This window comes from Pinus tabuliformis, chromosome 4_1, assembly GCF_031772625.1.
Source record: "Pinus tabuliformis cultivar Carrire ecotype Pingquan chromosome 4_1, CPIR1, whole genome shotgun sequence".
Classification (NCBI taxonomy): domain Eukaryota; kingdom Viridiplantae; phylum Streptophyta; class Pinopsida; order Pinales; family Pinaceae; genus Pinus; species Pinus tabuliformis.
This window is the reverse complement of record NC_142303.1, coordinates 938,343,295-938,487,473: the sequence shown is the minus strand read 5'-3', so window position 1 is coordinate 938,487,473 and position 144,179 is coordinate 938,343,295.

Here is a 144,179-nt window from a genome sequence, read left to right as displayed (position 1 = left end):
ATCTTCGGACATGGTTGCAATAAGATTTATATCTAAAGCATGCAAATTTGATTCTGCCATCAACCTCGCCAGGCCTTGTCCTTTGATCAACTTTGTAGGCTTGATCTCTACATCGTATTCTAACATTGTTGCAATCCATTTTCCTTGCCTTCCTTCCGGATTGGTTTGTACCAGCACATCCTTAACTGTTGTGTTAGGAATGTATGCTATGATGTGGGAGTGCAGAATATACACTCGGAAGTCCTTCAAAGCTTTGACAAGAGCAAGAGCCTATTTCTCAATTATATTGTACCGCAAAGCAGCATCTCTAATGGTCCTGCTGAAAAATGCAATGGGATTTTCTAGTTGATCTCTTTTTTGCATTAAAACTGCTGCCATGGTATGCTCAGATGCAAATGAGAATAAAATGAAATCTTGTGTATAATCGGGACTAATCAAAACTAGGGTTGTAGATAAAGCATACTTTACCAAATTAAATTATTTCATAGCATCCTCCTTCCATTTTACCATGTTGTCCTTATTTAACATATTAGTAATTTCTCTCAAATGCTCAACTAGATTGGGTACAAATGTTCGTAAGAAATTCATCTTACCATTAAAAGATTGTATCTCTTTCTTATTCCTGGGAAAATCTATCTACTAAATTGCTTCTACCCTTGAAGGATCAATGCGAATTCCTTCTTTGAGATAATATGGCCAAGCAGCTTCCCCTCATCCATGGCAAAGAGACTTTTCTTTCGGATTGAGCGATATCCCAAATTTCCGACATCACTGGAACACAATCCTCAAATGGTGAAGATGCTCGTCATATGAATTTGAAAACATTGTCAAATCATCTAAATAAACAACTAAAAATACATCCTTTTCATTGGCAAGAGCGATGTCCATTGCATGCTGAAATGTGGCTCCAACATTTTTTAAACCAAATGGCATTTTAGCATAATGAAATGTTCCCCAAGGGGTGGTGAATGTAATCTTATATTTGTCATCTTTATGCACTAAAATTTGATTATACCCTAAATATCCATCGAAAAGTGACATGTGCGATGCTCCAACCACTCTATGGAGGAGATGATCCATCTTCGGAGCGGGTAATTGTCCATCAATGACACTTTATTTAGATTCCGGAAATTGATACACAATCTAATCTCTCCAGTCCTCTTTCTCACAGGAACAAGATTAGAAATCCAATTAGAAAATCTGATTGGGACAATTATACCAACCTTGTATAATCTACTTACCTCTTTTTCAATGGACGACAACAACTTGGGATTGATTCTTCTCAGCTTCTATCGGAACGGCTTCTAATTTGGCTTGATGGGAATAGTGTGCTAAATTATATCTTTGCTATACACCTTTAGATCTGAATAATCCCAAGCAAACATATCATCAAATTCAAATAAAAATCTAACATATTTGGACTTTACCTCAGGAGACAATGTCTTCGATAATTTCACAAACTTGGGCTTATGGGCTGTAGGCAGCAAGCTCGGCTTCCTAGCCACATCATCTTGATCAAAAAGTTCTTCTAAAGGTATGAGACCTTTAGGAATAACATTGTCCTTCAGCTGCAATATTTCCATGTGATTCACCTCAATTTCCAGTTCATTGTCATCAGGATCACAATCTATGGAAGCATCCTTGTAATTCCCTTCATTCTGCAAAAAATTATTGATCTCCTTATCATCCCAAAACACTTGTCATTACCTTAAATTCTTTGGAATAGCTGGGCAGTGCTTGACATGGATTTCAAACTTGTTATTGGAATCCATCGGGATTTTCAAATTACTCATAGCAGTGGCAAGTGAATTTGAAATAACATTTTGAGCACGAGGTACGGCCGCCAAGGTATAATCTAGAAACATCCTTAAGATATCTAAAACTGCATTACGGTAGGCCCTCATCTGTGGGTGTTTGGCTTGATATTCACCCTTAACTTGCTTGATTATCAGCTCCGAGTCTCCATAGACTGATATCCTTTTTTCATTTAGCTTTTTGAGGATTTTCAAACCTGCAATCAACACTTCATATTCGGCTTCATTATTAGAACAATCAAAGGCCAATTTATATGAACAAATTCCAACATTACTAGAGATTTATTTGGCTGGAAAATAGGGCTGCAAATCCAAATACCTATGTCAGCACCATCCTTACCCACGGCTCCATCAAAATCCATGCTCCATAGGCCTGCTTCTTCTTCTAAGTGCTGAAATTTTGTTTCATCCTCTTTCTTACCTTGACTGATCTCTTCAATTTGTTGTTGTTCATTACCTTTCTGCTATTGTCGGAATGTGGACTACTCAGAGGTACTTGCAATTTTTTGTCTTTCTTGATCAAGGACTGCTCTGAAATTTTCTGAGATCTCTGGTACATTTTCTACTTCAACTAACTAACTATCAACATCATTCAAACCACTATCAGAATATAATACAAATGCATGTAAATCTATATGTACAGCATTAATTGGATGATTAAGTGGTTCTTCCTTGCTTGTAATCATGTACTTCATTTTCTTCTCCCTATACAGTTTCTCAATTGGCCAAACATAGGAATAGTAGCATAGGAGAAATATAGTTGTAAAGTCCCTTTAAGCTTTGCACCCCACAATCTGGACAAAATCATACCAAACCGTGGCGGAATGTCTGCAACAACCATATCCATGAGAACATTCTTTGCCAGAATTTGATCTAAAGACACCACCAAGTCTTTGATAAGACCAATACAACGGACTCTACCTAAATCAAAAGAATACTAGTCATGATATTTTTGAGTAATGTCAAGGCCCAGTTTCTCCATAATGGCTTTTGGCATCAGATTATGGGAAACTCCGGAATCAAACATGGCATTGTGTAGGACATACTCGTGAAATCTAAGGCTTATATATAATGGAGGAACTTCACTATCCTCAGACTAACCTTCTAAAGCAGGGCCAAAGATGAGCTCAAGGTGATCATCTTCTACATTGACCATATCAGATAAAGGATCTATGTTCAAAATTTTGGACACTTGGTGTTTATAACTGTTGTTCTTCATCAATTCAGTCAAAGGAATTGAAACTTTTAATTTAGCAATCTCATTTTCTAAACTAAAAGTTGAAACTTTATCTACCTCTTTGACTAGAGGGTCCTTCTTTTCAACCTTTTCCTTTGCTGCACTTTGTTGATTGGTCTTCTCATTTGCAAATGATCCTTTGCTAGAATTTGGGTCAGCAGGCTCCTTCCCTTTCTTCTGAATGTTCGAGGAGTCATTCTTAGGTTGTGCTTCCTTTCTCTTTTGAACCGGGCTGACTGGTACATCTCTGCTTCTCAATGAATATTGTTTCTACTGTGTTGTCAATGCATTCATATATCCTCGCTGATAATCATCTGACTCATCCTCCAAAACTGCTTCATTTGCCAATATGTAATCTTCATCCTTTTGCACATCAGGGATCTCTGAATATTCTTCATCTTCCGTGAGATAGATAGGCAAACCATCAGTAGTAAAGAAATGATTCACCTCAACCACCAGATCATCATCATCTTCACTCTCCATTCCATGTACATAGTTTTGTTGCAAAGGAGTTTTGACTTGCTGCTGCGATGACTGATCTTGTGCCTTTTGCTCCCTTTGTTTAATCCTGAACTGAGGTTGTTGCTGTCCTCTGAAGTTTGGATTTTTGATTGTGGTTTCAGGCTTGTCTGCAATTGTTAACCGATCGAACATCTTCTCAATTTTCCGGAGTATATGATCTGCCTTAACATCTGAGGAAGATGCTTCTTCCTTTATAGTCACCTTCTTTTCAGTTTTCATCCTTGCTCTTTTGGCCAGCAGATTTGCCTCTACACTCACTGTGTTCTTCTGCATATCCTCAAGTGTGGTAGGATCTCTTTCTCTCAACTGATACACCATATCAACATCAACGCCATCAGGAAATTTGATCAATGCTAGCCCCATCAGTGGCTTAATGCCATCTGGAATAGCATTATAAACTGTGTTGAACCTTACGTAGTAATCTTGGACACTTTCACCTACATTTTGCTTAATATTTTCATACTTAGATAGAATTTGGAGAGGATTTTTCTTTACCTACCATCGGTCCAGGAATTGTCTATGGAGAACTGGCAAAGTGTTGATAGATCCCACTAGTAATGCTCTGAACCACTTTCCAACCTCACCTCCAAAACTCTGCACAAATAATCTCATGGACACATTTTCAGCATCTACCTCATGAAGATCAAAGAAGTCATTCATCCTATCAACATGTTGTTGCGTTGTGGTACTTTGAGTGGCATCAAACAGAGCTATATTACTTTGGTAATCAGCAGGCATATCATCCAAATTCTAAGTCAAAACGAGAGGTGCATATCTGGCAGCCATGACTCGAGGTGGATTTGAAATTGGTCTTGGAGAAAGAGGAGGATAAATGACAACAAGAGTTGTTGATGTAGCAGAAGTAATGGGAATTTAAGGGGTAATGATAGGCTGATGAGGGAGGGAAGGTATAAACGGAGATGTCAAATGATTCACTGGAATATGGGGAATTGATGATGAAGAAAAATATGTTGAAGCCGAATCAGAGAGCTCAGGAATTAGATCAATGGTGATGGATGACTGAGGAGAGTTTTGAAGATTTCGTTTACTTATCAAGTTGGCTCATTGGATTTTAAGTTCTCTATTGAATTCTAGGTCTACGACTATGTCCAGCAATTCACTATCAGATGTGGTTCTAAACAGGGAGAGACCAAAGTATTTGTCAAAAGGAAGATCTTCAAGGAATAGCCACTCCATCGGGCATGAATGAGATCTGAACACCGGTCTAGGACTTGATAAACTTTCTTGTCTAAGTATCCGAGGGATAAGATTAGAATTTTCAAATACGAGAGGAGGATCGGGATCGGGATTGGACCTGGTGTATCTTCTTCAAGCCAGTGTGTTCAAAGTTCTCAAGAGTTTGATATTACTTTACAACTTTCCACTTTTCAGCCTACTGAATTCTAAACTTATCATCCAAAATTTCAGAAATTCTCAATTGTACTGGCGTGATTTGTATTTCTTCCCCAGTATGGTCGCCACTATGTTAGAACCTACATTGACCTCAGGCTGAAGAGAGGCAATCCTAGGATAACCACAAACCAAGCTTAACCTGGTAGCTAGCCCTACCAGGTTGGGAGAGGGCTCTCTCCTTGTCAATCTCAGTTGAGATGACTAGATCAAATATGGATTTTAGGCTAGGTATAGTAGCTCTAGGGTTTTTGGTTGATTTTGATGGTTTTGTTGTTGGATCAAATGGAGCAGGCAGCTTTGGGTTCAGGAAATCAAGTCAGAATTGCAGGGTGTTCTATGGGGCAAGGTAGGTAGGTGTTATGCACTTGGAATTGAGTGAGATGGTAGGTCTAAGACTAGTGAGTAGCTGAGGAGGGCATGCAAAGCTCATGAGTCCTCTTCAAACAGCTGAAAACATCAAAAACTAAATGTATTCCCAAGGCAAAGCATTGTTACCAATGTATTCTAACTATCTATCTTGATTTCATTTAGTTGAGAAGAATGAATTAGATTTTGGCACACATAACACATGAGAAAAACTAATGACAGAAGGAGAAACAACAAATTACCACAAGAATCCCACAAAAATAGTTGCAAATCCTGGTTTATTTCCTTGCCAAATTGTTGTAGTGATGTATAATGTAGCTCAGAGCATCCAAGAGAGTCCAACCTTTGCTAATGACTGAAAAAATACATAATATAGACATCAAAACCACCTATTCTAGCCATCAGGGGTCAAATCCAAGAGATAAGGGACTATTACAACCATTTCCCAACAAGGAACAGCAATATAGGCAATGGAACAAGCTTACCTCTAAAACCATGGAAACTGATTCATTTACCCCCAAACCACCTCAAAATGATGAATCTACCCTCTACGGTCATTTTACAATTACATTTACATAGCATAGAATCATTTACAATCATAAATTCATCCAAAATGAGAGAAATAGTCAACTTGTAGAAAAACTAGGAGAAATTTGGATTTTTTAGCAAACTAGCTCTATGCATAGCGCCACTGGCCAGGTGCGTAGTGCCACTTCTAGCTGATTTCAGAGGCTTTCCCCTTATCCAAATTAAGCACCAGATTTCTCATTGGAAAGGTATTCTTTTCTAGTTTTTGGAACATCTTGAATGTTTGAGTTTGGAGATCATTTGCCCCCTCAAAAGTGGAATCTCCCAAGGCTTCTTCCTATGTGTCCAAAAAGAGGCAGAGAGGTCATTTTTTGATGGTTTTCTGACCTTTCGGTGACCAAGTTTTGCTCCAAGATTGTTGAAACTTTCAAGGATTGATGCTCTCATCATTTTGAATCCAAATATGCAAACCATTCCTCCAAAACATCTCCCAGTCAAAAGCGTAGCGCCACTGGCAAATTTCTGTGTTACAAAATTTCAAAAATTGAAAATGACCAAAATTTGTCAAAACTTGCCCATATTTGGCACAAGGCACTATCATTAATTGTTTTGATGGGCTAGTGAGGCTTCAGCAAATATTTTTAGCTTATCTTGCTCCTTTTTGCTCCTCAAGGCCTTCCTCAACCTTTCCTTAGGCTTCCTCATCCTTATATTGCATATTATTTTTTGGGTCATATAGTGATAGGCCATGTGGCGAAGCATCTTCTTGTCTCTATTAGCCTTCCCAAGTAGCCTCTAAAGGTGTATGTTTACCCTCTCAAGCCAAGTTTCCCAGACATTCTCAATCTCTTGCTCAATGGAGGTCAACTTGACCTTTGCCTTCTTATCCTTTTGTCGATTCTCCTTGAATGTTTGCAACTCCATGAGGACTTGCTTGTCAGTCAATTGTTTGTTTTCTTGCTCTAGATATTTGATGACCCATTTAGCCCTCTCTAAATTGACTAACAGGGCTTGTATCTCAGCCTCTTGTTCCTTAATGATCATGTCTTTGACAGTCCTTGGATCTTGAGCATCCAAGTCAATGACATCCACTCCTTGTGTCTCCTCATGATCAATAAGGTCAAACTCTCTCTCTTGCCCATCACTAGGATATTTCTCATGCATTTTTCCCTTGCCTTTACCTTTTCCCTTGTGTTTCTACCCAACTTGTACCTGTTTAGCTGAAGAAGAAGGCAAAGCCCCTTCCACTTCTTGTGGAGATAGCATTTGCCTGTGGCCTAAAGATGAAGGTGAGACCCCTTCCACACCTTGTGGAGATAATACTCACTTGGTAGCTACAAAAAGTTTGCTAGTCCCTCTCTCATATGCCATAAATACTGGCACTCCAACAATTTCAGTCTCTTGTACCTTATCATGTCCTGTAGGTCCACCTTCTTCATGAGGCACTGATGAAAAGACTTGAGGGCCTTTGAACATTTGATGAGAAATGAAGGTCTCCCATGGCATGTTGAGAAGGTTCAGCTGATGCAAAACAATGATTTTAATCAAAGAGTAGTGGTAGATGCTGGTTAACTGCTGGGGGTATGATTTCTTCTTTACAATGAATGCCATCTTCTCTATGTTTCTGAACATGAAGTAGGGGATATTCATCATTCTCACCCTAGTGAAATGCATCAACAGTCTAATGTGGTAGGCATACAGTCGGGAGAACCTACCTTCACAAGTAAAGTACTTGATGATGATCTTCATCAATGGAGCAAACCTGTCCTCCAAGAATTTAAAGGGGAATACTCTCTTGAGTCTATTATGATATTTAGCCTTGATGTAAGGCTCATAGTACTCTATGTCAATGTCCTGACCTTTGTTCCACTTTTCACCCACATTTGGAATACCTGTAGCCTCTGAAATGATAGTTGGTGACAAAGTGAATGTAACTCCAGCAAGGTTTACCTCATTGTTGTCCAAATGTGTCACAAACAACCTTGCTAATTCATGATGAGATTTTACCCTTTCCACCATTTCACAAAAATTGAAACATGACTGATGTCTGAAAGAAGAAAGGGCAAATGGGCAGGCTTGCAACTCCCTCAAACTGGTGGGCCCATTTCTGATATGTTTTCCTCCCTTATGAGGCTTTCTGCCCTATGTGTCTCTCTCCATGGAACTATTGCTAAGGGTTTCTTCCTCTAGTTCATACTCATTGTCCCTCTCCATTGTTGTACAGCTATTTCTCTTGTGGTGAATGAAGTGTAGTGAATTGGTGAATGAAGGTAAGATGAGTATGAAGAGATTTGAATAGGAAAATAGGTGAGGGTGAACAAGAGTGGGAAAGGGATGTAGGGAGTGAGTAGGGTTAGTGAATAGTGTAGGGTTTGGGGTATATGTATAGGGTTTGGGAATTAGGGAAAAGTTTAGGGAATGTTGTCTAGGGAATTATGTATGGGAGGATGGGATTTAGGGAAACAGTAAAAGATTATAAAGGACAGCAGTAATGAGTGAGTTTTTTACAATATATGAGACAATTTAGTGACAATTAGGGTTTGATGTTTTTAAGAGACAAAACCACCCAAGACTGATGCAACAATTCTTTTCAGCAAGAATAGTGATGTTACTTACTTGCAATGGAGGAATTTGGGAGTTTTGAGGCGATTTGATGCAATTTGCAACGATTTGTAGCTCAACTGCCAGGTGCGTAGCGCACTCTCCTAGGTGCGTAGCACTGGTTTGGTGCGTAGCGCCAGTTCAAAATAACATAGCAGGAAAAACCCAGGTGCATAGTGCCACTCCTATGCGTAGCGCGGGGCTTTGGTGCATAGCGCCAGGCAGATTTCTCCAAAAACACAACAATTTCCCTCCCTTTGCTCAATAACACCTCAAAATCGTGTTTTTTCTCATGAAACTCAACTCAAACAATGAAATAACTTGAGAGAGAAATGACCTTTATATGGCTTGGGCACTTTTGATTTTTCATTCTTCAAAACCCACTTTATAATGTCTATTGGCTTTTTCAAATACTCTATTTTTGGATGCTTGATTTTTTGTTTGAAATAGGTGAACTGATGCTTGATGATCTTTTTCTTTTGCAGTGGCATGTATTTGGAAATATCAGCAGGTGACCAGGAGCAGCATGAGACCATTAATTACATATGAGAAATAATAAAATTACATGAAATTTACAAATAAATACCAATGCTCTGTTTTCACCTCAAACTGGTTTTGAGGTGAAAAACTTATTAAGTTTACAAATTATGATATTAAAACTTTCCTGATAATTATTGTCATCCTCAAGTGTCTGCTGACCATTATTAGTCAATGGTTACTGAAAATTTGACATGGTGAAACCCTAAGACCTAAGACCTATTAAATGAAATAAACTGAAAATGGACTTGGACCTAAACCATTGAATGAATCACACATGAAAAGAGGTCAGCAGAGATGTGTCATGAGGGAAGAACTGAAATATGCCTACCATCAATTGATCCATGGCCTAATGGAATGCAACTCATGAGAATGGGATTCCTAATATGAATGCAAAAGAGTGAATTTTGATCCCTGATGGCAGTGTGAAGACACTGACACTAACAATTCTATCTGCCCATAAGGCATTAGCCAACTTTTTGTTCCAGGTCTTCTTATTGTCTTCTAACAGTTTCTTGATGATATTAACAAGGCTTTTGTTTGAGGTTCTTCAAGTCCATTACCTTGGGGTAATAGGCCGTAGAATGGCCAAGGGTAATGTGGTATCGGTTACAAAAGTCTACCATTTTCTTGGATTTAAAGGCATCGGTATTATCAGTGATGAGCTTTTGTGGGCATCCAAATCTAGAAAGGATGTTGTTCTCAAGGAATGAAATGATGACAGAACCTGTGGCTTGTCTAGAATGGATGGCTTCTATCCATTTAGTAAAGTTATCAGTGGCTGTCAAAATCCATTTATGTTGGGTTGAGGAGGGTGGGTGAATTTCCCCAATGAAGTCTAAACCCCATTGTTGAAAAGGTATTTTTGCTGAGATATGTTTGAGGGGTAATGGTAAGAGTTTCTTCTTACCTTCAAATATTTGACATTTGTGACAAGAGGTCACATATTTTCTGACATCTGCAAAAAGGGTGGGCCAGTAAAAACCCGCCCTTAAAATCTTATCAGCAATTGTTTTCCAGTATAGGTGTCCCCCACAATCCCCTGCATGAAATTCCTGCATGACTTTGTCAGCTTCATCTTTTAATAAACAATTTAACAAAATGCCACCATTATCTTTCCAAAATAAAACATTTTCTAAGATACAATATTTCATTGCTTTCATCTTTAGGAATCTACTTTTAGTTCTAGATAAACCAAGAGGAGCTTGTAAGTTGAGTAAAACGAAAATAATGTCTGCATACCAGGGTGAATCTATGAAATCTTCACTGATTTGTGGAGTCGCCATCTCTTCCTGATCATCTATAGCAGCAATGAAATTTATGTCTAAGGCTCGACAGTTCGATTCAGCCATGAGTTTGGCTAAACCTTGGCCTTTAATCAATTTTGTAGGCTTGATCTCAATGTCATATTCTAGTATGGTGGCAATCCATTTGCCTCTTTTTCCATCAAGCTAATTCTGAGTTAGAATTTCCTTTACAACTAATTTTGGAACATATGCTATTATGTGAGAGTACAAAATATATATTCTGAAATCCTTTATCGCTTTCAGTAAAGTAAGAGCTTGTATTTCCATTATATTATACTTTAGTGTAGCATTTATCAAATATTTATTGAAGAATGCGATGGGTTGTTCATAACCCTCATCATTATTTTGCAACAAGACTACTGCAATAGTGTGTTCTGAAGCAAATGAAAAAATTATGAAGTCTTTGTTGAAATTAGGACTTATGAGGACAGGTGTTTTAGTAAGGGCTTCTTTGATTGCTTCAAAAGACTGCTTAGCCTCTACTGTCCACTTAAGTGTTGAATCCTTTTTCAACATGTTATTCAAATATCTAATTAGTTCTACTAAGTTAGAAATGAATCTTCTAAGAAAATTTATTTTACCTAAGAATGATTGCAATTATTTAATGTTCCTAGGATGGTTGATGTTTAGGATTGCTTCTATTCTAGCTGGATCAATTCTAATGCCCTCTTTTGAAATTATGTGTCCTAAGAGTTTACCTTCTTCTAGTCCAAAGAGTGTCTTTTTGGGATTCAAAGAAATGCCAAATTTTCTACATTTAATAAAAACTCTTCTCAAATGATCTAGATGTTCATTGTCTATTTTGGAGAATATTGTTATATCATCTAGATAAATGACTAAAAAGTCATGAATCTCCTCAGAAAAAGCTATATCCATAGCTCTTTGAAAGGTAGCTCCTGCATTCATTAGTCCAAAAGGCATTTTCAAATACATGAAAGTACCCCAGGGAGTGGTAAATGCAGTCTTTGCTTGATCCTCTGGTTGAACTAAGATTTGGTTGTATCCAGAAAACCCATCAAGTAATGAGATTCTAGATGATCCTACCACCCTCTGTAAAATATGGTCCATTTTGGGGAGAGGATAGTTATCTTTTAGTGACACTTTGTTTAAGTTTCGAAAATCAACACAGAGTCTAATTTCCCCTGTCTTTGTCGTAGTGGGAACTAAGTTAGAAACAAAATCTGAATATCTAATTGGTGCTATGATTTGTGCCTCGGACATCCTTTTTACTTCCTTTTCAATCAATGGCATAAGAACTAGATTAATCCTCCTAAGCTTTTGTTTAAAGGGTTTCTGATATTCTTTGATGTGTATTTTATGTTGTGAAAAAATTTGCCAATATTTCAGATTATCAGGTATAACAAGCCTAGGTCTTACCTCTGCAATGTACTGGTGATTGGGCTGAAAAGGTAATCTGCAAGTGCTAGCAAAAGTAGCCAAACTGTGAGCTTGCATGTTATGTTTCCTAGGAATGACAGCAAAAGCAATTTCAAAAAGTTCTTTAATCAAATCTAGAACAGTTTCTTTGTATTGGCCAAGTCTAGGATTATTCATAGAATACTCTCCTTTAATTTGTTTTATGATCAATTCTGAGTCTCCCATGATAGAAACTCTATTGGCACCAAGGTTTCTTACAATTTGCAATCATAATATTAAAGCTTCATACTCTGCCATGTTATTTGTGCATTTAAAATTTAATCTAAAGGCATGACCTTCAGAATGATTATTTTCCATGTTATGAATCCAAACTCCTGCACCTACTCCTAAACTGTTCACTGAACCATCAAAATCTAGGTGCCACCTAGATTCATGAAATATATTCACTGTCAAGTTCTTTGTGTTTTTGCTCTAAAGTTGTGATTTTTTCTTTGCCATTGTCTGAATTATACAAGATAAATGAGTCTAGATCAAGATGCATGGAATAAAGAGGGTAATTCTGTGGTCTTTCTGAACTACTTACCATGTATTTCATCAATGCTTCTCTGTAAAGATTTCTTTGTTGTCCAAATACAGAAATGGTAGCATATGACATGTCTAATTGCAGAGATCCTTGTAATTTTTCTCCCCATGAGCGAGATAACAACATACCATATTTAGGTGGAATATCAACAACTACTATGTCCATAAAAATACCTTTTGCTAGGCATTGGACCAGAGTTACACACAGATCTTTTATCAGGCCTATGCATTTGACTTGACTAGAATCAAAGGAAAACAAGTCCTTGTAGGGTCTAGTGATGTCTAAGTTTAATCTTTCCATGACTGCTTTAGGCATTAGGTTATGAGATGCTCCTGAATCTAACATAGCATTATGCAGGATTTTATCATGAACATTTAAGCTAATGTAGAATGGAGGAATACCCCCTTGTTGATGTTTTCCATTCACTTCTAGACCAAATAATAACTCAGGTTGATCATCATTAAGGTTTACAGCATCTTCGCCTTCACCTATGTCAAGTGTTTCAATAATTTGTGCTTTGTATGATTCATTTTTTACCAACTCTGTTAAAGGAACTGGTATTTTCAATTTGGCTATCTCAATTTTGATATTGAATGGCATTTGAGTTTTGCCTAGTTGAATGATTTCATCTTTAGCAATTTGGGTTTGTGTGTTTTTGTCTTCTTTACCAGCACTTGGTAATTCAGTTTGTGTATCAACAGTTTTGCTTTCAATTTTCTTGTTTGGAATAGTTTGAGTAGTAATTGAAGAATGAGTTTTAGCTGAAGTTATGTCTACAATTTTTGGGTTGGAATCTTCTTGAGTTCCTCTAGGTAGAATTTGTAGAACTTTGGTCACAGGAGCTTCTGCTATTTTCTTAGTTTGGGTTTGGACTGATTTCTTAGTAGGAACTTCTGTGTTCTTTTTGCTTCTAAGGCTATATTGTTTATGAACTTCATAGATAGCAGATTCATAGCCTTGTTTGTAGTCAAAGGACTCTCCAGATTCTAATTGTAATTTTTGTAACATGTATAATTCCTGTTCTTCCTGGGTAAGAAAAATGGCATCTTCATTGTTTACTCCCATCAAGTTTATCTGGGTGTCCTGGTCTTCTTCAAGCTGTTGTGAACCTTCAGCATAATTTTCCTGGAAAGGTGGCCTAATTTGTTGATCGGGTGTACCTTCTTTTGATTTTCTAGTATTAGGATTTTTCCTAAAGTTAGGGTTTCTGATTTGAGGTCCTTGTTGATTTTCCCACTGAGGTTTTCTTTCCATATTCTCTAATCTATCCATTAAATTTTCTAAACTTTTAGCCAAACTATCTATCTTAACATTTGAAGTGGATGGTTCTTCCTTAATGGTAACTCTCCTCTCATTCCTCATTCTAGCTCTTTTAGCCAACAAGTTAGCTTCTACACTAACTGCATCACTCTGCATTTGTTCTAAAGTTGGAGGGTTTCTTTCTCTCAATTGGTAAGACATATCAGTGTCAAAACCATCAGGAAATTTGATTAGTGCCAAGTCTGGTGGAGGTTTGATATTTGCAGGGATTTCATTATAAATACTGTTAAACCTAGTACAATAGTCCTGAACAGATTCATTAGGAGCTCTTCTAATGTTTTCATATTCAGACAATATTTGTAAAGGATTTTTCTTTCTTTCCCATATATTGATAAACAATCTATGGAAAACAGTTAAATCAGCAATATGACCAGCAGGTAAAGCTTTAAACCATTTCTTGACATCTCCTGCTAGTGTTTTTGCAAAGCATCTCATTTGTACATCTTCTTCATCAATTTCATGTAATTCAAAATAATCATTCATTTTATTTACATGTTGTTGTGCAGTGTATTGACCAATACCATCAAACTAAAATATTTTACTCTGGTAGTCTTGGGGCATGGCATGTACTTGAGCTGGTAAGACCAAAGGAGCATATCTGGCAGCCATGGCTAATATTCTAGCTTGGCTAGGAGGTAAAGTGGTAGTGCTTGAAGATGAACTTGAAGTGCTTGCAGATGAGCTTGAAGTGCTAGAAAATGTAGCAGAAGTGCTAGAAGATGAACTTGAAGTATTTGGAGATGGAAATAAAACTCTGGGCTGAAGAGGAAGCTTGGGGATGAATGATTCTGTGGAATGAAGTGTAGTGGAAATAATAGATGAGGTGGTACTAAATAAAGATGAATTTACAGACTCTAAAGGAATGGTAGAAGGCTTAGGAGTAGCAGCAATTAGGGCAGCTAATTCAACTGATTGTTGAAAATAGGCTTCGTCTATGTGCCTTATCAAAGTTGAGGTTAAAGCATCAAGTTTGTCAAAAGTGTCTAGAACATGTTGATCTAAATCAGGATGTATAGTATTCTTCTTTGATTCAATAAATTGAATAAAAGTAGGGTCTATTAAAGTATCATGGACTGAAATTTCAGTTTTGGTACGAAACAAAGAATGCTCAAATGATAAATCAAATTGAAAATCCTCTAGGTTTGATAACTCTTTAGGAAGTGAATTTGCTTTGATTAGTCGACTAGTGCTTTCTTGACTTACTACTTTATTGTTCTTTCTTATTATTCTATCTGGATTATCAACAATTATAGCAGGGTTTGGATCTGGATGTGCCCTAGTATAGTATGTTCTTTTGGAAGCTCAAATTTTAAATTTTTTATATTTTAATGAAACATTTTGACAACCCTAAAATGGCCTTAAGGTGAAAAGATGAGATTTAGGATTTCCTTTAAGGTTTATTAAACTGAGGACTGATTCCCTAGTATGGTCGCCACCATGTTATCACTCCAAAATTTCCCCAGGATTTTTATGTTGTGTTTAAATAAATAATAGAGGTAACCAGAAACCTACTTTTGAGATCAGGATCTAGCATTCCTATCACTCAGAGAGGGCTCTCTCTTAATGATTTAACTTTGTTGAGTTAATTGATTTTAGGCTAGTTATGTAAGCTTGATTTGGTTTTGATTTGATTTGTTGGTGGAATTACTGACTTAGATGGATAGAAGACTATCTATTTTCCATTCGGCTATGGAGTCAATGTGTTAAGAAAACAGGATTGAATCAAGTTCTAAAGGAAGTGTCCACAGGGCAAGGTAGCTAAGCAAATTTAGATCTTTTAGGCTGAAGGGTGAAATGGTTTTCAATCGAGATCAAGGTGCAGTTAAGGATTCCTCAAACCAGATAATGAGGGAAATGAAATAAGTCAACCGAAACTAGGGAGCAATGAAGAATTACCTGCTCTAGATATCAAAAGAAAACATCAAAATGAATATTTGTTCAAGACAAAGTGTACTTAAACAAATTCTATAATAATATTCCAGTTATTACATCCAAATTTGGAAAACATACAAGTTTATGGAATACTTAAGAAAAATAACAATTTGAACAATTGAAAGATACTTCACTCAAGTTGCCCAACACATGAATCCTGTAATGTAATTCCTTTATTACTTGTCCAGTCTGGTTACTTGAAAATGGTACAATAAACCCTCAAGTTGTAGATGAGTTCCACTATAGAAATGTTAAGAAATCCACACTCAATACTTCGAATTGTGAAGTATTTATACAAAAACTATTACAAAATATCCTAAAACTGATTTAGGAATTATTCAAGGAAAATGAAATATCTTCATGCAAGAAGATAGAGACAGTTATCTAACTAATGCAAGTTATCCTTGTTTATTTGGCTTTGCTGTTTGCTTTCACCGATATTTTTCTCCTTTATCTCTTTTGTTGTTTTGCTTTATGATGGTTTTCTGTTGCGCAGCAGAACCCCCCACAACAGGGTTTTTGGGACTAAAGCCTGAGTTTTGGTCAATGTAATGTAAAGACCCCATGAAATGTAGACGTGGAGCATGAGAGTCTAGGATGAGTCATAGGGTTGTCCGCCCTAAAATAATGTAAAGTTGTGTCGGCCTACCCATGGTCCGCGGACCATGCGATTGTATAAATAGAGCAAGGCTCTAAGTGTAAAGATAGTTTTTGGGAGAAAAAGGAATAGATAGATGCGAAGGCATGATTAGAAGATAGAAGTGGATCTGAAGTGTATTGGGTCATAGTAGGAGGAAGAGGCTCTACAGCTAAGTGCGCAGAGGCCTAGTAGAGTCCATAGCTGAGTGCACAGGGCAGAGTCGGGTTTGTATTGAACGGAACTTGAAAAGGATTATTAATAAAGCTAAGTTGATTCAGCATATTGGGCATCTATTTCATAGATCTATATTTTGATGTTATGCATTAATGATATCTGTTTATTTATATGCGCGCACTTGTATGAAGGCTTATGTATGAAAACCTTCTAAGTAATTAGCGAACAGAACCTCATTAAGGGAGACTTGGGTAATTAACACTAGTTGCATTGCGGCTAGAGCTACGCGAAGGCAATGCCATAGGACACAAGGAGCTCGTTGGTGCACGTAACCTAGTAAGCGCGAAGGTTGAATCACGTACCTATTGCCCCATATCAGACATCCCCAGGGTGCAGAAAACTAGTTCCATCACCCTCCCATACTACTTCGGGTGAGACCTTAGTCTACACTCCACGGACTATTGCCGAAACGGCCAGTAGTATCGATATTTGCTTAGCTAAATCAATTCTGAACCTGGGTCAGGCCCCACTAAGCCAACAAATAGTTCTGTTGCCGGGACCAGGATCTGCCTAAGGGATGTCTGATGTCATGCCACTGGAACCCAACAAAGAAGGAAATTAAAGAGTGGTTAGACAAGAAGATTCACGGGTTTGCGACATAGGAAAATGGAACTCTACAAGTATTTGAGAAAAGGTGGCTAGATCGCTACGTGTATACAGAAACCCATGAGATTTCCTTTGCATCCACTTTCCTACTAAACTGTATGAGTGGATCGCGAGGTTAGCCGACAGCTAGGGAAGGTGTAGGCTTGACCAACTAATAGTGTGGACTCGGAAATTAGTGCACAGACTAGAGGCATCAGAAGATAAGATCACGCAAGTTGTGGACCATTGGCTCGACCGGATAATAGGGGGATTCATCACTAAGTTTGCGGTAGACACAACCGCGAGCTACAGCGAAGCAGAACGACGTTTTCTCAAGGGGCTGCGAGGTAAGTATATTAAATCTTTGAATACCTAGATTAAGATGTTGTTATGTGAAAAGAGGGATATGCGAATACATTAATGTTTGGGATGACACGGAGTGAAAATATCTAAAAAGGTAGTGGGGAATTAGAAAACAGTCCCTTAATTTCATGTTCACGAGAGAGCGAGGAAGAGCTCGCTCGGGTCTCTCCGAGAAGTATGATTAGTTTGATAAGGTAGCGCATTCCATAGTTACCACCTCCACCCATGCCACCACCCATTTCACCTCCCTCACCTCCATCTCCACCCACTCCACCTCCACCACCCCCACAGTTCAGCATGGCGAGCGCGATCAAACTACCCGTATTTAGAGGTGTAGGGAATGAAAATCCGGACTAGTTCTGGTTCGTGGTAAGAGCAATGTGGGAAGCGCAAGGGGTCACGAATGACAACATTAAGAAGGCTACATTGGTGAGCACGCTGCAAGATCGCGCATTGACATGGTATATTGAACACTCTAACAACCACCTAAACGCAGGAATAGTGGAAATCCAGTTCGTGCTAAATAGGGAATTTAGCAGGCCAAAGTCAGAAAGAAAATCAATCGTCGGGTTTAAAGAGATTGTGATGCTTCCAGGCAATACCCCCTGGGATCTGGACCAAAGACTGAAGAGTACGATTCGCGAGGCCAATATGACACTAACAGATGCACAGCATCGTACATGGTTCGTGGCATCTCTGGAACCGCACTTGAGGATGGCCCTATCACAACAGAAACATTCCACCCAAGCCGAAACATTGGAAATGGAAATGAGGTTGCATGACAAGGATCATTGTCCAGTATTCACAAACTATTTGGTAGGAGGTGGGTCCATACCATTGAGACCAGAGCCATAGGTAGGGCCAAGTGCGACACTGGCATTATGGTGTGCAAACTACCAGATAGGAGGAAAACACATGACGGATAATTTTCATTTGTTGCAGAAGTATACACAGATTCCCCGGTAGTTGTTTTGTAATTTCTGTAGGTCGATAGGCCACGACGAGCGCACTTATCGCAGCTAGGAGCTAATGATGGATCGGACCCTAGCCTATAGGATGTAGGCAGAAACATGAACCCTTAACCTAGCTGCGGGGATGGTGTTCATTGAATTTCAGGGGCGAGGTCGAAGACGAGGAGGAATGGGACTAGGAAAGGGCTGTGGACAGTTAATTTGTTACGATTACGGAGGACCAGAGCACTATTCCCATGATTGTACCAATCCGACAAGGATATCCTATTCGTATTGTGCTTAGTTTGATCATGAAATAGTAGATTGTCCTATGTTGATCACACAGATGCGCGAAAAAAGGGTATTCCAGCCTCCTTCGACTCAGCATATAGAAATGATGAGGTCTGAACCATGCGAAGAAGACCCGAATATAAACATGATGCTCAAAAGTGGTGCAACCATGGGAGAGGATAAGGGCAAGCAGCCAAAGGAAGATACATGGGTTCGCAAGGCTACTGCAAAGGAACCTAAGTTTGACTTAGAGTGCGTGAAGGAGATGTTCATGGAAGTTAAGAAGAGCTTTTCGGAGGCCTCCTCTTCAGGTAGTAAGGATCAACCAGAGCTAGGAATGGATACTTCAATGCTTACTACCTTTCTGGAGACATGCATGAAACTGCTACGCAACAATAAGGCAGTTAAGGGACTACAAGAGCTAATCACCAGGTGCACGGGGTCAGGAGAACCGTGTGTAGTCCAAAAATTAGGGAAGCATGCATTGCACACTGGCAGGGAAATGAGATTGACGGCACAAATTGATGAGTACGAAATGGATTAGGTCATCCTAGATCTCGGGTCAAACGTGAATGTGTTACCGAAGCAAACATGGGAATGCATGGGCAGGCCTGCGTTACTGTGGTCCCCTATTCAATTACGAATGGTGAACCAACAGAAGAATTTTCCCATGGGGAGGTTGCAAGGCGTAACAGTTGATATCGAAGGCGCAAGCACGCGGACAAACTTTGAGGTGATAGAGATTGTTGATGAGAGCAATCCCTATCCCACATTGTTAGGAATAAACTGAGCCACTAATATGAATGTAGTCATCAACCTGAAGAAGCGGAAGATGATATTTGAAAAAAAATCACTACGTGTAGTAGTCCCACTAGACCCAGCCGAAGGAGCGCGCTACACTGAACCAGTGTGTGACGATGAAAGCGATGATGAGCTGGATTGTATTTACAAGATAACTATGTGAGACCAGGATTGGGTAAATCCAACTACAGATGGGAGAATCTTGTGGGAGCGCGAAAGCTCCTTCACTTCGGATTCAAACAAGGAAATAGAAAGATGGTAGAATCAGTTGCACGAAGTAACAACGTTGAATTGCAACATGATGATTAGATCACTGCACTGCGTGACAACAAAGGTAAGGGAACTGCCAACATATGATGGAGTGACAATGGTGGATGAATTTCTGAACAAATTTGAAATTGCAATACCGAAACAGCAACGGTTCGATGCGCTGATATGGGCACTACGTGCAACACCCACACAATGGTGGAGTATATGTCAAAGCAAGTTTGAGGACTGGTGCAGATGCAGAAGGATGATGTGCTTGCAATTTAGAAGACCCTAACTTCGACCAAGAGTCGGGCAGCCAGGACAGATTAGCTTGTGTGCTCACCTGTGTCGATGGATACAGACGTGTGTAGTGCAGTCCACACGAACATACCCCAAACTAGGGATCGAAAATCAAAACAAAACGCAGTAGCAGGAAAAGCGATGCGCACCATAAACGTCCCATGCAAGAGCATTCAAGAAGGTATGCGGAATCCTAAACAGGGTTCACCAAGTAAGACAAACTAATTGGAACCTGCACCTACTAGTGGTTGGATGGGCCTATAGGGCCATGTGCAAAGACCTGAGCGCGGAAAGGATTCCAATGCTGAAGAGCAGAGACGAGACCATAAGAGTAGAGAGGAATCCTAATGCAACAATTCCTACAGTTGGGACAGTATGTGAGGAACCGAACGAAGGAATTATGCGATTACAAGAAGCCATTCAGCAAGGGAAGATTAAACTTCACAAACTCAAAGAAGATCGGGTGTGGCTAAGGAAGAAAAGTAGGTTAATGGATGAAGAAATCAACAAGCTGGAAACCGAAATCATGCAAGATAAACTAAGAATGACAAGACAAGATATGAGCAACGATACTACTGCATTAGAATATTTCCGCCAAGAATTTGTGGCTCTGCTACCATGGCTATTACCACACCTCACTAAACAAAGTAACCGAGGGAGTGCACCACATAAGAAAGAATGCGCGGCACTGATTGTCACGAGGAAAATTGAGGAGTGCTCACAGACTAGGCTAGAAAATGAATTGAAGCCTCACACAAGTGGTGCAACCACCTGATTATCCGTAGGGAGTACAGTCTCAGTTCTCCAAGCAGTTGAAAGAGAGCACGGGCCTATAAAAGAGTCTGTGATCTGCGTGATAAGAGGGTTGCGAGCAGGGTCAGTATGTAACAAGGGTCGCGCCCGCGCATAGGGGGCTGCACGAGTAGGCTGGGAGGTGACCATTGGTGTCACTGTTCATGACAAGAGGTCCAATTTAAGGCAAAAAGGAGCGGGCGGTGGGCAATTAAGACATGAATTAAGAGCTAGATTTGGGACGATCTGCCGCCAAGAAGGCATTAATGACTCAGAAGTGGGGGGAAGGGTTGAATTCAAATTCAAAAGATGCTATAAAACCCCCAGGGCTAGCCACAAGGCAACACTTGGTTGTTTGAGAATTGAGCAAGTACAGAGCATTGAGCACTGCGTACTCTTACCACCTTCAAGTGTAGACATGATGACGGCTGCTAGAACAAGAGTGTGATTCGTCGAAGTTACCACGGAGCCCCATATAGCCCATGAGGAGCTTGGAGAGGTGGAAGTTGTGGCAGAAGTTCCAAAATCAACACAAACATCATGGTCATAGAAAGATAAGAAAACGATGGTTCCAGTCCGTGTATCCCCAAGAAACCCATGGTTTGGAAAATTTTTAATGACATAGAAGGGAAAAGTCGTCACCATTGAAACAAACGAGGCGGAGGAAGACTTGAAAGCTCTGATTGCTCAACTTGATGCACAAGACGATGAGGTGGAGGATGTCTCCCAAATGTCTTCCATGACAAAGTTACCTCCATACGTCCCCTCGAGGAAGGGGAAAGCCAAGATACCAAAGGACCTGGAGGCCACGAAAAGTGTGCTCCAGACCTTGCTCCTCCCTGATGATATAAGGTTTGAAGGTCCGCCGTTGAGACAGGTACCTACCATGAAGTTCGAGGATTGGGATGTCGCAGATAGTGAGAAGTTCCCACAGTTGGCCGCGGAGAAGTTAATGAAGCAAAAATGGTTGCGTGGTGTGGAGAAGGTTGGATTACTCTATCTGCGATGGATACCCCACTACCACCACACGCCCATCACCATTTTTGTCATCAGGCAGTTGTTGTGCCTGGTGCATGATGGGTATCTCTAGCTGGAGGATCCTATTCCCATCACGACTGACCTAATTCACTGAATTTCTCAACTTCCAGTCAAAGGACACGACCCCGTGGCCATAGCAGGAAAAAATAGCGACTTGGACCTTGCATAAGCCATGAAGGCCAAGTATAAACTAAAAAGGAAATCTACGCAATAGCCAGCATTAAAGACAAAGGGACGTGTGTAGCCACCCAGCTGCTGGTCGGAAAGCTAATAAGGAAATGCAGTGCAGACGATGTACCAGCTTCTGTGATTGCATTGGCAGAGCAGTGCGCAGAGGGGTTCCAGTTCAACTGAATGTAGCTCTTCTGTGATGAGATTTTGATGAACTGCAAGGAGGCCCAGGAGCAGGGTAAGACCTTACACTACGTGTGGTTGCTCTTATCCATCCTATTAGTTACCGGGGAGCTGTCAGAGGACATCCAGTTTCCCACTATTAAGGATGATCTGCCCAAAGCCACAAGGTACACCTCGCTCTGGGCTACAAAAGACGTGAAGAGGATTCGCGAGATAAAGGTGTTCTAGGTGTTCATGGAGTCAAGCATCCGAATGTGGGTCAACCGAAGGCCACGCTTATCCCCTACAGTTCATAACAGCTTACAGAGCGCGGAAGAATTCAAGGTGGATATGCATAACCTGTATATCCAGGCACACAAGGATCCAACACAAAAATGGGTAAAGCTTCCATTCATCGCAACAGATGATGCGATCTTCACAGTAATGGAGTCATGGTCTCCGAAGTGGTGCACCTCAGACTTGGCAGAAATGGAGAATGCTACAGCCCAGCAAAGAAAGAAGGACACCAAGTTGTGCATCGTGTAGCTGGCTGAAAAGAGGCACCAGGAACAAGAAGCAGCCACACAGCAGAAGGCAACTGATGCAGTAGTAGCGGTGCAGACAGCCGAAACCACAACAGCACCAGCCAAAGAGGCCAAGAAGGGCCAGGAGATGTCCACAGGGCAGCAGACCGGTGAAGTGGATAGCGCGGAGGACCACGCGGACCCTGGTTCCACATCGACCCAATTCAAGCAAACCACGCGGCCCTCAGAAAATAGCTCCCAGGAAGAAGGTAAATGCAGCAGAAGGCAACTGATGCAGTAGTAGCGGTGCAGACAGCCGAAACCACAACAGCACCAGCCAAAGAGGCCAAGAAGGGCCAGGAGATGTCCACAGGGCAGCAGACCGGTGAAGTGGATAGCGCAGAGGACCACGCGGACCCTGGTTCCACATCGACCCAATTCAAGCAAACCACGCGGCCCTCAGAAAATAGCTCCCAGGAAGAAGGTAAATGCCACAAAGACGTCCAACAATCCTATCACACTCACAAAAGGTGATCTGTTTGAAATCAGTGAAACAATTCGTGAGGTCGCAAAGGACGCACTCCAGGAACTGAGGATGGAGTAGAGCACTATGTTGAGGGCGCTCAGCACACAGCTACAAGGGTTTCAGGTAGAGCCCCCCCAATAGGTACAATGGCCCAGTACGTCACAACAGGAACCACCGAGGCCTAACAAACGTTGCACACCCGTATGGCCAACACCTTTGTGTTGCCTAAAGGCGTGGTAGCAGCATCTAGCGAGGGTGACCAAGCTACGATGAGCAGCATGAAAGGCATCGGCTTGAACTTGTCCACCTTGCTGTGTGAAATTTTTTACCAACTGTAGGATGAGGTCATTGCAGAGCTCCGCGCCTAGGAAGGCTGAGCGATCCAGGTCCTACATGAGTAGAAAATCAACATGGACCAACTCAGCATCCAGCAAGATTGAGTTGGCTATGCAGACTTGTGGACTAGAGCAGGCCGCAGAGGATGCATGCAGGAGCGTCCCAGAGTTGGTTGTGCCGACGAAGCTACCAGCTGCAAATCGGGTCCATTTATTGGCGGCCGGAGTCCGTGAGGCCTGGGAGGAAACGACAAATGTTCATTTGGAGCTAAACCTATAGAATTTTGAGCTCCAATTTAAGGTGCAGCCCTCCATACCCCCACAAGTCAAAGAGCAGCGCTCCCGCTATCTAGATTGGGTTGGAACAAATTGGCCAGGCGACACAGGGTTGCACCGAGATGTTGGAGCAAGCACTAACCACACTTACGCACCTACAAGAAGACCCGAATCTACAGCACCTAGAGACAAAGGCGCGCGAATTGCAGCAAGAGTACGACAGTGTCCAGGGCACCGTGCAGACGGTTGTCCTTACTTAATGACTCACCAGACTACAACAGGAAAGGGCACTGAAGGACCAATTAGACGTCGCGCGCCAAAAAGAAGCCCTGCTTAAAGAACACATCCAACCATGGATCAATGAAGCTTTCATAATTACAGCTACCATTAAAGGGAAGTTGGCATAGATGCAAGAACTCTATGTGGTAGGACAGGAATGTGACCCTTCTCACAAAATTTCAAAGATATGTGTGCAACAAGTACAACAGGCAGCGAAAAAGTGTGATGCAGACACCCAAGCTGTGTGAGACCTACTGCATGGACTTCGCACAATGATCGCCACACTAGCAGAGTGACTCGAGACGAGTCACAATGATTGTGTTGGGGGCCTATTGGGTAGCAGATCCCCTCATAGAAGGGTTTTGGGGCCTAAAGCCTGAGTTTTGGTCAATGTAATGTAAATACCCTATGAAATGTGGCCGCGGAGTGTGAGAGTCTAGGATGAGTCATAGGGTTGTCCGCCCTAAGATAATGTAATTTAATGTAAAGTTGTGTTAGCCTACCCATGGTCTGCAAACCATGGGATTATATAAATAGAGTGAGGCTATAAGTGTAAATATAGTTTTTGGGAGAAAAAGGAATAGATAGATGCGATGGCATGGTTAGAAGATAGAAGTGTATCTGAAGTGTATTGGGTCATAGTAGGAGGTAGAGGCTCTGCAACTAAGTGCGCAAAGGCCTAGTAGAGTCCGCAGCTGAGTCCACGGACCCCTGCAGCTGAGTGCGTAGGGCAAATTCGGGTCTGTATTGAATTGAACTGGAAAAGGATTATTAATAAAGCTAAGTTGATTTGATATATTGTGCATCTATTTCATAGATATATATTTTGATGTTATGCGTTAATGGTATTTGTTTATTTATATGTGCACACTTGTCTGAAAGCTTATGTATGAAAACCTTCTAAGTAACTAGCGAGCAAACCCTAATTAAGGGATACTTGGGTAATTAACATTGGTCATACTGCGGCTAGAGCTGCACGAAGGCAGTACCAAAGGATGCAAGGAGCTCGTTGGTGCGTGCAACCTAGTAAGCGTGAAGGTTGAATCGTGTACCTATCACCCCATATCAAACATCCCTAGGGTGCAGAAACCTGTTTCCAGCACCCTCCCATACTACTTTGGGTGAGACCTTAGTCTGCACTCTGCATATTGTTGCCTAAAATGCCAGTAGTACCAGAATTGGCTTGGCTAAACCACTTTTGAACCTAGGACAGGCCCCACTAAGCCAACACTGTCCCTTTACTCTACCTTTGACTTTTAAATTCTATATTTCATCTAATACTCTTTAACTTAACTGATTTTTTACTCTTTACTGTTTTAGCTTGACTGCTCTTGATTGCTCTATTTTCACTGTTTTACCTTTCATTTTCATTGTAAATCATTCAACTTTTCCCAAGACCCTGCATCTGGTATTTTAATCTTTAACATTCTTCTTAAGATTTCATTAGCCTCTATGTATTTTGCAAATCTAGATTTGTTGATAAAGAGATATTTTACCTCGTGCTAGAGGTAAAAGAGATTCTCAAAAGTTTGATAAAGCACTTTTCCTGTTGGAATTCCTTTCATGACTGAATTGTTTATTTGTTCCTTTGCCACTTCTCTGGTTTTCTTATCATAGTCTTCATGCCTCATCAACCTGTCATTAATGACCAATGGATTAGGCAAACCTTTCTGCCTCAAAACATCAAATTTAACCACGAACCTAGCTATTGCTAGCTCCATTGTTTGGCATTTCTCTTCAAGTTGTACCATCAAGTTTCTCCTAGAAATTATCTTTTTTACTTCTAGAATTGTTTCAGTCCTGTCACTCATGCCAATCTCTTCCAATTCCTGTTTGTTTTTGGAATTAAGAAACTTAATGATTTCATTGGCCTCCTCTGGCTTCTTAACAAGTTCTTCCTTAAATTTTTGAATTGCTTCAGTTACTTCCTTGATTAAATCCTTCTGCTCAAAGATGACTTGGATGGATGGAAAAATATCATTAACAGAGTTAATGATATTGGCCCACAGCTATTGCTTTTCTTGGGCAAGCGGTTCTTTCAATGTCAATTATTTCTCTAACTTCTGTATTCTCTCAGTCAATCTGTTTGACTTATGCATTTCATTTTTATGCATGATTTGTGCCAACTTCTTTTCATCTTCTAGAATTTTTATTTGATCTTTAAGTCTATTTATTTCATTTGTTTAGATGGACATATCCTGCATAGCTTTGATTAATTTGCCTACTTCATCACTAGGATGAGCTGCAGCTGAAGATGATTATGTAACTAATGTAGTTGTTGATGTAGTGGGAAGTGTTGTAGCTATTGGAGCTGTTGTGGCCACAGAAGCTATTGAAGTAGAAGGAATTGTTGTAGTAACTGTAGGAATTGCAGTGACAGGGATTGATGCCATGCTGGCCTTTTTTTACTGCACTAACTTAACCATCTCATTTTCCATTTTTGTTATTTGAGCAGTTAACTGAAGAATGAAGTTCATCATCTCATATTTTTCATTTTGGTTCTCTATAACTTCCTTGGTCTGTGGATGTTTAGTAGGAGGCAATTTTATCTGCTTCTTCAATGTAGCAATGTCTGCATTCTTTTTCTTAATGAGTTCTGCTACACCTTTGACATTCTTTGGATCATATCCCACTTTAATAACCAAATCTTCAAGGGATTTAATTATGTTATCTTTAGCTTGTGAGGATGCCTTCTCTAGTTTTAATTGTGCTTTGATATTCTCTAGAGAGTTTTGTAGTTTTTGTACACTCAAAGCTTTGTTGGTCATAGCTGAGTATAGCATTTCTCCTACTTGCTTATGAAACTCTATTTGGTCTATAGGATGAACATATTTGGCAGGAATCTCATAATCTGTCTTTTTGTAATCTGTTGATGACATAAGATGTTGTACTGTGGGCTGCAAAAAGGTCATCTGCATTTTTCATGTCTTATAATCAAATGCAGAAAGTAATATGTTGGCCGTCGTGAGTCTGTGTCAAGTACTGTAAATATATTTTTGCTTTTATTTCTTCATTTTTGGCCTTAATATCTTTGTATCTCTCTTTGATGTCTATTTCTTTGTCCATTGGTTCACTTGATGAGGAGACTTCAACACTATGCTGCTTCTCGATGATTTGAGCACTAGAAGTTGAAGGCTAATGAGTTTCCTTTGAAACTGAAGGAAGTGCATTTTCTTTAATTACAGTGTTTGTATCAATTATCTCAATTGTATCAATTACTTCTTCTTGCTCATTTACTAGATTCAGCTTTGTTCTTTTTCTATACATCATTTCAAATTTGTTATCTTTTGTATCTTTGTTTGAGAAAGAACCTTCTTCTCTAGTCCTTTTTTCATTTATGTCCTATAGGGATGGAGTATGTAGAATGGAACTAGTATCCATTTTCTCCTCCATATCCAGCAAGGTGTTTTCCAACCACTCTGACTAGTTGGCATATCTTTCAATATCTGGCCTGGATTCATGCATAAAAGGCCTCAATTTAAACTTGAGTCCCAATTTTTTTATGACACCCAAAGGATCATACTGCCATTTGAAATTATCACTAAACTTCATTTCGGGTAAACATCTTTCTACTTCCTCCCCAGACTCCCTATTATTGCAGATAAAAGGACCAAGCTGGTTCTTGATTTTAAACTGTGATTTCTTCTTGGATGATAGAAAATTAACATCATCTGAATTTATGATCTTCCTAATATATTCTAGTGAAAATATCCTCATGGGGAGATATTTGGGAAGCTTATATGGAGTTGACATCCATACACCCTAATTTTAGTGTAGTTCTGGTATAAATACCAGTCTCCTGTTCTAATGTGTTTTGACAACTGTAAAACTTTCTTTATTTCATCACTGACCCTGGGTTGATTGCTACTGCTTAGCATGTTAACAACTGGGTGAACAAATGAATCAATGAAATCCTTGTATCTAAAATCAGTGGAATATTTTTGGATTAAGGGTGTCCAAAAGATAACAGATCTAGGATTGCCCTTAGTGTCCAGTTTTTGGATGTTAATTGTAAACCTTTCTGATTGGAAATATAGAAACATATGGAACAATACTGAAGAGTATTTGAATACTCTTTCATCTAGCAATCTAATCAATTGATCATGGATTCTATCTGCTAAGAATTGGGAAAAATTGAAAACTGTAGCTAGAGGGTTTCCTGGGCAAAAAATAGAAAGGAAACCACGTGTTGGCTACGTGGGGCCTGACCCACATTCAGCAGTGAGTTTAGCCAAGAAAATCCCGGTACTACTGGCCCTTTCGGCAACAGTCTGCAGAGCATGGACTGAGGTCTTACCCAAAGTAGTATGGGAGGGTGTTGGAACCAGGTGTCTGTACCCTAGGGATTTCTTGATGAAGGTTCTAGAGGTTCGTGATCCTAACCTGTGCGCTGCAATGCTCCACGCAGCTTTCTATCCTTCGCAACCCGTGTGCACCTTTGTAAATACAGTATTATTTTGATCTAATCTTTATTGTGATATTATATTAGTGCTTAACTTAGTTTGTGTAGGCCCAATATTCTTATTACTTATTCAACTTTTAGATAAGCGCATGTACTCGACAACAATATAGATTCATAAAGATAACCAAAACATAGAAATACAGATCTACAAACAAATGCACAATATTCTGAATCAATCTTATCTTTATTAATACTCAAGTTCAGTTATAGACCCGACTCCGCCCTGTGCACTCAGCTGCAGGGGTTCGCGCACTCACTTGCGGACTCTACTAGGCCTTTGCGCACTCAGTTGCAGAGCCTCTACCTACAACTATGACCCAATACACTTCAGATCCACTTCTATCCTCTAACCATGCCTTCTCATCTATCTATTACTTTCCAAAAACTCAAAAAATATCTTTACACTTAGAGCCTCGCTCTATTTATACAATCCCATGGTCCACAGACCATGGCTAGGCCGACACAACTTTACATTAAATTACATTGTTTTAGGGCAGACAGCCCTATGACTCATCCTTGACTCTCACACTCCGCACCTGCATTTCGCAGGGTATTTACATTACATTGACTACAACTCGGGCTTTAAGCCCCAAAAACATGCTATGGGGGGATCTGCTGCCCAACAAGCCCCCAACACAATCATCGTGACTCATCCCAAGTCACTCTGCTGGTGCAGCAATCTTGGCACGAAGTCCATGCAGCAGGTCTCGCGCAACTTGGGTGTCCGAAGCACACTGTTCTGCTACCTATTGTACTTGTTGCAGACATATCTCTAAACTTTCGTGAGCAGGGTCACATTCCTATCCAACTGCATACAATTCTTGCATCTGTGCCAGCTTTCCTTCAACGGTAGCTGTAATTGTGAACGCTTCATCAATCCTTGGTTAGATGTGTGCTTTAAGTAAGGCTTCCTTTTGGTGTGCGGCTTCTAATCAGTCCTTCAGTCCCCTTGCCTGTTGTAGTCTTGCAAGTCGTTGAGTAAGGGCAACCGTCTGCACGGTGCCCTGAACACTATCATACTCTTGTTGCAACTCGCGTGCCTCTATCTCTAGGCATTGTAGGTTCAGGTCTTCCTGCAGGTGCATAAGTATGGTTAATTCTTGCTCCAACATCCCAGTGCACCCCTGTGCCACCTAGCCAATTTTTTCCAACCCCATCTGGATAGCGTAGGCGCGCTTCTCTCTAACTTCTGAGGGTGTGGAAGGGTGTGCCTTCAATTGTAGCTCAGTGATTTGTAGGTTCAGCTCCAACTGAACCTTTTCCATTTCCTCCCAGGCCTTGTGGACCCAGCCACCAATCTATGGACCCGCTCCACTACTGGTAGCTCTGCCGGCATGGCCAACTTTGGAATGCTCATGCATGCATCCTCTACGGCCTGCTCCAGTCTGCAAACCTGTGCAATCAACTCATCTTGCTGGATGGTGAGCTGTTCCATGTTGATTTTCTACTCATGTAGTACCTGGATCGCTCGACCTTCCCGAGCACGGAGCTCTGCGATGACCCCATCCTATAGCTGGTACAGCATTTTGCATGGCAGGGTAGCCAAGTTAAATCCGATGTCTTTCATGCTACTCATCGCAGCCCAGTCACCCTCACTTGTTGTTGCTAGCACGCCTTCGGGAAAGATGAAGGTGTTGCCCATACAGGCGCATAATGTCTATTCGGCCTTGGCAGTTCCTGCGTCGATGTATTGGGCCATTATGCCGGTTTGGGGGTGTTGTACCTGTAAACCTTCTAGTTGTGCGCTGAGCGCCCCCAATATAGTGTTTTGTTCCATCCGCAATTCCTAGAGCACGTCCTTTGCGACCTCATGAATCGTTTCACTGATATCCAATAGATCACCTTCTGTGAGCATGATTGGGTCGACGGACGTCTTCGTGGCCTTTCCCTTCTTCATGGGACCTGTTTTCTTAGGGTCGCGTGGCCGCTTGAGTTGGGTTGATGCGAAACCGGGGTCCACACATTCCCCTTCCCCAGTCTGCTACCCCATGGACATCTCCTGGCCCTCCTCGGGCTCTTCTGTTGGTGCGGTTGTGGTCTCTGCCATCTACATTGCTGCTGCTGCCTTCTATTGTGTGGTTGCTTCTTGTTCCTGGCACCTCCTCTCAGCTAGCTGCGTGATGTGCAGCTTGGTGTCCTTCTTTCGTTGCTACGCTGCAACCTTCTCCATTTCTACCAAGTCTGGGGTGCACCACTATGGAGGCCATGACTCCATTACTATGAATATTGCATCATCCGTTGCGATGAACGAAAGCTTCACCCATTTTTGTGCTGGATCCTTGAACGCCTAGATATATAGGTTATGCATATCCACCTTGAATTCTGTCATGCTTTGCAAGACATTATGAACTGTAGGGGACAAGTGTGGCCTACGGTTGATCCATGTTTGGATGCTTGCCTCCACCAACACCCCGAACACCTTTATCTCATGAATCTTGTTCGTGTCTTTTGTAGCTCAGAGTGAGGTGTACCTCGCGGCTTCAGGCAGGTCACCCCCAGTAGTGGGAAACTAGTTCTCCTCCGACATCTCCCCTGCAAAAAATAGGATGGATAAGAGCAACCACGCATAGTGGAAGGTCTTATCCTACTCCTAGGCCTCCCTACAGTTCGTCAAAAATTCATCGCAAAGGAACTGTGCCCAGTTGAACTAGACCCCCTTTGTGCATTGCTCTGCTAATGCAATCACAGACACTAGTACTTCGTCAGCGCGGAATTTCCTCATTAGCTTGCCGGCTAGTAGCTAGGTGGCTACGCGCACCCCTTATTCCTTAATTCTTGCCATTACGTACCCTCGCTTTATCTTTTCTAGTTTATACTTGGCCTTCATAGCTTCTGCGAGGGCCAAGTCACTGCTTTTCCCTGCTATGGTTGCGAGGTCATTTCCTTTGACTGGCAGTCGAGAAATTTGGTGAACTAGATCGGCTGTGATGGGAATTGGCTCTTCCAGCCAAAGATACCCATCATGCACTAGGCATAGTAGTTGCCTGATGACAAAAATGGTGATGGGCATGCGGTGGTAGTGGGGTATCCATCGCAGATGGAGTAACCCAGTCCTCTCCACATCGCGCAACCATTTCTGCTTCAGTAACCTCTCCGCAGCCAACTATGGGAACTTCTCGCTATCTGTGAGGTCCCAATCTTCGAACTTCATAGTAGGTACTCATCCCAATGGCGGACCTTCAAACCTTATATCATCGGGGAGGAGCGGGGTCTGGAGCGCACTCTTCGTGGCCTCCAGGTCTTTCGGTATCTTGGCTTTCCCCTTCCACGAGGGGATGTAAGGAGGTAACTTTGTCACAGAAGGTATTTGGGAGACATCCTCCGCCTCATCGTCTTGTGCCTCAATTTGGGTGATCAGAGCTTGCAAGTCTTCCTCCTCCTATGTTTCAACGGTGACAGCTTTTCCCTTCTCTGCCATTAACAATTTGCCAAACTGTTGGTTTCTTGGGGATACACGGACTAGCCCCATCGTTTTCTTATCTTTCTATGGTCGCAGCGTGCGTGGTGATTTTGGAAATTTTGGCATAGCTACCACCTCTCCAGGCTCCTCATGGGCCATACAAGGCTCCACAGTAACTTCGACAAATCGCACTCTTGTTCTTGCAGTCGTCATCATGTCTACACTTGAGGGTGGTAAGAGTACGCGGTGCTCAATGCTCTGTACTTGCTCAATTCTCAAACAACCAAGTGTTGCCTTGTGGCTAGCCTTGGTGGTTTTATAGCATCTTTTGAATTTGAATTCGACCCTTCCCCCCACTTCTGAGTCATTAATTCCTTCTTGGCGGTAGATCGTCCCCAATCTAGCTCTTAATTCGTGTCTTAACTGCTGCCTGCCTGCTCCCTTTTGCCTTGAATTGGACCTCTTGTCATGAACAGTGACACCAACGGTCACTTCCCACCCTACTCGCACAGCAGTGCATTCTCATATGCGTGGTCGTGACCCTTGCGACATACTAATCCTATGCGCAACCTCCTTATTGTGAAACTCCCATACAGACTCTTTTCTAGTCCCGCGCTCTCTTTCAACTGCTTGGAGCACTGACTCGGTGCTTTCTACAGATAGTCAGGTGGTCGCACCACCTGTGTGAGGCTTCAATTTATCTTCTAGCTCAATCCACAGGTACCCCTCAATTACCCTTGCATCATTCAGCGCTTTGCGTTCTTCCTTATACGGTGCGCTCCCCCGGTTACTTTGTCTAGTAAGGTGAAGTTGCAGCCATGGTAGTAAAGCCACAGATTCTCGGTGGGAATCTTCTAATGTAGTAGTATCACCACTCATATCTTGTCCTATCATTATTAGTTTATCTTATGCGATGTCGGTTTCCAGTTTGTTTATTTCTGCATCCATTAACCTGCTTTTCTTCCTCAGCCGTACCCGATATTCTTCGAGTTTGCGAAGTTTAATATTCCCTCGCTGAATGGCTTCCCGTAGCTACATAATTCCTTTGTTCGGTTCCTCACGCATTGTCCCAACTGTAGGAGCTATTGCATTAGGATTCATCTTTTCTCGTATGGTCTCGTCTCCGCTCTTCAGTGTTGGAATCCTTTCCGTGCTTAGGTCTTTGCTTATGGCCCTAGAGGCCTATCCAACGACTGGTACGCGCAGGTCCCAATCAGTTCATCTCACCTGGTGAACCCTGTTCAGGATTTCACATACCTTCTTGAATGCTTCTGCGTGGAACATTTGTGGTATGCGTCGCTTTTCCTGCTGGTGCATTCTGTTTTGATTTTTGATCCCTAGTTTGGGGTATGTTCTTGTGGAATGCACATCACACATTTGTACCCATCGACATAGGTGAGTGCGCAAGCTGCTCTGTCCTGGCTGCAAAATTCTTGGTTGAAGCTGGGGTCTTCTAAACTACAGTCACATCATCCTTCTACATCTGTGCCAGTCCTCAAACTTGCCTTGACATGTACTCCACTATCGTGTGGGTGTTGGGCGTAGTGCCCATTTCAACGCATCAAAACATTGTTGTTCCAGTACTGCACTTTCAAATTGCTCCAGGAATTCATCCATCGATGTCATTCCATCATATGTTGGTAGTTCCCTTTCCTCTGTCATTACACAACGCAATGATCTAATCATCATGTTGCAATTCAGCATTGTCACTTCATGCAACCAGTTCTACCAACACGCTACTTCTTCATCTGAATCCAAAGTACAGGAGCTGTCGCACTCCCATGAGATTCTCCCATCTGCAGTCGGGTTCACCCCATCCTAGTCTTGCATCGTTATCTGGTAAATACAATCCCTCTCATCGTCGCTTTCATCATCATGCGCTGGTTCAGTGTAGTGCGCTCCTTAGGCTGGGTTTAGCAGGACTACTACGCATAGGGACTTTTTCTCGAATGTCATCTTCCGTTTCTTCAGGTTGATGACTCCATTCATATCAGTGGCCCAGTTTATTCCTAGCAACGCGGGATAGGGATTTCTGTCATCAACAATCTCTATTACTTCAAAGTCCGTCCGTGTGCTCACGCCTTCGATATCAACTGTTACCCCTTGCAACCTCCCCATGGGAAAAATCTCCTATTGGTTTGTCATTCATAATTGAATAGGGGATCATTGCAATGTGGGCCTGCCCATGTGTTCCCATGTTTGCTTCGGTAACACATTCACATTCGATCCTAGATCTAGGATGACCTAATCCATTTCATACTCACCAATCTGCATCATCAATCTCATTTCCCTCCCCGTGTGCAATGCATGCTTTCCTAGTTTCTGGAGTACACGTGGTTCCCCTAACCCTGTGCACCTGGTGATTAACTCTTGTAGTCCCTTAACTACCTTATTGTCGCACAACAGTTTCATGCATGTCTCCAAAAAGGTAGTGAGCATGGAAGGATCCATCCCTGTCTCTGGTTGATCCTTACTACCTAAAATGGAGGCCTCCATGAAGCTCTTCTTAGCTTCCATGAACATCTCCTTTGTGCGTTCTATGTCAAACTCAGGGTCCTTTGTGGGAGCCTTATGAACCCATATATCTTCCTCAGGGTACTTCCCCTTATCTTCCCCTGTGGTCACATTGCTTCTGAGCATCATGTTCACATTTGGGTCTTCTTCGCGTGGTTTAGACCTCATCATTTGGATATTCTGAGGTGGAGGAGGCTATAATACCCCTTTTTTACGCATCTGTGTGATCAACGTAGGACAATCTATTGTTTCATGATCAAATTGAGCACAGTACAAACAAGATATCCTCGTCAGGTTGGTACAATCATGGGCATAGTGCCCTGGTCCTTCACAATTGTAATATATTAACTGCCTGCGGCCCTTTCCCAGTCCCATTCCTCCTTGTCCTCGACCTTGCCCCTGAAATCCAGTGCGTGCCATCCCCACAGCTGGGTGCAGGACTCACGTTTCTGTCTGCATCTGATAGGCTGGGGTTTGATCCATCATTAACTCATAACTGCGACAAGTGCATTCGTCATGGCCTACTGACCTGCAGAAATTAAAAAACAACTACTGGGGAGTCTATGTATACTTCTACAACAAATGACAATTATCCGTCTTGCATTTTCCTCCTATCTGACAGATCGTGCACCATAATGTGGGTGTCGCACTTGGCCCTGCCTGTGCCTTCAGTCTCAATGGCATTGGCCCCCCTCCTGCCAAGTAGTTCGGGAATAATGGACAGTGGTCCTTGTCATGGCCCTGGCCTTTGCATTTTACGCACCATAATTCCTCGTGCGCTTCTGTCCATGGTGCCTATCCTACTTCAAGCTCTGCATTTCCAGGCAGATATTCTGAAGTTGCATTTGGATTTGTTGGACTCCCAATGCAGGATCTTGTATCGGGGTTTCATGTAACCTCATCGCCATTTCCAACGCTTCAGCTTGGGTGGAAATTTTTTGTTACGACAGTGCCGTACTCAAGTGCAGTGTTAGGGATGCCACAAACCATGCGTGTTGTTGTGCATCCGTAAGCGTCATATTAGCCTTGTGGATCGTACTCTTCAACCATTGATCTAGATCCAAGGGGGTCTCACCTATAAGTATCGCGATCTCTTTAAACTGGTGATTGATTGTGTATTTTATTTTGGCCGGCTAAATTCTCTGTTCAATGCATTCTTGATCTCTGTTATCCCTATGTTTGGGTGGTCATTAGAGTGCTTGATATACCATGTCAACGTGCGATCCTACAGTGCACTCACCAATGTAGCCTTCTTAATGTTGTCGTCTGTGACCCCTTTCGCTTCCCACACTTCTCTTACCACGAACCAGAACTAGTCTGGATCCTCATTCCCTACTCCTTTGAATTTGGGTAGCTTAATCGCGCTCGCCATGCTGAACTACTGGGTTGGTGGAGATGGAGTGGGTGGAGATGGAGGTGAGGGAGATGAAGCGGGTGGTGGCATGGGTGGAGGTGGTAACTGTGGAATGCACTACCTTATCAATTTGACCGCACTCCTCTGAGAGACCCGAGCGATCTCTTCCTCGCCCTCTTGCGAAGGTGAAATTAACAGGCTGTTTGCTAATTCCCCACTACCTTTGTAGATCTTTCCACTCCGCATCATCCCAAACATTAATGTATTCGCATAACCCATTTTTCACATAACAACATCTTAATCCAGGTATTCAAAGATTTAATATAATTACCTCGCGGTCCCTTGAGAAAATGTTTTTCTACCTCGCTGTAGCTCATGATCGTGTCCACCGCAAACTCAGTGATAAATCCCCCTATTATTCGATCGATCCAATGGTCCACAGCTTGCGCAATCTTGTCTTCTAATGCCTTTAGTCTGCACACTAATTCCGGAGTCCAACTATCGGTTAGTCAAGCTTACACCTTCCCTCGATGTAGGCTAATCTTGCAATCCACTCATACAGTTCAGAAGGAAAGGATACAAAGAAAATCTCGTGGATTTCTGTATACACGTAACGATCCAACCACCTTTTCTCAGATACCTGCGGAGTTTTATTTTCCTGTGTCGTAAACTCATGAATTTTCTTGTCCAACAACTCTTTAATTTCCTTCTTTGTTGGGTTCCAGTGGCACGACATCAGACATCCCTTAGGCAGATCTCGGTCACGGCAATGGAACCATTTGTTGGCTACATGGGGCCTAACCCAGGTTCAGCAGTGAGTTTAGCCAAGCAAATCCTGGTACTACTGGCCCTTTCGGCAATAGTCCACGGAGCGTGGACTAAGGTCTCACCCAAAGTAGTATGGGAGGGTGTTGGAACCAGGTTTCTACACCCTAGGGATGTCTTGATGAAGGTTCTGGAGGTTCACGATCCTAACCTGCAAATTGCACTGCTCTGCGCAGCTTTCTATCCTTCGCAACCCATGCACACCTTTGTAAATATAGTATTATTCTGATCTGATCTTTACTATGCTATTATATTAGCGCTTAACTTATTTTGTGTGGGCCCAATATTCTTATTACTTATTCAACTTTTAGATAGCGCACGTACTCGACAACAATATAGACGCATAAAGATAACCAAAACATAGAAATACAGATCTACAAATAGACACACAATCTTCTAAATAAATCTTATCTTTATCAATACTTAAGTTCAGTTGTAGACCAACTCTGCTCTGCGCACTCAACTGCAGGGATCCGCGCACTCAGCTGCAGACTCTTCTAGGCCTCTACACACTCAGTTGTAGAGCCTCTACCTACCACTATGACCCAATACACTTCAGATCCACTTCTATCCTCTAACCATGCCTTCGCATCTATCTATTACTTTCCAAAAACTCAAAAACTATCTTTACACTTAGAGCCTCGCTCTATTTATACAATCCCATGGTCTACGGACCATGGGTAGGCCGACACAACTTTACATTAAATTACATTATTTTAGGGTTGACAACCGTATGACTCATCCTAGACTCTCGCGCTCCGTGCCCGCATTTTGCGAGGTCTTTACATTACATTGACCACCACTCGGGCTTTAAGCCCCAAAAACATGCTATGGGGCGATCCACTGCCCAACACCAAGTATACGCTCATTTACATGTTCATTAGTAGTATATCCTAGAATATAGGATGGCATGGTTACAATCTATCTAGCTCTCTCAGAGAAAATGGTGGCAGAATATGGAGGATTTTCTATAGGAACTTGAGCTTTTTCTAGGAGGAAAGTCTGAAAATTTTGGTATCTCTTGGGAAGGTCCAGTTTTAAGTACAAGTCAATTAGGTTTTCAATAGAAAATGGGGCTTCATTAGGCTTTGGCTAGATCTGCAACATTTCATTTATTAATCCTACAGTGATTGTGAATAAAATTTGCTAGTTAGGAGAGACTATGGCTCTTTGACTTGGAAAATAGCAGAGTTGGCATAGGTGGATGATTTCAGGGAACTGGTATACCTGTGGGAACAAGTATTTGGGTAAATTTGACTCCCATAGTTGAATACCATCATTCTAGTTGAGGAATTTGTCTTTGCTCCAACAGTGGAGTTTTAACAGATTGTTAGGGGAGGTTGTGTCTTTGATCTAGAAATCTCTATCGGCCAATGGGAGGTGGTCAATATCTAGGTGAGGAGTTTGCAGGGGTTTTGCATCCAGAATGATTTGGGAAGCCATAGATTTGTTTATTTTATTCAACTTATCACTATCTAGCTTAAGAAATATGTTATGGACCTCTGGAATAGTGTGAAAATATGAATACAGTCTGCAAAAAGGGTTTATGATGCAACAGTGGCTTTCTTTAGGTTAGCAAGGGTTTTAAATTGGTTCAATTGATTAACCTATTAGAAATCTTGTGCAAAGATTAAGTACAAGCCTTCAACACTTCAGGAATACCTGGAAAATGAAGCTTTGGTATGCAGAAGGGTTCTCTAGGGGCAACGAAGGCTTTTTGAGGCTTCAATGGTCTTTATAGTGCTTCAAATCGGAGTTGGCAACGTCTTCTGGTAGTAAAAGTTTGAATTGTGGTTGTAAAACGGCTCAAAATAGTTCAGGATATCTTCTGGCACTATAGAATAGGTCAGCAGAGGTTTTTTTTTGCAATCTCTAACAGAATAATAGTGAAAAGATTGGAAAGGGTGGCTTCTTTCATTTTTAACCAATAGTGGTTAACATAGAAAATTTTAGGGGCGAATTTTTGCCCTTTGGGGAAATTAAGGGGTTTTAAATTTTTAGTGGGTGAATATTTTGTATCATAGTACATTTTTACAAATCACCTCAAATAGCCCACCTTATTTTAAGGGAGAGGGTAAAAAAGGTAAATTTAGCCCTTGAAATTAGGAGTTACAACCTTCCATTCGCCCATTTTCAAGAATAGGTTTTATTTAAGTGAATCCATTCGCCCATTTTAAAGAATTGGTTTTATTTAAGTGAATCCTATGGGAAAAAGGCCCAAATACCATATTTATAAAAGAGGTATGGCAAATTAATAAAAATATAGATAAATGAGAGGTATGGTGAATAAATAAAACATTTTTTATATTTACTCCATAAGTCACCTTATATACATGCAAGGGTGTAAACAAATAAAAATATAAGTAAAGTGGGGGTATGGTAAATAAATAAAACGTCTTTTTATACTTACTCAAAAGGTATGGTAAATAAATAAAAATATAAATAAACTAGACGCTGGTAAATAAATAAAACCTCTTTTTATATTTAGTCCATAACCCTCATTCTATTTATGAAGGCTCAAGAAAGAGGATTCATTTAAGTGAATCCTATGGGCCAAATACCATATTTGTAAAATAGGTATGGTAAATTAATAAAAATATAAATAAACGAGAGGTATGGTAAACAAATAAAAAAACAATTATATTTACTCCATAAGTCACCTTATATTTACGAACACTCAAAAAATGTGTTATATTTAGGTGAAACCTATGGGAAAAATACTATGGGACAAATACCATGGACTAGATTGTTATTAATACCATGCAAAAAACATTATTAACCCTAATATTAGTATTAATAAAAATAAAAATGGCACATGGTATTGACCCATGGTATTCACCAAAATGCCACATGGTATTGACCCATGGTGTTAACCTGGGGAATTAAACCAGCATAGATCCATATTTACTCTGGATCTACTAACCCCCGAGAGGTATCAAATATCGTGATATGCAAACTAGCATAGAGTGAAAAAATATTTGATCTGATCAAGAGTAAAAATGGATGTTGTAATTTAATGTATGTTAAACATTTTAGCTTGGTTAAAATAAAAAAATAAAATAAAAATCAACTATTAATTTTATTAAGTTTTATAAATTACTAATAGTAATTTTTAAGCTCCAGGTTTATGATAACCCACAATATTGACCCATGGTAATACCATGGTATTAATGTGAGTATAGACTATTTAAAGGGGAAATTATATCATCTTAGATCCATCTTAATTCTGGGTCTACCAAGCGCTTAGAGGGATAAATAGATTTCATCCCTCTAAGAGTGGTAGATGTGGAGTTAAGATGGATATGGGTTGGTTTTTATGATAATGAAGATATTAAATAGACTTAGGAAATTATATTGTAAAAACATCTTAAGGTGAATGGTTAAAGCATAGACATTGGACAAGTATATTTGTATACTTCTGTTTTAAACTGAAACAAATCCAGGGCTAAAAGGAATGGATTGATTGCACTAGGCATCCTTCTATAACTTTCCAATATATGCTGGAGTAAATAGATTGTAATTTGGGTAATTTTTCTAATTGCAAACAAGAACATACTTGTGTATTGGCATGGTGGTTACGAGGTCCCTAGAAGTGATGAATTTGAATTTTTCTTGGTTTTATATATAGTATTAGGTTTTTTCTCATGCTTTCTGTGAATGGCAGGGGTGAATTTTATCTTACGCCCACTAGGTTATCGATATGTAATTTCGGTAATTTTGATTTCAAAAGATATTTTAAAGAAATGCAATGATTCCATTTTTGTATTCAATAAACACAAGATTTTATAATTGAGTAAAATATTCTCCATGCCTGGTGAGAGATTCGCCAAAAAATTATATATACATATCATATTATTGATAAAATCACCTTCCATTTTTCCTATATACCATGGAGATTCGCCCATTTATTATACATGTAAATTTAGGGGGGGTTCTTAAAATTTTCCCTAGTGGTTAATCTTTGGGCACGAGGTTAAATTTAAACAGTAGGGTGGTTTCATCTGACGCTAGGAGGTGGTAAGGTGGTTTATCGCACTGCTTTAGAGAGGTAGGGTGGTATTATTTTAGAGGATGTGATATAATGTGGGGTTGCCACATAGCAAAAAGGCGGGCGGGGAAAAAAGCTAATCTCGCGTGCTTTTGTGATGCTAAAAGTTAGACATCAGAGTGTGCAATATGGAATCCAGGCCGTTGGATCTAGAGGTGGGTGATCGGAGGGTTATCGGGTGGTGGAGTTGTGAGGGATGAGTCGGGGTGTGGGGTTGGGTTAATTAATAAGGTGGATATTAATATATTATTTTAATTAAAACTAAGTTTTAATTAAATTAAATATATGGAGGGGTAGAGGTTAATTAAGCGGGGTTAATATGATAGTGGGAGTTAAAATGAAGTGTGACTCGATATATATGAAGTGTTGCAATCTTTAGATAAATGGTATTTTCCTGTTTTATATGAAAAAAGTAGAGTTAGTAAAGGGAAGGAATTATTAGTGATGGAAATGGGTTTTAAACTAGGGAAAGGAGTTTTAGGAAGGGGGAATGTGTTTTTAGGAAGGGGGGAATGTGTGGAATAAGGGGAAAAGGTTAGCTTGAAGGGAAAGGGATATTTTTACAAGGGAAAATACCTCTGTCAAACTGGCATTAGGGTTTTAAGCAAGGGGAAGGGGATTTTGAGGGATATTAGTGATATGAAATGACCAATTTGATGCTCTCCATGCCTTGTGAAAGTGCTTCTACCTAACCATCATTTATCCTAACATTTTTTCTTCATTTACTGGGTGCATTTGAGCTTGCTGACCCTTTATTTATTTTTCTTTTGTAAGCAAACTATCTAATTCTAACCTTATGACTTTCCAATGGATCAGGTTAAACTGTTGAGATCATTATTATTCTATACCTAACTACTGATATGCCAAGATTAAACAGTTTGGCTAGATCTTTATTCTCTATCTATCAGCATGAAATTTAAAGCATGAATGAATCAAAATTAAACTATTTGACCATCATGGATTGTGGAATTTTTGACAAGTTGCACAAAATCTTATTTTGCAAAGTAAAGTAAAAAGTAGCGGCATTTAAATTTGCATCACTTTCAGAATCTATTTTTTTTCTCTTTTTTGTGGGGTTTATACTTTATACTCTTTTTTTCTCTTTTTCTTTTATTAGTCCTTTGATTTTTCTTTTAGGACTTCACCCTCTTTACATTTTTTATTTTTAATATGGGACAACATTTTTCAGAAAGCAAAAGTATGTACAATATTACAAGACTAATCATAGTCAATTCAAAATTATGAATCCTATTATTATAGGACCTGTTTCCGGGAAAACTAGTGTCTTTTCGATCTGCTAGTCCCACTAGGATTGGTAGCTATCCTAGAAACAAACAATCAAAGAAAATTGCAATTTCCTTTATGTATGATAGATAAGAGAGAAGCAAAGGGACCAACCTGGATCTTCCACTTGACTCCTTGCTTGATTTCTCTCTCCCCTGATTGAGCTTGCACCTCTTCTCCTGCTTATCCTGCTCAATGAATACATGTAGAGACGAAGCAACAAAATACCATCAAAGCATCTCGATCTATTATATCATAAACAATGCATAATCAGAAATACATTGATCATACAATGGCATTCACAAATAACAACATTCACAAATACACGATTGTATGGAGGAAAACTCAAAGAACTTTATTAATAGTAGAAGGGAGAATTACAACCCAGCAGTCTGATCCAGCATCATCCCCCCAGGACCAAAGCCCTCTTCACCTCATGAAAAGCAAGATCACCCAACAATACAATGTCTTTTCTCAAAGATAAACTTTTAGCACTTCCTTACAAATTACAAAATTCCAGCCTTTAGACCTCTCAGATGAGGGATCCATTTATAGATGTCTACAAGGGTGTGAGTCATCTCTAGGTTTTTGATTAGTGTCATTCCACTTGTAGTTCTTGGTTCCACTTGGATATTTCTTAGATCTCTTACTCATCCCTGGGCGAATTCAGAGAGGCAAGTGTCATAGGAGAAGTTTCTGGAAGATTCCATGAGCATCCACTTAGCAAACAGTCTCTGACATTTGTCCATTCTCGCTCATCGCACCCCACAGAAGGCCTCTTCAGTATGCATCACACCTGGCTAGTGTAGGAGTCAGTATGCATCGCACCTTGACAGTGGAGCAATCAGTATGGTCCAGTTTTGGCCAGTTCTGAGTGGTTTTTCAGGTGGAACTTTTGGGGAATGATGTAATCAGTTGACCATGATACTTTAGGGTATGAAACAACACTTTTAGGGGTTAAATAGCCCTTGGTTTATTGACATATAAGATTGGGGTTACAGTGCCCAAATATGTCTATAGCAGTTGCCCCTTAAAGCATGAAGTCGTAAATCTTTTGATGTCGAGTGAAATTCTTTATCATGAGGATACGACGTATTCGAACTAGAAGGTGACTTGTATAAGATAAAATACAATACATCATCATCATATTATTTTCATGATCTAGCTGAGGCGAGCATTCCCATGCTCAGCTTTCTAAATTCATTTTCATGTACATAGGATAGATAATTTTCCGCAGTTGTAGGCTAGTGATTCTTCATATGAAGAGTCATCTTCCTTGGCTTGGATGACTATCTGTGCAGCTTCTGTGTACATTTGATGTCTTTATATCCCTTAATATATCGTAGCCCCGATGGATGAAACTAGATCCAGGGTTTTCAAGCTTGTTCAATCTTCGCCCGATGTACAAGTCGATCCATGTGAAAAGATGTCCTGAAGTCGAACATGGAAAGACATCGCCTGATTACCAACCAATGATGTAAGTTGTTAACAGGCGCAAGAGGAATCACCGATAATGATAATGACCCTCAAGTTACTACAATACAATTCACGTGGTGTGAATATATGATCTAATGTCGAACACCACGCAAAATGTTTCAATCGAAGGCCATTAATGTAAACTTATCGCCAGAAGTGAGAAACTTGCCATTGAGGCATGCAAGCTTCAAAGTACTGAAAGGGTTGTTTCTAAGTCAAATTCTTTGATAATGAAATGATGTCAACAAGAAGTGAACCTTCCTAGGAGGGCCTTAATTTATCCCACGTCTACAATGCGAAATGAGGCAAATGATTTTTTGGAGGTGGAAACAATATGATGATACAAGGTTCAGGAATGGCGGTCATGAAAAATTGAGGGTGAAGGTATTGCAGTGGATGAGACATTAACTGGATGGTGAATTATCTGAATGACTTCTCTTGAACATATCGGAGACACTGAGATGGATTGGTAGCGTTAACCTCAAAAATGGATGGTGTTGAGGACCAATGGTGATATGACCGGTGAACGGAATAACCCAACCCGACTCAATCATGGTGATGGAGTGAAAGTGTCATGTTCAAGAGCGACCTGCTACCATAAAATTCTTCAAGTTTTCTTCCCTTTTTCCCCAATCATTATTGGCCAGTACCTCTTTATTTTTGTCAAGCTTGAGGAGGATAACATATGCTTGTTCTATAATTTGCCCTTCAGTAAAACCTGTCGCTATGTTTTAGCGAGCCTAGCGACAGTGAAACTCATTCTTGTCTGGGTGGGAAAGTTTTTCGCTATTGTTTTATTGAGTTTAATGACAAAGATAACTTGGTCCTTTTCATGTTTAGAGATTTTGAAAAGAGACGAAAAGAAAAATCCAGTAGTTCTTTTTCGTAGCATAATCCCTTAGGTCCAAAAAAGATTAATATAATACAAAATGAATGACTTTTCCGATCACTTTAACGAGCCGAAAAGACAAGCGCTCAAACTTTTTCATGAGATAATCCCTCAAGTCTGAAAAGTTTAAAATACATAGGAGGGATGGCGCTTCCAATCACTTTAGCGAACTGGAGAGGCCAATAGCTCAATATTCTCTTCATATTTAGTGAGTTTGAAAAGAGTTTAAAGGGGACTCATTTTTCTTTTTTGAGGAACGAGTGGCATTTAGGTTAGCAACTGGTTCCGGGTAATCTTGGAACTTCTCGAAACATGGTGATGTGAAGAGGGTGGCTAAAAAGACTACTCATTGCAGTTGTTCCTAAAAATAGTAAACAATCAAGTGGAAGCATATGATCAGCCAAACAGATGGAGGTGATGGAGGAAACACAACCAAGGTTCAAAAGGCTAATATAATTTGCGATCAAAAGGGTTATTTACCGAAGGTGGGTTCATTTTTTAATGAGCTTGAACTCTGGAGGAACATATGCTTAGTGGTATGTTTATTTTTTAATGAGCTTGAACCATGCGATAAAATTGCTCATATTAGTGGTCAGAAGTGTTCAATTCACCATTTAGCACATTAGATTCTTTCATAGGTTGTTCAACCTGCTCAATCACTCCATCAAATTGATTAGAATTACATATATATGCATGATAAATGAATGAAAACTAACATTTTACTTGAAGTAGGTGAATAGTAAACATAAAAGTAGCTTTACCTTTCATTTTCATTATTTCATTTTGAATTTGGGATTTTGGAGCTTTGGAGTGGTTTTCCACCTCAAATTTCACCTGCTGATTTTGGGAGATCCAGTGGACAATTCGCCATGCCGTTAGGACCAGGTAGGAGCTAATCCTGAGCTCTTCATTTTCATTCCATCCTTTCTTGATTTTGAGCAATTTTTCCCATTCTTCTGGGCCCCTAGGGCTTGAAGAATTTGTTCTCTATCCATTGCACCTAGACTATATCAAAAGGAGCGATGCATACTGAGTTGTACACTGGCCAGTCAATATGCATCTCACCTTGCTCAAAGGCAGGGTGCAATGGGCGTAGAAGGGAAACTTTCTACAGTGATTTTTCATGTAATTTTTGCTTGTTGTTGTTGAAATTTGGACCCTAACTCATATTTTGTTTGCATTTCATATTTTTGTTGGATCAAGATGGTCGTCATGTGGCATGAATGCGAACATGAAGAAGAGGACATGATTGCCTTACACGATCAGGGCACAGTTACTGCATTACAAAACTGTGGTTTTCTCAAATTCTTTCGCATATCCAACATGAGGCAACAAATCAGTTTGTTGCAGTGTTTTCTCGATGCTTGGGATCAAATCAACCAGGTATTCCAGATTAGAGGCAAATCCATTCCATTGATAGTCAAGGATATCTACTTTCTGTCGGGGTTATCAAGGCGTGGTATCCCCCTCTAACTATCAAGATCCACCCGGGGAGGTGAATCTGTGAGAGATTATATTTGCCAGTTTTATAGAGATGGATCTCAACCCAGCAAGGATGGAAAGATTAATATCTGGGATGTCATTGATTGGCCCTTGAGGACCATTTTATTTACCTTTGCTAGATTGGCTGGCAGCGCGGCTCTTCATTTGGCCAACAGATCTTACATGCAGTACACCCTGGAATGCCTGGAACCAAAGGTGTTCAACTGGTGTGAGGTGGTACTTCCTATTATAAAAGAACAGCTCTCCAAGGTTAAGAATGGAAGATCCAAGAATTTTGGCTACGATTCCATATTGACTGCTTTTGCCTTGGGGAGGATTCCACTGATGCAGCCTGAGTACATTTCATTAGGATTACCAACACCGGGGGAACCACGGATGTAGAGATGTGTTGATCTTATGGCCAGACATGCTGGTCAGTCACAGATTTCTTTCTCTAATGCCTTCTTTGAGTGGTTTGACCGTCAGGAGATGGTCTTTGCAAAGTATCCATATGTCAGAATGTATTTCTGAGTCGACTCGGATTTGGTGCTACCGGTTGGCGAGCAGTGGAGTGCTCTAGGAAAAGTGATTCAACCACATATTTGTTTATCGGCTTTCTAATGTTTTGTGTTTTTAAATGTTATCAAGACTAATTGAACTCATATGTGTGTGCAGATATTGGGCCAGTGCGACCAGTGGTACGCCCACGGGTGGCAGCTAATGTTCCAGTAGGAGAGGCTGTAGGGAGGGTTGTCCTTCGCAATCTGGACATAGCGGAGACCCTGGCAGTACTACAGGATCAGATCGAGGGTCTCACTCTCGGTATTCAGGATGTGAGGACCGATGAGTTACCTCTGAGGCTACAGTGCCATACTACTGGTGTGCCAAGTCAATGGACCAGGCTCTTGCATATGATCACACAAGCTGTGACATGTTATCACCAGCATCATTAGTCTAGGATGCTTTTCTGCATTCATTTTTGAGTTTCTTGGTCATATGACCGATTTTGTCTCAGACACAAAACATTTTTTAAAAAATATAAACAGTTATATATTTTTGATTTTCGGATTTTTATTCTGGTTAAGTTATGCAATCTTGATGCAAATATTAATATAAAATGTTTTCTTTACAAATGTTGCAAATGTCTATCTAACACATAGTTTGCTAACGAATTAGTTAATGTGCTTAAGTTTTTGGAAATATGTTGATATTGAATGGAATCAAATTGTCTTTCCAAAATCTTGACTCTTAGGAACATGCAATAAATAGCTGGGTTTCGAACAGAATAAACGCCAATCAACTGTAGAATCACGAGTTGTGAATCTAGTCTAACAACGAGTCGGCATATACCATGTGAAATGGTATCAAAGAGAAGTTCAATCAACGCGCTATATTCAGCGATGTTGTTCGTCAACCGACCAATACATATCCCCCTGAAACTCACTAACTCACCGCTTGGAGTGAAAATGGCCTGGGCCGCAGAAGATAGATTCCACGTACTACGACTAGCTCCGTCAACATACCCAACAAATGGTTCCAAAAAGTCTAACATCTGTAATCAAATGTAAATTGGATTACCTAACCAATATGATCAATCTTAAAAGAAAACAAAAATGTAACAAAAGTATATATACAAAGAGTGCACTACACTTAATCAAGCATAGTAACGCTTAAGCTACAACCCATTTCGGGGCTACGATAGTGGAATCCCATCATAATCAACCAGCTCGTAGGCTCCTTTTTTCAATACTCATTTAACAATGTAGTGGCCCATCCATAATGGTTTGAATTTTCCTACTCCGAATTTGTCAGAGTCCTGATCGAAAGCAGGACCAGGTCACCTTCTAAGAAGAGACGCGGCTTGACATTTTTGTCAAATTGTGCCTTGACACGTTTCATATGTGCTTTGCTAGCCAGCGTGGCATCACAACAGGTTTCATACAAGTGGATTAGTTCCAAGAAACAAGCCTTTTCTTCCGAGGTTTCGGGGAGCATGGAAAATTTTAGGGGTGAATTTTCGCCCTTGGGCTAAATTAAGGGGTTTTTAATTTTTATTGGGCAAATATTTTATATCATAGTACATTGTTACAAATCGCCTCAAATTTATTTTATAAATAAATTAGGTATCGAGGTTAGCCCACCTTATTTTAAGGGAGAGGGTAAAAAAAGTAAATTTAGCCCTTGAAATTAGGAGTTACAATCTTCCATTCGCCCTCATTTTCAAGAAAATGTATTTATGATAGTTATAAATAAAAATATAAATACAATGGAGGTATGGTAAATAAATAAAAGCTCTTTTTATACTTACTCCAAAGGTATGGTAAATAAATAAAAATACAAATAAACTAGAGGTATGGTAAATAAATAAAACCTCTTTTTATATTTAGTCCATAACCCTCTTTCTATTTAAGAAGGCTCAAAAACAAGGTTTCATTTAAGTGAATCTTATGGGCCAAATACCATATTTATAAAAGAGGTATGGTAAATAAATAAAAATATAAATAAAGTGGAGGTATGGTAAATAAATAAAACCTCTTTTTATATTTCAAAGGTATGGTAAATAAATAAAAATATAAATAAACTATAGGTATGGTAAATAAATAAAACCTCTTTCTATATTTAGTCCATAACCCTCTTTCTATTTAAGAAGGCTCAAAAAGAGGTTTCATTTAGTTGAATCCTATGGGCCAAATACCATATTTATAAAACAGGTATGGCAAATTAATAAAAATATAAATAAATGAGAGGAATGGTAAATCAATAAAACATTTTTTATATTTACTCCATAAGCCACCTTATATTTACGAACACTCAAAAAATGTGTTATATTTAGGTGAAGCCTATGGGCCAAATACCATGGGCCAAATTATTATTAATACCATGCAAAAAACATTATTAACCCTAATATTAGTATTAATAAAAATAAAGATGGCACATGGTATTGACCCATGGTATTCACATGGAATGCAGCCTACTTAAAGGGGGGAATTAAACTAGCATAGATCCATCTTTGATCAAATATCGTGATATGCAAACTAACATAGAGTGAAAACATATTTGATCCCTCTAGGGGCTTGGTAGATCAAGAGTAAAAATGGATCTTGTAATTTAATGTCACTTAAACATTTTAACTTGGTTAAAAAACAAAAAAAGGCAATTATTGATTTTTATAAATTACTAATGGTAGTTTTTAAGCTCCAGGTTTATGATAACCCATGGTATTGACCCATGGTAATACCATGGTATTCATGTGAGCATAGACTATTTAAATGGGAAATTCTATCATCTTAGATCCATCTTAATTCCGGGTTTACCAAGTGCTCGGAGGGATAAATAGATTTCATCCCTCTAAGAGTGGTAGATGTGGAGTTAAGATGGATATATGTTGGTTTTTATGATAATGAAGATATTAAATAGACTTAGGAAATTATATTGTAAAAAAAGCCTTAAGGTGAATGGTTAAAGCTACATTTAGTCACTTCACAAAAATTAGTAAAAAAACAATGAAATCTTAACTCTTTCTGCATCACCCTCGCAGAAGAGAGATAGTTGCTGCCCATATTTCCCACCATTTTTCAAACATTCTCAATATGATATCTTCATGAAAAAGTTAAGGTACTGATGTTGGATTAGTTGTTTGAAAAATATGCTGGTTTGTACAACCTTTCATCTTCTCTGTTATTCTTAGCTTGTCGTAATGATCTGTAGGGGTTGGGTCACTGCACCATATTGTCCTAAAAGGCAAAGATTGTGCACCAAAAAGGAAATTAATCCACATGTTACAATGCTGTTAAAAATGGTAGGAAGGTAGTGAATTATGCTAATAAGAAATTTAGATTGGGAGAGATGTAATTAAATTTTATTATTGAATTGAGGATTTCCAATTAAAATAATAATAAGTCTACATTTATATATTTATATATTGATTGGAAGGATTTTGACAATGGTCACATCTTTCCATTAGATCCCCTTCAGGCCTTTGGGATACCTACTACTTCATTATATTATATAGTTGGGGCTTGCTACTTGTTGGTGAGTTGGGGTAAACAAACTTGATGTGTTTTTTTTTTATCTCACAGTTGGAGTCTATGGAATAAGAAAGAAATTTGATAGCTTGGCAAAAGTGGTAGCTTGAAAAAAATGGTAGAAAAGACTTTTATCTCTCCTACCATGACAAACATGGCCACTAAAACTTGTTTCTAGGCAATGAAAATTATGTTTCTTTTTTTCCAAACATGTATGTTAGTATATTACAGTTTAGTGAATATGTTTTATTATTATCATATATGGTTTCATACTTCAACAAAACATTCACCAAGACATCACAATGTTTTATTATTCAGTAAAAGATTTTCCAAGATCTTACAAGATTTTATAATTTAGTGAAAAATTCGCCATGACTTTACAAGATAATATAATATGGTGAGAGATTCACCAAAATATATATATATATATATATATATATATATATATATATATATATATATATATATATATATATATATATATATATATATATATATATATATATATATATATATATATATATATATATATATATATATTAGTGATAAAATCACCTCCCATTTTTCCTATGTATCATGGGGATTCGCCCATTTATTATACATATAAATTTAGGGTGGTTCTCAAAATTTTCCCTGTTGGGGAGCAGATCAATTGCGAGCTTGAGAGATGAAATTTCGCACTGAATTGGCAAGACAAATTCCAGACCATACACCAACCGAAAAGGTGTAAATCCGATCACATTTCTTACCGAAGTCCTATATGCCCACAAAGCTGAGTACAAGATTAAATTCCAATTCCATTCATGGACCTCAATCATTCTCTGCAACATGCGTTTTAGGACTTTGTTGATTGCCTCAACCTGTTCGTTAGCCTATGGATTATATGGAGTAGAACTATCGTGGGACAATCCTAATTTGGTAGTCAATTCAACCATCATATGATTGCGAAAATGCAATCCATGATCTGTGACTATAGCTTGTGGAACACCGAACCTTGAGACTACATGATTAAAAAAGTAAAAGAGCAGTCGTTTCGCCACTGTTGTTTAATGCAGGCATCACCTCAGCCCATTTTGTAAAATAGTCGACAGTGACTATAATAAACCCATTCCCCCCGGCCGAGGTGGGGTTACATGTCATAAAATCAATGCGCCATTTAGCGAATGGCCCAACAGCAACTACTGGATGCAGTGGAAATCTAGTTTTGTGATCAAAAATATGACAAGCATGGCAACTTCTAACTGCAATTATGCAATCTTTGAATATAGTGGGCTAGAAGTAACCAGCTCGTAAGATATTTTGTGTAGTAGTGTAACCAGATAGGTTCCCCCCACATGCACCTGAATGACAGTCATTCAGGAATTTTTCGACCTCCTCATGCATGAGGCACCTTCACAAAACTGTATCGATACCACGACGGTAAAGTGTATCACTGACGATCATGTATTCTTTTGCTTGGTATCAAATACGTTGTTGTTCTGAGCAAGAGGTGTTTGGCCTAAAAGTTTGGTTTTGGAGATAGATCAGTATATCTCCATACCACGGATCGCTTGAAAATATTAGAAACAGAGTTTCATCCAAGATTGATGCTTTAGATGTTAAATCGTTGGATGACGATGGAACGTCACAAAGTAACTCCGCGAAGACGAGAGACTTATTTGATCTAGATTTGGTGAATTCTAGCTCAAACTCTTGCAAAATGGCTATCCATTTGGAATATTTTCCCCCCAGTGATTGACGCAATAGAATGTAGGTCATAGGGTTGCAATCTGACACAATGGTAGTTTTGTGAAAGAGTATATAGTGTCGAAATCTCTGTACTGTTTGAACAGCTACTAAAGCTAGCTTTTCAACATAGGAATATTTTATTTCTGTATCATTTAAGTTTCGACTTAAATAATATATAGGATTTTCTATTCCATCATTTTCTTGCACTAAAACCATAGCGATGGTTATATCTATGGTGGCGAGATATAGGTTAAAGTCATTTTGATAGTCAGGAGCATACATTAATGATGCTTTTATCAGGGAATATTTTAGTGCATCAAAGGAAGCTTACACAACCTGATCCTAGTTGAAGGGTACTTCTTTTACAAAAGACGCATATAACCTTTAGCAATTTCAGTGTAATGTGGAATGAACCTCCTCAAAAAAATTTCTTTTCCTTGGAGTTTCTGTATCTGAAGCAAATTTGAAGGTGGAGGCATGTCAAGGATTGCCTGAACCTTACCTGGGTCGAGTCGAATTCCGTCCTTAGAAACTACAAAACCAAGTAATCGACCAAAACCAACACAAAGCACATACTTGTGCGGATTGATTCGTATCTTGTAGTGTCGGCATCGTAGAAATATGGCTCTCAAATTTTGTGGATGATCAGTCTGCTTTCACGAATTAGCCGATAAATCATCGAGATATGGTTGAACGATGTGCTTGATGTCCTGGAAGGCATAGTTCATTGCCCTTTGAAAAGTTTCCCCTATGTTCTTCAAACTGAAAGGTAATTTTCAATATGCGAATGTGCCCCACGGACATATAAATGCAGTCTTTGACTGGTCCTGTGGGCAGATATTGATTTGGTTGTATCTAGAGAATCCATCCATAAATGAAAAGATTTCACACCCGGCACATTCATCAATTATCTGGTCGTTGAAAGGTGTAGGATAGTTGTCCTTTGGACAAGCTTGATTTACATCCCTATAATCAACGTAGACTCTAATTGTTCCTTGGTTTTTCATTACAGGAACAATGTTCGATATCCAATCAGTGAGAGGAACAAGTTAAATAAAACTAGCATGCAAAAGTTTTTCAACTTCTTCCTTAATGGCAGCGGCTTTCTTCGGGTGCATTGATCGAAGTCGTTGTCGTACTGGTTTGACATCTACATACATCTTGATCTCATGTTCAATGATGCTCAATTCAATGCCTAGCATTTCTTCGTATGACCATGCAAAGACATCTCTGAATTCACAAAAGAGAGCGTAGTAAATTTTCATTTCTAATGAAGAAAATGATTTGCCAACATGAATATTCTCTACAACATTAGGTTTGGTCGAGATATTAATGGCTATAGTTTCTTCAATATTGGACAGATTTCGCTCAGAATCCACTGTATTTACAGTATTTGATAGAAAATCAAAGACTGATGGATGTTTAAGGTCGCTTGAATAATCTTCATTGTTCTCTTGAAGGTGGGAACGATGGTGGTAATCTTCCCATGGCATCTCTCCTATCATCATAGACTGAATGATTCCTTTGTCTGTAGAATGTATATGAGACCAAGGATCAGAAGAGGTACCATACTCTAGAGACCTATCTATCCAAACACTCGCTGAGTGTTGATTTGGGTTTGCCGCCCAGGCCCAGAAAATTGATTGCTACAAAGATTCTATGGGGCTTGAAGGCAACACCTCGCGATGATCCACACTATCGAAATGGTCAGAGTTCTTCTTAATCTTTGATGATGTAGAAGATATCATATGACAGGTCTCCACTGTGGCCACTTCCACCAGATTACTTGGAGGCGGGAGGGCAAAAGTACCTATTAAGGAAGGGTCTTTTAGGATACCTACTCCGACATGTTGAAGTGATTGAGAATTTCCATGGATCAATGGAATGCTTCCAATATCTTGTGAACTGTTGTGGAAAAGGTTAGTTGGTCAACAATTGTAATTCCACCTTGCAAGGGAAATGCAATCTTTCTAAAATATGTTGACACGACGGCAGCCATAGCATAAATCCAGGTCCTTCCTAACAAGATATTGTAGTCAAGGTTTCCATCAATGACCTCAACTTCAATTTCTACTGTCTTACCCCCCAGTTCAACTTGCAAGTTACTTAATATCCCATACAGCGTGTATGTTCTTCCATCGAACGCTTTTAATGTCGTTGATGATCGTGACAAGGGTGGTGAGCCTAAATTTTTCCAGCAACTCATTGACATAATACAGGTAGAATCCCCCTCATCAATGATTGTTCGATGAACAGTTTTATTGAGAGCTTTTACCTGTATAAGGAAACCGAGTTTGGCTGGTAACTGAGGTTCATATCCTTTATGGTTAAAGGCCACAAGATTGGAATCCTTTGGGTCAATCCCACCTATTGCTGATTAAAAAGCCTGCTTTTGGGAGGGGCAATTTTATAGTACTTCAAGTGTCGACATAGCGGATGGCAATTGTGCCAGATCTTCCACTATATTATAATTATTTGTAGCTCAAGCACGAGGATTAAATGTCGATTTATGTACTACTCCCTTTGGTGGCTTTATTGTTAATTCAGGAATGATGGGAGGAACAACTTCAGGCGAAGTTGTTGTCGAACTACTAGGTTGATCTGTATCCTTATTGTTCGACGACAGTGGATTCCCATAATCTTTATTCCTTGTCGATATCAAAGCACCATTTTGCTTTTTCGAGATGGATAGCATAGGCACTTGGGATGGGGAAGCATGATCGATAGCAACCAAATTGGTTTCTGGGCTCAGAAATGGATCAGTCAACACCGTTGAGGTACTTGAAGTTTTTAAAAATTTCATAACCTTAGCTTTATGTGGACAATCTTTCATCGAATGCTCATCGTCGCATATGAAACATGGTTGACAAGGTTTCTTTTGCCCAGTAGGGTTTTCAGGAGATGAATTTTCTTGTTTCTTCTTATTATTTTTCCCTTTCTTCTTGCCACCTGGTTGCTTTGGATTTTTTCCCTTATCAGATGACACGGCATTAATCTCTGAGGCAAGAGGTTCTTCATTTGCTTTTTGAGTAGATACTACAAGGGCTTTCTTAGATGGATCCTTCGCGGTTTTCGTGCTTGTGGTACCAATCACGCCATCACCGACATGAGAATCCTTGTTTGATTTAGGAGGGGGAGGAACGGAAAATTCTAGTCTAGGAGCATTAGGAATTTTGTCGTAGAGTGTGCCAGACTGAGTATAGATCAAGTCTAAATATTGTGCATGAGCAATGACTTCCTCTTCAGTGACAACTCCTCCCTTAGCTACATCCTTTGTAATAGAGGGCAATAATGACTTAATAAACCATTCAGCTAAAAGCTGATCAGGAACATACGTCTTTACCATTCGACGACGACGCTGCCACTCATGAATATGATCAGATATGTGAGTGGTTGTTGTCTATTTAAAATTGGTAAGGAATTATGTCCCTATTTCGTACCTTATGGGTAACTGAAAATGGGTTAAAAAGGTAGTGGCAAGGGTGCTAAAGTTATCGAACGAAGCTCTAAGAAATTCAATATACCATTTTCTTGCCGGACCAGTGAGCGTTCTTTGAAAAAGGCGAAGCCTAATCAAATCATCATTTAGGGTGTTAGATGAGCACCAAAAATGAAAGGTCATTACGTGATTCGATGTATCTTCACCTAGATTTCCATTAAATTTAAGAATATCGGAGGGAAGTTTATGCAGAATTGTTGGCCACCAAGGGGTGTAAGCAATTGGATCATTTGTCAGCCAGCTCAAACCCGGTAATTCTAGAGTTGCCACAAAAGGCAATTGTTGATTCAGGTTAGGCAAAACATACCCAACATAAGATGGAATCGCCTGAGCAGTAGGTCTTTGCATACCAGCATAGTGTATCTGATGCTGGTAACTTTGATAAGGTTGTTGGGCATAACCATTATAGTATGGTTGTTGATAACCATTTTGAAAATGCAGTTGTCCATTACCTACAAAGCCTTGTTGCTCAGGTCCTTGGTAGGTTTGCTGGAATTGCGGTTGTTGGTATTGTACTAGCCATGGTTGTTGGACCATTTGTTGTTGCCCAATACTGGAAGATTGACCAAGATGTGGAGTGATCATACCCGTTTGGGCCTGAGTCATTCCAGGTAAGGAAGCACTAACCTGAGGTTGCGATTGAGCCGTTGAGACAAGAGGTTGTTGTATTGTAACCTGAGAGACTTGAGGTTTACATACAACAGGTAACGCTTGTACTTGCGACACAGTCACAATAGCAGGTGCAGTGGGAATATTCGACACAGGTTGGGTCAGTTGCATTGAGTATACAACCCTTGGTTGTTGCGACAGTATTGGTACCCAACCGCTTGATGTAATTCCAGTTTGACCTAAATTTTGTTGTGAACTCTCATATGGTTGTTCTCGAGGAGGGAAAAATGAAAATGCATAGTACCCTCCATATGGCGGCAATCCGGTGTTCAAAGGATATATCGGTCTTTGAAGACTGGATTTCCCAAATTGATATTGGCATGTAGGATCAATTTGTTGAGTTTCAGCATAAGAAATACTAAATGGGATTCCAGATGAACCAATAGGAATAGACCATGTCATCGAAAGAGTCCCTCAATGGACTCCAGCTAGTGATTGGTAATTAGCTGGGACAGATGGTATACCAGCAAACATTGTAGAATTGGCAGTAGGAAGCTCTGTTGTAGCTGTATCAGACGATACAGTCCTAGATGTTGATGGTTGTTCAGACATATTTAGTCTATCCAAAATATTTTCTGGCGATTCTACGAGAACTCGCGATGAAGGATGATTAAAAGAACTAACTTCAGGATTAGAATGATATAAGTGAATCCCAGTTCCAAAAGGAAATGGGGTACTAGATGGAAGATCCTCTACTATCTCTTCTATTGCAATCAATCTAGGTGGAAGGGGTATACCGTCAAGTCTGTTAAATACTTCTGGAGTCGAAGAAGGTATTTCTTTTGTAGTGACAGATACCAGAGGGGTGACACCTTCTGAATTCTGGAAATCAAATTCCAGATGTTCAGGTAAGTGAACTTCAGTCTCTGAATCAGCTCTATCTGGAGCTATTTCAGGAATAGAAGTGTTTACCGTTACACTAGGATCAGTTCTAATGTCCTCTTGTAACTGCGGAACTTCTTCTCTAAAGGTAGATGTACCAGAAATAATCGGATTAACTGTAGTCTCTGATGGTTTTGAAACACAAGTTTCAAATAGATGAGGTGAATTGGACTCAGTTAAATGAGACCATTTTGCCCGGAATGGTTTCATTTCTGGAGTCAAAGACGGTTGACTTGCTAGTCTCCATGAATGACTGGGTTTTGATTGACTTTCCTCCATGATTGCGGATTACTAGATCAACTCAAATTTAAGGGGAAAAATGTTATTCCAAATTTAAACAAATTTTAATGACGCTTTGACACAACTTTGGCTTTTCAATTTTTAAGAGTCGAGAAAAAGCTAAAGATGACTCTAGTCCCCTTCGATTTTTAATGAGCCTGAAGTGACAAGTGCTCAGATGGACCTTTTCTTTTAAGGAGTCGAAAAGGAACGAAAGTGACTACTCTGGAAATCTAGACAGAGAGATTACCAAACCAATCGCAAAACTGCAAAATACACATTGGTGATAAATTAAAAGGAAATTACCAAGGACTTATGTATGGCAATCAATCTTCCCGAATGCTGTGTTCAGTGCATTGCGATTGATAGGGCGGCAAACACGGCTTCCTATGGATAAAGGATATTAGCCTATTGTTTTCTCCCAATGTATACTCAACGGTACGAGGAGAACAAGTCCGTACTAGCACTTGTCGTATCAAAGAGGAGGAATCACCCAACCTTCTATGAAAACGATAGTTACTAGATTTTACGACTCCAGAATACGTCTCTAGCCTAGACCTCTAGATGTGTTGCATTAAGTTCCAAAGCAGTGTTAAGTTCATTGAAATTTATTTTAGAGTTGATCTTGCTTAGAAGTTTTTCTTTCAAGGTTCACCGTGTGATGTAGATGTAAAATTCCTAAATATGCAATCTAAAATGATAAACAATCGTTATCTATTTTTTAGCAATGAAAATCCTAGCTACTAAGGAAAGAAGGTTACGATTCTTTCAAACAGAGAGCAAAGAGCACACACTAAATGCACTTTTCCTAAATCATTTTTGCACACAGTCTAAATGCAAATGCAAATGCATGTATTTTTTTTCGTTCCCTTTAATGTGAAGAATGCCAAAAAAGGAAAACTAAGTATAGATCTGAAATATTTTCTTCAAAGCGATATTTCGACAATTTCTTTTCAAAATGAAAGGAAGACTAAACGACACTTTTCGATTTCGAATAGAAAACTGCTTTCGACACTTCAAATATTAACAATTCAAATCAAATACAATGACAAAAGTACAATCAACTATCTAGAGGAGGAAAACTTTACAATACTCTTCTTTTTTACTCAAGATGACACTTACGACACTTTTTTGCATCAAAATGACAGTTCGATTAAGCTACTTTTGACGAAGGATCATAAATGGTGGAAAAACACATAAAAACATTTACTAATCCTAATCAATGGAGGCTGAATTATGTAAAAGGAGGAGGCTTCAGCAATGAGATACTGATCATAAGCAGTAAAACAGCTGAATAGAGCTGAAAACAAGGAGAAAAAAACCAAATTTCAAAGAGAGAAATAGTATTACTCAGTCATCGCACCTGTGCTTCACAGAAATAGTGATGCATCTCACCTGCTACACAGGGGAGGTGTGATGCATACTGGCTTCTAGTGATAGACAGTGCGATGGTCCAGGGAGCAAAACTGAGGCGGGGTTTTACTCAAATTTTCAGCTGAGTTTAGTGATGTAGGCTGAGCTATTATGAACAATAAAGAACAAAGTACAGGGGTATGATCTTGGGAGGTTATTGAGCTACCAACAAGGCATCTATAATGTTTGTAAGTCAGATGTTCAAATCATAAACTAAACCAGAGATAGACTGAAGTAGCATTCATCTACTTTGCAATTGCAGAGCAAGAGCAATTTGAAGGCTATCTGGCTAACTTCAAGCTCCGTCTATAGTTTACAAAACAAACAATCAACAAAAAAAAACAAACTACTCGTCCCTAGTGGAGTCGCCATTTTGTTTCCCGGAAAACTAGTTGATATGCTAGTCCCACTAGGATTGGTAGCTATCCTAGAAACAAACAATCAAAGAAAATTGTGATTTCCTTTATGTATGATAGATAAGAGAGAAGCAAAGGGACCAACCTAGATCTTCCACTTGACTTCTTGCTTGATTTCTCTCTCGCCTGAGAGAGCTTGCACCTCTTCTCCTACTTATCCCGCTCAATGAATACCTGTAGAGACGAAGTAACAAAACACCATCAAAGCATCTCAATCTATTATATCATAGACAATGCAGAATCAGAAATACATTGATCATACAATGGCATTCACAAATAACAACATTCACAAATACATGATTGTATGGAGGAAAACTCAAAGAACTTTATTAATAGTAGAATGGAGAATTACAATCCAGTTGTTTGATCCAGCATCATCCTCCCAGCGTCAAAGCCCTCTTAACCTCATGAAAAGCAAGATCACCCAACAATACAATGTCTTTTCTCAAAGATAAACTATCAGTACTTCCTTACAAATTACAAAATTCCAGCCTTTAGATCTCTCAGATGAAGGATCCATTTATAGATGTCTGCAAGGGTGTGAGTCATCTCTAGGTTTTTGATTAGTGTCATTCCACTTGTAGTTCTTGGTTCCACTTGGAGATTTCTTGGATCTCTTACTCATCCCTGGGTGAATTTAGAGAGGCAAGTGTCATAGGAGAAGTTTCTGGAAGATTCCATGAGCCTCCACTTAGCAAATAGTCTCTAAAATTTGTCCATTCTCGCTCATCACACCCCACAGAAGGCCTCTTCAGTATGAATCACACCTGGCTAGTGTAGGAGTCAGTATGCATCGCACCTTGACAGTGGAGCAGTCAGTATGGTCCAGTTTTGGCTAGTTCAGAGTGGTTTTTCAGGTGGAACTTTTGGGGAATGATGTAATCAGTTGACCCTGATACTTTAGGGTATGAAACAAAATTTTAGGGTTTGAATAGCACTTGGTTTATCAACATATAAGATTGGGTTTGCAGTGCCAAAATATGTCTATAACAGGACCCTAACACTTTCAAGAAGCATTAAGGCCATTTTTAGACATGACCGACCACCAACCTGAAAGTCACAGATCTAACATTTGAGAGTCAGTTTATCCACTATGAGATACCCAAGATTTAGGGCCTTCTCCTCCTCTCTAAATTCTCCAACAAATCACTATGCAAATGAATTGGATTTAGGGGGAAAATCCCTTTTATAGGAAAATCCCTAACATTTTCGTCGTCCATTGTGAACCGTCGCTCAGTTTGAAGAATCATAAACACCGTTAGAAAGCTCTAACCGAGCACTATAATGTGTCTCTCTCTTTGTTTTTGGTAATTTGACACTTCACCAAGAAGCCATTTTTTCCATGAGGTGTCACTTTGCCACCCATCAAAACTAAATTTCTTCATGTGAGTCACCTATACTCTGGTACAACTTCACCTTTGCGCTTGTGGACTTACATGTCGATTTTTTCTTGACTAACCATTATTTTCTCATGTTTTTATGGTCCCCTTCGAGCCTTTCCCATGTGGCAGCAATATCAAGTCACCCTTATTTAGAGCATCAAATATGAGTCACCCTTGCATCCATGGAATTTGTTCTGAGTCCCATTGAGACTAGTTACAATGTTTCATCCATCTTTGCATCACATTCATCCCATTTTTCTCACATTTGGCCTTCTACTATACTAGTTCGTCTTTGAAAAGCCTCTGTTTGAGTAATTGACCATCCCCTTCAAAATCAAGTCAGTCACTACTAGTTCAACCATGCATATCATGCTCTAACAAGGGAAGTCGTCAGTTCCATCATCATCCCTGGTGTCAGTCCATCAATCACATTACTATGACCCTCATGCCTTTGTTGAGGAATCCTCATTACCTCACCTTTAGAAGGGCCTCTTATGTCGACTTCAGCACATTTATTCCAAGAGAGTGGTCTAGAGGGTGGTGTACCTTGGTTCTAGATTTCATCATTGTTCGGTGCCTCAGATCAAGCAAAGGGAATTATCATTCTCCTTTGACTTGGTTGTTTCTCACGTGCTTGCCTCTAGCTCACTATCACATGATTGAGAATCATACACTTGATGGTCTAGTGATCCAACAGATTGAACCATCATTTCGTGGGTGGGTGTGTGTGAGATGCTCCAAACCTCATGAGGGGGTGGCCCTTCAGGTGGATGCTCACATGCTTGGACATTCGCAACTCATGATCCATCCCAAGATGTAGTTCCACAAATTTGATTGGTTCGGTTTCAGCCACTTGTAGCACCCACAGCATGCATGCCTCATTCAGATGATCAATTCAGATCTTTAGAGCCCTTTCCTGTTCAACAGGGCTTCTTTGGTTGTGATTCCCCCTCACCATGATAGCTTGATGGGCATTATGTCTCATGTACTAAGATCAACAAATATTATTGTGTGCAGTCCTAGCCTTTGTTTTCTAGGCACATTATGTATATGGGGCTCATTAAATCATTGAATCACTTTATGGCCCATTGATGCCAGCATATCATGTATCATGTACTTTGTAGCTCAATCTCACATTGTTGGGCACACCATTATTATTTGTATTTATTTATCTCGATGGGTATGGGTATGCCTCCCTCACCTCATTTGAGGTCATGTACTCCAAAATAAAAGGAGACTTATATTAGATTAGTAGGTATTACGCCTTCCATTTATCTATCCTTCCTTGCTTTGCTTCAGTTATCTCTCTCTCTCTCTCTCTCTCTCTCTCTCTCTCTCTCTCTCTCTCTCTCTCTCTCTGACTCCCCTTTGGTGTCTCGTGGAAGTGTAACCTACAACGTATTTCAGTCATAAGATTTTCTCCTAACACTCGTACATTGGGAGGCAATCAGTTATCACCTAAAAAATGATAACCTAACCTTTTCTAACTACGTGGATCAAAATACACCATGTAGAATTAATTTTACAATAGTAAAATCACTTTCACCATAGGAAATAATTTAGTAAACCATTTTATTAAATTATTTCTGTTTTAAATTAAAAACCCCGTGAGAATAATTGAATAAATCATTATTTATTTAATTTTCTCTAGAAATAATTATTAAATCATTATTCAATAATTATTTCTTAATACCTTTGGCTTGTCCCTTCTCGTAGCATTCTGACTGGATGGCTAGGGATCTCTCATGCCCATGTCCCGAAGGTTCCCTTTCAAGTCTGTCAGGCTACAATGAGAATGAGGTTATTCATTTGAAAGATCCACTAGGCTGGCTTGCTGGCTTGCTTCCTTGATGCTTATTGGGTGGCCCCTCTCAAATAAGTAACTAAAGGGTAGTCTCATTTGTAATCACCTTGGAATAATTAAATAAATGACTATTTATTTATTATCCTTTATTCTTATTTTTGGAATAATTGTAAACCGTTATTTAATAATTATTTCAAATTCACAATTTTCTTAATCCTCACAGTGTGATTAATAAATCATTTTATTTGTTAACCACTTCAACCATTTTCTAAATAAATATATTTGACCATTTTGAATATATTTTCCCTCTCCAAAAAATATAATAAAATATTCCTAATGGCTAGATTTTGATTTGGTCAATTTCCATTTCCTAATTTAGCTCAATACTTTGTTATAAATAGGAGGGTTTTTCATTCATTCTTGACCATGATCATTATCATCATCACCATTATCATCTCACAATGTTTGAGCTCCCACTTGATTTCCATCTTGCTTTTGAGTTTTCAGCATATTTGAGAGAGATAAACAAGATCGTTGAAGCAAAAGGACATCAAAAGGACCCATTCCACGGAGGGGAATCTATAGAACCATGTTGTAAATCTTCCTCACCAGGTGTTTTAATAAAATTATAATTCATTTTAAGTCCTCCATTGGGTGCCACACTATTTATTTTTGTTGTTAATGTTTTGGGTTGCATATCATTTTTTTTGCTACAAATATTTTCTTCTTTTGTCATTGCAAATCTAAAGCATAAAAGAAGGCACATTCTGTTGTTAGGGTCACTAGTCACCAATGACTTAAGTGAATCATTTTTGGTCCCAACCATATTAGTTCCCTTCCAATACACTCTTTACTAGCATCATTTTCCCTTCAGTGATGCGGTGGAAGACATGGAAAGCCAATATCCGCACCATCGTTGTGGTTGTAGCATGTGTCTCAAGTCTCTCCAAATCATATATATGGATACTTATTTCCTTTACCCGAGTACCTAAAATGCAATGACGATCGAAAAAATCCCCAATATGCTTCCCACGAGGCAACACTGGATGTATCTCTCTCACCACCACTAAGGGTGGTAACCCTATCAAGAAGTATATGTCATGGATAGTGATCTCAATCCTATGTCCCTATATCATAATGCCTCCTAATATGGGTCCCAATATCTCACAATCTAGGATAAAAGTGGTTCACCATCCCACATTAATGGGTTCTCCAAGAAATTTAGAAACCCATACCAGGCTAGAACCCCTCTGACAGCCTAGTTCCCCTAAATCTCAGTGTGAATATCATTAAAGTCTCATTCTTACCATACCTACAAAATACCATCATATTTTTTTGATTCATATTCGTAATATACATTTCCAAGGGTGTGAGTCATCTCTAGGTTTTTGATTAGTGTCATTCCACTTGTAGTTCTTGGTTCCACTTGGAGATTTCTTGGATCTCTTACTCATCCCTGGGTGAATTTAGAGAGGCAAGTGTCATAGGAGAAGTTTCTGGAAGATTCCATGAGCCTCCACTTAGCAAATAGTCTCTAAAATTTGTCCATTCTCGCTCATCACACCCCACAGAAGGCCTCTTCAGTATGAATCACACCTGGCTAGTGTAGGAGTCAGTATGCATCGCACCTTGACAGTGGAGCAGTCAGTATGGTCCAGTTTTGGCTAGTTCAGAGTGGTTTTTCAGGTGGAACTTTTGGGGAATGATGTAATCAGTTGACCCTAATACTTTAGGGTATGAAACAAAATTTTAGGGTTTGAATAGCACTTGGTTTATCAACATATAAGATTGGGTTTGCAGTGCCAAAATATGTCTATAACAGGACCCTAACACTTTCAAGAAGCATTAAGGCCATTTTTAGACATGACCGACCACCAACCTGAAAGTCACAGATCTAACATTTGAGAGTCAGTTTATCCACTATGAGATACCCAAGATTTAGGGCCTTCTCCTCCTCTCTAAATTCTCCAACAAATCACTATGCAAATGAATTGGATTTAGGGGGGAAAATCCCTTTTATAGGAAAATCCCTAACATTTTCGTCGTCCATTGTGAACCGTCGCTCAGTTTGAAGAATCATAAACACCGTTAGAAAGCTCTAACCGAGCACTATAATGTGTCTCTCTCTTTGTTTTTGGTAATTTGACACTTCACCAAGAAGCCATTTTTTCCATGAGGTCTCACTTTGCCACCCATCAAAACTAAATTTCTTCATGTGAGTCACCTATACTCTGGTACAACTTCACCTTTGCGCTTGTGGACTTACATGTCGATTTTTTCTTGAGTAACCATTATTTTCTCATGTTTTTATGGTCCCCTTCGAGCCTTTCCCATGTGGCAGCAATATCAAGTCACCCTTATTTAGAGCATCAAATATGAGTCACCCTTGCATCCATGGAATTTGTTCTGAGTCCCATTGAGACTAGTTACAATGTTTCATCCATCTTTGCATCACATTCATCCCATTTTTCTCACATTTGGCCTTCTACTATACTAGTTCGTCTTTGAAAAGCCTCTATTTGAGTAATTGACCATCCCCTTCAAAATCAAGTCAGTCACTACTAGTTCAACCATGCATATCATGCTCTAACAAGGGAAGTCGTCAGTTCCATCATCATCCCTGGTGTCAGTCCATCAATCACATTACTATGACCCTCATGCCTTTGTTGAGGAATCCTCATTACCTCACCTTTAGAAGGGCCTCTTATGTCGACTTCAGCACATTTATTCCAAGAGAGTGGTCTAGAGGGTGGTGTACCTTGGTTCTAGATTTCATCATTGTTCGGTGCCTCAGATCAAGCAAAGGGAATTATCATTCTCCTTTGACTTGGTTGTTTCTCACGTGCTTGCCTCTAGCTCACTATCACATGATTGAGAATCATACACTTGATGGTCTAGTGATCCAACAGATTGAACCATCATTTCGTGGGTGGGTGTGTGTGAGATGCTCCAAACCTCATGAGGGGGTGGCCCTTCAGGTGGATGCTCACATGCTTGGACATTCGCAACTCATGATCCATCCCAAGATGTAGTTCCACAAATTTGATTGGTTCGGTTTCAGCCACTTGTAGCACCCACAGCATGCATGCCTCATTCAGATGATCAATTCAGATCTTTAGAGCCCTTTCCTGTTCAATAGGGCTTCTTTGGTTGTGATTCCCCCTCACCATGATAGCTTGATGGGCATTATGTCTCATGTACTAAGATCAACAAATATTATTGTGTGCAGTCCTAGCCTCTGTTTTCTAGGCACATTATGTATATGGGGCTCATTAAATCATTGAATCACTTTATGGCCCATTGATGCCAGCATATCATGTATCATGTACTTTGTAGCTCAATCTCACATTGTTGGGCACACCATTATTATTTGTATTTATTTATCTCGACGGGTATGGGTATGCCTCCCTCACCTCATTTGAGGTCATGTACTCCAAAATAAAAGGAGACTTATATTAGATTAGTAGGTATTACGCCTTCCATTTATCTGTCCTTCCTTGCTTTGCTTCAGTTATCTCTCTCTCTCTCTCTCTCTCTCTCTCTCTCTCTCTCTCTCTCTCTCTCTGACTCCCCTTTGGTGTCTCGTGGAAGTGTAACCTACAACGTATTTCAGTCATAAGATTTTCTCCTAACACTCGTACATTGGGAGGCAATCAATTATCACCTAAAAAATGATAACCTAACCTTTTCTAACTACGTGGATCAAAATACACCATGTAGAATTAATTTTACAATAGTAAAATCACTTTCACCATAGGAAATAATTTAGTAAACCATTTTATTAAATTATTTCTGTTTTAAATTAAAAACCCCGTGAGAATAATTGAATAAATCATTATTTATTTAATTTTCTCTAGAAATAATTATTAAATCATTATTCAATAATTATTTCTTAATACCTTTGGCTTGTCCCTTCTCGTAGCGTTCTGACTGGCTGGCTAGGGATCTCTCATGCCCATGTCCCGAAGGTTCCCTTTCAAGTCTGTCAGGCTACAATGAGAATGAGGCTATTCATTTGAAAGATCCGCTGGGCTGGCTTGCTGGCTTGCTTCCTTGATGCTTATTGGGTGGCCCCTCTCAAATAAGTAACTAAAGGGTAGTCTCATTCATAATCACCTTGGAATAATTAAATAAATGACTATTTATTTATTATCCTTTATTCTTATTTTTGGAATAATTGTAAACCATTATTTAATAATTATTTCAAATTCACAATTTTCTTAATCCTCACAGTGTGATTAATAAATCATTTTATTTGTTAACCACTTCAACCATTTTCTAAATAAATATATTTGACCATTTTGAATATATTTTCCCTCTCCAAAAAATATAATAAAATATTCCTAATGGCTAGATTTTGATTTGGTCAATTTCCATTTCCTAATTTAGCTCAATACTTTGTTATAAATAGGAGGGTTTTTCATTCATTCTTGACCATGATCATTATCATCATCACCATTATCATCTCACAATGTTTGAGCTCCCACTTGATTTCCATCTTGCTTTTGAGTTTTCAGCATATTTGAGAGAGATAAACAAGATCGTTGAAGCAAAAGGACATCAAAAGGACCCATTCCACGGAGGGGAATCTATAGAACCATGTTGTAAATCTTCCTCACCAGGTGTTTTAATCAAATTATAATTCATTTTAAGTCCTCCATTGGGTGCCACACTATTTATTTTTGTTGTTAATGTTTTGGGTTGCATATCATTTTTTTTGCTACAAATATTTTCTTCTTTTGTCATTGCAAATCTAAAGCATAAAAGAAGGCACATTCTGTTGTTAGGGTCACTAGTCACCAATGACTTAAGTGAATCATTTTTGGTCCCAACCATATTAGTTCCCTTCCAATACACTCTTTACTAGCATCATTTTCCCTTCAGTGATGCGGTGGAAGACATGGAAAGCCAATATCCGCACCATCGTTGTGGTTGTAGCATGTGTCTCAAGTCTCTCCAAATCATATATATGGATACTTATTTCCTTTACCCGAGTACCTAAAATGCAATGACGATCGAAAAAATCCCCAATATGCTTCCCACGAGGCAACACTGGATGTATCTCTCTCACCACCCCTAAGGGTGGTAACCCTATCAAGAAGTATATGTCATGGATAGTGATCTCAATCCTATGTCCCTATATCATAATGCCTCCTAATATGGGTCCCAATATCTCACAATCTAGGATAAAAGTGGTTCACCATCCCACATTAATGGGTTCTCCAAGAAATTTAGAAACCCATACCAGGCTAGAACCCCTCTGACAGCCTAGTTCCCCTAAATCTTAGTGTGAATATCATTAAAGTCTCCTTCTTACCATACCTACAAAATACCATCATATTTTTTTGATTCATATTCGTAATATACATTTCCTAGCCGAAACCCCCAGCATTATTTTTCCCTTAGGTCTTAGGCACAATTTTTCCTCCAAAAATTACACTGGGCACACTTTTCAGCCTCTTTCCCATGCCCTTAAGTGCAGAAAAAAGTCCAATAGGTGCATCGTGACTGTGGGGAAGAGTAAGGGTTTCCCTCAGCCAACTAAAACCCTAATCTGGAAATCCAATCCATTGAAAACAATGAGTACGGTTAGGCCACCTACCTGAATGTTTCATGTTCCAACAATTTGTTTATCTACTATGAGCTAGCCAAGATTTAGGGCCTCCTCCTCCTCCCCAAATTCTCTAATAGATCAATGTGTGAATGAATTGGATTTGGGGGTAAGAAGCCCTCTTATAGGAAAAACCTTGGTTTTTTTGTTGACCATTACGAGCAAACTGTAGCTCGGTTTGATGAACCGTTAGCACTTTTGGAAATCTCTCACCGAGAAAGACAATAGGTTTCTCTTTGTTTTTGGTAATTTGAAACTTCACCAAGAAGCCATTTTTTCCATGAGGTCTCACTTTGCCATCTATTCAAATTGAATCTCTTCATATGAGTCACCTATAATTTGATACCATTTTGTTGTTTCACTTCTTGAATTATGTGTCAAGTTTCATTGTGAGTAACCATTATTTACTAGCATTTTTATGGTACCCTTTGGGCCTCCCCCATGTGGTAGCATCATAAATTCACCCTCGTTCAGATCATCTGAGATGAGTCACCCTTATTCAGAGCATCTAGGATGAGTCACCCTTGCATCCATGGAGTCTATCTTGAGTACCGCTAAGTCCTATTACATTACATTATCCATCTTCACGTGACATTCATCCCATTTCACTCACATTTGGCCTTCATCTATTCTAACTTGTCTCCATAAAGCCTTTGTCTGAGTAATTGACCATGCCCTCTGGAATCGATTCAATTTCTACCAAGTTAGCCACGCATATTATGCTTTAATAAGAGAATTCGTCAGTCCACCACTCATATTGTTCCTTCATCATCTTCATTAGTGGCATTCTATCAATCACATTACTATATCCCTCATGCCTTTATTAAGGAATCAGCATTGCCTCAACTCTGGCAGGCCCTCTTCTGTTGACTTCAGCACACCTTTTCCAGGCGAGTGGTCTAGAGGGTGGTGTACCTAGGTTCCATCTTTCATCATTGTTCAGTACCTTGGATAAATCGAATGGAATCATCATTTCCCTTTGACTTGGTTGTTTCTCATGTGCTTGACTCTAATGCATTATCGCACGATCAAGAATTGTACACTTGATGGTCCAGTGATCTGGTAGATTGTACCAGCATTTCCCAGGTGTGTGTGTGAGATGTTTTAGAACTCATGAGGGGGTGGACCTTTAGGTAGCCCCCCACATTCTTAGATGTCAACAAATTATGATCCAACTTCAGATGTTGTTCCATTCATTTGACTAGCTCATTTTCCACCTATCACAAAACCCATGGCATGCCTGTCTCCTTCAAATAGTCCATTCATAACTTCATATCCCTTTCCTATTCAGCAAAGCTTCTTTGGTTTTGATCTCCCCTTCCTCTCAGCTTGGGGGGGGATTATATCTCATGTACTCAGATTAGCAGATGTTATTATATCTAGTCCTAACCTTTATTTTCAAGGAACGTTATGTATATGGGATTCATTGTATTATTGTATCACTTTCTAGCCAATTGATGCCAACATATCATATATCATGTACTTTGTTTCTCATACCCACATTTCTAGGCACATCATTATTATGTGTACTCGTTTATCTCAGCAGGTATAGATATGCCTCCCCCGCCTCATTTGAGATTATGTACTTAGTAATAAATGGAGACTTCTATCAGACAAGTCTGTCTCACCCCCTCCATTCTTAGTCCTTCCTTGCCTTGCTTCAGTGTTCTCTCTCTCTCTCTCTATGACTCCCCTTCAATGTCTTTCGAAAGTGAAACCTACAATGTATTTTGGTCATATGATTTGCTTTTGATACTCTTACATTGGGGGGCAATCCGTTATCACCCAAAAAATGATCACCTACCCATTTCTTACTAGGTTGATCAAAATACACCATGTAGGATAAGTTTTACCATGGTAAACTCACTTTCGCCATAGGAAATAATTTAGTAAACCATTTTCCTAAATTATTTCTCATTAAAGTCTAAAAACCCCATGAGAATAATTAAACAAATCATTATTTATTTAATATTTGTTACACAAAAATATCGTCACCATGATTATTTGCAGTCAGTATGGGTCTATCATCACTTGTACTGTCCTCCTAAGCAAGTCTCGGACCTCAGCTCTTCAAGTCAAGCTTTGGAAATGAGAGAAAGACATTAAAAATCAATGTAACTCTGGTTCTGCACTTTCTCTCACTGTCACTTGTGGTCCCACACCTTCTGTGTACAAAAACTGCGGACCTGCCCGCTCTGTCCCTAACGGTGTAGGTGCGGACCCCTGTGAAAGTCAAAAGGCACAAGTTTTATCTGAAAAAACTCACTTTGGGTTAATTCTAGAGGTTTCTAGAAGGAATTTTGAAGTGGATTTTTCGCTCTGAGGTGGTTCATGCATCCCAAAAGAGAAGGAGCTAATCCCTTGATGAGAGGAGCTATCCCTTTGAAGGAGGACCTAGTAACCTCCCTCCATTGCACTATAAATACAGGCATTGGGCTGGTTGCTAGGGAGGTTAGAAGCTGAACATTTTTTAGGGTAAATGCTGGTGAAATCAAGACTTCCTAGATGAGCTTAAGAGGAGAGATCACATACCTTTTTGGCTTCATTGGGGAGTGAGTGAAACTTGTCAAAGTAGAGGAGACTTCTTGCTGGACCCTGGGAGGAGCTTGTACAGTGTCAAGGCAAAGGTTGTAAAGTTCTTCTTCTTTTGAATTAATACAATCAAACTCATTTTTCTCAACAAGTATCTCATGTTATTTGTTTCATGGACTCCTTGACTTTCATGTTAAATATGTTTTATGCAATTGGCTTTTCAGGTGCTATTTAATTTGTTTGCCTTGCTTGTGTTTGCAGATTCGCGACAAAGGAGCTCATTTGGATCGAAGGAGCGAGGGCATCCACAAGCTTGCGTTGGACCTAAGGTAGGCCCTAAAAAACACTTGTTTGCCATTGTTTATCAAAGCATATTTAGAGAAAGATAGTGTCTGGTTGGTTTGCTTGTCATTAGGTCTTCTTTAGATTCTAGGAAGGTCTATCTTGTCCACAAGATCGACTTATTCCATGTGACAAAATGGTGACTCCACTGGGGACTTGATTGTTTTCCTTGTTTTTACTTTGACCTGAGAAACTGTGTTTTTGTTTCTGTTTTTGGCTTGTTGTGTGTAAAATTGGGTAGAGTTTGTAGATCCAAGGTTATTTTTTGTTTTTCATAGCTTTGGGAGAGGACCGCACCCTAGTCGTTTGACACAGCGCGTACCTACCCGCAGCTTGGCTTTTAGCACAGAGCAGGACCGCACCTGTGTCAACTGTGGGCCTGCAGACCCTGTCAAAATTTTGAAAAACCCTAAGATTTCCTCTGTTAGTCAGCTTAGTGTTTGTTTAGAAATTTTTATCCACTACCCAGACCTGCATATAAATTGTCAGAAGCTTTCCTTAGGTTGATTTCGTTAGTGTTCGGGTTTTAAGTGAAATTCCCAGGAGTTTTGCTTGTTGGGTTTGTTTTTCATTTTGGTTGTGTAGTGGCTCTGAGCTTAGAAGCTGTAGGGACTTCAGATCACCTTAGTGTCTACCATCCTTCTTATGAGTCTGACCATTTATGAAATCTCCCCTTGTTGAGGAATCCGCTTTGATTTTTCTCTTTACAAAACTTCGAAAAGCTTGTGTTTGAGAGTTTGGATTTTCATTTTCAAAAAGAAAACAAAATTGGTTGTTCTTGATTTATTTGTGATTCTGCATAAATTAGTCCTTAGCTTACATCTAGCTAAGTAAAACATCCTTAAAAAAGACTTTTAGTAGGCTTTGACTTCAAATAGGTTTTTATAAATTGTAGATCTCAAAGTTAGTCATTTTCATAGTTTTGAGTGTTTTATTAAAAAATATAAAAATCTCTTTTGGAAAAAGTTTGTTTTGTAGTGATTGAGTGCTTTGAAACGAAAAAGGAAATTTTTGTGAAACAACTAGTTGTCTCGTTTTGAGTGCATTGGAAAAGGACAAAAACTATTCTTTTAATTTGTTTGATTGAGAAAGATTTGTGTTTACAAAGTATTTGCATTCTCAAACTCTTTCTTAGTTTAGAAGTTCATCGAAGAGAAAAAGATTGTTTAAATCATCTTAGGTGCATTTTTAGTGATTTTGAGTCGAGTCTTCATACCACGAGTTTCATCTCCACACCTTTTGACTTAAACAAAAACCAATAAAAAATTAACGCTTAAAGTAAAATTCACCTAGTAACATTTTTATTTCTAGGGCTCTGATACACCAACTTAGCTTAGGCTAGTGTCTTGGAGTAGGAGAGTAATTAACTCTCCAAGACAGTAAAAACAAACAAGTAGCTATATCTTGTGGTAGGGAAGAAATCCAATTGTTGCATTTATCCTCTGGGAAAGCTCCTCATAAAGGAGAAGTACGAGATCATGTCTGAACCAGTTGGGAATCAATCCTTCCTCATTGGGAACGACGCCAGATATTCACGTATTAAAAACGGTAAACCTCGGATTAACCATTGTCGAGGAGCCTGGGGTCACTTGTTGGTAAACCTTGGATTATGTCAAGGAGCCTTCAAGGGGATTGAGATTTCTACTCTACCCTTGCGTGCGTATCGGATCGTAGACTATTCCCCCAGGTATATTTGTTTCAGTTGGTAACCTTAGTGGCCATATTCTTTAGGACTCTTCCTGAGGTGACAGTGGTGGGAAGATCCCACTGTACCTGGAGTAGACGTCGGCTAGACTCACTTGGATTTTCTAGGGGGTTCTCTTCACTCAAGACGGTTAAGTGGAGGAACTTGTGCCAGTCTATTCATTAAGCAGGTTGATGAGGTAACTGTTCCAACCGCCATTTCTGTATTGAACTTTGCAACATTAGATTTCATCACCAACTAGTGTTTTTAGTACGGAAAGTTACTGTTTGTGTGTGTTTGATATCCTAGATTCTTTAGGCATGTGATTCAAATTTGTTTGGTTCTTTAGAGACTTTAGGTGCTTTTCATTGAGGTTTTACTTTGTTTGCGTGTGAAGTAGTTAAAAGTTTTCAACTGTGGCTGAATTACCAAGGCAGTCCCATAGACTTTGGGGCCAGTCTCCTGAGTTTGTAAACGTGGCTGAGATACTGAGGAAGTCCCGTAGACTTCGGGGCCAACCTCCTGAGGAAGTACCGAGCCAGCTTGAAGGCTTGAAAGTCCTCGTAACTCCTAGAGACAGTAGAGTTGGGTCACCTGAGGAAGGAGAATCTTCTTTGATAGTACATCCTGATTTTCAACCATTAGTAGCAGATTATAATCCACAGTCAGTGTCTGTTTCTGAAATTGCTGGTAGCTTTTCATCTACTAGTGATATAGGTGAAGAACCTGAAATATCCGAGCCTGAAAGTGAATTTGCTGCTACTCCGACATCGGGGTTTGTTTCTCCAACTTCTAGTGGTCCTGGTTCACCTAGGGTAGAAAGAGTAATCACCCAAGATCTTCCTTCTGGACTTATTGCTATTGAAGAACTTGCTCCGAAAGAAGAAGTAGGCATCCCTATCCCTGAAAATCAACCTGTTATTGAACTAAGGGAGCGTGAATCAATTTTTTACAGTCCACCTAGGAGCAGTTCTTGGTATCTTTCTTTGACTAATTTCTTAGAAAACTCAAGGTTAAGTTTTTCACCACCTCGCGCTCCTTATCACCCAACACCTAGAAGTTTTTATACTCCCGTAAATATGTCAGGACAGTCATCCATGTTTACTCAATCACCTAAATCCTTTTTGTACGGCGGTCCTTCTGTTCCCTCCGGGTATCAGTCACTTTCTGGTACTTTTTTGGGAGCATCTCCTCAACCCATTGAGCAAGGGTTATTAACTGGAAGCAATGGTATTAAGCCGTTGAGTGTAGAAGACATTCTCATGATGTTAGGTTCTATTCCCAATCCTCAACCTCAAGGTGGTCAGTTACCGCCTGGGGGGCAGCCTCAATTAACGCTTGGGGGGCAACCTCAAGGTACACAGTTTGCATCTGGGGGGCAACCTCAAGGACAGTACATACCTATGGGACAGTACGTTCCTCAAGGTCAACCCCAGACCCAATATGTACCCCAAGGTCAACCCCAGTATCAATTTATACCTCAAGGTCAAACCCAGTATCAGTATGTGCCTCAAGGGTATCAACCCCAAGGTCAATAATCGAACCAAGGTTTCCAACCACCCTCCGGTCAAACGTATGTTCAAGGAACGGGAAATGTACCTTTCAATTATCAATCCTACCCTCAACCCGGTTATGGTCCTCAGTATTCTCAACCAGTTATGGGTCAGTACCCCAGAATGAATATAGTGTGGGATCCATCGCGAGCTCAATAGGTATTGCAGCCAAGTGTGCAGTTGTCATCTCAAACTGGACAACCCTTAGTTTCTGGTTCACCCAAGCAACCAGTCCAATCTAACATTCAAACTTCTGTACCTTCGGTAGTTTCTTAGCCTGCGCCTAGTACACCTCATACTCCGCCTCAAACGACTGCTACAACTGTCGCAACATCTGTTCAATCTACCCCACCTACTTCTAGAGTATCGACAGCTCAGGTTTCTATTGTTCCTGTATCTACTCCTCAGACATCTTTACCACCATCTGGATCTAAGATTCAAACTTCAGTTCAGATGCCTATAGGACAACCTCGTTTAAGTACGGTTGTCACAAGTCAACCACAATTTACTTATCAACCGTACCAGGGACAATACCAATTCAGTCCTGCTGTGCAGCAGCCAGTCTATCAGTATCAACCGTACCCTGGGTACACTTATCAACAACCTCAACAACCCCAGTACGGTCCGGTTAATCCTGGTTTTCCGGGAGGATACAATATCCCAAACGTAATTCCTATTCCTAGTTATCCAGGATATCCTCCTCCTGGGGCTAGTCCTATGACCCAGAGTTTTAGGGATCCTAATCGGAAGTTACCGTTTATCGCAACTTTGGATTTACCTGACTTGTCACGCCTAACGAACGATCCCATTAATTATCTTCCGTTTTGGCCGCCAATGCCGAATAAGTTTCCCAGTGACATTCCCAAGTTCGAAGGTAAATCAGGAGAGGACCCGTTGAACCATGTGATGACTTACCACCTCTGGTGTGCGTCTAACTCCATTACAGATGATTCAATCCGTCTTAGACTTTTCCAGCACACTCTAATTGGTCTTGCGGCCAAGTGGTACATTGAGTTACCGCGAGGCACTTTTTATAATTTTATTCAGTTAGCAACCTCGTTTTTAACTCATTTTCAGTTGCCAGTCCGATATGACAATGGCACGGAATTGTTAACTTCGCTAAAACAATCAACATCCACTTACATTTCAGATCATATTCATGAGTGGAGACGTCGACGGCGTTTAGTGAAGGTATTTATTCCAGATCAAATCTTGGCCGAGTGGTTTGTAAAATCCTTGTTGCCAAAGATCACTGAAGATGTTGATAAAGCTGGAGTTGTTACTGAGGAGCAAGTAATTGCTCAAGCACAGTACCTTGACTTGGTCTATACTCAGTCAGGTACGTTACACGAAAAAATCCCCGATCTTCCCAAGCAAAATCAAATCATTGCAGCTCCTTCAGGATCTCATGCCGTCGATGGTATGATTGGCACGGCTAACACTAAAAGTAAGAAGAAGTCTTCCAAGAATTCTTCCCCTATCATAACCTTGCCTGATTCCCCAACAGGAGATACTTCTACAGAGATTTCCGCCGATATTCATGTTGTAGAGTCATCTACAGCCAAATCAAAATCCGGTGGGAAGAAGAAAGGAAATAAGAAGAATAAAACAAACAAAAGTTCAAAGGAGAAACCTGAAAAGGCGGAATCCAATGATGAAAATCGCAAACCTCGTTATCCTTGTCTCATTTGTGACGATGAACATTTTACAAGAGACTGCCCTCATCGTGCAGAGGTTGCGAAGATTGTCAAGGGTTCCCAAACTCCTACTGTTTTGAAGGATCCTTTTCCGGCTCAAGACAGTAAGATGATAGGTTCATCCTCGAATGCCAATGAAGAACCCATACTAATGATGTCCAATGTTAGGATTGCGACTCGATCGAAAGATTATGGTAGTAAAAGTCCTGTTGATGGTAAAGAGGCAGAATCTTCACATTCTAATCCATCAACCTTAGCTCCCGGTTCCGATCCACTACAGATCGAGAAACCTAATCCAGACTTGGTAATCAAAGCGCCCGCCAAGGGTATACTTTTTAAAGTCAACTTTCAATCCACATGCGAGAGCGGCTCAGAATTATAACATTGTTGAGGATTTAGCTGTTTCACCCTCAGCAATGTCGGCTTTGGAAGTGCTGCAATCATGTCCAGCACAACGTAAATTACTTTTGTCGGCTATAGGCGCTGTTGATGTTCAGGACTCGAACCTAATGATTTTCGATCTAGAAAATAGTACACCGTGTTTGCCTCATCGAATGGCTTTCCAGATTCCAGTGATAGTAAAAAAACAGGTCTATTCATCGGACTGTAATTGATGAGGGAGCCTCAACATGTATTATGTCGATAGAGTGTTGGAGATCGCTTGGTTCTCCTTCGCTAAATCAATCCCCGACGATTCTAAAGGCCTTTGATGGCCGTGGGTTTCATCCTTTTGGCATTCTGAAGGATTTTCCTATAGGGGTTGAAGGAAAAATCGTTAGTCTAGATGTGGAGGTGGTTGATGCCCCTCTAGATTACAACCTTCTCTTGGGTCGAAGTTGGTCTTACTCTATGACAGCGGTCGTTTCATCGGTCTTTCGAGTAATAAAGTTTCCACACAATGGAAAGATCGTAACAATAAACCAGCTGGCTTACTTTTCATCCGACCCAGCCTCTTCAGAGAGTATTCAGCATGTCGGTAAAACGACTATCCCATATAAGAATGTTGGAGTAGGGATAGTTAAAGATGCCGGTTTACTGGGAACTTTTCCTTTTCCTCCGATCAGCGCATCATCTTCATTTGCAACCATTCATATGATTACATCAGACACCATTGTTTATGATGATCCTTGGATCGTTCCTTTTGAATCTGAGATAGACTCATTTGGTAATGCCATGCCTTTGAGTCCATATGAAATTGCCTATGAAGCCGTGCAGTCGTTTGCCGACCCATGTTCAACTGAAAATGACTTAATGAATGTGGTCCGTGAGGAATCACTTTTCACATCAACCTCAGATTTAACCACGTTTTCCGAACTTGTTCACTCTGATGAGCAAATTCGTGAAATCCTATGTGTAGATGATTTACCATGGGAAGATCTCCATCACAGATCTTTGTTTTTACCTGAGGATGATCGTTTTGAAAATGATTTCTCATAAATTTTTACAACTGAATATGTCAAGGAACCTCAGAATCCAATGAAACATCCCGATTCAGAGTTAAATTTGGGAAACATCTCTTGAACTATTCCTATTGACATTTCGGTTAAGCCCGGAATTGTTGAGAACATTCATATAGGTGCCTCATGTACAGATGATGAAATTCAGCTATATAAGGCCCTATTTCAAGAATTTCGTGACGTGTTTGCCTGGTCCTATGAGGAAATGCCAGGAATTGATCTCGCGATTGTTGTTCATGAGATCAAGACTTACCCGGACGCTAAACCCGTCCGGCAATGTTTGTGTCAGAATCACCCACGAAAAGCTGCTGCAATTAAAGAGGAAGTTGAAAAATTGTTGAAAGCAGGTTTCATTTATCCAATCCCGTTAACGGATAGGGTATCGAATATTGTTCCGGATAACAAAAAATAGGGAACAATAAGAATATGCATCGACTATAGGGACATTAATCGAGCCTATCCAAAGGACAATTACCCAACTCCCTATATCGATCAAATCATTGATGATTGTGCCGGCAGTGAAATATTCTCCTTCATGGACGGTTTTTCCGGATACAATCAAATCAATATTCTACCTGCCGATCAACCAAAAACGGCTTTCATTTGTCCATTGGGGACAATTGCTTATTGCAAGTTACCTTTTGAGCTTAAGAATGCCAGAGCAACTTTTCAAAGGGCGATGTCTTATGCGTTTCATGACATCAAGCACATTGTGCAACCCTATCTCGATGACTTGCCTGCTCATTCATTACATCGAGTTGATCACCTCGTCCATTTATGAGCAATCTTTATGAGGTGTAGGCATTATCGTATTCGGTTGAACCCACACAAATGTGTCTTTTGTATAGAAACAGGTCGATTGCTGGGGTTTGTAGTTTCGAAAGCCGGCATTCGCATTGATCCCTCAAAGGTCGAAGCTATCATCAAATTTCCTCCTCCTTCGAGTCTTCGCCAACTCCAAAGTTTGCAGGGGAAAGCAAACTTTTTACGACGATTCATTCCTAACTACGCCGAGGTTACAAATGGTTTCACCCGGTTGTTGAAGCAAAATACTCCATTCTATTGGGATGAGATAGCTCAGAAATCTTTTGATGCACTCAAACACGCGTTGACCCATCCACCGTTGTTGCATCCTCCCAACTAAAACCAGGATTATTTTTTGTATCCCGCCGCCTCTCATTCCACCATTGGAATGGTCTTAGTTCAGGAAGATGAATTCGGAACTGAACATGTGATATATTACCTTAGTTGAACTTTAAACCCAACTGAGCTAAAATATTCACATGTGGAGAAATTGGCATTGGCAACTGTTCAAGCTGTCCAATGTTTTCGTCACTACATTTTACTACATAAAACTATGGTAATTTCGGATTGCAACCCTATGATCTACATTTTGACCAAGCAATTGCTAGGGGGCAAGTACTCTAAATGGATCGTTATCCTGCAGGAGTTCGACTTGGAATTTGAGAAATCTAAGTCTAAGAAATCTTTAGTTTTTGCGGAGTTAATGTGTGACTTCCCGCGTGCTGACACGGAAACTGTGGCGGAGGAGCCCATTGCGGATGAATCCTTGTTTCTAATCAGCACTTTAGATCTGTGGTATGGGGATATCATCATTTATCTCCAGAACCAATCCTTTCTGCAAGAAATTTCAAGGTCAGAATGTCGAAAAATTTGATTCCAGTCCCAACAATTCAGGATTATTGGAGATACTCTTTATCGCCATGGGGCGGACTCTGTTTTTCGACATTGCTTAAATCACGAGGAAGCTGAAAGGGTTCTAAATGATTGTCACTCTGGAGCGTGTGGCGGTCATATGTCTGGGTTTGCCATAGCCCAAAAGATATTGCGCACTGGCTACTTCTGGCCGTCTTTATTTAAAGATTGTATTACGGCAGTCCGAAAATGGCACAACTGCCAAATTTTTGATCATAAGATGCGCGCTCCACCTGCTCCTCTCCACCCTATAATTGTTGTTGGTCCTTTTGCCAAATGGGGTATCGATTTTATTACATGTAACCCTCACTCGGCCGGGGGGCATGCGTATATCATCCTTGCGGTAGATTATTTTACCAAGTGGGCCGAGGCAATACCTACATTTGAGGCAGACGGCAAGACAGCTGCAATTTTCGTGTTCAATCATATAATTGCTAGGTTTGGTGTCCCGCAAGCGATAATCATTGATCATGGGCGTCATTTTCGAAACGTTATGATGACCGAACTTACAGGCCAGCTTGGTTTACGTCACGATAGCTCAACCCCTTATTATCCACAAGCAAATGGTCTGGTTGAATCCATCAACAAAGTTTTAGTTATCATGATCTGACGAATCATTGGGATTCATCGATCGAATTGGCACAACATGCTATTTTCAGCGCTTTGGGCGTACCGAACTTCAGTAAAAACATCAACAGGGTTCACTCCTTTCCAACTAGTCTATGGTTTGGAAGCTGTGTTACCCATTGAATGCGAAATCTCGTCATTGCAAATGGCCATCGAGTTACTTCCAGCCACTTCCGAAGAGGAAAAGTGTTTGTTATACTTGGCTCAATTAGATAAGAATCGACGTGATGCTGCATTAGCAATCAAGACTCACGCAAAACGAATGAAAGCTCAGTATGATCGAAATGTGACCCCTCGAAATTTTTCGGAAGGAGATCTAGTCTTAGTTTATGATCAAGCTAATGATAAATTAGGCGCTGGAAAATTCGTTCCTATGTGGCATGGTCCCTATGTTGTCAAGCGAAAGCTAGCCAAAGGGGCCTATGAATTGGTAGACTTTGACGGGGACTCTTTGGGTAAACCCAGAAATGGCCTTTACTTGAAGAGGTATTATGCTTAAAAGAATGGGTATGGAGATTTTTAGTTAGGATAGTTTTTCTTTCTAGCTGGTGCGTTTTAGTTTAAACAGTGTGCTTAGCTTAAAGAGTGTTTTTCGTCATTATTCCTGCTTATCTTGGTTTTACTCTTGATATTGCAGATGTCGATGCCTTTCCAAACATACATTGGTTTTGCTGATGGTGCTTGTCATAATACATGAAACATCTCTTCCGCAGCTTGGGTTATCTATTCGCCCTCTGATGAGTTAGTATCTATGCATGGGGTAAGCCTCGGTCAAACAACCAACAACATTGCCGAGTATAGTGCAGTGATTGAGTTATTATCTGAATCTATTTCATTTGGGATTCGAAGTTTGATACTGAGGTTAGATTCTGAACTCGTTGTATTACAGCTTAATAGAGTGTATGCCATTAGAAATCCAGTGTTATTAAGATTATTTTTGAGAGTGCGTCTCTTGGAACGTGAATTTGATTATATTGAATATCTGCATATTCCAAGATCTTTAAATACATTAGCAGATGCAATTGCTTCTCGAATGTTAAATAGACATTTGCAACAATCATACATGTAAATTTAAAACCATTCCATAACATGATTTACAAGATAAGCCGGTAATAGTGATATATATATAGGAGTGTGTCAAAAAATACATCGTCCTCGATCATAGGTTGAAAAACACCTTATGATCGGCAAAAATGATAAGTACAAAAAACAAAAATGTCACATGTGCCCACAATAGGCGATCATCCTATCACTAGTGATGATCTCTATAAGAAACCACTGCACCTTGCAAAGGAACCTCCTAAAAGGTCCTAGGACCCCAATCACATAGCGCTGAAGTCGACGAGGAATGTCATCTATAGTGGTCTCAGGAATATCTCCTGTCAAGCGCTCGAGATGACCCTCCAACTCGGCCAAAACCTCTGCTGATTCGTCCTGTGGGGCTGGTGCGGGTGCAACTGGTTGCTTCCTCTCGTAAGGCTGGAGAGCGGCTGGTCCCTGTGGACCCACATCTGCATTTGAAATTTTTTACTATCAGTTTTGAGACGATGGAAAAATAACAAAAAAATAAAATAGAAAAATCTTGAAAAGGATTTTACCTGACTCATCCCACTACTCTCCTAGTAGAAGAACCATGTCTGGGTCACCACAAAAATTTATCCCAGCATAAGGGAAGTCCTGAATAGAAAAGACCTGGTTTTCCAACCATTGCAAATACTCAGGTTTGAATCGAGAAACCTCTGTCCTCTCGTCCGGGTGACGGGCCATAACTGCGACCCATCGCATCAGTTTGGGCTCTCAAGGAAGCCCAGCTCCAACAGTAAGGTGCTGTGGGATCAGCATAGGAACCCTCTCCAGGCCAAAACTCACGACCAAAGCCCCATAACCAAAGGTCTTTAGTCGTCCGTTCTTGGCCCTGGTCAGTTGGCCTTTCACATTGGCCAACACGGCATCGCACCAGTTGAAGATGGTGCCTCGAAAGAAATCAACTGCCATACGCATCTGGGATCCAGTGGCAATATGTAATGCGGCAGCTCCGCAAAGTCTGGTGACAGTGAACGCAATCACCATGAGCTCAGGACGAGATATGGTCTTTATGTCTATCCCTTTGTCTCTAGCCTGGTTGTTACAGTACTCTAGCCTGAGGCTATCGACAGACTGGCCACCTGCCCTAGCCCCAAACAGAGTCAAGTCTTCGCCTCTCTTAGGCAAACCAGTCAAGAAATATATGTCCGCCAGCTCGATTTCGAGCTGGTGGCCACCAATGAAAAAGCACTGGTCCTGTACGCTCCATCTGTCAACTATCCACTGTAAGAAATCCACCTGAGCCCTCATGCTAGGAATGGCCCAGAATTTGTACAAGCCGCACGCCCTCAAAGCATCAAGTGAAGGCTGATGATTCCATGCGGCGGCATTCACGTCCTCATGCTCTCGTTCACGCCAATCTAGCATGATGTACTCTCTGCATCAAGTATAAGGATAAATTAAATTGCTAGAAATTATTTTGATTAGTCCATTTTTGAGAATTTTTGGGTTAAAAACCCTTGCGACGGGGACCGCACCCTCCAGGTTAGACACAGTGCATGGGACCGCACTTTGTCTACATGGAAGGTGCGGACCCCGCGCTTTTTCCCAATGGAGAAAAAGTCGGGGTCCGCAGGCCAGTAGTGGTAAACCTACGGGCCCCCACGCGCAGGTTTTATGCCTAAAAACCCTCCCAAAAATGAAATAAATGACTAAAACAAATAATCAAATGGTTAAAAATGAAGAGTGGGATGATGTGGATTACCTGGAGAAGGCGGCATTCGATTCTGATGGTTGGATTTTCCGCAATCTTCACGGGAAGTTTTCTGAGCAAAAGCACTATTTTCTCACCCAAAATCAAACGGTAAAAATGAATTGACAAAGGCCCTTTTTATAAGTTTTTTGAGTAAATAAATTGCAAATTTGTTTATGTTTCACTTTGAAAAGGTATTTTTGCGACATTTTTATCTATTTCAAACAGGTATGAGTAATGTTTGTGTTTTTGTGCAGGATAATGGATTATTCAAGCGAAATCTATCATTTTCGACGAAAAAACATTTAGAGTCACCTTTAAGCTCTTTTCTGACTCCTGAAACATGAAAAGGTTGCCGAGTGTTTCTTTTAAACTCGTTAAAATGGAATTAAAAGACGGTCCACTTATAGCTCTTTTCCGACCATAAAAACATGAAAAGATTGTTGGATTTTTGTCGTTTCAAATTCGATATCGGTTATAAAACGACGTGTCATTGATCATTTTTTTACTTTTTCGGATCAAGGGCACTAATGACGAAAAGTACTCCTTGGTCGTAAAAGATCAAGCGGTTCTCTCAAGTATTATTTTATACTTTTTCAGGCTTGGGAGACACAAACTTACGAAAAAGGTCAACCCTGGAGTCTCCTTAATTTTTTCCAGACTCTCTAAAATTGAAAAACGCCGAGTTTCTCCTATACTGGACTCGTTAAAATTTCACAGTAAAGGACCTGTTCAATTAAAAACAGGAACGAACCACTCCTTCTTAGGGTTCGAATTTAAACTAAGTTGGACTCATCCGAAGGATGAGCTTATAATCAAGCAAATGTTATCCTCCTCAAGCTTGTCAAAGATAAAGAGGTACTTGCCAGAAATGGTGGGGGAAAAGAGAGAAAAATGAGCCTGTTTGTCATACTTTGTAACCACTCTTGAACACGACACTTTCATTCACCTGGATTGGGAAAACCTTTGCCTAACAGTTGATCAAACCACATTGAAAGTTTTCAGCCGGTTTCTGGGTATTAACTTTGGGTCAATCGTCACCAAGCCATCTGTCGTGTCGTTATGTGTTCAAGAGGTCACTGCCAATAAGCCATTCATCTGTAAAATATCTGTCATCCATCTTGACCATCCCTGAGTCAGTCCTTGCAACTAAATTTCTTCAACTTGATCTATGATTTCTTGTTGTGGGCTTGCCTACGACGGATCACTTTCTATCGACATCAGCTCATTATCTAGAAAGATGATCTAGAAATCGTCAGTACCTTGAGATCTACATGCCTCAATGGCAGGTTTCTCGCCTTTGACGACAGTTTACATCATTGACTTTCGATCAAAGGATTCCGTGACATGTTCGACATCAACACATTTATTCGCATCTCATGGATTGTACTGGGTACTTTGAGAGCCATTGACATCACTAGTGGTTTCTCTCACACTTGTTAACAGTTTACATCATTTACTGGTAATCAAGTGGTTTCTACCATGTTCGACATCAACACATTCATTCGCATGGATAGAATCGTACTGTTCCGGGAAGTAGAAATGAAGACCCTGGATCTAGTTCCCACAATCCAGGCTGCGAGGAATTTTGTGTTCATTATATAATGGACGATTCATAAACAGATGGCTGCGTCCATACAGTGTCCACATGAGTCTATACTTGTGATGTATTACAAGATCATTCCTGTATCAGAGCAGTAGTTAGTTTTTCTAGTCAGTTTTGATCTGAGTATGGGAATGCCTACCTCAGCGATGATATGAACTCATATATATATCTTGCATTGAATGTTTTTACAGGTTCCAACCGGGCTCTCCACAAGATGATCCTTGAAATGATAAAGTACTTCACTCTTCCTAAATGATCAATGAAATCTTCATCTACTACAGACTTCGCATTTTAGGGGGCAATCTGTTAAACAAAAATATCGTCACCATGATTATTTGCAGTCAGTATGGGTCTATCATCACTTGTACTGTCCTCCTAAGCAAGTCTTAGACCTCAGCTCTTCAAGTCAAGCTTTGGAAATGAGAGAAAAACATTAAAAATCAATGTAACTCTGGTTCCGCACTTTCTCTCACTGTCACCTGCGGTCCCGCACCTTCTGCGTACAAAAACTGCGGACCTGCCCGCTCTGTCCCTAACGGTGTAGGTGCGGACCCCTATGAAAGTCAAAAGGCGCAAGTTTTATCTTAAAAAACTCACTTTGGGTTAATTCTAGAGGTTTCTAGAAGTAATTTTGACATGGATTGTTCGCTCTGAGGTGGTTCATGCATCCCAAAAGAGAAGGAGCTAATCCCTTGATGAGAGGAGCTATCCCTTTGAAGGAGGGCTTTATCCCTTTGAAGGAGGACCTAGTAACCTCCCTCCATTGCACTATAAATACAGGCATTGGGCTGGTTGCTAGGGAGGTTAGAAGCTGAACATTTTTTAGGGTAAATTCTAGTGAAATCAAGACTTCCTAGATGAGCTCAAGAGGAGAGATCACATACCTTTTTGGCTTCATTGGGGAGTGAGTGAAACTTGTCAAAGTAGAGGAGACTTCTTGCTGGACCCTGGGAGGAGCTTGTACAGCGTCAAGGCAAAGGTTGTAAATTTCTTCTTCTTTTGAATTAATACAATCAAACTCATTTTTCTCAACAAGTATCTCATGTTATTTGTTTCATGGACTCCTTGACTTTCATGTTAAATATGTTTTATGCAATTGGATTTTCAGGTGCTATTTAATTTGTTTTCCTTGTTTGTGTTTGCAGATTCGCAACAAAGGAGCTCATTTGGATCGAAGGAGCAAGGGCATCCACAAGCTTGCGTTGGACCTAAGGTAGGCCCTAAGAAACACTTGTTTTCCATTGTTTATCAAAGCATATTTAGAGAAAGATAGTGTCTGGTTGGTTTGCTTGTCATTAGGTCTTCTTTAGATTCTAGGAAGGTCTATCTTGTCTGCAAGATCGACTTATTTCGTGTGACAATATTCACTAGAAATAATTATTAAATCATCATTTGATAATTATTTCTTATCAATTTTGACTTAATAACGTTGAAATAATTAAATAAATCAATACTTATTTATTGTTCCTTATTTATCACCCACTTTCCTTGTGAGATAATTAAATCATTATTTAATAATTATTTCAAATTCATATTTTTCTTAATTCTCACAAAGTGATTAATAAATCATTTTTATTTGTTAATTACTTCAACCACTTTCTAAATAAATATATTTGACCATTTTGAATATCTTTTCCCTCTCAAAAAATATAATAAAATATTCACAACGGCTAGATTTTGATTTAGTCAATAATATTTTATTATTTTCTAATTCTCAATCTATTCCAATATTTTGTTATAAATAGAGGGTTTTCTCTCCATTCTTCACCATGACCATTTTCATCATCCCCATTATCGTCTCATAGCATTTGAGCTCCCACTTGAGTTCAAACATATTTTTTTTTCTTTTTTGCCCATTGCATACCACATATTGAGAGAGAGAAGCACATTGTTGAAGCGCAAGGTCAAGAAGGACCCATCCCATGGAGGGGGATCTATAGACCCAATTTTGTAATCACTCATCACCAAGTGTATTGTTCTTGATTAATAAAATTGATCTTTCATATTCTCCATTAGGTTGTTGCACTTATATTTATGTTTTTTTATGTTTCTATCTGTATATTATATTTTGATGTAGGTTTTTCTAACATTTTGTTGCAAATATGAAGCATAGACACAACAATATTCTGTTATTAGGGTTATAAGTCACCTATAACTTAAGTGAATTGATTTTAGCTCACTTGAAGAAATACCTTACACTAATAAATATTTATAGGATAAGGACTTCACGGAGTTGTTTCAGCAGTTGCAAACTCAAATTCATGTGCACAATGGTGATAGCACTATTGACTACCATCTCCGAGATGGGTTACTCTACAAGTTAGATAAACTATGTGTTCCTAAATATGAGTGATTGCAATTGATTAGAGAGGTTCACACCTCCAAGGTTGCAAGGCAGTTTGGTGTAGGGAAGATAGTGTCCAACTTGCAGAGGTATGTGTATTGGCCTAGAATGCAAGAACATGTAGCTAGGTTGATAAGAGGATGCGTGATTTGATACACCAACAAGCCTAGTAATAGGAATCATGGTTTGTATCATCCCTTCCCTATACCCACTCGTCTTTGGGAAAGCATTTATGTGGACTTTGTGTGAGGTTTACCAACAACAAGGAAGCGACATAACTACCTGTTCGTGGTATTTGACATGTTCATCAAGATGTGTGTTTTGATGCCCTATAAAAAGGCCATTAGTGGGAAAGAAGTAGCAAAATTTCTCTTTGGATAGGTCTAGGTGCACTTTGGAATACCAAGGAGCATCATTTTAGATAGGGACATGATGTTTCTCAATCCATTTTGGACTACATTATGGGAGAAGATGGACACCAAATTGAAGAGGTCTATAACATTCCATCCATAGATAGATGGGGAGACATAAGTAGTCAACAAGAATTTGGCACAACATTTGAGGGATTATAATTAGAATAATTTGAATACCTGGGATGAAAATATGGTATATATACAACACTCTTATATAAAATTAGTCCACACTTCTATTAGTAATTCCCCATTTGAAACTTGTTTTGGATATTTGTTTCCTTCACCTTTGGTTATTGCATATGTGCAGCAAGGAGGAGTGAGGGAGGATCTTACAAGGGAAGCCTTTAGGGTTGAAAATTGTGTAGAGAAGAAAAGGAAGATCCATATACGAGTACAAGAAACATTGTACAAGTCATAGGAAAAATATAAGGTTGGGCATGATCAACATAGAATAGAGAAATCATTCAAGGTGGAGACAAAGTATGGCTATAATTAAACAAGGAGATGTTATAGGGTCCTAGTAAGAAAATCAAAGCTTTATGGTATGGTCCCTTTGATATACTAGAAAAGGTGGGTCACAATTCCTATCAACCCAGTATACCACCATACATGTGCATTTACTCAATTTTGAATGTAGAGAATCTAAAATTCTATGAGCCTTCCATGCTATATTAGGAAGAGGAACAAGTCCTACCATCTATCAAGGATTTGGCACCCATATGCAAGATATATTTTACATAAGATATATATTTTTTAGAATAGGTTAGGAACTATGAGAAAGGGGCAGCACGACCTTTGGCATATTGGGTTAAAAGGACAACTTCGAAGCAAAGCTAAATGATACACCTGAGAGAAGGTGGAGGGAAAATGTCCTCACCTCTTTCAGTATAATATTTTGGGGACCAAAAGGCTCCCAAAATGGGAAGGTGTGATCTGGATTATATCATTATATTATTTTTCATTCATCTCAATGCTTTCAGATTGGAAAAACTATAGGAAACAACACACAGGACCATTTTTACCACTGGGACAAAGTTTGGAAAATTAGGGTTGAATCCTTCCACGAACATTTTGTAGGTAAAAAAAAAATTCCTAGACATAGCACATATGTTTCCTATTCTACACCCAAATACCTTTCCAACGATGCAAGAATCTCATCAAGTAAAGTCCTTATGCAAAAGTTATCTCACTCAGAAGTTGACCTTCATGTTTTCACCACCATAATTCAACATGATGTCGCATCAACCCCTATTATTCATGGAAGAGGGGCTATCCATGTGATTATCATGAACAAGGCTCTAGAAGATTCCATATTGTAACTCTAAGAGTTGAGGCAATCAAACTTAACCACTAGTAAGCTATCAGGTTGTGTTATAACTCAGCCACTAGGAGGAAAAAGGGTTCCATTTTTTTGAGTGCATTTTGTTCCATAGATGAGAAAAAACAACCGAGAGGGATATGACATAGAGCACATGGAGAGGAATTTTTTATTGTAGCAGCCCCTGAGCCACATGCCATACTTATTTATACTCACAACTATTTTATATTCAAAGAAAGAGAGCAAAGCGACCTCACCTTCCAGTTGGGTTTTCTCTCGAAAGTGTTTCCTAGGTCATATCTTTTGTCAAATTGTGGTTTGTGAATTTTTATTTCACTTTTCTCTATTTTCTACATAATTTTAATTGCATGCATTCACAATTAATAAAAATCTACAAATCCATAAATCTAAAAAGAAATAAAATCATAATAATGTAGATTTTGGATTTTTAAACATAGTTTTATCAGACATGTTGTGATGAATTATCTAGTGGAATATCCACCATAGTTTACAGATCAGTTGTATATATATCAAGTTTTCATCCTAGGTCTTTGTATGCTTTTAGTTGTAACCCCTCAAAACTTGTACAAAATTCATGTTGACTACTTATGTCTACCCATATGTCTATACATGGAATGTTGTAGACCTCTTCAACATTGTGTCCATCTTCTCCCACATTGTAGTCCAAAATGCACTGAGAAATATGGTCTCCCTATATAAAATTATACTCCTTTGTATCCCAAGGTACACCCAAACCTGTTCAAAGAACAGCTTTGTTGTTTCTTTCCTTTTTATGGTATTTTTGCATGGCATCAGAACCTACATCTTGTTGAACCTGTTAACTACCACAAACATGAAGTCATGTCCCTTATTAGTTGTTAATAAACCTCCCACACAATATGTGGAAAGGATTTACCAAGGATGAGTGTGTATAAGTAATGAATGGTATATACCTTGCTTCCTATTACTGGTCTTGTTGGTATAACAAAGTATACATCCTCTAACGTATTGTGCTACATTTTCTTGCATTTTGTGCCAATGCACATACCTTTGTAAGTTGGAAACTATCTTCCCAACACCAAAGTTCCCTGCAACCTTAAAGGTGTGTACCTCTCTAATAAAATTCAATCACTCTCCTTTAGGAACAGAAAACTTGTCCAACCTGTAGATTAACCCATTATAGAAATGGTAGTCAACTTTATTTTCATAATCTTCTACATGAAGGGGGGGAACTCAATTGGTTAATCTTAGAATTGTGAAACCATTGAAACTTGAAAGACCTAGGTTCAAATCCCCCATGTTGTATGCTGGGCTACAGGGAGGAGGACATATCGTAGCCCCCCAGAGATGTACTACTAGTTACATGTCAGGTGGGTTGTTGGGTTCCTTTGGGATACAAAAAAGAAATTATACATGAACTTTTCCTTGTAGTTTCTACAACAACTCCTTGAATTCTTCATATTCTATGTATGCTTCGTTGTATGCATCATGGGTGAAAGGCTCCATGTGCATCAAATTTTTCAATTCTTTAACTTTTATGTGGGTTGCCTTAAAAGCATGTCTTGCAACATGTTTATGTTTAACTTCGTGTAGTTGATGACTACATGAAACTATTGTAAGAACCCCATCCACTTGTAGTGTATGATCTATTGTAGCCTACTCTAGGATTGTAAGTATTGTAGCACCTAGTGATATCTGTGGATTATGATCTTCTTTCCCATTAGATAGTGTTTCCACTTTTTGAGAGCTTGTACCAAAGGTATAAAGCTCCTTGTCCTAGGTAGGGCAGTTAAGAATTGTCCCATGAAATACTTCAAAGTGATAGTATGTAGACCTTCCTCCTTGTGTCAAGACCACTCCCATGGCATATCCAAATGCATCCATATCCACTTTCAATGGATTCTAAAAGATAGGTAACACAATAATTAGGACTTGATTGATTTTTTGGTAGCTTGTCAAAGACCTATGCTAATTATTCCCTCACGAGAAACTCTTGCCACTCACTATTTGTAGAAATTGCAAAAAAAAAATCTACTGCTAATGAAATTGAACTGAAATCAAGAGATAGGAATTTCTTCTACTATTCCATGGAAAGGAAAGTAAACAATATAAACACATGCAATAACATGCATCCATAAAAACACAAGGAACACAATGATTTTATTGGGGAACCCAACTCGGAAAAAAACCTTTGTTGTTTTGCATTAATTCAGATGAGAAAGAGAAGAAATTACAATGTCTTTCTTCAACTTTGAAGCACACCTTACACTGTAAAATTGTTCTCCTGCTTTGGCCAACACTTGGCCAATTCAAGCCTTAGCTAGCCTCCTATTTCCTTGCACAATCCTGGAGGAATTAAGCTCCTAAATAATTAGGAAATTCCTTATTTCCTTACGCAAATCCAAGGGGAATTGATCACCTGCTTAGTGAGAAAACACTATACACTCAACCACATACAATTATAAATGAAAAAAAATGTGCCTTTTCCATCCACTCAACTAGGCAATTCGAATTCCATGCATGATTGGGTCTATTTTTAGTTGATTGACTAGTTAACTGAGAGATCAGTGAGTTAAAAACAGTCATAACTACTCAACTGACCTTCAACTGACTCAACTAGTGACCAGAGCTTAGTTAACTAAGTTCAACTAAAAATAACTGAATTAGATTGCTAATTTTAGTAATCCCTACATGCACAACTCTACTCCAAGCCTACAAACTCTAATTTACTGACTTAACTAGAAGATAAAGCCATTTCACTCTAGCTAGCTATCATCCAAGTCATCTTGTCGATGTGGAAAAGAAAATTTTCTCTATTTGACTATGGCACTAGTCAAATGAATCATTTTCTTGCTACATTCTAACACTTCCTCTTAGCAAGAAAATGGTTTTGTACAACCCCAATACAGCTCCTGTGGAATGTACTGTAGAAAAAATAACACTACATCTCATTGTTGTTGTTGCTACTACAACAACTGCAACTGAGAAGCATCCAAAATACTGAATCAACTATGTCTCTAAGCTACAACTTCCTCCTGAGCATCTAACTGCTACTAGTCTCAGCATTGTCTACTAGGGAATCTACTCTGCTCCTGACTCTACTACTGAGCCTCCTGATCTACTGTCAACACTTCTAAGTTCTCCTCAGTTTCTAACTGCTCTAACTAACATTGATCCTTCTGTTACTGAATATTATGGGCCCCTGTAGCAATGGTAATGATCCATGAGAAGAGTATACTGCAATTGTTGTTTCTCTCCGATGAACCCTTCCCACATCTATACAACTCTAGGATTAAGACTCTACATCACCCCACCTCACTCTTGGAGGTATAGTTTCATGGATGGAAAAATATTCCTCTAGCATATATAGATTTTTCACTCTAACTCCAATTTGTTTCACTTGTCCAATAGTAACATGCTTCATAAATGCTTTTCCCTTATTGAACACCACATCATAACCTTCGTCCTCTAATATAGTTATAGAAATCATAACACAATAATTTATGTGGAAATCCATAGCTAAAAACCCCTGCTATCTGTATATTGCATTAATTAGAAAATATGAGAAGATTACAATGCTTTGCTCAAGCTCGAGCAACCTCTGCACTATCTCAATCTATCTCACTACTTCACAAACAAGCTCCAGCCAATATTTAATCAAATATTATGCCTTCCAAGCTCCTATTTCCTTGTGAAGTTTCCTAGTGAATTAGCCCATGTTTAATTGGGAAATTCCTCATCCATAATTGTGCAATCCATCATAGGCCTTCCTCGGATTGCATGCACCATCTGTATAATTCGGATGATACAAATGATAGTACATTGTCCCTGAACTCCAATCTCAACTGAGTCTTTCTCTTATCTAATATGCATGAGTTAATTATGAGTGAATCTTCAGTTTACTGGTTGAGAAGTGTTGGTTACACGCCAGTACTACTTGTTACACCCCACTACTGGATCTCCCACTAATTCCCCCATCAGTTGGAGCTAGTTTAACTAAATTTAACTCAATTAAACTGAATAAATAATTACAACTCAAAAGCTCTCAACTTAGGCCCCTAAAAGTTACGAACCACTCTACATGACTTTAGATATACACCCAACTTGAATTAACTGAGCCAACTAAGTCAAATTAACCTAATTAACTATTACAAGTTGCTATGAGAATTAGAATTATAATTTAATTCCTAATTTAATTCAATGAAAAAATTAAATTAGGATTTTTCTTGATGTTATTTTTAACATTTCTTGTTTCTATTTTCAACACTCCCTCTCAACAAGAAAGGAATTCAACTTTTTCTCAATCTGGTACCTTTGGAATGTACATGCAACTCTTGTCACTGTTGTTGTTTCTACTGCAACATCTGAAACCAAAAAGCATCCAAACAAACTAAATTGAATTAACTATGTTTGCAACTATTTATTGGCAGAACTGTGTTGTTGTTGACTCTACTACTAAGCCTCTTACTATGTTGTCACCACTGCTCTGCACTCCTTAGTATTTGACTGACGCTAACCCTTCTGCTACTAAATACCATCAGCCCCTGTAAAAAGGTAATGATCCATGAGACCAAAACACACCTCAATGGACCCTGCCCAAATTGTTTCACTCTTGGGACTATTGCTTCACATTACCCCACCTCTCACATGGAGGCATGGTTGCATGTCCTCCCTCTTCCCACTTGGCTCGAAATTCTCCCCTACTAGAGGTCTCTACTTGAGTGGATGTCTCCACTTTGGTCTCCCCTTTGCTTCTCCAATTGTGACTGCTCCACGACTTGTTGAGGCTTCTTTTGAGGTTGCTTCTGACGCTGAATATGAGGGTGCATGCTAAGAGGTAATTCATGCTCCCTCTCAACCGCCAAGTCTCTAACCTTTGCCTTTCTTCTCAAGGTTTTTCATGCATCTTGTGCCTCAAGTGCATACATGTTCTTGACTCACACACTGATTGGTTTCACTTGTCCTGTGGCAATGTCTCTAAGGAAAACTTTTTCTTTGCTAAAAATCACATCGTAGCCACGATCTTCCAATACCGCAATGGAAACAAGATTCTTCTTTATTCATGTAACATAAATCACATCGGTGAGTCTGAGAGGGGAGTTAGACTCCCTCTAAAAAGTAACAGTATCGATAATTGTCACGCTATACCACCCATCATATCCAAACTCTATGTTTTTCTTAAGGTCTTTCTCCTCCAAGTCACCGAAGATATCTCTATTCCTCATCATATGGAACGAGGCACTGCTATCGAGATACCACATGCTTCCCATTATAGTGCTTTCCATGCATGCAATGAGAGTGAAATCAAGTTTGAATTGTGAAGCTAGAGCTTCATATGTTGTTGCTACTGCAGGTTCCTTATTGCTTACTTTCTTTTGTGGCCATTTCGTGGCATACTACCCGAACTCGTGAGAGTGAAAATAATTGTTGTTTGACAAGTCCTGCTTCTTGCCACCATCCTCACCTTGGGACTTCTTTCCCCTGACTTCCTTTTCTTTGCTAACTAATTTAAAATCCTCTTCCACTTCTTTGGATGTGGTCCCATCTCTGGTGTTCCATTGAATCTCTTATTGCACCAAGTCGGACCACAAATGCTCCCACTCTAGTAGCTTCTCCCTCCCATTAACTGAGTCCTAGTAGTTGTGCAAACTCTTGGGAAGTATTAGAAGTGCTAGGCTCACTATATCTTCTTCAACAACGGTAACATCGACACTTCCAAGCTCATCCCGACATTGGGTGAACTTGGTCAAGTACTTTGATATTGAGTCGCCCTTCTCCATCTTGATCTTTCTGAACTTTTCCTTCAGTGCCAGCGTCCTATGGTCACTTTTGTTTTCAAACAGGTTCATCAAGGCCTTCCACGTTGAAAATGGAGTTTCCTTACTGTGGAGGCTCAAGACAATATGATCTCGAACTCCTTCTAAGATAATCCTTCTTGCCTTTGCCACACACTTTCTCCACTCTACCAAATCTTTAGCATCAGATGTTGGAGGCTTTGGGATATCATGATCTATGAATTCCTTTAACTTATTATCTTCCAACACTACCTCCATCTTGTCCTTCCAAGCAATATAGTTCAAACTACCCTCAAGGGCATACTTGTGTCTCAATTTGTAAAACGACATCCTGTTGGCTCTGATGTATGATACTGCAAATTCAATTTCTCTTGCAAAAGACAAACTTGTATTCTCCTCTCTATAGTGATTCTAGCTCTAATACCATGTAGAAATTCCTTGTAGATTCAAACTGCAGATTATAATATGCTAAAACAATTGACTTGAATCTACTCTATTCATCAGCGGAAATAATAAATGATCAATGAACTCACAAAGCATAAAAGAGAAAAAATTAAATCACACATAACACAATAATTTTCTAGGGACAGCCACAACTAAAAACCCCTTTTATTTGTATATTGCATTAATCAGAAAATATGAGAAGATTACAATAATTTTCTCAAGCTCGAGCAACCTCTGCACTATCTCAATTTATCTCAGTTCTTCACAAACAAGTTCCAGCCAATACTTAATCAAATCTGTTGCCTCAAGCTCCTATTTCCTTACACAGTTTCCTAGGGAATTAGCCTATATTTAATTGGGAAATTCCTCATCCATGACTAGGCAATCCATCATAGGCCTTCCTCTGATTGCATGCACCATCTGTATAATTCGAATGATTATACAACTGATAGTACATAGTCCCTGAAATCAAATCTCAACTAGGTCTTTCTCTGATCTGACATGCATGAGTTAATTATGAGTGAATATTCAGTTTACTAGTTGAGCAGTGTTGATTACACTCCACTATTGTAGGTTACACCCCACTACTAAATCTCCCACTAATTCCTCCATCATTTGGAACTAACTTAACTGAATTAAATAATTACAACTCAAAAGAACTCAACCTAGGCCCCTAAAATTTAGGAACCACTCTACATGACCCTAAATAGACTCCCAACTCAAATTAACTGAGCCAACTAAGTCAAATTAACTTATTTAACTATTACATGTTGTTATGAGAATTAGAATTACAATTTAATTCCTGATTTAATTCAAGGACAAAATTTAAATTAGGATTTTTCTTGATGTTCTTTTTAATATTTCTTCTTGTTATTTTCATCAAAATCAAGAGACGGAAATTATTATACTATTCTGCAGAAAGGAAAAAACATGATAGAAACACATGCAATAACATGAAACCATTAAAACATAAGAAACACAATGATTTTACAAAGGAACCCAACTGGGAAAACCCCTTTGTTGCTTTGCATTAATTCAGATGAGAAAGAGAAACAATTACAATGTTTTGCTTCAACTCTAAAGCACACCTTGCACTGTAAAATTTTTCTCATTCTTCCTGACCTGCTCTGACCAACACTTAGCCAATTCAAGCCTTAGCCAACCTCCTATTTCCTTACGCAAACCTAGAGGAATTAATCTCCTAAATAATAGGAAAATTCCCTATTTCCTTGCACAAATCCAAGGGGAATTGATCACTGCTCAGTGAAAAAACACTGTACACTCAACAATATACAATTATAAATACAAATGTGGCTTTTCTATCCACTCAACTAGGAAATTTGAATTCCATGCATGACTAGGTCTATTTTTGGTTGATTGACTAGTTAAATGAGAGATCAGTGAGTTAACAATAATCATAACTACTCAATTGACCTTCAAGTGAATCAACCAGTAACTAGAGCTCGGTTAACTGAGTTCAACAGAAAATAATTGAACTAGAATGCTAAATTTTAGAAATCACTACATGCACAACCCTACTCCAAGCCTACAAAGTTGAATTTACTGACTTAACTAAGAGACAAATCCATGTCACTTTAGTTAACTGCAATCCAGGTCATCCTATTGGTGTGGAAAATCAAATTTTCTCCATTTTACTAAGGCACTGTTCAAATGAAGCATTTTATTACTACATTCTAACACTTTATGGATTGGTGCAATCACTGTTGAAAATGAAGCTATGAACTTCCATAAGTATTGTGCTTCCCCAACAATACTCTTAAATTTAGAGACATTTGTAGGAACTGGCCATTTCATGATGGCCTCCATCTTCATATGATTTATCTTAAGCTCCCCTCCACTAATCACATACCACAAATACACCATAGATTGTTGGGAAAACTCACATTTCTTTAGTTTCTCTAGCATTTATTGTTTCTTCAAAGTCTCTAGAACCTACATCAAGTATGATATGTGCTCCTCCCAAGTAGCATCGTAAACTAGCATATCATCCAAATAAGCTATAACATATGAATATAGGATTGTGAATAATACAACATTCATTAGTCTCGTATACATATCTAGTGCATTGGAGAAACAAAATGACATGACTAACCATTCATAAAAACATTTTCAAGTATTGAATAAGTTCCTCCAAGTGTCATATTGTTATATTCAAACTCGATGGTATCATATCTTCAAATCCATCTTGGAGAAGTAATTTTTGTGCTACAACTAATCTATCAAATCGTCAATATTGGGTAGAGGGTATTGATTCTTTAGTTAATCCCATTTAATTCTTTGTAATCGATGTACATTCACCAAGTCCTATCCTTCTTTAGTAAAATTATGATGGGTGACTAGTGAGGTGCTTGGTTAAATTACAGCCTACTCCAACAACTACTACAACTACTTCTTCACTACATTTTCTTCCAAAATGGATTGTATATATAACCCAATATTTGGTAATGGAGGTTTTAAATATAATTGGATTTAGTGCACCACTTCCCTCTTGGGTGGTAGCCCTTTAGGCTCATGGAACACTCTTTCAATATGCCTATAAGAACCCTTATAGTTGATTTTTCTACTCTTTAGTACACCCCTGCAAGGATTCCTTTACTTTTATTAACTCATCATCAAATTAATTTTCTCTTAAAAAAAGTTAAACATATTTATAACTATAACTAATTATCTTCTTGCTTTGGTTGGCACATATCAATGAGATCTTTGAGTTCCCCTTGTATGAATTGATGATGAAGGATTTCCCATCCTTGATGAGGAACTATTGGTTGGATATCAACGTAAATATTTCATCCCTCATATACATGTAGGGACTCCCAAATACAAATCCACATACATAAAGCGGTACTATGTCCGATTCCACTTCATCAATATAATCAACAATTATAGAAAATTTTATCTTGCACAATCCTTTGTAGGTTTTAACCCCGTACAGAAATTACCTGCATACGAACTAAAACATAGAAAATAAATAATGCGAGAGCAGAACACATATACACAGATACTTTCCCCTGGATTCCAAAACCGGGACTACCAGCTTGATTTTTCATTATGTTCCTTTCAATGTTATAATACATATTTATATATGCCAAAGCATCCAATATCATGGACTGAAAACCATTGCGTCCAATACCATGGACCGAAAACCATCGCGTCCAAAAAACATGTGCGAAAATCATGCACAAAACCATAGGTGGGTCCGCCCAACCTAACATAGGGTCCAAAACAAAAATTTTCTGGGGCGTTGCCCCGAACCCCATAAACTGGGTTTACGGGTGCCCCTCAAACCCCCTATTAACTACGTGGAACTAATATAACACAACCCAACATTCTTGCACTTGTTGTTTTCTTTCCACAGGGGGCCACAAGAGAGCTTAGTCATTTTTCCAACCTTGAAATGCCCATTGTCTCTCTACACCAAGAGAACTTCTCAGAGCTCACAGATTTTGTCAATGCATCTAGAGTATTCTTCAAAGTGTCCACCTTTACCAGCAACACCTTTTTGTCTTCTATCATATCCCTCACAAAGTGATACTGAACATCAATGTGCTTTGTCTTTGAATGATATGCGGGGTTCTTTTCCAAGAAAATTTCACTTTGGCTGTCACAGTCTATCCTTATAGCTTCCTGTATTAACCCCATACTTGAACACAATCTCTACAACCAAATTGCTTCCTTGCTTGCATGAGTGGCTACCATGTATTTTGCCTCTGTAGTTGACAGTGCCACTACATATTGTTTCTTATTCATCCAACTGGTTGCACCTCCAAATAGGTTAAACATATACCCACTTGTATATCTTCTCTGATCCAAATCTCCAGCCCAGTCTGCATCAACAAAGCCATGAATATCCAACACTCTGTCCAATCCTGGTCTTCCTTGGTAGCACAAACCATAATAACTAGTGCCACACAAATACCTGAAAACCTGCTTCACTGTTGCGAAGTGCTCCTTCCATGGTTTTGACATAAACCTACTCAATACTCCCACTGCATGTGCAATGTCTAGTCTAGTACAGACCATTGCATACATCAGGCTACCGACTTGTCGGCCGGATAAATTGTTCTTGCGGACAAGACCGATCTCCCTAGTATGAACATATATCTAGCAACAAACAGGACAAGAAAATCTACCTTTCTCTAAATATATTGTGATTCATTAATAAAAACTAAGAGGTGTTTTAGACCCTACCTTAAGTCCAACACTAGTTTGTGGCAGCCACGCTTCGACAATCCGAAAGAGTTTCCTTTTCAGAACCTGCAATCACAAACAAGCACACATCAAATAACACCTACATAGCTAATATAATAAATCATATTTATCATGGTGATCAAGGAATCCATGAAATAAACCATAAAACACGGCTTATTGAGAAAAATAAACTTGATTGTATTAACTTTGAAAATAGAAGAACTTTACAACCTTTGGTCCCTTGATGTTGTACAAGCTCCTCCCAGGGTCCAAACAGGAATCTCCTCTACTTTTACAAGCTTCACACTCTTCCCAGTGAGATCCAAAAAGGTATGTAATCTCTCCTCTCAAGCTCAACTAGGAAGACTAAATTCCAACAACATTTCACCTCAAAAATCTTTAGCTTTCAACCCCCTCAGTAACCAACCTAATGCCTCATTTTATAGTGCAAAGGAAGGAGGTTACAGGTCCACCTATGAAGGGATAGAGTCCTCCTTCAAAGGGATAAGCTCCTCACATCAAGGGGTTAACTCCTTAAGGTATGGGATGCATGAACCTTAAAGGAGTGAACTTGCCACCTCAATATTCTGTTGGGTTGTGTTATATTCTTTCCACGACTAACCCACGTAGTGAACCAGGGGGTTAGAGGGGGGGCGAATCCCCCCCTTCGTTGCGCCTATTACGCAGCGGTTTTAGGGGGGCGGGTAGCCCCCCTTTACGGGGTCCAGGGCAGCGCCCCGGGAAAAAAAATTTGGACCCTATATTAGGTTGGGCGAACCTACCTATGGTTTTCGGTCCTTGGTTTTGGACGCGATGGTTTTCGGTCCATGGTATTGGATGCTTCGGCATGTATAAATATGTATTGTAACATTGAAAGGAATATAATGAAAAATCAAGCTGGTAGTCCCGGTTTTGGGATCCAGGGGAAAATCTCTGTGTATATGTGTTTTATGTGTTATGCTCTCGCATTGTTTATTTTTCTATGATTTAGAATTCGTATGCAGGTAATTTCTGTACGAGGTTAAAACCTACATTTGGTATCAGAGCTGTTTTGGCTTCAAGGGGACGCCTTTGTTGCTAAGGGGTTTTGCTCGGGCCTGTGGTAGACCCTGTTCAGTGGGAGATCTACGAGATCGATTCTAGTGGTGAAAGAAGATGGTGAGCAGCGGAAAGATAGAGATCGAGAAGTTCAATGGTCAGAGTTTTGAGTTGTGGAAACTCAAGATGGAGGATCTGTTGGTGGATAAAGATCAGTGGATCGTGGTAAATCCAGGTACTAAACCAACGAGAGTGACCGATGAAGAATGGAAGAAGTTGGATCGAAAGGCAAAGAGCACAATACGATTGTGTGTCTTAGATTCAGTATTGTTGAATGTATCAGGGGAAGCTACGACGAAGGCTTTGTGGGACAAGTTAGGGACTTTGTACCAATCTAAGTCTCTGATGAATAAACTGTTCCTGCGGAAAAGGTTGTATAACCTGAGGATGAAAGATGGAGACTCGGTGACAGAGCATCTGAACGCATTTAATATTGTGGTAATTTAGTTAGCGTCTGTTGATATTAAAATTTCAGATGAAGATAAGTGCATCAGTTTGTTGTGTTCTCTACCAGATTTGTGGGATAGTCTGGTTATTGCAATAGGTAGCAATGCAACTGCTTTGCAGTTTGATGAAATAGTCTCAGCCTTGCTGACGAAGGAGATGAGACGGAAAAATATGGAGAGCCAGAATGGTGATGCCTTGTCTGTACGAGGACGGTCCCAGAATAGAAACAAAAATAAGTCATCGAGTGGGAGATCTAAATCTAGAGGGAGATCTAAATCTCCAGGAAAGCCTGTAAAGGTGGTGTGCTGGAAATGCAGAAAGGAAGGGCACTTCAAAAGGGACTGTAAATCTAAAGCTCCTGATAAAGGAAAGGGATCTGATGATGCTCCTTCTGCAAAGGCGAAAACCACCTCAGATGAAGGTGGGGATGTGTACTTGGCTTCTTCAAGTACACATGTAGATCATGAGGCATGGTTGATTGACTCAGGTGCATCCTTTCACTTCACTCCCCATAGAGAGTGGTTCTGCGAGTATGAGAAATACAATGGTGGTGATGTCTTCTTAGGAGATGATAGGAAGGCTAGAATCATTGGTCGTGGAAAAGTAAAGTTGAAGTTGCAAGGTGGAAGGGTTATAACACTTCCAGGTGTTCTGCATATTCCTGCATTGGCCAGAAATCTGATTTCTGTAAGCAAGTTGGATGATGCAGGTGTAAAAACAGTGTTCGAGAAGGATGCCTGCAAGATGGTTCGGGGAGCACTGGTATTGATGTGGGGAGTTCGGACTGGAACTCTGTACAAGCTGCAAGGTAGCACTGTTGTTGATGGGTACAACAGTTCTGTGGTTCCTGAAAGTGGAGCTGAAAATCTAGTGGTCTATGGAGAGAAGACCATGCTGTGGCATCAAAGGCTTGGACATATTGGAGAGAAGGGCCTTCGAATACTTCATGGTAAAGGTATGGTAGAAGGTATGAGTAATAGCTATCTGGATTTTGATTTCTGTGAAACTTGTGTATATGGGAAGCAGAATCGGGTGAGTTTCCCCTCTGGTGCTAAGAGGGCGAAACAGATATTAGAGCTTGTGCACAGTGATGTGTTTGGACCTGTGAAGGTTCCATCACTGGGTAAGTCTGTGTACTATGTATCATTTATAGATGAATTCTCAAGGAATACATGGATATATTTCCTTAAGAAGAAATCTGAAGTCTTTGACAAGTTTAAAGAATTTAAGGCTCTGGTGGAAAATCAGACAGAGAAGAAGATAAAGATGTTGAGGACAGATAATGGTGGAGAGTTTTGTAGCAAGGAATTTGAAGAATTCTGTAAGAAGAGTGGTATAGCATGACAGAAGACTACTCCATATAAACCTCAGAAAAATGGAGTCGCAGAAAGGATGAACAAGATGTTGATGGAAAGGGCAAGAAGCATGCTCAGTGGTGCCGGGTTAGGACAGGAATTCTGGGCAGAGGCGGTGGATACTACATGTTACTTGGTCAACAGGTCACCTTCATCAGCATTGGAGGATAAGACTCCACAAGAAGTATGGACTGGTAAGAAACCCTCTCTTTCACATCTGAGGTTATTTGGATGTGATGCATATGTACATGTTCCAAAGGAGAAACGAACCAAGTTGGATAGTAAATCTGAAAAGTGCATCTTTATTGGGTATAAGGATTGTTTAAAGGGTTATAAGCTTTGGAACCCAGTCACACGGAAGGTTGTGTACAGCCGAGATGTGGTGTTCAGAGAGGTAAAAGATGTTATTAAACATGAATTCCAACCAAAGGAACCTGAGAAGATAGAGTTTGAGCTAAAGGAGGAAGAATCAGACTCTGCAGCAGAGGAGGAATAAGAAGATGAAGAGCCACCAACTCCGGCTGTGAGAAGATCAGTTTGAGAAAGAAGGTAGCCAGAAAGGTATAGTCCTTCTGCTTTCTGTTCAAATTTTGCTTTGTCTATTACTGATGATGATCCCAGAACTGTGAAGGAAGCAGTAGATTCAAAGGATGGAAAACTCTGGAAAGAGGCCATGGTTGATGAAATGGCATCTTTGCACAAAAATGAGGCTTGGGATCTGGTGGAGTTGCCGGCTGGAAGGAAACCCATTGGCAGCAAATGGGTGTTTAAAAAGAAGACAAATGCAGAAGGGAAGGTGGAGAAATACAAAGCTTGGTTGGTAGCAAAAGGTTATTCCCAGCTGCCGAGAATTGATTTTGGTGATATTTTTTCTCCTATTGCCAAGGTAACTTCTATTAGGTTACTTTTATCTGTTGCTGTTGCTTTTGATTTTGAGGTAGAACAGATGGATGTGAAGACAGCATTTCTTCACAGGGATTTGGAAGAGGAAATCTACATGAAGCAACCTGAAGGCTTTGCAGTGAAAGGTAAGAAAGAACTGGTATGCAAGTTAAAGAAGTCTCTATATGGGTTAAAACAGTCACCAAGGATGTGGTATCAGAAATTTGATACATTTATATGGGGACTTGGCTTCACTAGAAGCAAAGCAGATCACTGTGTGTATTTTAAATTAATTGGTGACCGTGTTATTTATCTGGTCTTGTATGTGGATGATATGTTGCTGGTTGGAAATGACAAAGAAATTATCTAGGACTTGAAGACCCAATTGTCCTCCAAATTCAACATAAAAGATCTTGGTGCTGCAAACTATATTTTGGGCATGGAAATTAAAAGAGATCGGGCAAAGAGGAAGCTCTAGTTAAACCAGAGGAATCATGTCGAGACAATACTGCAGAGGTTTAATATGCAGGATAGTAAATTGGTGAAGGTTCATATTCCTGTAGGTGTGAGGTTATCTGCTGAACAGTGTCCCAAGACACAAGAAGAGGAAGAGGACATGTCCCGTGTTCCATATGCAAGTGTAGTCGGTAGCCTGATGTATGCAATGGTCTGTACTAGACCAGACATTGCATATACAGTGGGAGTATTGAGCAGGTTTATGTCAAAACCAGGGAAGGAGCACTGGACAGCAGTGAAGCGGGTTTTCAGGTATTTGCGTGGCACTAGTGATTATGGTTTGTGCTACCGAGGAAGACCAAGATTGGACAGAGTGTTGGATATTCATGGCTTTGTTGATGAAGACTGGGCTGGAGATATGGATCAGAGAAGATCTACAAGTGGGTATGTGTTTAACCTATTTGGAGGTTCAGTCAGTTGGATGAGTAAGAAACAATCTGTAGTGGCACTATCAACTATAGAGGCAGAATACATGGCAGCCACTCATGTAAGCAAGGAAGCAGTTTGGTTGCAGAGATTGTGTTCAAGTATGGGGTTAATACAGGGAGCTATAAGAATAGATTGTGACAGCCAAAGTGCAATTTTCTTGGCAAAGAACCCTGCTTATCATTCAAAGACAAAGCACATTGATGTTCAATATCACTTTGTGATGGATATGATAGAAGACAAAAAGGTGTTGCTGGTAAAGGTGGACACTTTGAATAATACTGCAGATGCATTGACAAAATCTGTGAGCTCTGAGAAGTTCTCTTGGTGTAGAGAAACAATGGGCATTTCAAGGCTGGAAAAATGACTAAGCTATCTTGTGGCCCCCTGTGGAAATAAAACAACAAGTGGGAGATTGTTGGGTTGTGTTATATTCTTTCCACGACTAACCTACGTAGCGAACCGGGGGGGTAGAGGGGGGGCGGAGCCCCCCCTTCGTTGCGCCGATTGCGCAGTGGGGGGGTCACAAGGGGTGCGGCAGCCCCCCCTATCCAGGGGGTTTGAGGGGGGCGGGTAGCCCCCCTCTACCGGGTCCGGGGCAATGCCCTGGGAAAATTTTTTTTGGACCCTATATTAGGTTGGGCGAACCTACCTATGGTTTTCGGTCCTTGGTTTTGGATGCGATGGTTTTCGGTCCATGGTATTGGATGCTTCTGCATGTATAAATATGTATTGTAACATTGAAAGGAATATAATGAAAAATCAAGCTGGTAGTCCTGGTTTTGGGATCCAGGGGAAAATCTCTGTGTATATGTGTTTTATGTGTTATGCTCTCGCATTGTTTATTTTTCTATGATTTAGAATTCGTATGCAGGTAATTTCTGTATGGAGTTAAAACCTACAGATTCCTTCTAGAAGCTTCCAGAAATGACTCAAAGTGAGTTTTTAAGAATGTACTTGCACCTTTTTTACTTTTACAAGGGTCTGCATCCATTACATAGAGACAGAGTAGTCAAGTACACAGGGGACATGACCAGTAGGTGTGGGACCGCAGGTAATGCTAAGAGAAAGTGCGGAACCAGAGTTTTAGAGACTTTTAAGGGCTTTCTCTTATTTTCAAGGCTTGACATGAAGAACTGAGGTTTAAGACTTACAAAGGAGGAAAGTATGAGTGGTGATAGACTCACACCAATTGCAGAATGTCATGGTGACAATATTTTGTGCAACAGATTGCCCCCTAAAGTGCGAAGTCTGTAATAGATGAGGATAGCATTTGTCATCTAAGAAGAGTGAAGTAATTTATCATTTCAAGGATAATCCTATGGACACCCTGGTCGGAACCTGTAAAAAAATTCAATATAAAATATATATATGTGATCATATCATCGCTGAGATAGGCATTCCCATACTCAGATCAAAACTGACTAGAAAACTAACTAAACTGCTCTGATACAGGAATGATTTTGTAATACATCACAAGTATAGACATATGTAGACAAAGTATGGGTGCAGCCATCTACTTATGAATAGTCTATTGTATAATGAATAACAAAATTCCTCGCAGCTTGGATGGTGGAAACTAGATCCAGGGTCTTGATTTCTGCTTCCCAAACTAGTACGATTCTATCCATGTGAATGAATTTGTCGAAGTCGAACATGGTAGAAACCACTTGATTACTAGTCAATGATGTGAACTGTTAACAAGTGTGAGAGAAACCACCAGTAATGTCAATGGCTCTCAAAGTACTCAGTACAATCAAAGAAATGTGAATAGATGAGCTGATGTTGAACATGTCACAGAATCCTTTGATCGAAGGTCAATGATGCAACCTGTCGTCGAAGGCGAGAAACCTGCCATTGAGGCAAGCAGATTCCAAGGTACTGACGATTTCTAGATCATCTTTCTAGATAATGAGTTGAAGTTGATAGAAAGTGATCGGTCGTAGGCAAGCCCACAACACGGAATCATAGATCAAGTTTGAAGAAATATATTTGCAAGGACTAACTCAGGGATGGTCAAGATGGATGACAGATATTTTGCAGATGAATGGTTTATTTGAACTGACCTCTTGAACACATAATGACACAGCAGATGGTTTGGTGACAATTTACCCAAAGCTAATACCCAGAAACTGGCTGAAGACTTTCAATATGGTTTGATTAACTGATAGGCAAAGGATTTCCCAACCCAGGTGAACAAAAAGTGTCGTGTTCAAGAGTGGTTAAATGCTTTTCTAAGACACAAAGTATAACAAACAAGTTCATTTTTCTCTCTTTTCCCCCACCATTTCTGGCAAGTACCTCTTTATTTTTTACAAGCTTGAGGAGGATAACATTTGCTTGGGTATAAGCTCATCCTTCGGATGAGTCCAACTTAGTTTAAAATTCGAACCCTAAGAAGGAGTGGTTCCTTCCTGTTTGAAATTTAACAGGTCCTTTACTGTTGAATTTTAACAAGTCCAATATAGAGAAACTCGGTGTTTTTCAATAGGGAGTCAGAAGAAAAACTTAAGAAAACTCCATGGTTGTCCTTTTTCATAAATTTGTGTCTCCCAAGCCCGAAAAAGTATAAAATAATACTTGAGAGAACCGCTTGACCATTACGATCAAGGAGTACTTTTCATAATTAGTGGCCCTGATCTGAAAAAGTAAAAAAGTGATCAAAGACACGACGCTTTATTACCAAAATCGAACTTGAAACGACAAACGTCCAGCAACCTTTTCATGTTTATGCAATCAGAAAAGAGTTGTAAGTGGACCGTCCTTTTAATTCCATTTTAACGAGCTTAAAAAGAAAAACTCGGCAATATTTTCATATTTTACGAGTCAGAAAAGAGCTTAAAGAGGACTCCTATGTTTTTTTGTTGAAAATGATCAATTTCTCCTGAAAAATCCAATATTCTGCACAAAAACTCAAACATTACTCATACCTGTTTAAAATAAATAAAAATGCATCAAAAAGTTACCTTTTTAAAGTGAAAAATAAACAAATTAAAAATTCATTTATTCAAAAAAGCTTATAAAAAAGGCTTTTGTAAATTCATTTTTACCGTTTGACTTCAGAGTGAGAAAAGAGAGCTTTTGGGTAAGAAATTTCTTGTGAATATTATGGAAAATCTGTCCGTTGGAATCAAAAACCTTCAGCTCCAGGTAATCCACATTATCCTTATCTTGCATTTCAGTTTTAGGCTTACATTTTGATTTTTTAGGGAAAAATTAGTTTAAAGAACCGCTCGTGGGGGTCCGCAGGCGCAACATGCGGAACCTGCGGACCCCGACTTTTTTCTACAAAGGAAAGAGTCAGAGTTCCGCACCTGTTGCTTGGGAAAAGTACGGACCTATGCACTATCCCTAACTAGCGGGTGTGGACCCCGCGAAATAGGTTTTAAAACTTCAAATTTTTCCATTTCCGCCCAAAAATTTTCGAACTAAATTGTTCTAATACGTCTTTTGTGTAATGTAGGACATACAAAATGCTTATTTGGAGGGAACGCGAGCACGAAGATGTGGACCTTGCTGCAACAAATCATCAACCCTCATTGGATGCATTGAGAGCATACGGACTATTTAAATTCTGGGCCATACCTGGCATGAGGGCCCAGGTAGACTTTCTGCAATGGCTAGTAGACAGGTGGAACGTACAGGACCAATGTTTCATTATTGGTGGCCACCAGCTCGAAATCAAGCTAGAGGACATTTATTTCTTAACTGGTTTGCCTAAGAGAGGTGAACGATTATCTCTATTCGGGACTAGGCCAAGTGGCCAGTCTGTCGATTGTCTCCGACTAGAGTTTTGTAATGACCAAACAAAGGACAAAGGGATCGATATCAAAACTATCTCTCATACTAAACTTAAAGTGATTGCATTTACTATCACCAGACTCTGCGGAAGCACAGCGCTGCATGTAGCTACCAGATCCCAAATGTGAATGGCAGTAGACTGTTATCGAGGCACCATCTTCAACTGGTGCGAAGCTGTGTTTGCGAATGTCAAAGGCCAACTAACTAGAGACAAGAATGGACAACTAAAAAACTTTGGATATGGTTTCCTAGTTGTGAGCTTTGGTCTAGAGAGGGTTCTAATGTTGGTCCCACAGCAGCTTTCCGTTGGAGTTAGACTTCCCCGAGAGCCTAAGCTAATGCAATGGGTTACAGTTATGGCCCATCATCCTGAGGAGGGTTCAGAGGTTGTTCGATTTCCGCCTGAGTATTTTCGTTGGTTGGAGAACCAACTTTTCGTGATTCAGGATTTTCCATATGCTGGGATGGATTATCATGGTGACCCAAACATGACTCTTCCACTAGGAGAGCAGTGGGATGACTCAGGTAAAATCATTTTCAACATTTTCTAAGTTTTAACTAAATTTTTTTTTTTTAAATCATCCAAAACAGATAATAAAAAGTTTCAAATGCATATGTGGGTCCACGGAAACCAGCCACTCTCCGGCCCTATGAGAGGAGACACCCAGCTGCAACAGTACCAGCCCCACAGGACGACTCTACAGAGACCCTGACCGAATTGGAAATCATCTAGAGCATTTGACAGCAGATATTCCAGAGACTAGCATAGATGGTATTCCACTTAGGTTACAGCGCTATGTGATTGGGGTCCTAGGACCTTTCAGGAGGTTCCTTTGTAGGGTGGCCCGAGCAGTGGTTTCTTATCGTGATCATCACCAGTGATAGGATGATCGCCTTTTGTAGACTCATATGACATTTTTTCTTTTTGTACTATCATTTTTGCCGATCATAAGGTGTTTTTCAACCTATGATCGAAGACGATGTATATTTGACACACTTCTATGCTATGATATATCACTATTACTGGCTACCTTGTATAACATGTTATGGAATGTTTTTTAAATTTACTGTTTGATTATTGCAAATGTATATTTAACATTCGAGAAGCAATTGCATCTGCTAATGTATTTAAATATCTTGGAATATGTTGATATTCAATATAGTCAAATTCATGTTCCAAGAGACGAACTCTCAAAAATAATCTTAATAACACTAGATTTCTAATGGCATAAACTCTATTAAGCTACAATACAATGAGTTCAGAATCTAACCTAACAATCAAACTTTGAATCCTGAATGAGATGGATTCAGATAATAACTCAATCACTGCATTATACTCTGCAATGTTGTTCGTTGTTTGATCGAGGCTTACCCCATGCATAGATACCAACTCATCAAAGGGTGAATAGATAACCCAAGCTGCGAAAGAAATGTTCTGTGTATTATGACAAGCACCATCAGCGAAACCAATGTATGTTTGAAGAGACGTCGACATCTGCAATATCAAGAGTAAAATCAAGATAAGCAGGAATAATGATAAAAAACACTCTCTAAACTAGACATTTCTAATCTAAAACACACCAGCTAGAAAGAAACTAATCTAACTAAAATCTCCACACCCAAAATTAAGCATAATATCTCTTCAGATAAAGACCATTTCTGGGTTTGCCCAAAGAGACACCGTCAAAATCTACCAAGTCATATGCCCCTTTTTCTAGCTTTCGCTTAACAACATAAGGACCATGCCACATAGGTACAAATTTTCCAGCCCCTAGTTTATCGTTTGCTTGATCGTATAGTAAGACTAGGTCTCCTTCCGAAAAATTACGAGGTGTAACATTTCGATCGTACTGAGCTTTAATTCGTTTGGCATGAGTTTCGATTGCTAATGCAGCATCACGTCGATTCTCATCTAGCTGAGCTAAGTACAACAAATGTTTCTCCTCTTCAGAAGTGGCTGGGAGTAACTCTATGGCTATTTGCAATGATGGAATTTCGCATTCAATGGGTAACACAACTTCCAAATTGTAACCAGTTGAAAAGGAGTGAAACCAGTTGATATTTTTACTAAGGTTCGATATGCCCAAAGCACTGAAAATAACATGTTATTCCAATTTGACCTATGAATACCAATGATTCATTGGATCATAATGACTAGAACTTTGTTGATGGCTTCAACCAAACCATTAGCCTGTGGGTAATATGGAGTAGAACTATCGTGACATAGGCCAAGTTGATATGTTAGTTCAGTCATCATGATGTTTCGAAAATGACTCCCATGATCAGTAATAATCGTTTGAGGAACACCAAATCTAGTAATTATATGATTAAAAACGAAAATTGCAGCAGTTTTGTTGTCTACCGAAAATGTAGGCATTGCCTCGGCCCACTTAGTAAAATAATCTACCGCAAGGATGATATACGCATGCCCCCCGTCCAAGTGAGGGTTACATGTAATAAAGTCGATACCCCACTTTGCAAAAGGACCGACGGCAATTATAGGGTGGAGAGGAGCAAGTGGAGCACGCATCCTTTGATCAAAAATTTGACAATTGTGGCATTTTCGGACCGCATAGATACAATCTTTAAATAATGATGGCTAGAAATAACCAGCGCGCAATATCTTTTGGGTTGTGGCATACCCAGACATATGACCACCACATGCTCCAAAGTGACAGTCATTTATAACCTTTTCAGCTTCTTCATGAGTTAAACAACGTCAGAAAACAGAATCCTCCCCACGATGATAGAGTGTATCTCCAATGATTTTGTATTGTTGGGATTGGAAATGTATTTTCCGTCGCTGAGATCATGAAATTTTAGGCTGAAAAGATTAGATTTGGAGATAAACAATGATATCTCCATACCATGGATCAAGAGTACTAATAAGAAACAAGGATTCGTCCGTAATGGGCTCTTCCGCCACAGTTTCAGTATCAGCACGCGGGAAATCACGCATCAGCTCTGCAAATACTAAAGATTTCTTTGCCTTGGATTTTTCAAATTCCAAGTCAAATTCCTATAGGATAACAATCCATTTGGAATACTTGCCCCCTAGCAATTGTTTGGTTAAAATATAGATCATAGGGTTACAATCAAAAATTACTATAGTTTTGCGTGGTAAGATGTAATGATGAAATCTTTGGACAGCTTGAACAGCAACCAAGGCCAATTTATCCACATGCGAATAATTAAGCTCAATCGGATTTAAAGTTCGACTAAGATAGTAAATCACATCTTCACTATTGAATTCATCTTCCTAAACTAAAACCATCCCAATGGTGGAATGAGAAGCAGCGAGGTACAAGAAGTAATCATGGTTGTAGTTGGGAGGATGCAATAACGGTGCATGGGTCAGCACATGTTTAAGTGCATCAAAAGATTTGTCAGCTATCTCATCCCAAAGGAATGAAGCTTTCTGTTTCAACAACCTGGTAAAACCCTTTGTTATCTTGGCGTAGTTAGGAATGAAACGACGTAAAAAGTTTGCTTTCCCTTGCAAACTTTGGAGTTGGCGAAGAGTCGAAGGAGGAGGCAATTTGACAATAGCTTCAACCTTCGAGGGATCGACATGAATGCCAGCTTTCAAAACAACAAATCCCAATAAACGACCCATTTCTATACAGAAAACACATTTGTGTGGATTCATCGTAATTCGATAATGCCTACATCTCATAAAGATTGCTCGTAAATGAGTGAGATGATCGGCTCTACGTAATGAATGGGAAGGTAAATCATCGAGATATGGCTGCACAATGTGCTTGATGTCATGAAACGCGTAAGACATAGCTCTTTGAAAAGTTGCTCCAGCGTTCTTCAATCCAAAAGGTAATTTGCAATAAGCAAATGTCCCCCATGGACAAATGAAAGTCGTTTTTGGTTGATCAGCAGGTGTTATCGGGAAATCTAGTGTCTATGCAGAGCTGCTAGTCCCACTAAGATGGGTAGCTATCTTAGAAACAAACAAATTAAAGTTACTCTCGTTTTCCTTTATGAGAAGTAGATAGGAGAGGGTCAAACAATACCAACCTCGATCTTTCACTCGGTTCTTTGCTTGTTACTTCTTCTCATCGACAGGTCTTTGCCGCTTCTCCCTTGACCACTCCACTTTAAAGAGGACCTGTAAAGTCAAAGCAGTATAATACCTTCAAAGTGCAGAGATCTACAATCATAAACAATATAGGACCAGATAAATATTGACTACACAAATGCATATACTATCAGACATACAACAATGTGGAGGAAAACTTGAATAGCTTTATTGATATAAAGATTAGAAGAGAGGATTACAACCCATTGATCTGACCCAGCATCATCCTCCCAACATGAAAACCCTTCTTCACCTCATGAAAAGCTTAGATCACCACCCATTATGATATTCCACCAGGAAACCAACAGCACTTCCTTATAAGATACAAAATTCCAGCCTCTGGATCTCTGGGATGAGGGATCCATATATAGATGATTGCAGGGAGGTGAGTCAGCTTCTAGGATTTTGATTACTATCTCCTCTCTGATAGTTCTTGATTCCACTTGGAGATTGATGATCTCTTACTCATCCCTGGGCGAATTCAGAGAGGAAAGTGTCACGGGAGAAGTTTCTGGAAGATTCCATGATCATCCACCTTGCAAAATTTCTTTGCCATTTGTCCATTCTCACCCATCGCACCCTATAGAAGGGCTTTCCAATATGCATCGCACCTTTTACACTGGGCGGGTGAGATGCATCGCACCCTTAGCACTGAGCAACCTGTATGGTCCAGTTTTGACTAGTTCTGAGTAGTTTTCTGTGGAGAACTTCTGAGAGATGATGTAATCAGCTGACCTTGTTCCTTTAGGGTATGAAACAACACTTTTAGGGACTCATAAGCCCTTGGTTTATGGACATTTATGATTGGGGTTGAAGTGCCCAAAAATTTCTATAACAGTTGCCCCCTAAAGCATGAGGTCGTTAATCTTTTGATGTTGGGTTAAATGCTTTATCATGAGGATCCGAGCTTTTTCGAACTGGAAGGTGACCTGTAATAAGATACAATACAATACATTATCTTCATAGCATTTTCATGATCTAGCTTAGGTGGGCATTCCCATGCTCAGCTTTATAAATTCATTTTCACGTACATAGGACAGACAATCGTCTGTGTGGAAGACTGATGATTCTGATAGAGCCATCATCTTTTGATTTGGATGATCATCTGTGCAGCAATGATGTACATTTGATGTCTTTATTTTCTTGAATATATCACAACCCGGATGGATGAAACTAGATCTGAGGTCTTCAAACTCGTCCAATCTTCACCCGAAGTACAAGTCGTTCCATGTGAAAAATGTTCTAGAGTCGAACATGGAAAGACATCCCCTGATTACCAGCCAATGATGTAAGTTGTTAAGAGGCACGAGAGGAATCATCGATAATGATGATGAACCTCAAGTTATGATAGTACAATTTGTGTGGTGTGAAAATGGGACTTGGCGTCGAACACCACGCAAAATCTCTCGGTCAAAGGCCATTGATGTAAACCTGTCGCCAAAAGTGAGAAACTTGCCATTGAGGCATGCAAGCTTCAAAGTACTGAAAGGGTTGTTCCTAGGTCGACTTCTTGGATAATGAGTTGATGTCGACAAGAAGTGACCCATTGTAGGAGGGCCTTAATGAATCCCACATCTATGACACAGAACGGAGAAAATGAATTTTGGAGGTATAAACGATCTGATGATACAAGGTTCAGGGTGGCGGTCATGAGAGAAATGAAGCGTAAAGGTATTGCAGCGGGTGAGACACAAGATGGGTTGGTGAATTCTCTGATTGACTTCTCTTGCACATATCGGTGACACTTGAAATGGATTGGTAGTGTTAACCCCAAATATGGATGGTACGGTGGACCAACAGTAATATGACCGGTGAACAGAATCACCCAACCCGACTCAGACATGGAGTGAAAGTGTCATGTTCAAGAGTGACTTGCTACTAATAAAGTTTCTTCAAGTTTTCTTCCCAATTTTTCCCCAGCCATTGCTGACCAGTACCTCTTTATTTTTATCAAGCTTGAGGAGGATAACATATGCTTGTTCTATAATTTTCCCTTCGGGCAAATCTGTCACTATGTTTTAACGAGCCTAGCGACAATGAAACTCGTTCTTGTCTATATGGACAAGTTTATCGCTATTGGTTTTAACGAGTTTAACGAAAAAGATAACTCGATCCTTTTTCAATTTTAGAGAGTCTGAAAAGGGACGTAAAGGAAACTCCAATAATCCTTTTTCGTCATATAATCCCTTAAGTCCGAAAAAGTATAAAATAATACGAAAGGGATGAATTTTCGATAATTTTAACGAGCCGAACAAAACAAGCGCTCGATATTTTTGTGTAATAATCCCTTAGGTCCAAAAAGATTAAAATCTAGAGGAGGGACAACACTCTTGGTAGCTTTAACGAGCTGGAGAGGCCAACTGCTCGGCGATCTTTTCATATTTTACGAGTCAGACAAAAAGAGCTTAAAGGAGACTCGTTTTTCGAGGAACGAGTGATAATTTTAGGTAGCAGCTGATTCTAGGTAAGGTTTGGAATTTTCCAATCATGGCAATGTCACAAGGATGGCTAACAAGATCACTCATCGCAGATGTTCCTCAAAAAGGGTAAACAATCAAATGGAGGTGTATGATCGGCTAAAACAGAGTGGAGGTGATGATGAGAACACGACCAAGGCTCAAAAGTTGAAGATAATGCATTCACAATGGTTATTTACCGAAGATTGGTTCATTTTTTAATGAGCTTAAACTCTGGGGGAAACATTTGCTCATCACTTAGGTTTAATTTTTAATGAGCTTGAACTTCGCATAAAAACTGCGCGTGGCGGGTTTATTTTTTAACAAGCTTTAACCCTGCGGTAACACTGCTCATGATAAGTTTGCATGCCCCCAGTATAATAACGGAAATCGAGGTGCATGCCCCCCAAGCTTCATTGCATTCAACACGGTGGTTAGAATGAAGGTTTACCTTCGAGATCTTTGAAAGACTCGACTTGGATTTTACGAGATCATAATTAAAGATTCGATTTGGAAAGGGATTTGTTTCATTTTTTAATGAGGTTGACACAGTAAAAGAACTATCCACATGACTCCTTGTTTTATTTTTTAACAAGGTCAACATGAGATAAGAACCATCCTCGAAATCCACCATATTTACAGTATTTGATAGAAAATCAAAAACTGAAGGATGCTTAAGGTCGCTGGAATAATCTCTGTGGTAATCCGAAATATGGGAACGATGGTGGTAATCTTCCCATGGTGCCTCTCCTATCATCATTAATTGAATGATTCCTTCGTCTGTAGAATGTACATGTGACCACGGATCTGAAGAGGTGCCAAATTCCTTAGACCTATCTATCCAAACACTCAATGAGTGTTGATTTGGGTCTACCCCCGAGGCCAAGAAAATTTATTGCTACAATATTTCTAAAATCGCGATGATCAATGCTGTCAAAATGTTCAGGAATCTTCTGAATATAGAAGACATCATATTGCAGGTTCCCAGCATGGCCACTTTCTCCAGATTGTTTGGAGGTGGTAGGGCAAAAGTCCCCATTAATGTAGGGTCTTTTAGTAGGCCTACTCCGAAATTTTGAAGTGATTGAGAGCTTCCATGGATCATTGGAATGCTTCCCATAACTTGTGAACTATTGGGGAGGAAGTTTTGTTGGTCGATGATTGTAATCCCTCCTTAGAAGGGAAATGCAATCTTTCTGAAGGGTCATATCCTTTATGATTGAAGGCCACAAGATTGGAATCCATTGGGTCAATCCCACCTATTGCTGATAATAAAGCCTGTTTTTGGGAGGCGCAATTTTGCTGTACCTCAAGTGTCGACATAGCGGACGGCGATTGGGCTAGATCCTCCACTATATTATAATGTTGTGCTGCTATGGCACGAGGATTAAATGTTGATTTTTGTACTGCTTCCTTCAGCGGCTTTATTGTTAGTTCAGGAATGATGGGTGGCACAACTCCGGTGGAAGTTGTTGTCGAACTACTAGGTTGATCATTAGCCTTGTTGTCCGACAGCTGTGGATTCCTGTAATCTTTATTCCTTATCGATATCAAAGCATCATTTTGCTGCTTCAAAACAAAGAACATTAGCACTTGGGACGGGGAAGCATTGTCACTAGCAACTAGATTTGTTCCTGGATTCAGAAACGGATCAGTTAATACCACCGAGTTTTTTGAATTCTTAAAGAATTTTCTAAGCTCGGCTTTATATGGACAATATTTCATCCAATGAGCATCATCACATATGAAGCATGGATGACTTGATTTCCTATCTCCAGAAGGGTTTGCAGAAGATTTTTTAGGAGACGACTCCTCCTGTTTTTTCTTCTTCCCTTTCTTTTTCTTCTTGCCCCCTGGTTGCTTTGGTTCTTTGCCTTTGTCAGTTGACATGGCATTTACCTTTGAGGCGAGAAGTTTCTCATTTGCATTTTGATTTGAAACCGTACGAGCCTTCTTTGATGTAGCTTTTATGGTTTTTGTGCTAGTTGCACCTATCACGCCATCGCCACTATGAGAGTCTTTGCTTGATTTAGGAGGGGGAGGAACGGAAAATTCCAGTCTAGGAGCATCAGGGATTTTATCATAGAGCGTGCTAGAATGGGTATATACCAAGTCTAGATATTGTGCACAAGCAATTACTTGCTCTTCAATGACGACTCCTCCCTTTGCCACATCTTCCATAATAGAAGGTAATAATGACTTAATAAACCATTCAGCTAGCAGCTGATCAGGAACATATGTTTTTACCATTCTACGACGACGTCGCCACTCATGAATATGATCAGATATGTGAGTGGTCGTCGTTTGTTTGAAATTGGTAAGAAGCTCTGTTCCCGTTTCGTACCTTATGGGTAACTGAAAATGGGTTAAAAAGGTTGTGGCTAGGGTGTTGAAGTTATCAAATGAAGCTCTAGGAAATTCGATATACCATTTTGTTGCCGAACCAGTTAACGTTCGCTGAAAAAGGTGAAGCCTAATCGAATCATCATTTAGAGTGTTATATGAACACCACAGATGAAAGGTCATCACATGATTCGACGGGTCTTCACCCGGATTTCCATTAAATTTAGGAATATCTGATGGAATTTTATGTGGAATCGTCAGCCACCAAGGGGCGTAAGTAATTGGATCGTTTGTGAGCCAATTTAGATCTGGTAACTCTAAAGTTGCCACAAAGGGCAATTGTTGATTCAGGTTTGGCGAAGCATACCCAAGATAAGATGGGATTGCCTGAGCAGTGGGTCTTTGCATACCAGCATAGTGCATTTGATGTTGATAACTTTGGTAAGGTTGATGGGCATGACCATTATGGAATGGTTGATGTTGACCATTTTGAATATACGGCTGCCCATTACTTGCAAATATTTGGTGCTCAGATCCTTGGTAAACTTGTTGGAATTGCAGTTGTTGATATTGCACCAGCCATGGTTGTGAAACCATTTGTTGTTGTCCAATATTGACTGTTTGACCAAGATGAGGGGTGATGGTACCCATTTGAGCCTGGGTCACTCCAGTTAAGGAGCCACTAATCGATGATTGTGGTGGCGTCGTAGAGACAAGAGGTTGTTGAATGGCGACCTAAGAGACTTGAGGTTGGCATACAACAGGCAATGCTTGTGCTTGTGACACCGTCACAATAGCCGGTGTAGTGGGGATATTTGACATAGGCAGACTTTGTTGCATTGAGTATACAACTCTTGGTTGTTGAGGTAGTATTGGCACCCAACCACTTGATGTAATTCCAGCATAACCTGAATTCTATTGTGAACTCTTGTATGTTTGTTCTCCCGGAGGAGACAGTGAAAGGGTATATTGCCCCCCATACGGCGGTAATCCAGTACTCAAAGGAATGATTTTCCTTTGAGGACCGAACTACCCAAATTGACACTGTGAAGAATCAATTTGTTGGGACTCAACATAAGAGATTCCAGATATTATTCCAGACGAACAAACGGGAATAGACCATACTGTCGAAATAGCCCCTAGATGGATCCCACCCAGTGATTTAGAGCTAGTCAGCACAGACTGTATGCCTGTGAACATTGTTGGAGTTATAGCAGGAAGTTCTGTCATTGCTGTGTTAGATGACACAATCCTAGATGTCGATAGTTGTTCAGACATATCTAGTCTATCCAAAAGATTTCCTAGCGATTCTACAGGAACTTCCGATGACGGTAGACTAATTTCTGACGAAGAAGGATATAGGGTGATCCCAACTCCAAAATGCGATGGAGTACTAGATGGGGGATCCTCCACAATCTCTTCTATAGCAATCAATCTAGGTGGAAGAGGTAGACCATCAGGTCCGTAAAATATTTCCGGTGCCGAAGAAGGTATAGATTCTGCAGCGACAGTTGTTTGGGGGATAACACCTTCTGAATCAGCTGTAGATGGGGCTGGTTCAGGAATATAAGTGTTTACTGTCACACTAGGATCAGTTCTACTGTCCTCTTGTGGCTGTGGAACTTCTTCTGTAGAGGCAGGGATACCAGAAATGTTTGGAGTAACCGGAGTCTTTGAAGGTGTCAGAACACTTGTTCCAACCAAATCAGGGGACTTTGATCTGGTTAAACGAGTTCGCTTTGTTCGGAATAGTTTTGTTTCCAGAGACAAAGACGGTTGACTCGTAAGCCTCTGCGAACGATGGGGTTTCGATTGACATTCCTCCACGATTGCAGATTACTCGATCAACTAAAAATAAAGGGTAAAATGATTCCAAATTAAATGAATTTTAGACGCTTTGACACAACTTGCTTTTTCAATTTTTAAGAGTCGAGAAAAAACAAAATATGACTCTAGTCGGCTTCAATTTTTAATGAGCCTAAAGTGACAAGTGCTCAGATGGACCTTTTCCTTTAAGGAGTCTGAAAAGGAACAAAAGAGACTACTCTGGAAATCTAGACAGAGGTATTACCAAACCAATCGCAAAACTGCAGAATACTTTTTACGGTACGGTATTCAATCTTCCCGAATGTTGTGTTTAGTGCATTGCGATCGATAGGGTGGCAGACATGACTTCCTATGGATAAAGGATATAGCCTATTGTGGTCTCCCAATATATACTCGACGGTACATGGGAGCACAAGTCCGTACTAGCACTTGTCGTCTCAAAGAGGAGGAATCACCCAACCAACAATGAAAGTGATAGTTACCAGGCTTTACGACGCCGGAATACGTCTCTAGCCTAGACTTCTAACTGTTGTGCGTTAGGTTCCAAAGCATTTTTGTGTTCATTAAATTTATTTTACAGTTGATCTTTCTTAAGAAATTTTCCTTTCAGGTTCACCACGTGATGTAGATATACAATTCCTAAAATGCAATCTAAGATGATAAATAATCGTTTAATCTTCTTTTTACAATGAAAATCCTAGCTATTAAAGAAAGAGAGATGATATTCTTTCAACATAGAGCAGAGAGCACACACTAGATGCACTGTCCTAAATCAAACCAACAAGCAGTCTAAATGCAAATGCACATGCATGTATTTATTTTCAGCCTTCTTAATGTGTGAATGACAAGAATAATGCTAAGTACAAATCTGAATTATCTTTTCAAAGCGACAGTACTAACAAATTTCTCTTCAAAAATGAAAGGAAGATAATGACGACACTTTGTGACTTTGAATTGAAAACTGCTTTTGACACTTGAAAAACTACTAATTCAAATCAAATACAAGAGTAACTGTATAATCAACCATCAAGAACAATAGAATTCTTTTCTTTGACTGAAAACGACACTTGTGACACTTCCAAATCAAAAGACGACAATTTGATTACGCTACTTTTTGTAAAAGAGAACTGTAAATGGCACACAATACATAAAAACATTCATAATTATTTATACTATGGAGGCAGAATCATGCAAAGGAAGGGAGTTTCCACAGTGGTATACTGATCACAGACAACAAAACTCCTGAATAGAGTTGAAGAGAGTGAAGAAAAACCAAAGTCTGAAGGCAAAATTAGCCTTTTCTGATCACCGCACCTGTAACATAGGGAAACTGGGATGCATCCCACCTACTACGCACGGGAGGTGCGATGCATACTGGTTTCCTTGAAGAGAGGGTGCAATGGTACGAGCACGAGACTTTAACTTGGTTCTTGATCACAGTTTGCAGCTTAGTTCAGGGATTTAGGCCGAGCAAGTGATAGTTAGTAAATAGAAATCACAGAGGCTGATCTAATGAGGTTACTAGAGCCACCACTAGGGCAATTAGGATGTTTGCAAATCGATTGTTCAGTTTATAAACAAAACCCAGAGATAGACTAAAGTAGCATTGATCTACTTTTCACTTGCATAGCAAATGCAGTTCGAAGGCTAGTTGGCTTAACTTCAGGCTCCCTCTGTAAGTCTATTTGCTCCCCAGTGGAGTCGCCATTTTGTTATCGTGAAATCTAGTGTCTATGCAGAGCTGCTAGTCCCACTAAGATGGGTAGCTATCTTAGAAACAAACAAATTAAACTTACTCTCATTTTCCTTTATGAGAAGTAGATAGGAGAGGGTCAAAGAATACCAACCTCGATATTTCGCTCGGTTCTTTGCTTGTTCCTTCTCCTCACCGACAAGTCTTTGTCGCTTCTCCCTTGACCGCTCCGCTTCAAAGAGGACCTGTAAAGTCAAAGAAGCATAATACCTTCAAAGTGCAGAGATCTACAATCATAAACAATATAGGACCAGATATATATTGACTACACAAATGCATATACTATCAGACATACAACAATGTGGAGGAAAACTTCAATAGCTTTATTGATATAAAGATTAGAAGAGAGGATTACAACCCATTGATCTGACCCAGCATCATCCTCCTAGCATGAAAGCCCTTCTTCACCTCATGAAAACCTTAGATCACCCAACGCTATGATATTCCACCAGGTAAGAACAAAGATCGGTGAAGAAGATCTTCCCATGGTAAATCATCAATAGACAAAAGTTCACGAATCTGCTCATCCATATGAACAGGCTCAGAAAAAGTTGTTGAAGTTGAGGTTGATATTGAAAGTGATTCTCCATGGACCACATTCATTAGATCAATTTCGATTGAACAAGGGTCAGAAAATGACTGTACAGCCTTATACGCAATTTCATAGGGACTCAAAGGCATCGCATCACCGAATGAATCCACCTCAGATTCAGAAGGTACGATCCAAGGATCATCAAAAGCAATAGTGTTCGATGAAATCACATGAATGGTTGCAGTAGAAGGCAATACGCTAGGAGGAGGAAAGGAAAAAGTTCCTAGTAAACCAGAATCTTTAATCAATCCTACCCCAACATCCTTGTAAGGGATAGTTGTTTTACCGACATGTTGGATACTTTCAGAAGAGGCTGGGTCGAATGGAAAATAAGTCAGTTGGTCTATGGCTATGATATTTCCATTATGAGGAAACTTGATAAGCCGAAAGACCAATGAAACAACAGCAGTCATAGCATAAGACCATCTGCGACCCAAGAGAAGGTTGTAATCTAGAGGGGCATCAACCACTTCCACATCTAGATCAACAGTTTTGCCTTCAACCCCTATAGGTAAATCCTGTAGAATGCCAAAAGGATGGAGCCCACGGCCATCAAAAGCCTTTAGAATCTTCGGGGATTGATTGAGTGTAGGAGAACCAAGCGATCTCCAACACTAGATCGACATAATACACGTAGAAGCTCCCTCATCAATTACAGTCCTAAAGCAAGGTCTGTTTTTTACTAAAACTGGAATCTGGAAATCCATTTGATGAGGTAGGCGAGGTGTACTATTCTCTAAATCAAATATTATAAGGTTAAAATCCTAAATATCAACAGCTCCTATAACCGACAATAGTAATTTATGCTATGCTGGACATGATTGCAACACCTCCAAAGCCGACATTGCTGAAGGGGAAACAGCTAAGTATTCAACAATGTTATAATTCTGAGAAGCTCTCACATGCGGATTGAAAGCTGACTTCCGAAGTATACCTTTAGCAGGCGGTTTGATTACTAAGTCTGGGTTAGGTTTCTCGATCTGTAGCGGATCAGAACCAGGAGTTGAAGTTGATGGGTTTGAATTAGAAGATTCTGCTTCCTTACCACCAACAGGACTTTTACTACCATAATCTTGTGATCGCGTCGCAATCCTAACATGAGACATCATCATTATGGGTTCCTCCGAGGCATTTGAGGAAGAACCAATCATCTTACTATCTTGACTAGGAAAAGGATCCTTCAAGACAGCAAGCGTTTAAGAACCTTTGACGATTTTCGCAACCTCATCGCGATGTGGGCAGTCTCTTGTAAAATGCACTTTGTTACAAATGAGACAAGGATAGCGTGGTTTACGTTTCTCGTCAGTAGATTCAGTTTTATCTGATTTCTCTTTTGAGTTTTGTTTATTTTTCTTCTTCCCCTTCTTTGTACCACTAGATTTTGATTTAGCCGTAGATGATTCTACGACATGAATATCGGCAGGAATTTCAGCGAAAGAGTCTCCTGTCGGGGAATCTGGTAAAGTTATAATAGGAGAAGAATTCTTTGAAGACTTCTTCTTACTTTTGGTACTAACTAAACCAATCATACAATTAGCGGCATGGGACCCTGAAGGAGCTGCAGTTATTTGATTTTGTTTCGGAAGGTCAGGGATTTTTTCGTGTAAAGTACCTGACTGCGTATAAACAAGGTCAAGGTACTGAGCTTGAGCAATTACTTGCTCTTCAGTAACAACTCCTGCCTTAGCTACGTCCTCAGTAATTTTAGGTAATAATGATTTAACAAACCATTCTGCTAAAATTTGATCCGGAATAAAAACTTTCACTAAACGCCGTCTACGTCGCCATTCATGAATATGATATGAAATATATGTGGATGTTTACTGTTTTAATGAAGTTAATAATTCCGTGCCATTGTCATATCTGACAGGAAACTGAAAATGAGTTAAGAAAGAAGAGGCTAACTGACTAGAATTATAAAAAGAAGCTTGCGGTAGCTCAATGTACCACTTGGCCGCAAGACCAATCAAAGTGCATTGAAAAAGACGTAAGCGAATTGAATCATCTATAATGGAGTTAGATGCACACTAGAGGTGATAAGTCATCACATGGTTTGATGAATCCTCTCTTGATTTACCTTCAAACTTTGGGATATCATTGGGAAACTTATTTGGCATTGGCAGCCAAAACGGAAGATAATTAATTGGATCATTCGTAAGGCGCGACAAATCAGGAAAATCCAAAGTTGTAATAAACGGTAACTAACAGTTAGGGGCACGAAAACCCTGGGTCATAAGACCAGCCCCAGGAAGAGGATATCCAGGATAACTTGGAATTGAAATCACATTTGGAATATTGTATCCTCCCGGAAAACCAGGATTAACTAGACCAAACTAGGGTTGTTGAGGTTGTTGATAAGTATATCCAGGGTATGGTTGATATTGGTAAACTGGGCTTTGCACAGCAGGACCGAATTGGTACTGTCCCTGGTACGGTTGATAAGTGAATTGTGGTTGACTTGTGACAACTGTACTTTGACCAGGTTGTCCTACAGGCATCTGAACCGAAGTCTGAATTGAAGGTCCCGACTGAGGTAAAGATGCTTGAGGAGTTGATGCAGGAACAGTAGAAACCGGAGCTGCCGATACTCCAGAAGTAGGTGGGGTAGATTGAACAGAAGTTGTAGTAGTTGCAGCAGTCGTTTGAGGTGGAGTTCGAGGCGAACTAGGCCCAGACTGATGAGTTACACCAGGTGCAGAAGTTTGAATAGTAGGCTGGACAGGTTGCTGGGTTGAGCCAGAAACCAAAGGTTGTCCAGATTGAGATGACAACTACACATTCGGTTGCAAAATCTGTTGAGTTTGAGATCTGTTGACTTTGAAATGGATCCCACACCATGTTCATTCCAGGGTATGGACCCATAGTAGGTTGAACATATTGAGGACCATAACTGGGTTAAGCATAGGGCTGATAATTCAAAGGTACTGTTATGAAACCAGCTCAAGAAAAGATAGAAAAGATAGATCAATGCCTTAGAATTCAGCCTCTTCGAGGGGGCAACCTCCTTTACATTACATAAATGAACAATTCTTGGATGATACAAATGAAAAGACCTCCTTTCTATATATAGGAGTCTAAGGGGTCATAACATAATCCGAGCCGACATAACAATAATAATGTAAGGGCACAATAATAACAATAGTGGGCTTCTATGGGGCACAATAGTAACAATATGGGCACTACATGGGTACATCAATATAATAAGTAGTTTATACTAATAACAATAAGGGGTTACACTAGTAGTATAGGGGCCTAGCATGCCCCTCTCCTTCAAAAAGCGTTGTCCTCAACGCTTGAGTAGTTCTTGATGCTTCTATATAAAATTCTTGTCCTCCCATGTGGAATATTCAGCGGGTAAGTTCTTCCACTTGATGAGATACTCTGAAATTGATCGATTTCGTAGTTGTCGGGTTCTTGTTTCTATGACTGCTCCAAGTTCCAATATGATTTTTCCTTCCTCTTTAATTTCTGGCAATATTGTTTGAATTGGGATCTTTTGCAACTTTTGAATAAGTGGCCATACTTCTTCGTCCTTCTTCCATTCATCCCTTGCTTCGTTTATCCAATCTGGTTCCATAATATAAATAGCACAAAAAAATGCTTCCACATCCTCATCCTTGAAGAGTCTTCCCATTTGGTAAGGTCGCCATTTTTTAAGTGCCTGTTGTTTCGTTTAATTTTGCACCGAAGTGGCGTTATCCTTTAAAAGTTGGAGAACTTGTTGTTGATGCTCGATGTGATCTTTCACTGCTTGAACCTTTTTCTTCTTGATATGTCCTTCTATCTCTAGAGTTTGAGGAGTGGTAATTTCTTTCAATCCTTTACAAGATATGGTCGGATTTATTTCTTGATGCTCGATGTGATCTTTCACTTCTTGAACATTTTTCTTCTTTATATGTCCTTCTATCTTGATAGTTTGAGGAGTGGTAATTTCGAACAATGAATTACAAGATATGGTTGGATTCATTTCTTCTTTCTCGATGTGATCTTTCACTTCTTGCACCTTTTTCTTCTTGATATGTCCTTCTATCTTGAGAGTTTGAGGAGTGGTAATTCTTGCCAATGTTTTACAAGATATGGTCTGATTCATTTCTTCTTTCCCTAGGGTGGGGTCCTGGCGTATATCTTCTTCTTTTGTTGTTTCTTGATCTTTTTCTTCCTCCTCTTCATATTCTATGTAAAATAATTTCTTATCAACACACTTATGACCTTTAGTGCATTTGCTATCACAATTGTAACAAAGCCATTTTTCTCTTTTTTCTTCCAATTGTTGTGGTGTAACCCTTGTAGGTTGTGGAAGGCTAGGAGAAACAACACTTCCATCTTTATAGTTGTGAGGGGTACACTTCCTGGTTTCCATAATTTTGCTTTCCACTATGTCACAAAGCCCTTTTACTCTTTCCAATTGTTGTGGTGTTGCTCTAAAGAAGGTGTTGCTCTTTGTATCCTCATAATGTGCTATCATTTCCTCCATGAAAATTGACCATGTAACAAGTTTTTTACGAGAACAAAGCCCTTTGTACCATAAAAATTGATTTGGTTCTAAATATGAAGATGCAATACATACCTTTTGTAACAGTTGTACACCATGTATATCAAAATATTGCTCCATCTGAAGTATCCAATTTACCAGATCCTTGCCATCAAACTTCTTCATCTTGCTTTTTCTTGATTTTAGGAGCTCTACCTTGAAACGACTGTAACTTTGTACTTTCAGATCTTTAAGTTTTGAAATTGTGATCAGTAGTAGCCCTCTGTGTCCTCTTTCCAATGCCACCAATCTGATCCAAATTGAATTCTCCAAGAAAGAGTTATGCACAATCTCCCAAGATGACCGGATTATAGACTAGTTCAGTAGAGTGAACTTGTACGACGTGCCACGAGTCACTGTTTCAACCTTTGGATCTAAAAAATGCATACAAGAAACTAGAGTCCATCCTATTTCTGTACCTTCTTACAAAATTTCAATCCGATCCATAAAGAGAAAGTTATGACGATTTTCCCTAGGTCACCTGTTTTGAATGTAATTCAGGAGTCTGGAAAAGGACCAACTTCCTCAGATCATATCTTCGTAAATGTCATGCGAAAAGCTCTGAAATTCGGACCCAAGGTTCAGCGCAATTTCTTCTCAAATGGGTTTTTTTTGCGACTTCTGAAACGTCACAGACAAAAATCTATAGCGAAAATTCCACGATGACCTGTTTGGAGCAGCAAAACCCTAGAATCCAAAGCTCTGATACCAAATGTTATGAAACCATCTCAAGAAAAGATAGAAAAGATAGATAAACGCCTTAGAATTCAACCTCTTCGAGGGGGCAACCTCATTTACATTACATAAATGAAAAATTCTTGGATGATACAAATGAAAAGACCTCATTTCTATATATAGGAGTCTAAGGGGTCATAACATAATCAAAGCCGACATAACAATAATAATGTAAGGGCACAATAATAACAATAGTGGGCTTCTATGGGGCACAATAGTAACAATATGGGCACTACATGGGTACATCAATATAATAAGTGGGTTATACTAATAACAATAAGGGGTTACGCTAGTAGTATAAGGGCCTAACAAGTACATTTCCAACTCCTTGTAGAAATGATTGACCAGAACTCCGGCTTTCGGTGACCCAACTCTACTGTCACTAGTTGTTACAAGAGCTCGTAGCCCTTCAAGCTAGCTTGGTGTATACTCGGGAGGTTTCCCCCGAGGTCTAAGGGATTGTCTCGGTAATTCAGCCACGATTAAATATTTTAATTACTTCACACGCAAACAAAGAAAATCTCAATAAAACCACCTAAAGTCTCTAAAGAACCAAACAATTGAATCACATGCCTAAAAAATCTAAGAGTTCAAACCACACAAAAATAGTAAATTTCCGTACCAAAAACACTAGTTAGTGATGAAATCCAATGTCGCAGAATTCAATACAGAAAGGGAGGTTGGAACAGTTACCCCAACAACCTGCTTAATGAAACAGATGGGCACAAGTTTCTTCACAAAACCATCTCGAGTAAAGAGAACCCCCCAGAGAGTCCAAGTGAGTCTAGTCGACGTCTGCTCCAGGTACAATGGGATCTTCCCTCTACCGTCACCTTAGGAAAGAATCATATAGATTATGGCCACTAAGGTTACCAACATAAACAAATATACCTGGGGGAACAGCCTATGATCCAATACACACTCAAGGGCAGAGTAACAAAGCTCAATCCCCTTGAAGGCTCCTTGACATAATCCAAGGTTTACCAACAAGTGACCCCAGGCTCCTCGACAATGGTCAATCCGAGGTTTACTATTTTTAATACGTGTATATCTGTTATCGTTCCCAATGAGGAAGGATTGATTACCTCATTGGTTCAGATATGATCTCATGCTTAACTCCTTAAAGAGGAGCTTCCCAGAGCATACATGCAACAATTGGATTTAGTTCCTACTGCAAGATATAGCTACTTTTTTGTTTTAACTATCTTGGAGAGTTAATTACTCCCTACTTCAAGATGCTAGCCTAAGCTATATTGGTGATAAGAGTCCTAGAAATAAAAAGATTGCTAGATCAATTTTAATTTAAGTGTTATTTTTATGGGTTGTTTCTTAAGTCAATAGGAATGGAGATGAAACTTTATGGTGTGAAGACTCGACTCCATAAACACTAAAAATGCACCTAAGATGATAAACAATTATTTTTCTTCAATGAATTTCTAGCTAAAGAAAGATTTGAGAATGCAATTCTTTGAAAAACAAATCTTTCCTTCAACATATAAATGAAAAGAAAAAATTTTATTTCTTTTTCAATAAACTCAAAACGAGACTACTAATTATGTTCACAAAAAATCCCTTTCTTTTCAACACTCAAAAATTACAGAAAACAAATTCTTTCAAAAGAGATTCTACAATTTCTAGAAAACACTCAAAACTATAAAAATCAATCTTGAGATCTAAAACTTCTAAAAACCTAATTGAAGTAAAAGCTTTAAATCTTTTTAAGGACATTTTACTTAGTTATTCAATAAACTAAGGATTAATTCGTTCAAAATAACAAATCAATCAAAAAACACCCAGCTATGTTTTCTTTTATAAAAATGAAATTCAAAACTTTCAAACAAGTTCATTCAAAGCTTTGCAAAGAGAAAACAAAATCTATTTCTCAGCAAGGGCAGATTTCACAAATCAGTCAGACTCATCAAGAAGACCAAAAAGACCAGGGTAATCTAAGGTTTCTTAGGCTTCTAATCTCTGAGTCACTACAAAGACCAAGCGAAAATCAATCCAGGCACGCAAAACTTCTAGAAAATCACCTAAAACCAAAATGCCAATGGAACTCACTTACAAGAAATTTTTGACAGGACACATGCAGATCTGGGCAGAGACTAAAAAGCGTAAATAAATCCTAAGCTTAACTCGACGAAAACATTTTGGGTTTTTCAAAAGTTTGACAGGGTCCGCAGGTTTCCAGTAGAACCAGATGCGGTACCGCTCTGTGCACAAAAGGAACAGTGCGGGGATGTCCGCACTGTCTTGTAAAAGAAAGTGTGGTCCTCTTCAAAATTTTGGAAAAAACAAAATATACTCTAGATCCTAAAATCTACCACATCCCACACACATCAAGAAAAAACCAGAAACAGAGATAAGTTTCTCAAGTCAAAGAAAAAGGAAAAGCTAAAAACCAAATTCTAGTCCCCAGTATGGTCGCCAATTTGTCAGCCGGATAAATCGTTCTTGCAAACAAGACCGATCTCCCTAGTATGAACAGATATCTAGCAACAAGCAGGACAAGAAAATCTACCTTTCTCTAAATATATTGTGATTCATTAATAAAAACTAAGAGGTGTTTTAGACCCTACCTTAAGTCCAACGCTAGTTTGTGGCAGCCACGCTTCGACCGTCCGAAAGAGTTTCCTTTTGAGAACCTACAATCACAAACAAGCACACATCAAATAACACCTGCATAGCTAATATAATAAATCATATTCATCATGGTGCTCAAGGAATCCATGCAATAAACCATAAAACACAACTTATTGAGAAAAATAAACTTGATTGTATTAACTTTGAAAATAGAAGAACTTTACAACCTTTGGTGCCTTGATGTTGTACAAGCTCCTCCCAGGGTCTAGACAGGAATCTCCTCTACTTTGACAAGCCTCACACTCTTCCCAATGAGATCAAAAAAGGTATGTAATCTCTTCTCTCAAGCTCAATTAGGAAGACTAAATTCCAACAGCATTTCACCTCAAAAATCTTTAGCTTTCAACCCCCTCAATAACCAACCCAATGTCTGTCCACCTATGAAGGGATAGAGTCCTCCTTCAAAGGGATAAGCTCCTCACATCAAGGGGTTAGCTCCTTAAGGTATGGGATGCATGAACCTTAAAGGAGTGAACTTGCCACCTCAAGATTCCTTCTAGAAGCTTCAAAAAATGACTCAAAGTGAGTTTTTAAGAATTTACTTGCGCCTTTTTGACTTTTACAAGGGTTCGCACCCATTACACAGGGACAGAGCGGTCAGGTATGCAGGGGACATGACCAGTAGATGTGGGACCGCAGGTAATGCTAAAGGAAAGTGAGGAACTAGAGTTTTAGAGACTTTTAAGGGCTTTCTCTTATTTTCAAGGCTTGACATGAAGAACTGAGGTTTAAGACTTGTAAAGGAGGAAAGTATGAGTGGTGATAGACTCACACCGATTGCAGAATGTCATGGTGACAATATTTTGTGCAACACGACTGCACTTGCATATGGAACACGGGACATGTCCTCTTCCTCTTCTTGTGTCTTGGGACATTGTTCAGCAGATAACCTCACACCTATAGGAATAGGAACCTTCACCGGTTTACTATCCTGCATATTAAACCTCGGCAATATTGTCTCGACATACTTCCTCTGGTTTAACTAGAGCTTCCTCTTTGCCCGATCTCTTTTAATTTCCATGCCCAAAATATAGTTTTCAACACCAAGATCTTTCATGTCGAATTTGGAGGACAATCGGGTCTTCAAATCCTAGATAACTTCTTTGTCATTTCCAACCAACAACATATCATCCACATACAAGACTAGATAAATAACACAGGCACCAATTAATTTAAAATACACATAATGATCTGCTTTGCTTCTGGTGAAGCTAATTCCCCGTATAAATGTATCAAATTTCTGATACCACATCCTTGGTGACTATTTTAACCCATATAGAGACTTATTTAACTCACATACCAGTTCTTTCTTACCCTTCACCACAAAGCCTTCAGGTTGCTTCATGTAGATCTCCTCTTCTAGATCCCCGTGAAGAAATGTTGTCTTCACATCCATCTGTTCTACCTCAAAATCAAAAGTAGCAGCAATAGATAAAAGTAATCTAATAGAAGTTACCTTGGCAACCGCAGAAAAAATATCACCAAAATCAATTTCCGACACCTGGGAATAACCTTTTGCTACCAACCGAGCTTTGTATTTCTCCACTTTTCCTTCTGCATTTGTCTTCTTTTTGAACACCCATTTGCTGCCAATGGGTTTCCTTCCAGCCGGCAATTCCACCAGATCACAAGCCTCATTTTTGTGCAAAGATGCCATTTCATCAACCATGGCCTCTTTCTAGAGTTTTCCATCCTCTGAATCCACTGCTTCCTTCATAGTTCTGGGATCATCATCAGTAACAAACAAAGCAAAATTTGAATAGAAAGCAGATGGACTATACCTTTCTGGCTGCCTTCTTTCTCGAACTGATCTTCTCACAGCCAGAGTTTGTGGCTCTTCATCTTCTGATTCCTCCTCTGCTATAGAGTCTGATTCTTCCTCCTTTAACTCAAACTCTATCTTCTCAAGTTCCTTTAGTTGGACTTCATGTTTAATAACATCTCTCACCTCTCTAAACACCACATCTCGGCTATACATAACCTTCCTTGTTACTGGGTTCCAAAGCTTATAACCCTTTAAACCATCCTTATACCCAATAAAGATGCACTTTTCAGATTTACTATCCAACTTTGTTCTTTTCTCCTTTGGAACATGTACATATGCATCACATCCAAATACCCTTAGATGTGAAAGAGAGGGTTTCTTACCAGTCCATACCTCTTGTGGAATCTTATCCTCCAACGCTGATGAAGGTGACCTGTTGACCAGGTAACATGCAGTATCCACCGCCTCTACCCAGAATTCCTGTCCTAACCCGACACCACTGAGCATGCTTCTTGCCCTTTCCATCAACGTCTTATTCATTCTTTCTGAAACTCCATTTTGCTGAGGTGTATATGGAGTAGTCTTCTGTCGTGCTATACCACACTTCTTGCAAAATTCTTCAAATTCCTTACTGCAAACTCTCCACCATTATCTGTCCTCAGCACCTTTATCTTCTTCTCTGTCTGGTTTTCCACTAGAGCCTTAAATTCTTTAAACCTATCAAAGACTTCAGATTTCTTCTTAAGGAAATATATCCATGTATTCCTTGAGAAGTCATCTATAAATGATACATAGTACATAGACTTACCCAGTGATGGAACCTTCATAGGTCCAAACACATCACTGTGCACAAGCTCTAATATATGTTTCGCCCTTGTTACACAGTAATTTGTCACTGCATTCATACCAATCTTCCTACTGTGTCATGAGTCCAAATCATTCATGCTCATGCTCTCTGATGTTGCCAAATGACCCACTTTGCCAAAGTTTCTTGCATCATCGTGACTGTTGTAAAAATAAACGCGCTGATGAGCGCTCCAAAACAGACCGAACGCGCTGCCATCGCGGAAGTACACGTGATTCCCGCGATGGTCGAATTTCATGAGACAGCGCGACTGTTGCTTATATTTGATCGCGCTGACATGACTTTCTCCGTTATGCAGTAGCGATGTCAGCGCTCCAGTACAGTTATGCACCCGCGATGATCCAGTCTGGGCGAGTTTGTTCTAACAGTCGGCCTTCCAGATGACTCCAGACCTGGTTGTTGGCCTTGTATATGTCGCCCTCCCTTCTTTGGCATGTCTGTTTCGTCATTTGAGCCACCTTCCTTAGAGATAAGCTCATCTTCCCACCATTCATGGAGACTCCTTCTCCTATTTAAGCCTCCACCATTGCTATGAGCTGCTAGTTTTTGTAGTTTGGAATTCATAGTGTTTAGAGTGTTGCTGATAGTGTGTGAGCTTGATAGGTAGCTGGTGTGACAAGTGTGGGATTGTTAGAGAGCTTAAGGAAGGTTGTGAAGTGTTTTCATCTTGTGTAAACTTGTGAGTGAGAGAGTTTTTGCTTTGGGAGATCTACCTTCAAGGGTGAATGCTTGAGGAACTTGCTGGCTGAACCCTCTTGAGAAGGATTTGACGTTAGAACTATGGTTGTATTCTTCTTTGTTTATCAATAATAGACGACTATCATTATGGTTCCACTCTTATTGTCTTTATGATGGTGTTTGAGTTATATCCTTTCTGACTGATATATAGTTGCATCCATTGGATTTTATGCTTGTGTTTGTATCATTCTTTGCATGTCGGAGCAAAGGGACGGGAGCGTCGACTCTTCTACAAGTACAAGCATTGGAATCCAGGTAGGCCTTCGTCATCAGTCTTTAATTTGCAATTAGGAACCTGCGTGTTAGCGTTGTTTGATTGTTGCTAGACCCTATTTGGACTAGTAGGGATCGCCTCTGTCCGCAGAGGGGATTTACCTCCACAACAATTTGGCGACTCTGCTGGGGAGTTTACCTTGTTGTTTGATTTGTAAACTTTAGACGGAGCCTGAAGCACAGCCAAATAGTCTTCGAAACGCTATTGCTCTGCATTAGCGAAGTAGATCAACGCCACTTCAGTCAATCTCCGGTTTGGTTTACGAACTGAACAACTTGGAGCTAGCTTTTGTCCTTTTTTGTCCATTCTTTCCTTGAGTTTGTTTTTGCTCTCTTTTCAAAGTTTGGGGATTAGTTCTCTATTTCTTGGTTTCCTGGTTTGGTCAGGAAGATGCCTTGTTTGTTTAAAGATTGATTGTCTTGGTTTGGGAGTTTTTGGCTTGATTGTGGCCGTTTTTGAACATCATCTCAGTTTATAATAAAACAGTCGTGCTGTCATCACGCAGCCCTTTCTGTGACTTCCTGATCATCGCGTTAATACACCAAACAGTCGCTACAGTTCTGTAAATCGGGCCATCACGGGTAAGGCATGTACTTCCGCGCTGACATCGCATTGTTGCTACGTGTAGTTCTGTATCAGCGCATTGTTGCTGTGTATCACCCGCGCTGATTCCTGTAGAATTTAATTTCTTCAATTCTGCCTCCTGAGCCTGTTGGTCTTGCTATCCCCTGCTGTCGTCACTTGGTTTATGACTTGGTCTTCACTGTCTGGAGATTGAAGCACTCTCTTGTGAGTTTTGTTGAGCGAATCTTGCTTTTGTCTTGTGACCTAGTTTTATTATTCCAAGTTTCTTGGATCAGCTTTGCTTGGTTACTGGTTTGAAAAGGTTCTTTTGCTGCTTTCTTTTGGTTTGGTGAAGCCTTCCTCTTTGCTTGCTTTTGCTTGGTTGTTTAAGTGACCGTTGTTGAACCAATCTTGACATTGTTTCGATTTCTTTTCACTACCCGGACACAGATCACAGTTGTTTGGGGTCAACCGGTTCTTTTCACATTTGTTTGTTATTATTTCTCAAAGTTGGTTTAATGCACTTTGTTGTCAACAAAAAGAAAAATCTCTTTTGCTTTGTATTAGTTAATGAGAATTAGAAGCTTTTCGTTTTGATTAGTGATTAGTGATCTTGAAGAAAAGTTTGTGAATTTCCATTAGCTGCATTAGGGAAGCTATTTGTTGTTTTGTGATCATTTCGTTTGCGTGAAAGCCCTCAAACCCTCTCGTAACTAGAATTCATCGAATGGAATGACATATTTTGGCATATAGTTTGCATTTAGGCAATTTTGAGAGATTTCATACGGTAAGGCCTGAAAACTGAAACCTAATACAAGATCAACCTTAAAATGAATTGAATGAACCTAAAAACGCATTGGAACATAACGCTCACTGTTTAGAGGTCTAGGCTAGAGACGTGCTCCGGCGTCGTTAAACCTAGTCACTTTTGTTTCACTTAAGGTTGGGTGATTCCTCCTTCCGTGACGCAACAGTGGTCTAGCACGGATTTGAGCTCCCATGTACAGTCGAGTATATGGGGAGACCCCACTAGGTTATCATCCTTTATCCATAGGAAGTCGTGTCTGCCGCCTTACAAGCCGTAACGCACCAAACACAGCATTCAGGAAGATTGACTGTCGTATGGAAAGTCCTTGGTTTTCATATGACTGCCAAGGTGTATATGCAGTTTTACGGATTTGTTTGGTAAACCTTTTTGCCTAGCTCTCCAGAGTAGTCACTTTTGATCCTTTTCGAACTCTCTAAAAGAAACGGTCCATCTGAGCACTTGTCACTTCAGCCTCATTAAACATTCGAAGGCGACTAGAGTCATCTTTTTGTCCTTTTCTCGACTCTTAAAAAATGAAAAGGTCAAGTCATGTCCTTGCGTCTTAAAATTTATTCAACCACGTTCACATCTACCCGGTTAGATCTTGTTTGCGTTAGTTTTTGTAGGGTTTCTCCTCGTTTGTGATGAAAACTTTTCTGGAGTTTACCAACCCAGGCATCCCCTTTGATGGGAATACTGGTCATTTCCCTCCTTTTGGAAATGTTGATGCTCCTTACATGGCAACGTTGTCCCTTCCTGGGTTAACTGTTGGGTCGCCTGTTTGGCTGTTCTCAACCTCTCTGGTCCCTATCGTCTTATCTGCTAGTCAATCAATTCCTCCACCCAAACAACATCATGTTGATTCTAAGGTGGACCTCTCCCCTTCTTCGCCTGTTTCTACGTCCTCATCTTCTACTTCGCCTGGTGAAAGCCTGGATTCAAGTAACCAGGTGGCTAAGAAGAAGAAGAAGAAGACGAAGAAGAAGAAGTCTCATCAGCGAGAGGCTAAAAGTGCAGTGACTGCTCCAAATCCAACTCAAGTCCAGCCACCTTCTGCTCCTCGGCAGAAGGTCAAATTTCCTTGTAGATTGTGCAAGGATGACCACCTTCTTCGTGATTGTCCTGGCATTCCCAGGATCCTTGAAGTATGGTCTCGCGATCCGGCTCGTCCCTCATCGTCCTCTGAAGCTCATGGCGATGCCATCCTATCAACTGACAACATTCAGAAGAAAGGGAAGATTTGAATCCCTTGTAGACTATGTGAAGGCAATCATCCCCTTCACCTTTTTCCGCTCATGGATAAAGCTTCCGTTGTTTTGGAAAGTCTTACAGCTTCTCCACCCCAACTTCCTGTTGGTTATCAGAGACTCTCTTCAGAGCCTCTCCATGTTGACAAAGAGATTGACTTAGATTCTTCTCTCGTCCAGGCTCCTCTTCCCGAACCAGGCTGTGCCAAGCCTGTTCCAGACCAACCATTGGTCGAAAAGAGTGTCGACTCAAGCTCTCCACCCGTCGATCACTCTGTTTTGGAAGAGCATCATGCCCATGTTCTTCTCGTCTCCTCAGATTCCCCTGAGTCCAGAAATGACTCTCCTATCCCAGCTGCTCCCGAAAGTCCTTCTTGGGTTCCTATAGAGCATGGGGGCAATCATACAATTCCCCCACCAAGTAGTTTGGCCAGCTGAGTCACCTGACTGCTTTCCACCTTCCATCCCATGTGCCTTTCCAGATTACAGTACTTGCCTATGATAAGGCAGTACCTGGCACTGTTTTGGATGAAGGTGCGTCTATCAGTCTTATGCCATCCACTACTTGGCAAGCTTTAGGTTCCCCGCAGCTTGGGTCGGTCGCACAGAATCTGTTAGCATTTGACGGGGGAACCAGTCAACCTCTAGGGGTCCTCCTGAAATTTCCTATTACTTTGGGAGGCAAAACTGTCTATATGGATGTGCTGGTTGTCCAAGGTGCCTTATATTTGAGTCTTCTCCTTGGCCGTGACTATGTTTATGCCATGGGGGCCCTTGTCTCTTCGCTTTTCCGTGTGGTTTTCTTTCCACACAACGGAAGAATTGTGACTATAGATCAATTATCGTTCTTTAGTCTCTCGGTGCCTCCTGCGCAGCTGCCACCCCCTCCTGGTTTTTACCCACCAGTTGTGTCTGCCCCACCGCAGGTCAACTACGTGGCTACCTACCCCGTGCCTGTATCCCATGATGATGCCATCGTGCATAATGTCCTAGGGGCATTGGATCCTGACTTCCAAGATGTTTTCCTTCCACCGGGAGTGCCATTCTTGGAAGTGACGACTTCCTGTTCATTATGATGAAGTTCGGTCAGAGCATAGTTCGCTTTCCTATGTCAATCTCCTTAAAAAATGAAACTGGGTCTAGTGGAGCACAGTTCCTTGTCTTGTGTCAAGCTCGTTAAAAAATGAAACAAGGGTTATGAGGATAGTTCTTTTACTGTGTCAAACTCATTAAAAAAATGAAACAATCTCCCTTTCCAAATCGAGTCTTTTCATTAAGTTCTCGTAAAATCCAAGTCGAGTCTTTCCAAGATCTCGAAAGTGAACCTTCATTCCATCCACCTCGTCGCATGCAATGAAGCTTGGGGGGGCATGTACCTCGATTTGCGTCATTATGTTGGGGGCATGCGAACTTATAACAAGCATAGTTTTTCGTTTCAAGCTTGTGTAAACATGAAACCGAATCCAAGCAAAGTTTTCCATGGTTCAAGCTTGTGTAAAAATGAACCCATACCCGATGTACATCTCGTGATTGCCATTTTTATCTGCTCAATTATGCTAGATGAGCCTTGGTTGTTTCATTCCATTGCCACCATCTCTTTGGCCGATCATACGCTTTCACTTGGTTGTCTTACCTTTCCTGAGGGACCGCAGTTATGAGTGGTTTTGTTAGCCAGTCTCTTGACCATTGCATGTTTTGAGCAGTTCCACCATTGCCGAAACCAGTTGCTGCCCTTTATATCACTCGTTCCTCCAGGAAGAGTCACCTTTAAGCTCTTTTCTGACTCGTAAAATATGAAAAGATTATCGAGTATTTTCCCTTTTTGACTCATTAAAGAGAATAAAAATGGAGGTCTGCTTTCAGCTCTTTTCCGACCGTTTAAAGACGAAAAGATTGCCGAGTTGTTCCTCTCGACTCGCTAAACGTAAATAAGAGGCGGTCGTCTTTAAACCCTTTTCCGACCGTGTAAAAATGAAAAGATCGTCGGACCCTTGTCGTTTCAGGTTCGTTAACGGTTACGAAGCGACGTGGTTTCGATCACTTTTTTACTTTTTCAGATCGAAATCACTACTCATGAAAAGTACTCCTCGATCATACTGGTCAGGCGGTTCTTTCAGGCATTGTTTTATACTTTTTCGGGGTCGAGAGACACAACTTTACGAAAAAGAGCCCCCCTGGAGTTCACTTTTCTGCTGTCTTTTCATACTCTCTAAACAGGAAAAGACGTCGAGTTCTTCCTTTGTCAGACTCGTTAAAACTTAATGACATCGGATGACGCCTTTCAAGCATATGCTATCCCCGTCAAGCTTGTCATCAAAAATAACCGGGGTACTCGCCAGCAATGGTGGGGAAATGGAACCATAATCATTATCGTGTCGGCAGTATGTCACTCTTGAACATGGCACTTGTCTGCATTCATGTCTGGGTGGGGACATCTCATCTTGTTTTTACACTTGCCTCCGTGGGTTTGGGTTATCCTGTTTGACCTCTCATCTGCTCATTGCCTTGTCGCCATGACCCCTGATAATTTAATGTCAAATACTTCCAAGTCCACTGTTGTGTCGCCGATATGTTCAAGAGAAGTTGACCTCTGCAAGAATACTCAACCTCCCTCTGATACCTCACACAAAACATTTTATCCTTCTCTATCTCGTGTCGACGATGTGGGAAACATTATGGCCCACCTTCGATCAAGGTCACTTCCTATCGACTTTAGCTCATTATCTAGGAAGTTGACCTAGAGACTCCCTTCAGGTGCCTTGGAGCCTGCATACCTCAATGGAAGGTTCTTCGTGTTCGACGCGAGGTTTTCATCATTGGCCTCCTATCGAATGATTCTACAAGTGTTCAACGCCAGCTCACTGATTCGCACGCCATAGATTGTACCTATAGTACCTTGAGGACCATTGTCATTATTGGTGGTACCTCTTGCATCTGTTAACAGTTTTCATCATTGGTTGGTAATCGGACGATGTTCTTGCATGTTCGACTTCAACTCCTATATTTGCATGCTTGGACTTGTACTTTGTTCGGGTCGAGATGGAGCGCAAGACCCTGGATTTTTTCTGTTGAGATCCAGGTTGCGATTTTGTGGATTTTTATGATCATTACATGACTCATTGATGGATGGTTGTGCCCATACCTATGTCTTCATGGATGGCTGCGGCCATACCTTTATTATCATCACGGTCTCATTAGCTGGGTGGCTGCGTCCATACCACAGACCTCTTTCGTATGTCTTTTGGATGGTTGCGCCCATGCCTAGACTACATGTAATTGATTATCAAAGATATCAGTTGTACTTGCGTGCAGGTTCTTCCCGGTGGTGTTCCAGTTCAGTCAGTTTCGTAAAGCATTTCACCCCTCCCACTCTCTCGGGCTTCATGCTTTAGGGGGCATCTGTTACACAGTAATTTGTCACTGCCTTCATACCAGTCTTCCTACTGTGTCATGAGTCCAAATCATTCATGCTCATGCTCTCTGATGTTGCCAAATGACCCACTTTGCCAAATGTTTTTGCATCATCGTGACTGTTGTAAAAATAAACGCGCTGATGAGCGCTCCAAAACAGACCAAACGTGCTGCCATCGCGGAAGTACACGTGATTCCCGCGATGGTCGAATTTCATGAGACAGCGCGACTGTTGCTTATATTTGATCACACTGACATGACTTTCTCCGTTATGCAGTAGCGATGTCAGCACTCCAGTACAGTTATGCACCCATGATGATCCAGTCTGGGCGAGCTTGTTCTAACAGCCGGCCTTCCAGATGACTCCAGACCTGGTTGTTGGCCTTGTATATGTCACCCTCCCTTCTCTAGCATGTTTTTTTCGTCATTTGAGCCACCTTCCTTGGAGATAAGCTCATATTCCCACCATTCATGGAGACTCCTTCTCCTATTTAAGCCTCCACCATTGCTATGAGTTGTTAGTTTTTGTAGTTTGAAATTCACAGTGTTTGGAGTGTTGCTGATAGTGTGTGAGCTTGATAGGTAGCTGGTGTGACAAGTGTGGGATTGTTAGAGAGCTTAAGGAAGGTTGTGAAGTGTTTTGATCTTGTGTAAACTTGTGAGTGAGAGAGTTTTTGCTTTGGGAGATCTACCTTCAAGGGTGAATGCTTGAGGAACTTGCTGGCTAGACCCTCTTGAGAAGGATTTGACGTCAGAACTATGGTTGTATTCTTCTTTGTTTATCAATAATAGACGACTATCATTATGGTTCCACTCTTATTGTCTTTATGATGGTGTTTGAGTTATATCCTTTCTGACTGATATATAGTTGCATCCATTGGATTTTATGCTTGTGTTTGTATCGTTCTTTGCATGTGCAGGTGTCTGTGCACAAGGATCGTGAAGACTGTGACCAGTCGGAGCAAAGGGACGGGAGCGTCGACTCTTCTACAAGTACTAGCGTTGGAATCCAGGTAGGCCTTCATCATCGGTCTTTAATTTGAAATTTGGAACCTGCGTGTTAGCGTTGTTTGATTGTTGCTAAACCCTATTTGGACTAGTAGGGATCGCCTCTGTCCGCAGAGGGGATTTACCTCCACAACAGCCCTCTTACCACCAGAGGGGAAACTCACCCGATTTTGCTTCCCATATACACAATTTTCATAGAAATCAAAATCCAGAGAGCTATTATTCATACCTTCTACCATACCTTTACCATGAAGTATTCGAAGGCCCTTCTCTCCAATATGTCCAAGCCTTTGATGCCATAGCATGGTCTTTTCTCCAGAGACCACTAGATTTTTTGCTCCACTTTCAAGAACCACAAAACTGTTGCACCCATCAAAAATAGTGCTACCTTGCAGCTTGTACAGAGTTCCAATCCGAACTCCCTGCATCAATACCAGTGCTTCCCGAACCATCTTGCAGGTATCCTTCTCGAACATTGTTTTTACACCTGCATCATCCAACTTACTAACAGAAATCAGATTTCTGGCTAATGCAGGAATATGCAAAACACCTGGAAGTGTTCTAACCCTTCCACCTTACAGCTTCAACTTTACTTTTCCACAACCAATGATTCTAGCCTTCCTGTCATCCCCCAAGAAGACATCACCACCATCATATTTCTCATACTCGCAGAACCACTCTCTATGGGGATTGAAGTGAAAGGATGCACCTGAGTCAATCAACCATGCCTCATAATCTACATGTGTACTTGAAGAAGCCAAGTACACATCCCCACCTTCATCTGAGTTGGTTTTTGCCTCTGCAGAAGGAGCCTCGTCAGATCCCTTTCCTTTGTCAGGAGCTTTAGATTTACAATCCCTTTTGAAGTGGCCTTCCTTTCCGCATTTCCAACACACCACCTTTACAGGGTTTTTTGGAGATTTAGATCTCCCTCTAGATTTAGATCTCCCACTCGATGACTTACTTTTGTTTCTATTCTAGGACCGTCCTCGTACAGACAAGGCATCACCATTTTGGCTCTCCATATTTTTTTGTCTCATCTCCTCCGTAAGTAAGGCTGGGACTATTTCATCAAACTGCAAGGCAATTACATTGCTACCTATTTCAATAACCATACTATCCCACAAATCTGGTAAAGAACACAACAAACTGATGCACTTATCTTCATCTGAAATTTTAATATCAACAGATGCTAACTGACTTACCTCAGTATTAAATGCGTTCAGATGCTCTGTCACAGAGTCTCCATCTTTCATCCTCGGGTTATACAACTTTTTCTGTAGGAACAGTTAATTCACCAGAGACTTAGATTGGTACAAAGTCCCTAACTTGTCCCACAAAGCCTTTGTTGTAGCTTCCCCTGATACATTCAGCAATACTGAATCTGAGACACACAATCGTATTGTTCTCTTTTCCTTCCGATCCAAATTTTTCCATTCTTCGTTGGACACTCCCTTTGGTTTAGTACCTGGATCTACCATGATCCACTGATCTTTATCCACCAACAGATCCTCCATCTTGAGTTTCCACAACTCAAAACTCTGACCATTAAATTCATCGATCTCTATCTTTCCACTGCTCGCCATCTTCTTTCACCACCAGAATCAATCTCGCAAATCTCCCACTGAAGAGGGTCTACCACAGGCCCGAGTGAAACCCCTCAGCAACAAAGGCATCCCCTTGAAGCCAAATCTGCTCTGATACCAAATGTATGTTTTAACCCCATACAGAAATTACCTGCATATGAATTCTAAAACACAGAAAATAAATAATGTGAGAGCAGAACACATATACACAGAAAGAAGCTTCATCAATTACATCCTAGACAAAAACAACAGCATTCAGAAAGGTAATACAGGGAAAGTCCAGCGCAATCAGGAAATCCATCCATGGAAAATCAGGTTAAAAGAGGAGGAGTTTTCCAACTGGTTACAAAACTGCAACAGCTACTACCTGTTCTTTGACGGAGCATCTAAGTCAAACCCAGGAATAGCTGGAGCAGGAGGCCTGATCCTTAATGCTAATGGGGAATGCGTTCTCTATTACGAATGGGGTCTTGGGAACTTATCCAACAATCGGGCAAAAGCGTTAGCTCTTTATCAGGGGTTAACGCAGCTCAACAGGCTTGGAATAAGAACAGCAAAGATTTTTGGAGATTCCTCAGTGGTCATAAGCCTTATGATCCAACAAAAATATTCTCCCAACATCCTCCTTCAGCAGGTCATCCAGATATGCCAGCTCTTGAATCAAACATTGGGCAACCTGCAGTACCATCACATTCTCCGTAACCTCAATAAGCATGCTGACAGGCATGCAAACAAGGCTTGCGAAAGGATTATGGGCAGCTTATGTTGCAACGCTGTGGTAAGTCATCAACCTCTGCCATGAACCATTTCTATTCACCTAGCATCAATCCAACCTATCCTGATACAAAGAAGTGGTCTCTACTCTCCCAGACATCCATCATTTACCTTAAATGCAACAGGATTTGGTGCAGATCCGACTCTCCCAAAGCTCTGTTCCCTTTATGTTCTATCATTACCTCCTCTCTTCACACTCTCGCCTATATGAATTTTATGAGAAGTCTCCAAGTCATCCTTTGCCTCTCTTCGGATTCCCTTTCTTCCCCCGAGGTCAATTTTCGTCCAACCTACCCTTCTCATCGTTACCATTCAGCGTCCTTGATTTCAATAGACCATTTGATTGCCATCTTGCTGAACTCTGGTGGCCGAAAGGATTTATCTGCATCCCTGTTTGTTAACACTTATAGGCAGTTTTCCAATACCTACTATCTTATCCAGCATAGGATCATTCCCCTCCCTCGTTAGTTCAATCATTGGTCTATAAGAGGCAGCCAGGCTAAAGAGCTCATCGCGGCCTTGAATTTTATGAAGAATATCTACAACAGCGAAATCTCAAATCCCTCAAGCACCAGTCATAAGGAATGTGAAGAAATGCTGGAGGAATATACAGCATAGCATCACAACCACATTAGCATAGATCAGAAATGATTTGTCAATGTCAATTTCTGTTGTTCCAATTTGTAAGAATCTACTCCTATCGAGAATTTATTAAAACTAGAACAAGCAGGATTAAGGAGAACTTTCTGCTATGTAACTCCTCAGATCCTGAATTTCTTCGACAACTATTGTATTTTAGGAGTCCTGACTCCCTCTTTTTTTCAGAGATTAATATAGCAACCGAATTTGTTAAAAAAAAAAAAAACACACACATATACACAGATATTTTCCCTTGGATCCCAAAACTGGGACTACCAGCTTGATTTTTTATTATGTTGTTTTCAATGTTATAATACATATTTATACATGCCAAAGCATCCAATACCATGGACCGAAAACCATCGTGTCCAATACCATGGACCGAAAACCATCGCGTCCAAAAAACATGTGAAAAAATCATGCACAAAACCATAGGTGGGTCCGCCCAACCTAACATAGGGTCCAAAACCAAAATTTTCTGGGGCGCTGCCCCAGACCCCATAAAGTTGGGTTACGGGTGCCCCTCAAACCCCCTGTTAACTACGTGGAAAGAATATAACACAACCCAACATCCTTTACCTTAATCTGTACATCGTTGTTTACCCATCCCAATCAATATGGTCTAAGATGATTTAAAACCTCCAAGCAAAGTTTGTTGACTAGATCAATTACTATGTTATTAGATTGTGAGCCTTAGTTAAACAAATCATCCATCTTGGTCTTCTTATCCTAGATCTTAATGTGGAAGAGTTTGGTCATTTCCTTCTCTTCTTATTGAAGAATGTTACTCAATTCACCTCCTTTTCAATTGATGTGTAGAGAATCTTCTCATCCACATCAAAGATGCTTTTGACCTCTACGACTAGAAGATTATTTTTCTCAGCATCCTTCTTATGGTTCTTTAAGTTCAACTTTGGATGTATTCTCCAACGCATTTCCTCAATGTGATCATCAATCAGTTGCAATGCTTACAATTGTTGTTAGGATCCTTTCACTGATGTGTGTTGGCCACTATCTTTGTATCCCTTCCCCCTTTCCACTTCTTCTTCCACTCATTAGAAGCGTCTTGGTGCTCTTTCTTCTTCAAACCACTTAGCTACCCTTTCATTTGGCATATGCTTTCTAGATATTATGTCTATGGACATGCCTCATCCATTGTTCTTGGCTTGAAAAGTATCACTTACTTTCATAGATGGCTATGTAGACCCCTCCGATACTTGAAGAGTACATTTGGGTTCTTCGGAGAGATACCCAACATGATGGTCATATTTCTAAACTCAATGGACTACTCATGTACACTTTTCCCTTGACTATGCCTAAAATAGTACCATTAGATCCATTGGTCTTGTACATTTCTAAGAGGGTAAAATTGGGACTTAATGAGGGTTAATATTTCCTCCCACCTAGTTACTAGCATATCATCATCCAACCTAAGTGTTTCCATATAGCTTTCACACCAAGTCTGAGCATGGCCCTCTAACTTCAATCTAGCAAGTGATATCTTTAGTTCTTCATCTATGCGATGAACACTAAAATAAACTTCAAATTGATGAAACTGATGATTCATTTTTAATGCATTGATCTCACCTTGGTACATATCACCATCCAACCTAAGTGTTTCCATATAGCTTTCACACCAAGTCAGAGCATTGCCCTCTAACTTCAATCTAGCAAATGATATCTTTAGTTCTTCATCTATGCGGTGAACACTAAAATAAACTTCAAATTGATGAAACTGATGATTCATTTTTAATGCATTGATCTCACCTTGGTATCTATTTATCTTGGTATGTATTTACTTGACTCATTTTCTTTGTCTTCATGATCTCCCAATTTCCCCTATGATATAACCTCTAATTTAGAGCCCGCATCTTCTCTTAATGATTTAAGCTTTCTTGTTAAAGCTATCATGAGAAGGTTCATATTGTGAATGATGTTGGCATCTTACGCTTCTATACTCACAGATCTCTCTTCTACCTTGAGGGTTATTGAATAGACTTATCAACCATGGCTAGGGTTTTGTGATTTTCTCCCTAAACTAATTATTAGATCCCATAAAACTTCCCACAAAATACACCAAAGAAACTTTCTCTAATACTAATATGATTTATTAACTATCATGAATATTCCATTGGAACAATTCCTCACAACACATTTGACAAACTATCAAAATCTTTATTGTTAATGTTAATTCCCTTTAGATATAGATTCTTTTTTTACTGATTTTATGTTTAAACGAATAAATTAGTTGAAACACAAGAAATACAGAATAGAAAGAAATATACAACCTATCCACAATAAACATATAATTTCCCCTAGTAAACCCCTCTGATAGAAAACCTAGTGAAAAGGTGGGGTTTCTCTACTATCATTAACTTTGGTCTAGAAATATGTAAGTAAAAAGGAAGAGGTAGTCTCTATGGAGTTACCTGAGACCTATGGCATGCAAGGTTGCTACAGAATTTAAACCCCCATGGTTTGGCTCTCTAATTTCCCACTCTCAATTGCTTTACTCAATTATTGAACAAAATAGAATAACATAGAATGGAATCACTACTCCTCCTAGTGGCTTGATATTTAACATAGCCCAATAGCCGACTAGGTGTAAGATTTGACTCTCCCAACCATCAACCCTCAACTAGTTGTGACTTTGGACCTTCCATAGTCTTCTTGAAATTCCACATGTGGAAGCCCCATATGCATAAATAACAGGGGTTAACATTGCATCAACTCATAACAAGGTGGTCAACATGGTAGGTCAACTTGCAAGAGTCATAACTTTTGCATACTAACTCTACTTGACACATTCTTACATCATTGGAAAGGTCTTTGAGCATAGAAAAAAGCCAAAGGGTTTGGCATAAGCAATATTTTTTTACACTAACAAATATTATGCAATGCTTAAAAATATATATGGAAGGTTTTAGACCCCAATTCTCCAAACTAGAACCCATTGTCAAAATGACCTTGCAAGTTGATTCCTCCAATTTTTTCCAC